Consider the following 105,121-nt stretch of genomic DNA (forward strand, 5'->3'; position numbering starts at 1 on the left):
TTGCTTTGGACCTTGGATAAGCACTGGCATCATAATGAACTTCCGCTTCATGCACAACCAAGGAGGAAGGTTGTAGATACATAGAGTAATGGGCTAGGTGTTGTGACTGCAACTCTGCTCCCCAAAAGGATTCATGCCATCTGTACTCAGACCTAACCATAAGTTCCTTGCGTCAGCTGCAAATCTCGGGAACTCTCTCTCGATTTTTCTCCACTGCCGACCATCAGCGGTGTGCCTCAACTTATCGTCTTTCATACGATCTTCCATGTGCCATCGCAACAACTTCGCATGATCTTTATTTCTGAACAGACGTTTCAACCGTGGTATTATAGGAGCATACCACATCACCTTGGCAGGAACCCTCTTCCTGGGTGGCTCGCCCTCAATATCACTAGGGTCATCTTTTCTGATCTTATACCGCAATGCAGTGCATACCGGGCATTTATCCATATTCTCGTACTTCTCACCGCGGTAGAGGATGCAGTCATTAGGGCATGCATGTATCTTCTGCACGTCTAATCCTAGAGGGCAGACAAGCTCCTTTGCTTCGTACGTGCTGGTGGGCAATTCGTTCTTTCTTGGAAGCATCTTCTTCATCAGTACCAGCAACTTTTGGAATGACGAGTCAGTCACACCGGTCTCTGCCTTCCACTTCAGCAATTCCAGTGTGCTACCCAGCTTCTTCTGGCCATCTTCACAAGTTGGGTACAACAATTTGTTGTGGTCCTGTAACATCCGCTCGAACTGCAACCTCTCCTTTTCTGTGTCGCAACCTCGCCGTGCATCAGAAATGACCCGGCCAAGATCATCAGCGGGCTCATCTGGTTCCCGTTCTTCATCCTGTTCTTCTTCTTCATTGTCTTGCATTGCGGTATCAGCATACTCAGGGAACATAGATCGGTAGTTGTCATCATCGTTCTCTTCTTCTTCATCGTCGTCTTCCATCATAACTCCTCTTTCTCCGTGCTTGGTCCAAACATTATAGCCCGACATAAAACCGGACCGAAGCAGGTGGCTCTAAATGACTCTTGAGGAAGTGTAATCCTTCTCATTCCGACATTCAACACATGGACAAAACATAAAACCACCACCATGCTTGTTCGCATCGGCTGCATCTCGAAAAGAATGCACGCCTTCTCTGTAAGCGGCTGTGCATCGATCACCGTACATCCATGGATGGCTCATCTGCGTTATACGACAGTATATCAAATACAATCACGATCCTAAAAATTAGTACCGCATGGTCTAAACGAGGAAATATAGTTGCTAACCTTTTAGAATAAGTAGAAATAAAGAGGAAGAGGTTTAAGCGTGGCTCAGGCATCTCATATCATAGTTGTGTTCGGTGAATTGAAGCGGCATCGCTCTAACACACATTTCAACAAACACCTCTAGTGCATAAAAAAAGGAGAGCTAGCACACCCACACTCTTCCATCCAAGAAAAATGCAAGGAAGAGGGGAGAGGGGGGCTGTGCTATATATAGGCAGAGGACTTTATTCCCGGTTTGAGACACAAACCGGGACTAAAGGTGGCGCACATGCGGGCTGCACACCGCATAGCCCTTTAGTCCCGGTTTGAGACACAAACCGGGACTAAAGGCTCCTTACGGGCCGGGACTAAAGCCTCGAGGGAGGTATTGCGATTTGGGGCGACGTGGCCGGGACTAAAGGCCGGGACTAAAGGGTCCAGGCCAAAGGCCCGTTTTCCACTAGTGTAGGTGGGAGGTGGGCGGTGGGGCAGTGGAGTAAGTGGGCGGTGGGCAGCGGGGCAGGTCGCCGCCGTTTCTACGGCGGCTGGTCTATCCGCGGGCGAAGGAGGAAGAAGCAGAGGAGGGCGGATTAACAAGAGATTTTAAACCACAAGGTTTGTTTTGCAAAATTAGAAAATGAACTAGGGTGTGGACATCTTTTTTCGGACGGAGGGAGTATAAGCTTATGAGCGCCAGCATATGCAGAATTCGAATTGAAAATTGAATTAGACGCGCTATATCCTGTCATTTATCCCTTGTTTTTGATCTCCATGGCAGTACAATAGGATTCCGGTGAAGAAGTTGACTGAAGGTGAAGTGCATGATCACAACATGTTGAAACGATGTACCCTAGCTGGCATGCTGCTGATCTTTATATATGTATGTATGCTTCTCCTGGGATATCATTCCCATTATTCCGGTATGATAGACCTCCTTCACCTTCGCTTTTCTTTTGCTCGTGTGAGATTTTGGAGAAAACAAAATCAAAGCCCATATTTCAATGCAAATAACTCATCTTGTTCATAGCTCGAGTTAGACTAGACAGGACCACAAAACAAATCTGCAGTGATGCAACAAAGTGGTTTAGAGTGTGTTTTGGGGTTTCAGGTTTAACCTCTGGAGTCCGAGAGCTGACATGGGGTAGACACCTGTTTGGACAAGCTAAATCATAGCAAGCCAGTCAAATCTCTAATTCACCAAGAGACATCAAGTGGGACGACAGACAATTGACATACTTGGGTGAAGCTCCGTGAACTGTATTATAGTCAATAGTGAAGCTCCGTGAACTGTATTATAGTCATTGCACTCTATATACCTGCCAGTTCACTCTCCATCAACCCCACTGAGCCACTCATCCAGTGCATTTCAAATGAATTTAGGCACAATTCTCTGGCACTCCATGCAACCATCCTAGCTACCGTCCATAACGTTCTTCCAAGCTTTCTCTACAAAACTGACAATGGGTTAGAGCTGTTATGCATCACAAAAGTGCATATTATTAATAAAATGGATCCATCTGACGGTAGCGTCGATGGTGAAGAGGCCTGGCAAGGTCAACGCGTCTATCTGATCTGAGGATGGATCGATGGATGAAGGAGGTAACAGCCCTTGCAGCTTGCGCATGTGATGCCCAATGAAAGTGTGTCGGACTGATGTGTAACCCAGTCCAAGTATTGTCGCTTGGATGGGGCATCGGGCATTACATGTTAGGTGTTGTTGTGATGTATGTTTAGTACATACAAGCCACAATACTTGGACTGGGTTACTCCTATTCCCGTGATGAACGAGTACCGAATGTCTGGATTTATTACCTTGTAAGGACTTTGTAAATAATTAATTAAACGACTGCATGCATCGCCCAGATGCACAGGCGGGATACATCCTTTTTTCAAAAAAAAAAATCTTTGTTGGAAATATGAGCAATTTACCAAAGGATTTTATTAAAAGAAAAGCTAGGATAAACCTAACCATCATAACTAAGACGGAAGAAGACATGCAATATAGAGATGAAATGACAGAAGACAGGTGCACATATGATCTAAAAAAACATATGCATAACCATTCTATATAGACAAGGTACCATAGAAAGTGATGAGCAGACACGGTACATATCTAGAAGAGATACTATAGCAAAAACTTGCGATAGAAACTGAAAGAAGAAGAACATGAGTGCGTACTGAGTTGCAGCAGCAGGATTGATGTTGGCGTTGTCGTTGGCCATGTTACCAGAGAGGTGGTCGACGTCAGGGAAGTAGTCATCGTCCGGAAAAAATCGTCGGTGTCCGTGATGGAAGCCAGTAGTCGCGCAGAGCGCTCCCCAAAAACCTTATCGCCCTTCTCCCGTACAGGACTCGAAGAGACGGAGTTTTGGAGGCCTACTGTCCCGAGGAACGGTGCACGCCGCAAAACGGGATGAGGAAGAACGTAGCAGCAGCACAGAGAAAGGAACTGGTGGCGAGAGGAACTTTTGATGCGTTATTCTGGAGAGGAGCGACTTAGTTCGGCTCGGCTCATTCCCGCAACCCGCGACGCGTCGTGACGAGGCGAGGCGGGCGGCGGAATAGGAGGAGCGCGCGTGTATGTCTCTATTGTTCTCAAGCTCATACATGTGTGGAAACATCCTCCCTTATAAGGAGGTCCGACTCCCACTAAACTAGCAATGTGGGACTAAACATTTCCACCTCTTGCCTTGCACAAATGGGATGCGTGGGCCTCTAGGATTTATTAGGAATTATATATTGGGCTGGCCCAAATAATTGAATAAAATTCTAGCAATCCCCCACCAGATCTCAGAGGCACACAAAATTTTGCCTTTGGTTCCAAAACACTGTTTTATATACCGATACTGCAGTGGAGACTGTTAAGTTGAACTTCCACCTAGAACTCTATGCTACACTAGTAAGCAACTTGAACAGTGGACTAGGCCTTGAACTGCAAGTTTTCTGCGAAACTAGATTCATACAGAGGTTTGATCGATACTAGGCTACCGTAGGACTTCCCCGCGGGTGGAGCTTATGCGTCATATTGCGAGACCTTTCATGCGTTTACTAGAGAGCACCCTACTCTCATAGATTGCGACGTTAACAATCAGACTCATATAGGTATGTTCTTCAAAAGATGTTCTGCAGGATAACATCTCTGCTTCAATAAGCCACTTAAAACATATTAAGATGTACATCAACCTGCCATGCAGTTTTAGGAAAGTATTGCATCTTCATGGAGTGGTATTATCAATGATAAGGATACTTTCCTCTCAGTTGACCAACAGCTTGTCTTCCACATCTAATTCACGGGATCTCCAATCACAAAGAGTAGGTTACCACTGTGAACAACTCAAATTGTGGGTCTCATACCCATCTCCCTCGATGCATTTTCTATCACATTACATGATAGACCCTTAGTAAAAGGATCTGCCAGATTTTTAGATGTTTGGATATAATCCAATGCAATAACTCCGGAGTTTCTCATTTTCCTCACAGATTTTAACCTTCTCTGAATGTGTCTTGATGACTTCATGTTATCCTTTGAGCCGCTCACTTTCGTGATCACAGTTTGATTGTCGCAGTTCATAAGGATACCCTGTACAGGTTTCTCGACAACCGGCAAGTCACTCAAGAGCCGGCGAAGCCAATCTGCTTCGACCGTAGCTGTATCTAGTGTTGTGAGTTCTGCTCCCATTGTTGACCTTGTTAAGATCGTTTGCTTGCAAGACTTCCAAGAAACAGCGCCACCTCCATGAGTGAATACATATCCGCTCGTGGCTTTGATCTCATCAACATCAGAGATACAGTTTGAATCACTATACCCTTCAAGCACCTTTGGATGTCCAGCATAGTGAATTCCATAATTTGCAGTGCCTTTCAAATAACACAAAACTCTCTCTAGAGCTTTCCAATGCACATCTCCTGGTTTTGAGACAAACTGACTCAATTTGCTAACAGCAAAAGAGATGTCAGGTCTTGTAGCACTGGCTAAGTACATAAGCGAGCCAATAATTTGAGAGTATTTCAATTGGTCTCTAGCAATTCTTCGATTATTTCGAAGTAGCACGCTCGCATCATATGGTGTGGGAGAGGAGTTGTAGTCACTATACCCAAAGCGACTCAAGATCTTTTCCACATAGTGAGATTGAAGCAGCGTAATCCCACCATCTTCGTCTCTTAACAACTTGATGTTCACAATGACATCAGCCACTCCTAAATCCTTCATCTCAAAACAGTGAGATAGGAAATCCTTGACCTCCTTAATAACTTCCAGATTTGTTTCGAAAATCAGTATGTCATCAACATACAAGCAAAGGATAACTCCCACGCCCCCACCATGGCGATAGTACACACATTTATCAGCTTCGTTTACAACAAAGCCTGCAGTTGTGAGAGTCCTTTCAAACTTCTCATGCCACTGCTTGGGTGCTTGCTTAAGTCCATATAAAGACTTCAGCAACTTGCATAATTTCCCTTCCTGACCATCTACTACAAACCCATCTGGTTGTTCCATGTAAATTTCCTCATCCAATTCTCCATTTAGGAAAGCAGTCTTAACATCCATTTGATGAACGAGAAGACCATGTGAGGCGGCTAGTGAAAGTAGTACTCGAATAGTGGTCAGTCGAGCCACGGGTGAGTAAGTATCAAAGAAGTCTTCACCTTCCTTTTGGGTATAACCCTTAGCCACTAGCCGTGCCTTATACTTTTCGATAGTACCATCAGTCCTAAGCTTCTTCTTGAATACCCATTTGCATCCTATAGATTTGCACCCATAAGGACGATCAGTGATCTCCCAAGTTTCATTTGCCAAGATGGAATCCATCTCACTAAGGATTGCTTCCTTTCAGTAGTCAGCATCTTCAGACGCATAGGCCTCTGAAATAGAACTGGGAGTATCGACTATAAGATACACAAGAAAATCATCACCAAAGGACTTTGCAGTCCTCTGTCTCTTGCTCCTGGTCGGAACTTCATTGTTCTCCTCCACAATATTTCCAAAGTGTTCCACCGAAATGATAGGTTCACTAAGTGTAACTAATTCATGATTCGATGAATTAGGCATCTCCTGATTAGATGAGGTAGCCATATCCTTCATGGGAAAGATATCTTCAAAGAAAGTCGCATCATTCGACTCCATGATTGTACCGACATGCATGTGAGATACCTCAGATTTTACAACCAAGAATCTGTATCCAATGCTATGATAAGCATATCCCACAAAAACACAATCCACGGTTTTTGGTCCTAGCTTGCGCTTCTTTGGGATTGTCACATTAACTTTCGCCAAACAACCCTAGGTTCGTAGATAAGAAAGTTTTAACCTTTTCTTTTCCCACTCCTCGAATGGAGTTATCTCTTTGTTCTTTGTGGGAACTCGATTCAGGACATGACATGCAGTCAATATCGCCTCCCCCCACTATGCCTTGGAGAGACCCGATGTATCTAACATGGCGTTCACCAAATCAGTTAGAGTACGGTTCTTTCTTTCGGCTATTCCATTTGATTGAGGTGAATAGGGAGGCGTCCTCTCATGAATTATACCATGTTCCGCACAAAAGAATCAAATTCATTTGAGAAATACTCTCCACCACGATCGGACCTAAGCCTCTTGATCTTTCGATCAAGTTGGTTTTCTACTTCAGCTTTATAGATCTTGAAAAAGTACAAAGCCTCATCCTTAGACTTTAGAAGATACACTCGGCAGTATCTAGTGGAGTCATCAATTAGTGTCATAAAATATTTCTTTCCACCTTTTGTCAAAATGCCATTCATTTCACATAGATCTGAATGTATGAGCTCTAGTGGTGCAAGATTTCTCGTTTCGGCAATTGTATGAGACTTACGAGGTTGTTTGGCTTGCACACAAACTTGACACTCAGATCCCTTGACTGTGTTAAAGCTAGGGATTAAGTTCAATTTGACTAGTCGCGACATGCAACCAAAATTAACATGACAAAGACGTGAATGCCAAACATTTGATTCACTATTGTTGTAAACATGATTAACAACTTTATTGCAAATGTCTGCCAAGGATAAACGGAACAGGCCTCCTGACTCGTAGCCTTTACCAACAAAAGTTCCATACTTGGATATTACAAATTTATTAGACTCAAAGACAAGCTTGTAGCCATCTCTACACAAAAGAGATCCGCTGACAAGATTTTTATTCACGGAGGGGACATAATGCACATTCTTCAGCCGCACGACCTTTCCCGAAGTAAACTTCTGATCGACCGTGCCAACACCATGAACAGAAGCAGGTGAACCTTTGCCCATCAGGACGGTGGAAGTCCCTGCGGACTGATAAGATGAAAACATGGAAATATCACCGCATATATGCACATTAGCACCCGTGTCAATCAACCAATCGGGAAAATGACATACTAAAAAATAGTGGGTAATATACCATACCCAACATCTTCCACGTCAGTGTCAGCAATGACGACATTAGCAGACTTGCCGCTTTTCCCATGTTGACGCTTGTCATAACGATTAGGGCAGTTAGGTGCCCAATGATCAGGATCTTCGCACACATGACAAACACCTTTCTTCTTGTCATTCTTCTTCTTGAAGTTGGTGTGTTGTACAGCCTTGTTCTTCCCATCGAACTTTGCTTTACCATCAAACTTGCCCTTGTTCTTGAAATTGTGGGGCTGGAAGTTTTTCTTCTGTACCAGATTGGCACTAGAACCCCCCCCCCCCCTCAATAGCTCGAGCACGTGAGTCTTTTGCTCTCGCCTTTTCTTCCACATCAAGAGTGCCAATGAGATCCGGAATGGAAAACTCCTGTCTCTTGTGCTTCAGTAAGGTAGCAAAGTTCCTCCACGAAGGAGGAAGTTTAGTGATGATGCCTCCAGCAAGAAACTTGTCCGGTAGCAAGCAATTGAAGTGCTCAAGTTCTCTTGCAAATGACTGTATTTCATGAGCTTGCTCAACCACGGAGCGCTCTTCAGTCATCCTGTAGTCATAGAATTGTTCCATGATGTACATCTCAGTGCCAGCATCCGAGACCCCAAACTTGGTCTCAAGTGCATTCCACATATCTTTTCCATTATCAATTGAAGCATAAGCATCAACTATGTTCTCACCAAGAACGCTCAAAAGAGCAGCCTTAAACAAGGTATCCATTTTCTGAAAGGCTAGCTCCTGTTGAGCATCATGATCTTCTTCAGGTTTGCCAAGAGTGGCGTCATAGCAGCTCATGGTTTGAAACCATAAAACAGCTCTCACGCGCCATCTCTTGTAGTGAGCATGCTCAAACATAGGAGGTTTCATGGAGGCAGCAAAACCACTCGGGGTAAATTGCCTATAATAAGGTTTTTGGATTGTTGGAATATGAGAAATTTACCAAAGGATTTTATTAAAAGAAAAGCTAGGATAAACCTAACCATCATAACTAAGACGGAAGAAGACATGCAATATAGAGATGAAATGACAGAAAAACAGGTGCACATATGATCTAGAAAAGAACATATGCATAACCGTTCTATATAGACAAGGTACCATAGGAAGTGATGAGGAGACACGGTACATATCTAGAAGAGATACTATAGCAAAAAGTTGCGATAGAAACTGAAAGAAGAAGAACATGAGTACGTACTGAGTTGCAGCAGCAGGATTGGTGTTGGCGTTGTCGTTGGACATGTTACCGGAGAGGTGGTCGACGTCAGGGAAGTAGTCGTCATCCGGGAAGAAATCGTCGGTGTCTGTGATGGAAGCCAGTAGTCGCGATGAGCCCTCCCCAAAAACCTTATCGCCCTTCTCCCGTACAGGACTCGAAGAGACGGAGTTTCGGAGGCCTACTGTCCCGACGAACGGTGCACGCCGCAAGACGGGATGAGGAAGAACGTAGCAGCAGCACAGAGAAAGGAACTGGTGGCGAGAGGAACTTCTGATGCGTTCTTCTGGAGAGGAGCGACCTCTCTTTTATAGGCGTAGGAGAAGAAGGCGAGAGACCAGCGACGGGAGCCGAAGAGAGCGACGGGATACGAAACGAACAGACAGCAGCGAAACTGCAGCGTTCGGTTTCAATTTCCACTAGCAAAACATTCAGGTTCTCCGAGTGGACTTTTAAATACCAGTCGTGCGTGGAAAAAATTTAGTTCGGCTCGGCTCATTCCCGCAACACGCGTCGAGGCGGGCGGCAGCGGAGGAGAAGCGCGCGTGTATGTCTCTATTGTTCTCAAGCTCATACATGTGTGGAAACATCCTTCCTTATAAGGAGGTTCAACTCCCACTAAACTAGCAATGTGTGATTAAACATTTCCACCTTTTGCCTTGCACAAATGGGCTGCCTGCGCCTCTAGGATTTATTAGGAATTATATATTGGGCTGGCCCAAATAATTGAATAAAATTTCAGCAATCTTCACATGCAAATTGTGATGGCCAGCACAACGGGATGGCTATGAGAAAGCAATTTAGAGCCACTATATCACATGCATCCCGTGCTTTTGATCTCCAGGCCATTAGGATTCCCGTATGAATTTACTCAAGGTGAAATCATTGATCACAAGATCTTAAAATGATGTACTCTTGCTAGCATGCAGCAGCTCTTTATATATGTATGCTTCTTCAGGGATATTATTCGCATTGTCCTTGTATGGTAGTGCTCCATCTTCACTTTCGTTTGGCTCATGTGGGATTTTGGAGATAACCAAATCAAAGCTCATGCTTCAATGGAAATAACTCATCTTCTCCACAGATTGAGTCGGACTACATCAGACCAGAAAACCAATGTGCAGCATGAAAGCAATGCGATTTATAGTGCGTTTTTGGTTTTGGATTTAATCCGTGGAGTCGGAGAGATGATATGGATTACACACATGTCTTGAACCGCCAAACCATAGCAGCGCAGTAAAATTCAGAATTCGCCGAGAGATGTCAGGAACTCTGCTCAACAACCTGCTGATTGAAGCACACGCTCGTCGGATGTTGCAATTGCCTGGCGTCACATCGTAGATGGTGCAGCAAGTGTTAGCGACAAAATGAAATCGCCCCCGGCCGATGATCGACGAAGACAAGGAAGAAGAGATGGAAGACGAATACGATGATTTTTCGGGCGCACAAACACCCTACCGCTCGAACGACCTTTTCTATTTTTCACCACGAGCACGCAGTCGATCGCCCTCCCGCAATACACAGGGGACAGAGGGTCTTATAGGCGGGTGCACGGGCACCCCACGCCGCGCTCCAAGGCCCCCTACTCCCACGTTCATCACGCCCCGCACTCCGCAGCTCGCGCGCCCGGCGCGCACGCACGCGCACATCACGGCTGGGTCTCGTGCATGGACGCGATCACCCCTGCGCCTATTGCGCGAACTCATACACATCCGTACGCACGCACGCACACACGTACTCACACGCTCGTGCCCAGACCGCACGAGAGCATGCACATGCCCGTGGTCAGACCGCACCAGGCGCATGCACGCGCGTCGCCTCCGATCACGGATTCTTTCTAACAATCACGCCCTAAGACGTGACTAGAGAAGCACCAGCCCGACGTCGCTCCACCGATACTGCCGCCTGCCGAAGCTTCGCGCAGTTGCGTTTGAAGTGGCCGCGCTGCCCACAGTTGTAGCGCGCCGCCCATTGCGCCTCTGTGAGCATCATCTGCCCATCAGCCCGCTCACCTCCAGCCTGCGTGCGGCGCCGTGTCCGCTCCTCAAACGCTTTCACACGCCCGAGAGCCTTCTCAAACGCCATCGCTTCCACGTCACAGAACTGCTCGATCCCGGCCACCGCAACATACAGCCGGGCTGGCACGTTGTCGAGCAACATCTTCACCATTTCTGCATCGTCGAGGGTCGCCCAGAGCACCGTGTACCTCGCTGCCATCTGGTACACCTTGTCGGCGTATGCATCAAGCTCGTCGCCGTCATCCATCTGCAGCCGGTCGAACTCACCGCGCAGTGTCGCCAACCGCTCGGCCTTCACCCGATCAGCGCCGATGAAGCGAATTTTGAGGGAGTCCCGTACCTCCCTCGCCGTAGGCTTCGGCGCCACCTGCAACAACACCTCCTCCGGCAGCGCCCCGAGCAACATCGCCCATGCCGTCTTGCTCCTGCCGGCGTCCGCCGCCACACCTTCCACCGGCTCCACCATGCCCCACAGCCCCTGGGCATCAAGGATCGCCTCCAGCTTGATCGCCCAGGAGGTGTAGTTAGTCGTTGTCAGCGGCGGGGTCTGCATCGACATCGATCTGCCGCCACCACCGTACTAGACCAGTGCCATGGCCTCCGGCGATCACACCTCCAAGTGGCTCTGATATCAAATGTTAGCGACAAAAATGGAGACAAGGAAGAAGAGGTGGAAAACGAACACGGTGATTTTCTGGACGCATAAACACCCTGTCGCTCGAACGACCTTTTCTACTCCCTCCGTTCCTAAATATAAGTCTTTTAAGAGGTTTCACTAGAGGCACTACATACGGATGTATATAGACATACTTTAGAGTATAGATTCATTCATTTTGCTTCGTATGTAGCCATTTAGTAAAAAATTTAAAAAGACTTATATTTCGAAACGGAGGGAGTATTTTTCACCACGAGCACGCACTCAATCGCCCTGCCGCAATACACAGGGGGGAGAAGGTCTTATACGCGGGTGCACGGACAACCCATGCCGCGCTCCAACGCCCCCTACTCCCACGTTCACCACGCCCCACACTCCGCAGCTCGCGCGCCCGACGCGCACGCACACGCACGCGCACACACGCACATGCACGCACGCGCACATCGCGGCTGGGTCTCGTGCATGGACGTGATCGCCCCTACGCCTATTGTGTGAACTCACACATACCCGTACGCACGCACGCACACACGTACTCACGCGGACCGCACTAGAGCACGGGCATGCCCGTGTTCGGACCGCACCAAGCGCACACACGCCCGTCGCCTCCGATCACGGCTTATTCCTAACATCAAGGAGTGTGCGGGAGCAACCGACGTCCACATTTCAGTCATCGCGAACCTCCCTGCACGCGTATTAGTATTCTTCGTCCGTCACAAGAATTTTTTTGTGTTCATCCTTGGAACAGAACAACCATTAATTCTTAATGTTGGAACTCTGTTTCTTCGAGATTATCAACCAATAGTTTGCCATAAAAGTGAAGAAACAATTCATATCACGCTTACCGCTGCGTGTAGTGATTTATCTAGCATTGGTTCTTTCAAAAGGTGCCGTAGTGGTTCTGTGTGACAAGAGTATAAAGTGGAACGAAGGATAACATCTTATAGTATGTGCTTACGGTCATCGTAGAACTACTACAACCTAAGTGCCTCGGAGAACCAACGCGAGTATTGCATCCTCTGGATCCATGGGCATGTGCTTGCCTGGTGGATTGCTGAGTGGCCCACCCGCCGCCGCAATCTCCTTTGCCCGCTACCGCTCGTGCCGTGTGGCCCGTGCCGCGGATTCGGTCTTCCTTGTCCATGTCGGCGCCTACAATGTGTCACCATGCTACGGGTGCCCAAGCAGAAATTATGGTTCCGCCATAGAAAGCAGCACTGTCGTCGTCGCTTGCCATAGATCGGAAGGGGACTAGAGAGAGAGAGAGAGAGGGAGGGAGTGAGGGAGAAAGGGAGGGAGAGAGAGAGGATGGGATCTAGTGTTCGTCCGGATTTGTGATTTATTTGGGGTGAATTACGATCGTTTGTTCCGACATGACTGACGCGCCCGCGCCTTTCTCGTTAGAAGCTACACCGAATCTGAAATCTGCTATTTACTATTTGTTTGATGCTTTGCTTCATGCATTCCTTGCATGGATGCCTATTATTCGGTACAATTCGTTCATAAGTACAAATTTACAAGGGCCCCAGCCAGCATAATGTGGATTGTGATGCGAAAACAATTTAGATGGCCTACATCTTCACGCATGCATCCCGTGCTTTTGATTTTCAGGCTGGTAAGATTCCTGTATAAATTGACTCAGTGTGTAATGGATGATCGCAACATGCCAAAATGATGTACTCTGGCTAGCATGCAACAGCTCTTTATATATGTATCCTTCTTCATGGGTGTCATTTGCATTATTCTTGTATGATAGTACTCCGTCATCTTCACTTTCGTTTGGTTCATGTGAGATTTGGAGAAAACCAAATCAAAGCCCATTATTCAGTGGAAATAACTCACCTTGTTAACAACTTGCGTCGGACTAAGTAAGACTTAGAAAATCAATCTTCTGCGAGGTAGCAAAGCAGTTTATAATGCGTTTTCTGATTTTTGATTCAATTTGTGGAGTCCAGGAGATTATATAGATTAGACACATGTGTCAACCCGCCAAACAATATCTAGAATTCATCAAAAGATGTCAGTAACCTAGGTCGTTGAGCTGTTGATTGAAGCCCGCGGTCATCGGAGGTTGCAATGGCGTGGCGTTATACTGCTGATGGTGTGGCAAATTGTGTGTGGGAGCAACCAACATCCACATTTTAGCCATCGGCAAGTCCTCCGCTTGTGTCCTACCGTTCTTCAGGCGTCATGAGGCTTCTTGTTGTTCATCCTCATAACAGAACAACATTTCTAAATGCGGGAATCCTGTTTGGTCAACATCATCGATCGGTAGTTTACCGTAAAACTGAAGAAGTTCAGATTGCACTTATCTTGTGTAGTGATTTATCTAGCATTGCGAAAATCCTATTCTAAGCCCGGTCTCAGCTGATCCCAAAATCACTATCGTCTACATGCAGCTAGATCCGAGCCAGGAGTTCTTGTACGGTGCCTCCAAGAGGTCGGGGGTGTGGGCTTCTGCTGCAGTTGAGATGTGTCACGGACGGAAGAGATTTGAAAGTGGGAATGGATGGAAAAAGAAAATTGTGCCTCGCGTTTTCATTCGTAATCAAGGAGTTTCGACGAGTTCATATACGGTCGATGACTCCCAAACTGTTGCTTCAACGAGCCCTTGGGTATCAAAAAGATTGCTCAGGTGTGTCGAAGGCCGACAGACAACAACGAGCTTTGCTCATGGTGTGCCACCAGAGGATGCATATTTTTGCAAGGACTTGACCGTAATTTGTTATTCTTATAACAAACTCCTTGTAAGGGTGATTTTATTTAACATATGGTGCTTGTCCTTTTCCTGGAAAAAAAGTAAGATTATAAAAGTCCTTCCTTTTTAGCACATAACCAATAACTTACTGTACTTCCTCCGTCATAGTTTAAAAGGCATAGTTAAATTTACATGCATTTTTACAATACTCAAAGTTTAGGACGCATAACATTTACTCCAACAGCTAATTAGTACTTCGTTATAATAGTTCTATATGCATGCATAGTGTGAATGCTATATCTTAACTTATCTCACAACCAATCAATAATCACCAAGGTTTTAGAGAATTTTAAGCATACCTTCTAAACCGTGATAGAGAGAGTACTCTATTAGAGTTATGTCTATGTGTAGTAAAATACATTCTTTGACCAAATTAAGAGCATGTCACACGGCCGTCCAACCCGGCGCACACAAAATACCCTGTTTACAGCGCGCCCATTCTAAAATTTAGCACGGCGTCGAGTGCTGGCTACAACGGAAGCCCAAAAATTAGGCACGTGTGCAGCACTCCAGCGGACGGCTAAAAATGAGGCGCTTGCGGGGCAAATTAAGCACATTTTTCATCACATAGGATAAAAACGATACATAATAAAACATATTTACGTATATAGTCTAGATAGTTTAAAAAACTACATAGCATAGCATAGATAAAAAAGCCGATAAAAAACTACTCATCGTCGTCATCGGACTCCGACGCGCTGGTGTCCGTTTCCTCCGTCGTGGTGAAGGCATCACACCAGCGTTCGTCGGAGGAGGACCAAGTCGACGCTTCCTTCAGCTCCATCTGAAAGAGTGCGACTTGCTTCCGCGTATGCCTATTTGCACGATAGGCGGCTTGCTCCGCCCTCTCCACCCTCCTTTGCACGAAGAACTGGCGCTCGTCGAGGACGTCCTGCGGGAGCTGTCGGCGCCATGCCTTCATGGCATACTCGTTCATCTCAGCAATGCGGAGACGACGTTCCCTCCTCCGGTTCCGACGACGGTGCTCGTCGGTGACTACTCGTGGACGAGGCGCAAGGTTCTGCGATACTCCATCGTCATCACCTCGGGGAAGTTCATCTCCCTTCAAGGTCTGTTCAGGCACCACGCCGTCGCGTCGTACGCGCGGTGGCTTCCTCGGCGGTGTCGAACGTGCCGAGACCAAGGCGCATCTCGCCGGATCGGATCTCGGAGTAGAACGTGCCCGAGGGGCGCGCGCGGACGCCGCGGTACCCAAAAGTTCCATGACGGCGTGGCGGCATGTTGGCGGGGCGGCGGCGTGGAGAGAAAGGAGGCAGAGGGGCGCGTGGCAATGCGAGGGAGGGAGCGTGGCGGGACATGGGCGCTGAGACTCGGTGAAAGTGCGCGCGGCGAGTGCTGCGTTTTATAGGCACGTTGGACGCCGCGTGCCCGCCCGCCTTTTCTCGCGTGACCAAGCGTTTCCCCGCGCGCGAAATTGCCGCGACCACTGGAGCGCGAACTTTATTTTAGCGCGCGGACGTGTTTTTTGGCGCGGCTGTTGGAGATGCTCTAAGGCCTCGATTAATTAGTTGATAATTAATTTAGTGGCCTTATGTTTGCAGCCGAATGAGACCCATGCAACATTTACTTCCTTCTTGATTTGGGGAGAGAATAATCAAACACCGGCCAAGAAAGGCAGGCATATTTCATGTATGGAAGTTACTAGCCATTCAAGATAAGGATGACCATCTAAAAAGTTTAGCCATGATTTAATGCACAATGGACTATAAATAAAAGGAGGTAAAGTTGCAGAACAACACGATCGGTGTTAGTGGACGACGAAAATGGCGCGGGTAGCGCTCGTGCTCACAATTTGCATCTTGGGTTTCTCCCAATCCCTGGCAACGTCCTCCAAATCCAACCACAGCGACTACTTCCGGTGCCTCTCGAGGAAAATCCCCAGCCAGCTCGTGCTGACGCCCAGCTCGCCCTCCTTCAAGCCGCTCCTCGTGTCGTCCATCAGGAACGCGCGGCTGGTGGCGCCGGCGACGGCGAGCCCCCCGCTCTGCATCGTCACGCCCACCAACGCGTCGCACGTCCAGGACGCAGTGTGCTGCGGGCGCCGCCACAGGGTGCGCGTCCGCGTGCGCAGCGGCGGGCACGACAACGAGGGCCTCTCGTACATGCCGGGCCGTCCCAGCCGCGAAAAGTTCGCGGTGATCGACCTCGCCAAGCTCAACGGCGTGCGCGTGGACGCGCGCGCGGCCACCGCCTGGGTCGACTCCGGGACCACGCTCGGGGAGCTCTACTACCGCGTCGCTACGGCGGAGCCCGGGCTGGGTTTCCCGGCTGGCGTGTGCCCGACCGTCGGCGTGGGGGGCCTCATCAGCGGCGGCGGCATGGGCCTGATGATGCGCAAGCACGGCCTATCCGCTGACAACGTGCTCGACGCCACCATGGTCGACGCCGACGGGAACCTCCTGGAGGACAAGAAGGCCATGGGGGACGACCTCTTCTGGGCCATCCGCGGCGGCGGCGGCGGGAACTTCGGCATCGTGCTGTCTTGGAAGCTGAGGCTCGTGCCGGTCCCACCCACGGTTGCCTTCTTCGATGTCACCAAGACCATAGACCAGGGCGCGGTCGACGCGGTGACCAAATGGCAAACCATCGCGCCGGCGCTCCCCGACGACCTGAGCGTACGTGTGGTCGTCCAAAAGCGTCAGGCCAGCTTCCAGTCCCTGCACCTCGGCAACTGCAGCGCGGTGGTGGCGACGATGCACAGCCGGTTCCCGGAGCTCGGATTAACCCTCGATGACTGCCTCGAAATGAGCTGGCTGCAGAACAAGGCGTACCTATACTTCGGCAATGCCAGCAACAACAAGCCGCTGGAGGAGCTCCTTCTCAACCGGTCCATGACCATTGGCCCCTTCGTCAAGAACAAGTCGGACTACGTCAAGAAAGCCCTCACCAGGGACACATGGGAGAAAATCTTCCTTTGGCCCGATGGCGGGGCGGTGGGGCAGCTCATCCTCGAGCCGCACGGCGGAATGATGAGCCGCATCGCCGCCGCCGACACGCCGTTCCCGTACCGGAGCGGCGTGCTCTACAACGTCCAGTACGTCGAGTTCTGGAACGGCACCGGGGCGGCGGGCATGCCGAACTGGCTCCACGGCCTGTACGACTTCATGGCGCCGTACGTGAGCAAGAAGCCTAGGGGTGCCTACGTGAACTACCGGGACCTCGACATCGGCGTGAACACGGTGGTCGGGGGCGTGACGAGCTACGAGAGTGGCAAGGTGTGGGGCGAGAGGTATTTCGGCCCTGCAAACTTTAAGAGACTCACCAAGATCAAGCACAAGGTGGATGCTAGCGACTACTTCCGGAACGAGCAGAGTGTGCCGCCACTTCTATTGATCAGGGAATGAGCTTATGAGGATGAAAACTAGGTGTCAAATTGTGCAAATCAGGCGCGTTTGATCATATTTTGACTGCTAATAACTCCGATGGGCTAAGAGAGGTTATCAACATTCATGAATACAACTGATCAATTAGATTTTTAGGCTGTCTGCAATGGAAGCATCGTAATTAGTATCGTGGATGCTCCCTCGGAAAAAAATATATATCATGAATGCCAACTAGTTAATTTAATTTGATGGCATAAAGTTAAATGAAAAAAGAAAGGTACAACTATCATACCATGATACCATATCATACCATAACAACGTATCATATTAAGGCCCTGTTTGGAACCACTTAGATTATACTCCCTCCGTTTTAAAATATAAGACCTTTTAGATATTGCACTATGAACTACATACAGATGTACATAGATATATTTTAGAATGTAGATTCACTCATTTTGCTCCGTATGTAGTCTCGTAGTGTAATCTCTAAAAGGTCTTATATTTTGAAACAGAGGGAGTATAATTTAGTTTTTATAATTTATTTTGTCTCCAAACAGGATAGATTATGGTATAGATTATAAAAACTAGATGGACGGATTATTAAAAACTCACAATCTACTCTACCCCAGCTAAAATCAGATTATGGATTGCTAATGACCCTTAGCCTTGTAAAGTTGGAGATAATTACATTCCTGCCACCGCCACCCTCCTCTTTCTTAAAAAAAAAGGCAGACAAGTCGTTATGCAATGTAAAACCTGGATTACAGTTTATGTAATACAGCTTCCAAACGTGCCCATATAGATTATTTTTATAAATCAAATTATATAATCTACCTTCATAATCTAGATTATTATAATCTATTATGGTTCCAAACAGGGCCTAAATGATATGCCTCATGTGTCATGTATGACACTAATTAAATGAACCATCTTATAATACCAATGTATGATAATATGCACTATAAGTGTATTATCATACACTAGTATCATACATATTAGTATATGATACTATTCCCTATGACCAGCCTTTTATGGCCGCCCTCCCCCCCCCCCTCCGCGTCGCCCCCTCCCTGGCGACTCGGGGGCAACCCTAGCGTCGCCGCCGCATCCCCCCCTCTCTCCCTCCCCTCCGCCGCTGCCAGAGGGCGCCACGGCACTGGCGTGTGGCCTTGGTGAAGGTGACGGAGGGGATCTAGCACCTCGACGGCGACGGTTCCCGGGGCGGCGGGGATCTAGCGCCTCGACGGCGGCGGCTCCCGGTGGTGGCGGGGATCTAGGGCCTGGACGGCGGCGGCTCCCGGGGCGGCGGCTCCCGTCGGTGGCACGCGGCGTCGCCTGGTACTGCTGGACGTCCTCCTGTTAGCGGTGGTAGCCGATCCGGCCCGATCCACCGCGCCAGCAACCGGTTCCAGGTACCTTCTCCTGGTGCTTGCTGGCCGGATCTAATCCGGTCTTGGCGGTGCCGACGACGACGGCTAACCCGGGACCATGATGGTGGCGGCGTCCCCTCCGCCGGGGATGACGGGCCTGATGGTGGGGAGACATGGTTGCCGGTGAAAACCGAGCCGACGGCGCACGATGGCGGCTTTCTGCGCCGTTACCTTGATGAAGGCTTCGTTTTGTAACTACTGTTGATCCACTCGTGCTGCTCCGAGGGAAACCCTAGTATCTGGTTTTCCAGATCGGACGATGGCGGCATTGCGGTGTCGTTCCTCTCTATGGAGCATCGTTTGTGGAGCAGCGCTGGAAGACGGAGGCAGGAGGTGGAGTGTCTTTGTTCTGCACGAAGCTTCGTTGGTGATGTCAGGTCCTGCCTGGCCGACAGGTGCTACGCTTTGTCATGCCTGGTCGGCAGGTGCTATGTAAAACCTGGATTACAGTTTATGTAATACAGCTTTCAGACGTGCCCATATAGATTATTTTTATAAATCAAATTATATAATCTACCTTCATAATCTAGATTATTATAATCTATTATGGTTTCAAACAGGGCCTAAATGATATGCCTCATGTGTCATGTATGACACTAATTAAATGAACCATCTTATAACACCAATGTATGATAATATGCACTACAAGTGTATTATCATACACTAGTATCATACATATTAGTACATGATACTATTCCCTATGACCGGCCCTTTATGGCCTCCCTCCCCCCAACCCCCCCCCCCCCCCCCCCCCCCGCGTAGCCCCCTCCCTGGCGACTCGGGGGCAACCCTAGCGTCACCGCCGCATTCCCCCCCTCTCTCTCCCTCCCCTCTGCCGCTGCCAGAGGGCGCCACGGCACTGGCATGTGGCCTTGATGAAGGTGACGGCCGGGATCTAGCACCTGGACGGCGGCGGTTCCTGGGGCGGCGGGGATCTAGCGCCTGGACGGCGGCGGCTTCGGCTCCCGGGGCGGCGGCTCCCGGTGGTGGCGGGGATCTAGGGCCTGGACGGCGGCTCCCGCCGGTGGCGCGTGGCGTCGCCTGGTACTGCTGGACGTCCTCCTGTTAGCGGTGGTAGCCGATCCGGTCCGATCCATCGCGCCAGCGACCGGTTCCAGGTGGCTTCTCTTGTTGCTTGCTGGCCGGATCTAATACGGTCTTGGCGGTGTCGACGACGACGGCTAACCCGGGACCATGATGGTCGCGGCGTCCCCTCCGCCGGGGATGACGGGCCTGATGGTGGGGAGACATGGTTGCCGGTGAAAACCGAGCCGACGGCGGACGATGGCGGCTTTCTGCGTCGTTACCTTGATGAAGGCTTCGTTTTGTAACTACTGTTGATCCACTCGTGCTGCTCCGGGGGAAACCCTAGGATCTGGTTTTCCAGATCGGACGATGGCGGCATTGCGGTGTCGTTCCTCTCTATGTAGCATCGTTTGTGGAGCAGCGCTGGAAGACGGAGGCAGGAGGTGGAGTGTCTTTGTTCTGCACGAAGCTTCGTTGGTGATGTCAGGTCATGCCTGGCCGACAGGTGCTACGCTTTGTCATGCCTGGTCGGCAGGTGCTACGCACGACAGATCTTACTGAGTCTTTGCGTCTGGATTGATGAGGGCAGGGAGGTGGTGCCGTTGGGCGTTGTGGTGGCGTCGACGGATGGTCGGACTGGCAAGGATTATGCGGATCTCTCTCCTGAAGATGGTTCAACGGTTTGATGATGATGATGACTTCTAAAACGTGTGCATGTGATGTACGCTTTAGGTCTGCTGCACCGGCTGTGAGTTCTGATACGTCATGTGGATGGATCGAAGACGACACCGGATTTAGATATGGGGAGTGAGAGCACTCCACATTATCATGGTTTGTAGGTGTGAGAGGGGGCTTCGGGTGGTTTGATGTATGTTCTTGTCAGACCTTTGTTGAATAAGTAATAAAGATGGCTGTATGCATCGATTGATGCACAGGGTCTTAACCTCCTTTTCTAAAAAAAATGTTGGTTTGTCGAGTGCATTTTTCGGGGAATAGACAAACAGGTCCTTTGCAGAGTTTTCTCTCCACCAAGGATATCTTTATGGAGATATATATCTTTTTTGCAATGGGCAATGAAATCTTTGTTGAGATCTTTAATTTTATTTCTCACATTCTTTGTCGAGTGTCTTTTTGTTGCACTTGGCAAACACTTTTTTCGTTTTCTTCTCTTTCCTCTTGTTTCTTTTCTTTTGTACTCCCTCCGTTTCATAATTTAAGTCTTTTTAGAGATTTCATTAAAGGACTACATACGGATGTATATAGACATATTTTAGATTGTAGATTCACTCATTTTGTTTTGTATGTAGTCTCTTAGTGAAATTGCTTAAAAGACTTATATTTAGGAACGGAGGGAGTAGACAAGTGTTTCCTTTTTTTTTTCCTTTATGCTCTGTTATTTCCTAAGTGTGGATGTCCACAATATGTGTTAGGCAAAAATATGATCAAATATGTGCACGAGCATACAAGAAAGTAAGCCCTTCAATTTTATGAATGAAAAAGTTCAAAACAAACCTTATAGTTATAGACGAAAGCTAAATCAAACCCTGAACTTTGAATCCCTGAAATCGGCACAACGAACTCACTAATCCTGGTCTATTTTAAACCTTGACAGAACTTAGCCGGGATTTGCTGAATTAGGCCAGGCCCATTAGCGCAGTTGTACACGCGCGCACCCTCTGCTCTAGTTTTTTTTTTGCTTTTCCACATGTGTATATTTTTTTCAGTATCCAATATATTTTTTAACACATATATGTATATTTTTTGATAAACTTCCAATATTTTTAACACATTATGTACATTTTAAAAGTACATCTTACAAAAAAATACATGGTAATATTTTCTAAATAAATATTCTATATTTTATAAATAACAATAAACATTTTATAAAATTCATATATATATTTTTGAGGTATAAATAACAATAAACGTTGAATGTTTGGGGCTAGGATTATGCTCCTACAAATTTATAAAATGCATGTTGGACCAATAAGAATAGAATGAAAAATACGAATAGAATTAAAAATATGAATAGAATTAAAAATACGAATATAATTAAAAATACAAATAGAACTAAAAATAGGAATAGAATTAAAAAAATCCAAACATTTTTTTGAAACAAAAAAGACATAGAATTTGTGACAAAAATAGAAAACATAAATATTTTTAACTTCTGAACAATTTTAAAAATGCGTGAACTTTTTTTAAACTTCGTAATATTTTTTGTTAGTGGGCCGGTCCAATTTTTTTCTATAAGAGTAGCAGCCTAGCAGGTTATCCCGGTCGGGATTGTGGTATTGCCAGAATCCCGGTGTGCCAAACGGGCCTAGGGTTCAAAATAGACCGGGATTACAAGTTCCGAGTGCCAATTTCAGGGATTCAAAGTTTAGGGTTTAATTTAGCTTTCGTCTATAACTTTAAGGTTTGTTTTGGACTTTTTCCTTTTATGAAGGTGCAACTTTGGGTTACCGCGGATGCCAAAAACCTAGGGGTTCTTCTATTGGGAGAGTAATCGTTTATATCGTAATAAGGGTAGATTGTAACAAACACTATTCTATTCTTAATTAACGCGTGAGGCAAATCTCATGCCTCCGATTTCAGAAAAAAAAAACGAATATGCAAAACACACGTCCGTAATGAGAGTCAAAGATCAATGTTCCTTTATATATGTTTCACATACTCCCTCTTCTCTGGTTTACTAGCGATGATATCCCTCAATATCTTAATTCACATCTCTTTCTCCCCCTCCCTCTCTTCCTCTCCTAGTTACTAAAAAAAGACATGCTTACCAATTGTTTTCCTTCCGAAGACATATAAAAAGACTTAGTATATGTAGAATTTCTTGTAATATCATGCTTAGAGATTCATTGATTTTGAATTCCATTGTGTTACGTTATATCTATTGCACCAAAATCGTGTGGAAATCAAATCATTAGTTAGGGACTTCACGTTGACACATGTTATGATCTTTTTAGCTCATAAGAGTTATTAGAAGTTACAATTCGATCAAACATGATTGTTTTGTTTTTGTTTTGCACATGTATACTACTGGCTCAAGGAAAGTGGTGGCATGCTCTGCTCGCTCCGGAAGTAATCGTCGGCGTCCACCGTGCGCTTGATCTTGGCGAGTCTCCTATAGTTTTCCGGGCCGAAATAACTCTCGCCCCACACCTTGCCACTTTCATAGCTCGTCACGCCGTCGACCACCTTGTTCGTGCCGATGTCGAGGTCCCGGTAGTTCACGTAAGCGCCCCTCGGGTTCTTGCTCACGAACGGCGCCATGAACTCGTACAGGCTCCCCACCCATTTCGGCGTAACGTCGCCTCCGGCGGCTGTGCCGTTCCAGAACTCCACGTACTGGATGTTGTAGAGCACGCTGCTCCGGTGCGGGAACGGGATGCCGTCGGCGGATATTCGGGCCATTATTCCGCCGTGCGGCTCCATGACGAGCTGCCCGGTGGCGGTGCCGTTGGGCCATTGGAAGATCTTGTCCCACGTCTCCTTGGTGAGCGGTTTCTTGACGTAGTCGGACTTGTTCTTGACGAAGCGACCCAGGGGCATGGACCGGTTGAGGAGGAGCGCCTCCAGCGGCTTGGCGTTGATGGCGTCGCCGAAGAATATGTACGCCGTGTAGTTCAGCCAGCTCATCTCCTTGCAGTCGGCGGTCGTCACCCCGAGCTCCGGGAACCGGCTCCCCATCGTGGCCACCGCCGCGCTGCAGTTGCCGAGGTGCAGGGCCTGGAAGTTGGCCTCACGGTTCTGCACGACGACGCGTACGCTGAGGTCGTCGGGGAGCGCCGGCGCGAGCGTTTGCCATTTGGTGACCGCGTCCACGGCGCCCTGTTCCATGGTCTTGGGCACTTTGAAGAAGGTCACAGTGGGTGGGACCGGCACCAGCCTCACCTTCCAGGACAGCACGATGCCGAAGTTCCCGCCGCCGCCGCCGCGGATGGCCCAGAAGAGGTCGTCCCCCATGGCCTTCTTGTCCGCCAGGAGGTTCCCTTGGGCGTCGACCATGGTGGCGTCGAGCACGTTGTCGGCGGACAGACCGTGCTTGCGCATCATCAGGCCCATGCCGCCGCCGCTGAAGTGGCCCCCCACGCCGATGGTCGGGCACACGCCAGCCGGGAAGCCCAGCCCAGGCGCAGCCGTGGCGACATGGTAGTAGAGCTCCCCGATCCCCGCCCCGGAATCGACCCACGCGGTGGCCTCGTGCGGGTCGACGGTGACGGCGTGGAGGTTGGCGAGGTCGATGACGGCGAACGCCTCGCTCTTGGGGCTGCCCGACCGGTACGAGAGGCCCTCGCAGTCGTGCCCGCCGCTGCGCACGCGGACGCGCACGGCGTGGCGGCGCCCGCAGCGCACGGCGGCCTGGACATGGGACGCGTTGGTCGGGGTCACGATGCAGATCGGGGGCCTCGACGTGGCCGGCGCCACCAACCTGGCGTTCCTGATGGAGGACACCAGCAGCGGCGTGAAGGACGGCGAGCTCGGCGCCTGCACGAGCTGGCCGGGGACGTCCGTCGAGAGGCAGCGGAGGAAGTCGTTGTCGTTGTCGCTGTGGTCGGAGGGCGACGCCTGGGAGGGGGCGGCCACGAAGAAGCCCAAGACGCAAATTATGACAACGAGAGAAATGCTTGCCATTTTCGACGGATCTGCCGTTCTCCGCGGCGCTTCTGTTTCTATTCCACCTCGCTATATAGCCATGCATGCATGCGTCATCCTTATCTTGAAAGGCCGGTTCATTATGCATGCAAGTTTCTCTCGAAATCAACCTGAATAAAAGTGAATTATTAACAGATCAAAGGTAGTAAATCTGTTGACAGTAGTAGTAGGAATTGATTGACCTCCAATTAATTTAATTCTTTGACTGCGAATAAAAGTGAATTATTAACAGATCAAACGATTCCTTATAAGAAAGGTACTTGAAATTGCCGTCGTCGACGTCGGGAGGTCGAAGTACGGATCCTTCAAATATATCAAAGATAGGCTATGGGCGAAGGTGAGAAGCTGGATAGGAACGTGTATGGCCTCAGCGGGAATAGAGGTCTTGATCAAGCTATCCCGACATTCTCTATGTATTTCTTACTTATTACCAAGATATTCGTGTCAAAAGATTGACATGATGCCAACGAAATTTCTCTGGGGAAGTAAAAATAGTGAGGAAGGCTGCATGAGTCTCTTGGGATAAAATGACAATGCCAAAATACCAAGGGGGTTTAGACTACCACATGCTATGTGTCGTAAGCAACATCGTGTTTAAAATGATGAAATTCAGCTATTATACGTGGTGATTAGGGGGTGGGGGGGGGGGGGGGGGGGTGGGGGGGGAGGGGGTTAGGCTTCGGTGATACAGAGACCATGCTGGCCAAACAAGCATGAAGGCTTACCCAAGACCCTCACTCGCCAAGTGTAAGAATGATGGCCGTTCTGATGACGCTGCTTTGTTCTCTTCTCGTTATATAGCCATGTGTGTGTCATCCTTATCTTGAAGGGCCAGCTAATTACAGGCATGGAAGTCTTTCCCCAAAAGAAGTAGGAATTGATTGTGCCCCAAAGATTATGACCTCCAATTTAATTACCTCCTTAACTGGTAATAACTGAATTATTTATTGGTCAAAGATAAATGAGTTTTTATCGTTTATGCTAGTTGTGTCCATTACTCAGTTTTGCCACTAAAAGTTACAACTGGTTCATAATGATATCCTTCTATGGGATACTTGCTCAAAATGCGCTTAGATATCTAAAAAATATCATCATTCATTAGATGTTTGCTAAAAATTGCCATTAGACATCATTATTGTTAGGTCAAACTTGTTGACCATGTTATGATGAAAATAGCCCTATACCCACATGTCATCTCTCTAATCTCACAATGATAAGTGTGGACCCCACTTATAAGCAGTAAGCAAGCGATTAATTTTAAAGAGAATAAGATCGATGTTTGGATCAAGTGGGACCCACACTTTATGGTAGTGGGATTGAGGGAGAGATGACATGCTGGTCTATAGGTATTTTGGTCATTAATTATATAATGGAAAACGAGATTTGAGCTGATAGTAATGGTGTCCGTTGACATTTTTGAGCATGCGCCTAATGAAACAATGACATTTTTGAGCTGTTGAAATTCCTAATGAAAAAACTGAATCGTGAGATACAGCCAGTCTCATAAATGATAAAACTCAAGATCAATTTGTAGACATGGCTATAACTTAGTAGTAGGATGTGTTCGAAAGGAAGTCTTTTATTGAATTTAATAATCTCTCTAATTCGTGATAAAATACTTCCATTTATGCCATATAAAATCACAATGTAAAAAACTAAATGGAAGACCCGATGAGGTGGTTGGTTCAGGCTTTCATAGTTCGGACAGCTAAACTCATGAATTCATTGGCAAAAAGAAACAAGAATATTTTAGATATTTTCCAATAATTTGATATCAAATCAAATGGATACAAATAACATTGGATTTGTTTAACACTACTCAGGAAAAGCCTAGCAGTAGTGCGGGTTATACCCGTACCAGTAGCGTGGGGGTCTTCGCTACTGCTACGTCGCTACAACTAATTATTAGCAGTGGCGCGGGTTGCCCAGCACTACTCGCAATAGGGTTAGCAGTAACACTGTTTTTTAGCTGCTGGTGGTGGTGGTGAGCATTTTGGTGGTGGTGGTGGTGGTGAAGGCTCTGGTGATTGAAGGCCGCCGTTCGTCGTGCTTCTCATGCTTCAAGGGTAAGATTCAATTGATATTTTATATGCCATAGTTATTCCAGTAGCATCAGGTAATATGTTTCGATGTGAAATATCACGTTGTGCAATTATTTAGTTGGTTCGGTAATACTATGAAATATATTTAGATGTCAAATATTGAGGTGTGCAAATATTTAATTGGTCCGGTAATATTCCGTAATATATTTAAATGTCAAATATTTAGGTGTGTGAATATTTTTAGTTGCTCCGGTAATAATTTGTAATATATTTAGATGTCAAATATTTAGGTGTGCGAATATTTTTAGTTGTTCGATAATATTCAGTCATACGTTTAGATGTCAAATATTAAGGTGTGTGAATATTTTTAGTTGCTCTCACAATATTCTGTAATATATTTAGATGTCGAATATTAAGGTGTGTGAATATTTTTAGTTTGTCCTTCTGCTTAATAGTTGTCCATGTTGAAAACTATTTTTGGTCAACAGAGTTTTGTAATGTGGTGATGTTTCTTTTTTTTTACTACAGTCTAGTACTCTCCGAACAAATGAGATGGGAGCTAATCTGAGTGAATTTCAGTACATAGAGGTATCACTGCAATCATGGCGAGAGAAGTGAAGGGATGCATTTATCTATCTCAAATTTTGTGTCCAATGTTGGAGTTAATGGTCACGAATCGGGGCGGAGTAGTTAGGTGGAAGGAGGAAATGCCGACTGTTATTAGTATGGTGAGGCAGACGCTGACAAGTTAGATGGACATATGTAAAACTAGATAGAAGATGAAGATACAAATGGTGATAATGGTCATGCCGATGATTCCGACGAGTCAGATGAAGAAGAGAACGCAGAGGAGGTGCCTAATCTTGCATCATGGAATCAAGATTTCTCATTTGAAGTGATTGTGAATGATGTCCATGATTGTACCTGGCAATACCACCAGAACAACATTGCGACGGGTGCTATGTGTCCCAAAAAAGGAAGATCTGAAGGATGCAATCATTAGATGGGCAATGTCCATGCTAAGGGTTTTCATAACTGGTGTGTCAAGTTTGAAATACTTGACAATGATATGCAAGAACATACATTGTCCCATCAGGGTGCATGGATACCTCCCTAAGTATGGCACAACCTGGGTGATCAGTGACTTAGTTCATCACACTTGTGTTATTCGATTCCCAGTATCCATCAAGATCACAGTAACCTTCATCCATGCTTATTACTCGGTTGCTTTACATTGAGATAGTGGAGAGCACATCGATGAAAGTAAAGATTATGCACACAAAAGTCTTCGTCATGTTGAAGTACAAAATTTCTTATGGCAAGGCTTGAAGGGCTAAGCATAGGGTGCTTTTGACCAGATTTGATTCATATCCCCATGCATATGGCTTTGTTGTCCGTAGTCTCCAGGCAGTTTCGGCAACATATATTGTCTTTATCTAATGCATCTTGTTGTTACCTACTTTATCGTGCATACTTAATAATCACCATGACAATTTCATGCTGAGTTGGCACGCGATCTTAGGATGATATTACCCACTTTGGACGTTCACTGTCTTCTGTACCTCTTCTAATACCTAGGCCTCAGCTCCAACCCTAGGTGACGCGCATGATGCAGAAGATACGAGTTGTCTACGCATCTGTCACGCGCACCCGCATATCCAACGTTGTTCACCGGCAGCAACAACAACAACCACATCCCTCCATGCACCGGCATCAGTCGCGTCCACATGTAGAATAGCAGCCGATGACTAGGCCACCCCTTCTGGACAACCCAACAGTTCGATGTGGCAGCACCCACAGCAGCAAGATCCCACGTCGAGCTTCCTATTTCAGCCACACCCACAACATCAGGGTCCCACGTCGCGCTTCCTGTTTCAGCCACACCCACAACATCAGGGTCCCACATCGGGATTGATGTTTCAGCCACACCCACAACATCAGGGTCCCACATCGGGATTGATGTTTCAGCCACACCCACAACATCAGGGTCCCACATCGGGATTGATGTTACAACCACAACCAACCGGTATATCTTTTCATACTTATTCTTTTTCAATATCAATTGCACCAACATATTTCTTTAGTACTTATATTCCCTCCTGCATGAGCCTAAGGATAGCAGGAGGCGTCTATGTACAGATCCGCGTGGGGGAGTGATCGGGAAGGTGGGGAGAACATACAAGATTATATGTCGCAACACAACAACTGGATGGACATGTATTCAACTCCTCCACCATCGTGCAACACAGGATACATAGTATGACTAGGACGGGTCCGAGATTCCTCCTCATAACATTAGGGTACCCCACACGTACGACCGGAGTACGCCTAACACACCGCGTGATCGCCATGGCAGACATGGTCAGTGACCCTTCTATCTATCAGTAGAGACATGATTATCTAATTATGTATGAGACATATGTTTATTCTATGTAGGAGACAAATGAGTATCTACTTATGTATGAGACATATGCCTATTCTATCTTAATGCTCGGTTAGTTTAACAGGGATAATTCTGATACTACACACGAATTATCCAACATAGTGCAACAACTACAACATCAATTTAGATACAACATAATGCTCCTACAATAAGAGAATACAAACAAATAATACAATTATATGTGAATTAAACGGTAGAACTGAACTTACAAAATACAGCTTAAAAAACTATATGAAGGCATCATCGTCATCCTTCGTCGATGTATAACTCTTGCCCTTCGATGATGCAGAACTCTTGACCTTCGACGATGCGGTAGTCTTAGCCTTGGCGCTCGGCATGAAGATATCGTCTTCGTCATCGCTCCGTAAAAAAGTATGTATGTTCTGCTACATACTTTAGATATGATTCACTCTTATGCTTTTGCTTCTTCCATCATTCTTGCAACCTGAAAAGTTCTTTCCATATCTTCTCAAAGGTCCTTGGAGGCCATCCGTAACTAGTTAGTGCGTGACCGAACTAATTCACTAGGGTGTCACTATTGATGAGTTCATCCCATAAAACTATTCCATCGTCTCTCTTAAAATCGTCGGCTAAACGCAGACGACATTCAGACATACTAGGATGAAAAATATGATCAAAAGGATAACCGAACATCTTGATGAGACTACAAGACTGCACTGGACTGTTTACCCACCTTAGTATGGAGGTTTTTTCATATGTTCAGAAGAGAAGAAAATGGGGGAACACCGAAACGGAAAACCATGACGGGAGATATAGGTAGTAATCGGTGACGCTACGCAGGAACTTTGAAGAGGGAAACTATGGCGGACATATACACGGGAAACAATGTTGCCGCCTCGTCTAGTCGCGGCAGGTTCCATGCTGGTACTCAGGGGGTCTTTTAATTTGTCATTCTGGTTCAGAGTTGATCCTTTTTCTCAATTAGATTAGCTAGCTGGTATTTTTGCACAAGAAAATCATAATTACAGTGCAAAATATGATTGTATGCACCTATCGAGTTTGCCAAAGACGATAGCAGCTAATTGATTACGGTGAAACCAATTAGTGCTAATTGGACATCCTAAAACCGACTGCAGGAGGTATAGCCTGAAGCCCAGAGGACTGTCGGCCTGATCGAAGCCTACAGCAACCTAATCGGCTTAGGCAAAAGCCTATAGGATTCCAATCGATTTAGGCACGACCTACAGAAGCCAATCGGCTAAAGTGATGCCGATGCTGTATTATGTTTGGAAAAAATCAAAACAGCGTACTATTTCTGTTTTTTAATAAAAAAAAGTGTATTATTTAAGAAAAAAATAGCACATGCAGAAGTTAGGGAGGCCACTTGTTGTGCCTGAAATACAATCTTGGCATTTCAAACCATAATAGACAGCTATAATATGACATGACTTCATTACATAATCTTCTTCATACAACAACTTATTTGTTGGACAAGCACGGAAGCTACTGAAGTAAACCGATGAACGAAGGGATATCGAGAGGTCGGGATTTTGGACTGCTCCATCAAGCATCTCTGTCACTTGAAGCATGGTTGGCTGCATCGTCGGCTCCTGGTGATTTGCCTGCTCTTCATCGGCGATATGTAGCTCCACATCCCTCTTGCAGTTGCAGTCCGATCGAAGCTGTGATTTGCTCCGATCGGTGATTTCCTCGAGCAGAATCACTCCGATCGAAGCTGTGACCGAAGGGATATCCGGAGACGTCGTGGGTGTTCATCCAATCTCGTTGGACAAGCAGGACGTGGGATTTTGCGCTGCTCCATCAAGCTAGCATCTCTGTCACTTCAAGCATGCACTAGCTCAAGCAGAATCACCGTGGCTCAAAGCTTAAGTTGACTTGCTGGCCTCTTTTGCAGTTCTTGCCATGGAGACCAGTTTCCTTCCGCCCTGTTCTTGTTGAATCACCATGCATGGCTTCGTCGGTGCCTCCTCCATGCCTTTCCGGAATCACTTCCGCCCGTCTGTCTGTCGTCCAGATCGATCACGCCGGTCGGAGTCGCTTGTACACGACGCCACGGCGGTCACCTTCCACCTTGGCCCAAACGGTGAGCGGCAGCGGGCGCTCCGCCGTCCTCCAGACACCAGGGCACCGGTAAGCCTCGTGGCAGAGGGCGTCCGCCACCTGATTTCCCTCACGATAAACATGCTGCACCTCACAGATCCGGAAGCAGGCGAGCAGCTGCACGATCTCACCCTCCATCGCCGCCGGGATGCGCGTTTGCCGGGACTCCCCGCGCAGCAGCCTGACCAGTGTCAGGTCGTCCCCCTCCACCACCAGTGAAGTGCACCCCATGGCGAGCGCAAGCTCAAGACCGCGCATCAGGGCCCTAGCTTCCACCACGCCCACGCACGCGTGCTCCGTCCTCTCCGCGTACGCCAGTATGGCCTGCCCGCTGCTGTTCCGGATCACTCCTCCTATGGTGGCACGCCCAGATCCATCACGCTTCACCGATCCGTCGAAATTCAGCTTGCACCAACCCATCGGAGGGCGGCTCCAACTCACCAGCGCAACGACGCGATGGGACGGCTGGAACGTCGTGCCGGCGGCCGGATGCGGCCGGGCCATGTGCAGATACGGCGACCTGGTCGCATGATGATGGGAGAGCTGATGGGGCGCCGCCGGCGTTGTTGGCACGGTAAGAGTAGCCATAGCTGGCCGGCGACTAGGAAGGAGAGGTTTAGAGAGGTGATTAGGGGAGAGAGAGGTTAGAGAGGAGAGATATAGATCGATCAAGATTCCATGCGCATGAGGACCGCTGCATATATAGAGAGATGATTCCGAAACTAGGTCGGGAAACGAGACCAGCTATCTACTACTCCTATGCAAGCCTTGTCTAACACGTCACGTGCGTGCTTATCCGGGTCAAGGTTCCCGACCTTGTTCGCAACCTGGCAGAACTCGAACTCGAAGGACTGATCCAGGGCTAAGTTGGACAGCCGCTTCCTGGTGATCTGGAGCGACTCCATGGATGCGCTGAGCCAGTTGGGCCTGATCGTGGGCATGCCGCCATGGCGGAGGGCGTGGAGGAGCGGCGCGTAGAGGCCGAGGCAAGAGCTGAAGATGCGGGCCGACATGGCTTCGGCGAGGTAGGAGGCGACTGGCTGCCTGGATGTGCCCAAGGTAACGGCCAGCTCGGCGATCGCCAGCAGCACGCTTTCCACCTCGTCGGGGTCGTGGAAGTACACCGACTCGGCGCACTATAGACGAGGGAGCGTGAGCATGAGAAGAGCCTCCTCGTCGCGCTGTTTCTGCCGTTGCTGCGCGGTCCATGATACCGGCGACAACAGCACCCACACCGGCCGCACTGATCCTCCCGTGACGGCGGTCATGGTGGCGGACAGACCGCCCGTGACGGGCTGCCGAGGTGGGGGCAGGTCGACGTCGGGAGGTGGGGGCAGGTCGACGTCAGGAGGTGGGGCCAGGTCGACGTCGGGAGGTAGGCGCTTGCGTACCATGGCGGCGGAAGCAGGGTCCTCGTGGTGATCTAGTGGCTGAAGGTAAAGGACGAGGTCGGTTGGAAATGGAGAGGGGAGCCTTGCCTCAAACGCCCGCGGATCCGCAGATAGTCATCGGTCAATCCCCAAAACTACTTGTTCATATCCGAGTCTCATATTTAATCCCTTAGATGTACACAAGGGATGCCAAAAAGAAATCCTACGTACTACGTACTAATCTAGTTTACATTGTGGGAGATGACCTCGAGCTCATACTGGCCGGAGCAGCTCGTCGGCTTGGCGGGTTGCCCCCGCTTGTGCCCCATGTGGTTCTCGTCGGTCGCCGGTCCTCATCGCCCCTTCCTCCCCCGCCATGGACGAGCTCTCTGCAGGCCTTGAAACTCGACATGGAGCAGTTGAAAGAGGGGATGCAGCTCGCCGTGTCGATAGTCGTAGCAAAGTGAAACATCTGTCGTAGCAAAAATCGCGACGTCATATGTGATGTAGCAAATTTAAACAACGGTTGTAAAAATTTAGACCTGGTTGTAGCCAATTTGGCCACCGATTGTAACATGGTCACCCGGCCATGGGTCCGACGAAAGGCCGACGCTTTGACTGAAAACGTTTACCAACTTATTTAAAGCATCCCTTAAAAAAATTTATTAAGAGAATTTACAGCCACGGTTTGCATACGCGTTCGGACGTGTCTGTGGATACTGACCGGTCAGTCTTAAAATCTGCTCGTCCACATCCGAGTATCTCATCATTGATATCCTAGATCCATACAAAACATGCAAGAGAAAATACTATATATGTATGTACTATGTAATATCCTAGTTTTCATCGTTGAAGATGTCTTCGAACTCATCGTGGTCGGGTAGCATATGAGCCGCCTCGGCAGCTGCCAACGCCACCTCTGTATATATGGAGATGTTTCCGAAACAAGGTCGAGAAAGGACTTAGCTCCACTCTGACGACCCCGCTGTAGCCTTTAAAAGCTCTCCCGCTAGTGCTATGCATTTGTAATGCTAAATTGAGAATGACGCTAATAAATAGTACGTTGTTCCCCACAATAGCGCTAAATTCAGGGTCATTTGGCCCGCTAAGCCGTTATATAAGACCTTATTTCTGTATTTTCTTTTGTTTTTGTTTATGATATACATGATGCAATGACGTGGAGCTTGCTTATTAAATTAAGACGTCTCATTGGTACTCGCATGTTGATGTGCCGCCATGTGTATATGTTAAGTATATGTAATAAATTATATATGATGCCTGCATATATTTATTGTTTTAATTTTTCATGATATTAGTAAAACGTTAAATGGAGCTTAGCTCCGTTATAGCCTTTCATAGGTTCAGTCGAGCCGTCGTTAAATGGCATAGCCCGCTAATTAAAATATTGGTTATGATCAGGTCATGATGACATGCATTTTGTATATATATATATATCAATGTCGCATGAACCTATATTATATATTGGTACATTGTGTAGTTAGGGCATCTCCAACACTAACCTGGCCGTAAACCGTACGCCATATCCGTTCACAGGCAGGGGACCAGTCTACGGACACTGACGTAGGACCCGACAATCGAAAGCTATCAGCATATATTGCAAAAAGGATTTGAACTAACCCGAGAAATTTCATCAAACATGATAAAATTTATTCAAGTTCGGTGATAATTTACATTAATGACCGATATTTCGGCTGTTTTTTGTGTGAAGAGGAATAATAAATGAACTAAATTATAAAGGCCGAATTTCAGAATTTTGGCTCCTCGTCCCGAACGTCTTTGCAGCCATCATATGAATCTTAACGATCTCACCTTGCTACATCATCACCAAGACTCGTTGCGTGTAAGCCGGTGTCCCTCGAACAATTTTCTTTTCCACTCTTCCTGGTTGAGCGAGTGTTTATTCGTCCTATTCTTCACCCATACCCCATCCCACTCCAAATTGTCTTCTCTCCACTTGCCTGATTTTATGTAGGAGAGGATGGCACCCGGCGATACGAGGGTTGGCACGAGTGCGATGGCCTGGCCGTAGGGAGGGCGGTGGCCTGCGGGCACCAGGCTGCGACCCAGCGAGATGGGGGCGGCGACAGACAATCCAGGGGTGGGTGGGGTGTGAGTGTGCTGGCTAGCGCAGGGAGGGCGACGGCCATCAGGCACCGGTCTACGGCCGGCGTTGCAGGGAGAGCAGTGGCCGGCAGAAGCCGCACATGAGCACGCATCATCAGGAAGCTCCACAATTGCTCGTTTGCACGTAGGATATTCTACATCCCGGGATGGTTCCGACAGCCGTGGAGCTACCACTAGACCCTCCACCTTCCTGTCTCCAGTCACCCGTCCGGCTCCCTCGTCCTCAACAACCCTGTCATCGGCTGCTTGCGTTATTGGCGTGAGGAGAGGGGTTCCTTGGCGCCCATCACAAAGGTTGCGAGACAGTGTACTGCAGCTCGAGGTACGACCCCTATTTCTTCTTTTGCCTTTTTTGAGCTCCCTGCATTCCCTTGTGCAACATGTTTAATGTGCTCGTTGGATCCGGCAGATGTGAAGATGCAGAGAGCCATGGATGTGCGTCGAGCTCCATTTTTTATTCTGCCGCCCGATATGGCAGATGACATTTCTCAGATTTACAAGCACATGCAAGTTTCCACAACTTTTTGTCGTAACCAGTTTTTGCGTAGTGAGATGGTAAGATTGCGGCCATTGCCTAATATTTTTGTGTAATTTTTTGATACAGCCTATTTTTCTTTCTGTATTTTTTAGAAATGAATTTTTGATTTGAGGTTTAGTTCAACACAACTGCAACTTAACGTGTGTTCACATGGAAAATTTGCCTTGATTTCTAATCCGGTCACTAGAAATGAACCGCTTCATGTTCATATGGCTTGTTTTGAGTTCACGCTATGCTTAAGTTTTGATGCTACTCCATGGGGTTGTGTTCAACAACTGCTATTACTATGCTTATGTTTTGCTCTCCAATTTATTGAACTAAGGTTCTATTCACAGTTTTTTTTTCATGTATTTATGACATTTTGCCATTATGCTCTGTTATGCTTAAGTTTTGCTCTACAAATTTTGCATCAACTAAAATTCTCTCACGCCGCTTCCATGTCAACTCTCTATTCACATGGCTTGTTTTTTATACACAAAGTACAACAATAGAGCATAGTTTCAATAATCACATGGATTAGTAAAACAAAACATATTGGAGTTGATTCTAGAAATATGTGTTCCTTTCTTCTATTCACGTGCCTTGAACAACAATGTAAAATGGAGTGTGTTTGTTTCCCATTTGGCTTAATAGGTTTGATGATGACCACATTAAGCATGCCAACTTTTATGGGATTTGATTTTTCTTATGTACTTCTACCAAAAAACCACCATCCTTGGTAATTTTGCCATGTTACTTACATCGTGGTAATTTGTGCCATTGCAAAAAAACAACATCGTGGCAATTTTGCATTATTTTGGTTCATTTACATGGCAATTTTGGGAAGCATTTGTCTCTTAAAAGCCCTGGCAAGTTTCAGATATTTATTTCAAATAGTCATATGCATAATGTAGGCAAATCTTCTTCACGCACCATGTCAATTTCGTTTTAGTACCATGGCCAATTTAATTAATGGACTATGACAAATCCTCTTTTCATATAATGGCAATATTTTCTCATGGCGTTGAGAACTTTAATAAAGAAATATTTCCTATTTTTATTTCTCAAACATGGAAAAATGCTTTATGTATCATGGCAAACATAATTTATTTGCAATGGCAAGGTTAATTCAAGTACCAAGGTAATATTATTTTTTGTATCATGGCAACTATTTTTAAATAGATCACTAATTTCTTACATAAAGCATGAGAATTACAATAAAAATGCAATGTTCATTTTGAATATACATCTGACATGTTAATATTTGTTCACTTTTTTAATACCCCGCCACAAGTTCTAGTTCATTGAACATATAAGGGCACCATAGACAAATTAGAAAACATTTTTGTTGGGAATAGTCACATGAAAAATGTATGAAAATTTAACTATCATGACATTTGTACCTTTTGCGAACATGTCAAAACTTTACTTTTTAGTTTCGTAAATTTTACTTTTATTGCAATGGCAAATTTTATTTTTCTTGCCATGGGCATATTTTATTTTTTTATAGAAAATTTACCTTTATTCCCATGGCACAATTACTTAAACAAACATGGCAATTTTAGTTCCATTACCAAAGAAACTATCTTCAATTTGCCATGACATATTTTAAATATTAGTTTGCCATGGAAAATTTCTAACTGTTATTTTTGCATGGAAAATTTACCTCTTCCCATGGCAAATTTATATTAACATATGTGGAAATTTTTAGTCTCATCCATATGGAAATTTTCTTTCATTTTCCATGACATCTTAAAATAATTTGTTTGTCATGGCAACTTTAGCTTTATTGCCATGGCAAGCTTACTTGCACATGCATGGAAAACTTTATTTTTTTGCATGGAAAGATAAGCCAAAGTTTTGGTTTTGCCATTCAATAAAAGTTATTTCTGCGATCGAAATTTCATGTTCTTAGAAAACAGTTTTTTATAAATTTTTACATGACCATTTTTATTTGTAAATACTATGGCAATTTAATTTTACAAACCATGAAAATTTTACTAATTAGACCATGAGTGTTTCTTTAAATATACCATCAAAATTTTAATAATTACTCTATGGAAGTTTTATTGTGGTAAGGATGAAAATTTTAGTTATTTTTTCATACCCTACAACATGCAAGGCAATTTCATAATTATATATTAGTTGCATGTAATTTTTTTTATTTCCTGCCATGTCATTTCTATTTGTTGGAAATGATGAAAAATTTAGCCCTTTATGTTTACCCTAGAGCATGGTAATTTTTTGTTATCAAATTTGATCAAATTTTAAAGGTTTGACTTTTTAGAAACCCAACAACACCAACGGCAAAACAAAGCGCGCCCGTCCCTTTTAGTAGTGATGATGTTCTAAGTTTAGGCAATTATCTAGAGTTCCAATTAGTGCTATTGTTCAGGCAATTTTTTTTTAAGAATTCTCTTTTTCAGCAAGCCAAAACCTATATTTTGGATGAAATGATAAGATATTTCATTAAACATTTCCTATGTTTCATTATATCATATTCCACTTCAAAAATAAAATTAGAAAAATAATTTAATCCTTCCAATGAAAACAACTTTCGCCTAAACAATACCAAACAAAAAGTTGACCTAAATAATACTAAAGGAAAATAAGCATATATAAAAGAAGTAGACAACTGTACAAAAATCAAACATATAAGCCCAATTACTAGTGGTGTGGGCCCAACATCTCATGCCACTAAAAACGTCCCAAAAATGGGCTTTACCCCGCACAACCCACACCGGCCACTGCGTCTCCTCCACCTCTTCTGCCTTCGCCCACACGGATTTGCCTACCCGCCAAAGCCTCCTCCACGCCACGTCGGTCCTCCTCACCATCATCTTCATCCACCCTCGCCTGCCGTCCACATCCTACGAGAGCCGTCTATTTTTTAATATTAAACTGAATATATCCCAGAAAGATAATACTAATTAAATTCACTAAAAGCCTTCCTTTCTAACACTCCCATGTACTTATCTTTGACCAATTAATATTTCACTTTCAATAAAGGTGGTAGTAATTAAATAGGATAGGTCTTATCTTTGGGGCAAATTAATTTCCTACCTGGTTTGGGGAGAGACTTCCATGCTATATAACGATGTGAATTAGCACAGAAGCACCGTGTCAGTGTAGGAAAAGCATCAGATCCATCGAAATGGCAAACATAGCGCTCGTGCTCACGGTTTGCCTCTTGGGCTTCTACGCGCCCGCCCCTTCCCTGGCGTCGTCCTCCAACAACAACAACGACGACGACTTCCTCCAGTGCCTCTCGACCAACATCCCCAGCCAGCTCGTGCTGACGCCGACCTCGCCGTCGTTCACGCCGCTCCTGGTCTCGTCCATCAGGAACGCCAGGTTGGTGGCGCCGGCGAAGGCGAACCCTCCGCTGTGCATCGTGACGCCCACAAACGCGTCGCACGTCCAGGCCGTCGTGCGCTGCGGGCGCCGCCACAGCGTGCGCGTCCGCGTGCGCAGCGGCGGGCACGACAACGAGGGCCTCTCGTATCGATCGACCACCCCCAACGGCGAGAAGTTCGCGGTGATCGACCTCGCCAAGCTCCACGCCATCCATGTCAACCCACATAAGGCCACCGCGTGGGTCGAGACCGGGGCGACGACCGGAGAGCTATACTACCGGGTCGCCACGGCGGCTCCAGGGCTGGGCTTCCCGGCTAGCGTGTGCCCGACGGTTGGCGTGGGGGGTATCATCAGCGGCGGAGGCATTGGCCTCATGATGCGCAAGTATGGCCTCTCGGCCGACAACGTCCTCGACGCCAGCATGGTCGACGCCAAGGGGAACCTGCTGGCGAACAAGAAGGCCATGGGGGACGACCTCTTCTGGGCCATCCGGGGCGGCGGCGGCGGGAACTTCGGCATCGTGCTGTCGTGGAAGCTGAGGCTCGTGCCCGTTCCACCCAAGGTGACTTTCTTCAAAGTGGCCAAGACCATGGAACAGGGCGCGGTCGACGCGGTGACCAAATGGCAAACGCTCGCGCCGGCGCTCCCGGACGACCTCAGCGTGCGTGTCGTCATCCAGAAGAGTAAGGCCACCTTCCAGTCCCTGTACCTCGGCAACTGCAGCACGGTGGTGGCGACGATGCACAGCCGGTTCCCGGAGCTGGGCGTGACGACCGCCGACTGCAAGGAGATGAGCTGGCTGCAGTACACGGCGTACATATACTTCGGCGACGCCATCAACAGCAAGCCGTTGGAGGCGCTCCTCCTCAACCGCTCCATGACCCTAGGCCCCTTCGTGAAGAACAAGTCGGACTACGTGAAGAAAGCCCTCACCAAGGAGACCTTGGAGAAGATCTTCCTCTGGCCCAACGGCGCGGGGTCGGGGCAGCTCATCCTCGAGCCGCACGGCGGAGTAATGGGCCGCATCGCCGCCGACGAAACCCCGTTCCCGCACCGGCGCGGCGTGCTCTACAACATACAGTACGTGGAGCTATGGAACTTCAATGGGGCGCCCGGGGGCGAGGTTACGCCGAACTGGATCGGGAGCTTATACGATTTCATGACGCCGTACGTGAGCAAGAACCCGAGGCGAGCGTACGTCAACTACCGGGACCTCGACATGGGCGTGAACAAGGTGGTCGACGGGGTCACGTGCTACGTGACTGCCAGGATGTGGGGCGAGAGGTATTTCGGCCCGGCAAACTTTTGGAGGCTTAGCAACGTCAAGCGCAAGGTGGACGCCAGCGACTACTTCCGGAACGAGCAAAGCGTGCCGCCACTTAGCATTTGACTGTATTGTAATTGCTAATAATAGTGATCCGGATGGGCTAGCTAAAAAGGTCATTTACATTTGTCAACATAATAAACATGATCAAGTACTACTCAGTTCGTTTTTCCTGTGATAAAAGAGCCCCGTTTCGGTGGCCAACATAGACTGACAAAACATACACCCATTTTCGTATGGTGGCCACCGAAAATTGTATAGCATGCCCTACATACCGCCCAATGCCTCACGACCTACGAAGCACCGATACACAACACACGATACGGGTCATTTATACTCCCTCCGTCTCAAAATAAATATCTTAAGCTTAGTACAATTTTATATTAAAGCTAGTATAAAGTTAAGACAGTTATTTTGAGATAGAGAAAGTATTTGTCAACATAACAAATATGATCAAGTACTCAGTTTGTTTTTGCGATGGCCAACATAGACCGACAAAACATACACCTACTTTCGTATGGTGGCCACCGAAATCGTACATGTCCTACATACAGCCCATGGTCTCACGACTAGCCATTCCTCGCCCAATCCATGGCAAATACAGTGAGGGATTGAGAGTATACTGAGCCATGAGTACAAACATACTGGGCTTTCTTTATAGTGCCCGTCCATATTTTGTACTGTAGCTCCGCTACTGATGGTGTGGCCTCTGCTGTCCTAGATCACTCCTCGTTTATGTGCATGCCCTTACATATTTTACAGAACCCCAGGCAGATATGGCCAGCCTTCCCTGACTCACGGAAGGAGACCTGGGACATGGTGGGCGAGGTTTCAGCATGCACAAGATTGTGTCAAAAGTGAAATTTAAGTTTTATCTTTTTGGAGTCTTTGGTGCAATATTGCAAGGTATCTATGTATGTCTCTTGTGATGATCACATATTCACCTGTATACTCTTTTTAATTGGTTTGTCTAACTAATAAAGTATATGTGGTTATTTAAAAAAAAAACGTGTATTCATTTACAGCATGTTGCCAACAATGGATAAAGGTTGTGAGAGTTTGGTGCGATGTCTGTTTGATATTAGGCTCGGACTATTGACATCCCTTCATCAAGTGATTAGGAATAGCGACAGTTGTTGCTAAGATGATGGCTTCCAATAAACTGATGTACTACTTGTAAGGCCTTTGTGAATAATTAATAAAATAATTGCATGCATCGCCCAGATGCAGAGGCCGGGGTAATCCTTTTTTTCTAAAAAAAAGTATCATTCGGTGCATCCACACTCTTCTGGCTGGATAACCTTTGAACTGCTTGCTGAAGTTTTTCGGGCGCTCTAGTCACACCACATTCACTCACAATGCTTTTGTTATATATACCTAATATTAAAGGAAGGTGAGCTTCTCTGTTTCACATTCTAGTTTACATGTACGTTTAAGTTTTTTGTAATCTCCTAGTCGGCCCCATAGTTAACATATCATCGCCTCTAGTGGTGCCAACAATGAAGCCCTATAAGGAAGAAAAAGTACGAGATTATGATAGCCATTGCTATGGTGCTCCTCTCGAAACGGTAACATCGGCATCTTCCAGTGATGGTCGTTGCTTGCCGGCAGGTCCACCCTGATTCAGTGAGATGAGTGGATCATCGAGGAAGGACCGCTCTCCGAAGGTGCCAAACTGGCCGGTGGTGGAGACATTGCCGGAGAGGAGCGGGTTCTATGACACATTGAACATAACCAACTGCAAGAGCTTGAACATGATTGTGGGGATGTCGTCGAAGAGTTTGTTGAAGGACAAATCATTATCTTGAAAAATAGAATCTCATCAACCTCGGATGGAATCGGCGCCGAGATGTTGTTCCTTGATAAGTTCAACATGACAAAAAGGAGGCGGTTGATCCCTGATTGCAACCGCCCCGTGAGACGGTTGTCGTCGAGGAGGAGAAATTGAGATACTGCATTGCACCGATCCACGACAGTATCTCATCAGAAATCATGTTCCTTTATAACTGCACGTATCTGGGGACAGTGTTCGATCCCGCCGGTGACCAAGCCGACAACCATGAGTTGATGCAAATTGGGATGATTTCGTTGCTCTTGAATATGTAGTCCTATATGTTGCGGCATTTCTCACGAGTCATGACGGAGTAGATGAAGCCAAAGGGAGGATAGCTTGCTGGGATCCATTGTTTCATGGCCTGGCACTCGCTAGAGCCGGCGAGCACCCCTGAATCATTTCGTTTCTTTGAGAAGGTTGGACCAAGATCCCTCCCTATATTTTCCATCTCCGGAGAGATATTGCCAGTCAAGCAGTTGTCGGCCAGGTTCAGCCCGAGCAAGCTGGTGCAGTTGCCAATTTCACGCAGTATCGGTCGGAGGCCTGGTTCCCTATGAGCATTAACCAGATGAGTGAGCAGATATTCCCGATGCTTGTGGGATCCCTCCTTTTTTTAGAAAAGGAGGCGACGCCCCGGCCTCTGCATCAAGAGATGCATACAGCCCTTTATTAAAACAAAAGAAACCAGATCCGGAACGAGTACAATAATGTTCAAAATCATTACAAGTCGCTCGACGTGCCCAAGCAACAAAAGAATAATAAGTAGATGTCTAGCCACCTATCCTATTAGCTTGCCGCCAGCCAAACCGGTTGAAGATAACCTGTGCTACCATCTCCCAGCGGGTGCACCCAGTAACCATAAGCTCCCTGGAGTCCGCAGGAGTGAGTAATGACCATGTGCGGGTCAGTGCGGTAGCCCTGTATATTACCTGCAAAAAATGTATAGATGTGCATCTGTTAAAAACTAAGTCATTCCTGCAGTTCCATATTGCCCATAATAATGCGCAAGCTCCAACCCGGATACTGTTTGCCAGCGGACCACCCACTCCCTGCACCCACGTCCCAAACAACGAATTGACGCTAGTGGGTGGTGTGATATTAAAGGCAATGTGTATAGAACGTCATAAGATTTTAGCCATCGGACATTGGAAAAAGAGGTGCTTGATAGTTTCTTTATTGTCACAAAAGTTACAACGCTGGCTACCCTTCCATTTTCGTTTAGCCAAGTTATCTTTCGTGAGGATAACACCTTTGTGAACGAACCACATAAAGATGACAATAAGGTGACATAAGCAGGCTATAAGGATTAAAATATTATATTCTTGCTTAGTTGGAGGAGAAAGAGGAGGAGAGAGAAGAGAGAAGAGATGCGGGCTCTTGGTGAGTAGTCGACTGTAACACGACACCCAAGACACTTTGTGAGATTGTAAGGTGGACCAATTACTAATAAAGTAGTACAAATCTAAAACTTACTATTGTATATGCCGGCTATTAAGTTGACTCTATATGACATGCCAACTTCTTATAGCCGATTGCTGGCTATATTATTAACCATGCTCTGAGATCCTATTATTAGACACGTCCAGCGCCTTGACCTCAGCGAGCCGGCCGTAGTCTAGAGGTATCCTACCAGAGAAGTTGTTCTTGGCGAGCATCGGGTACTTGAGTCTCTTCATGTCAGCCACCTCTGGAGGGAGTTTGCCGGTGAACTCATCGAAGTTGAGGCCGAGCCTAGCAAACACAGGTAGCATGAGTATGCCAGAGGCCACGAGCCTCCAGTGTAGTTTGTTGCGGTGAAGCACAAGATACTTCAAGCTCGTAAAGTTGCCAACAATCTCTTGCACGTCGTCTCCAAATATCTTGGAACGGATGTCCAAGAAATAAAGTCTTCCACAGTTCGTCAGCTCTGGTGGTATCTTCCGGTCGAACCCGTAGTTCTCAATAAGCAATATCTTGAGGACGACGAGCTTCCTGACTCTGGTACAGGGGCAGACCGAGGCCAGAATCTCAATGCGGGGCCAAGTGAGTGCAGGGGGGAGGGGACAAACTTATTTTGCTAACTGGGGGTCTAGGTAGTAAAACCAATTTGGCTTCAAACCTAGAAAACTGTAAATTGAGTGGGTGCCTAAGGGCATGTATAATGGTCGATAAGATAGTTTTATCTTAAATCTTGCATGTAATTTAGAGATAATAAAAAATATATCTACAATGAATCATCTCTTAGCCTTATCTTCAATAACTAACTATTCCTAAAAATATGGTGAAACGTATTATGCTAAGAGACCATCTCTTGTCTTCTCTTAAGTAAGAGAAAACAAACATTTTATTATGAGTTCTCTCTCTCCTCCACTTTATCATTTACCCTATATGACACTTCTAAGATAACATCATTATACATGCCGTAAGTCTCCATAACATGGGTTCACGTAGTCTCGAGCCTAACGCAGCCGTCGAACAGGTCCATGACAGTGCCTATGAGGTTGTTGGTGGACAAGTCGAGCAAGATGAGGTCGGAGCATATCGCCGGGAGATAGACGACGATGTTGCCTTTGAGTCGGTTCCCCGACACATCGAGGTGAGGCCGAAGGTGAGTTAGTTAGTCTTTCGAGCCTGGTCTTACGATTAATCTTGTATATATCTTAAACGGAGCAAGTGTGTTGCATGTCAGGTTAAGCACTAGAGAAAAATTAAGGTGAGTTAGTTAGTTTGTTAGTGCTTGACTGCATCTGTACTTATGTCAAGTAGGCCAGATTATGTGATCGTTATGGGATGTTGCGCAAGTGCTAGACTTATGTATGCATGTTGACAGAGATTTGTTAATGGTGGAGAGTGGCAAATAATTGATGTATGCGTGAGTCCAACCCTTGTATATATGTTACATTTTGAGTAATAGGAAGGGGGTCTCAACAAATAATGTACTGTTTGTAGCTTTCAAGCAAGACTGCCTGCCTTAGCTTCTAAATGTTGTTCGATGTCGAGTCGTAGCGCACCGAGACGGCCGGCTCCACCCGGCAAATGTTGGAGTCGATCTGGACGCGGGCTTTGTGTTTTAGCATGCAGCGCGGGCAAAGGAAACCGGTCCAAATAATATTTGGACCTAGGGTGTAGTAAAATACATATCTTTATAATAATTTTTTATACTTATTTAAACTAGTTGCATAATATTATACATTATTTAGTACACCTTCAAATCAGCTAGTATAGTCAACAACATAAAATATTCGCTAAATAATTCTTATAGTGTTCTCTGTTTGATATGCAGTCTAAATGTATATCACTAAATTATGCTTCTCCTACATTTAAATTGTACTCCCTCCGTCCTAACATAAGTGTCTTAAGCTTAATACAAATTTGTGCTAAAGCTATTACAAAATTGAGACAGTTATTTTGGGACAGAGGGAGCACAATATAAAATTTTCTATTTGAATTAATTCTTTTAAATTGTATTAACTATATATTATATAAATATATATTTCCATGTGTGTGTGTTTGTCTATATATGTCGTTAAATATCAAGATAGAGATTTAGAAAGCATACAATCTAACAAGAATATAGTATTAATTAATAGTGGTTTCTAGTATATTATTAGATAAGCTCATATAAACTTCTAGGGTATGCCAAATACCTTTAATTGGTATCTTCCCGACATTAATATATTCCCCGTTTCAAAAAAAATACCAAATATGTCTTGCAACTTGGGTTCATTAATAAATTGGCAACATATGCATGAATTCTACTTATACTTCAAATAACACTGTTAATCTAATCATCAAAGAACATAGAAAATTGCAGACTATACTCTTGCACATATATGATTTCATATTTGATATGCTCATTTAGAATGTGACTAGTTTAATTTTGTGTATACCAAAGCTTCCAGTGGTTTATAAAATAAAAAGCGGTGCGTCATCAATTTGAATATAAAAATCTAGTTAATATATATTTCATTATGGCATGCATGATGTGTGAATTTTCTCCTAGATTATATACACCATTAGTATGTAGTGTGAATTTGTTCAATGAAAATTGATTCTACTTAGGAATTCAATAATCATTCAAACATAATGTATAATAATATGATCACTACTAGCATAATTTAGTAATTTGGGTCCCTGTTGCTCTCGGGGCCTGGGGCGGTTGCCCTTTTTGCCTGGCCTATGAACCGGCCCTGCTACGGGGAGCTGCGGCGGAGAGCAGCGCTGGACTTGGGCCCTGTGGGGGACTACTGAGGGGCAGTGGCGCGCCGATGAGAATAGGATCACGGTCATCGTGGTGGTGGGCGGGGCGGGAGGATGACGCGCGGAAGGCGGCGGTGGAGTTTGTCAGGAGGAGAGGAAATCACGGTCGTGGTGACTATGCTACATGCTCCTAGGGTTTACTCTCGAACCGTCGGATAGGCAACACCGAGGGAAGCCTTATGCGAGCTGGGCCGACCCAGGAGTGCGGGGGGGCATAATACGCATCCAACGTATCGATAATTTATGAAGTATTCATGTCATATTTGCCTATATTTACAATACTTTTATATGATTTTGATACACTTAACATGATTTATTTAAACTAGCAAAAATGTCCGTGCGTTGTAACGGAAAACAAAAATATTATGCCACAACCAAATAAATAAGGCTCAATACCCTCACATATCAAATTTTGCCGATTGATGCCCACTCAACTTTTTTGTGAAATACATGGACAAGTTTTTACTCAGTGAACATTTTTTATATCGATGATCTTTTCGAAATGGAGTACAAATTTTGAAATTCGCATTCTTTTGAGTTTCTGTGATGATTTTTTAAAATTTTGTAGACATTATCTTTGAATTCACACACATGTTTTGAATACATGATCATTTTCAAAATCATGTATGTTTATATTTGCTGAATATATTTTTAAAATTTTGTGAATTCTTTAGCAATATCGGAACAGATTTTTTTAAATCATCAACTTTTTTTGAGTCCGTGAACATTTTATGATTTACTGAACCTTTTTTGAATTACCAAACATTTTATGATTTCATAATTTTTTTTCCAAAACTCGAAACTTTTAAAATTTAGAATTTTGAAAAATACCAAATTTATTTAAAGAATAAAAACAAATTAAAATAAGAAACGTTTTATATTTTTCAGGATATATTTGTCAAAATTGTGAATTCTGTTATAATATGCAAACAGTTCTTTGAAAATCATAATAATTTTGAATCCGTGAAAATTTTATGATTTCGTGATCCTTTTTTTGGATTCCTAGACATTTTAATTTTTTAATGGACATTTTTCTATCTTTTGAATACTTGATCATTTTCAAAACATGAACGTTTTATAAATTTTTATTACATTTTTGGAAATTGTGATTTTTTATAATATGTGAACAGTTTTCAAAATCATCAATATTTTTTAATCCGTGAGTATTTTACGATTTCCTGAATCTTTTTTTTAATGCCCAAACATTTTCTGATTTGATGATTATTATTTTTAAACACAAAAGTTCTTTAAAAATCATCAAATGTTTTTTAATCCGTGAACATTTTATGATTTCCGGAACCTTTATTTGAATTCCCAAACATTTTATCTCAAAACATTTTAAATTTGGAATTTTGAAAATTCCAAAATAATTTAAAGAACTTAAAAAACAAATTGAAATAATAATACAGAAAAGGGGATGAAAAAGTAAGGTTCTAGGAATCAAACTTGGGTCTCCTCTGTGATCGAGCAGCGCTCTATCCACTACGCCACACACACCTTGATAATATTTCAGGGTCTCACCTTATAATTATAGGAACGGAGGATGACTTTGACAGAAAAATTCGAACTGTTTTCTTCATTTATGGATGGCATAGTGGGTAATTTCTGACAACATTAGGGGTAATTTTAATGACGTATGATCAGAAGCAGTATTTGCTTTATTATTAGATGAAGAAGTAACCCGGACTGGCACTATTTTCAGTCGAATTAGCGTGGTGTTGTTTTTGTGTAGAAAATAAAAGTTCTCGAAATCGGCAACAACTTTTTCACAATATTTTTAGGAAAAATAAGAAATACCGGAGCGAAGAACCACGGGAGGGGAGCCACCTGTGGGCCACAAGCCAACAGGACGCGCGTATCCCCCTCGATGTGCCCTGTTAGCTTGTGGGGGCCACGTGGCTCCGGCTGACGTGATTTCAACGCTGAATTTTTTTATAAATCCAGTGAGTACTCATGTTTTTGGAACACTTTGGAACATTAATATTATTTTTTCCCACAACTTCACAGATGTCATTTCATCATGCAAATTTGCATGCATGTAGAGAAAACATCAAACTTTTTTATAAAAAAAATTGTTTTATTTATTTTTTCCGATGTTACTGTTTATTCGGAATCACTGGAGCTCGGGATCACATGAGTACTTTCTTCATTTAAATTCGTACACACAGCAGGACAGTAGTGCCTAACTGGACAGAGAGGGAAAAGCAGACAAGGCTAACACGCCGAGACTGACTGACTTGGATCGTAGCCATTGATTTTTTTTCTTCCTCACTTAGCGGGTGTCCACTTACAACGTGTTGCCTACAATGGAGATAGGGGTTGTGTCTGAAGGAAATTAGTGATCCAACCGGAGTCCTCAAATGTCTGTACGTAATTCAACAAAATATAGAAATTTCAATATATTACGTGCAAACCTGACAAAATTTAACAAGTTCAAGAAAAAAACCTGGATTAAATTAAACAAAGTATGCATTGTCGTGTACGGTGACCTCCTAGGCATAGCGTCCGAGGCCGTGGCTTACTCATGTTTGCCAACTCGCCGCACAATCGCCTCCCCAACGTGAAATCCATTCCTTCGATTACAAGCGAACTACATTGGATTCCAAGCAAGATGAAGCCTGCAGATTGTCTTTTCAGCTGGATAGATCAAAACTAGTACACTTACTGACCAGTACCTACGGATGAAGGTTTTGTCTTGGCAAGAAACAAACAAACAAATAATAAGGTTTTGCAATAATATGAATTGATCTATAAAAAAAAATTTAAACACAACCATGAATCAAAGAATACTAAGAGCATCTCACTAGTAGAAAAGAGGGCTTTGGTCCACTTAATGAAATCTTATTAGTCTCGGTTCACTTACGAACCGGGACCCATGGGGCATCGGTCCCGGTTCGTGAGGCCAGGGCGCCGGCCGGGCCTCGTGGGTCATTGGTCCCGGTTCGTCTGGCCCCTTTGGTCCCGGTTTCAGACAAGAACCGGGACCAATGTGCCTCGCTCCTAGCCCACAACCATTAGTCCCGGTTTGTGGCTGGAAGCGGGACCAAATGTTGAACTTTAGTCTCGGTTCCAGCCACAAACCGGGACCAATGGTTGGCCTATATATACCCCCTGCCCGCGAGCAGAGCAGTGCACTGCTCTGTTTTTTTGGCCGGTCGTGGGAGAACTTTGTGCTGCTCCAGCTCACCTCCTATGCACATGAGGTGTTCGATGAAATGCCCAAGCCACACTTATGCTTTCTCCTCTCGAAGCACCTTGTCCAAGCTCTATTTTCCTCTAGTTTTGTGTAGCTTTGTTGGTCCGTCCGTGTCCCGTCCCTGTCCTCACCGCCGTCGATCGCCCGCGCCCATCTTGGCGTCGGCACCACCGTGGTTAGTCTCTTCTTCTTATCTTCTTTCTAAAAGAAAAAAGTTCTTACTTGTATGATTTAGATAGATACTTGTGTAATTTTCTTATTTCTATTATTGTTTGTTATTATATAGTGCAATGGTTTTGGTATCCGCCTCCGCCGGTCCTCGTCCTATCTATGATTCAGATGTCGTATATATTATCTTTTATCACTATCTGTTTTATTTAGTGTTTATGACAATTATGCCGACCAACGTAACATAGATTTTTTTAATTTAGGAGGTATGTGAACCGGAAATTCAAACCGACATACAAATTCTTGCTGAGAAGTTAAATTTGGTTGAAAAAGAAAACAGTTACTTGAAAGAAAAATTACAAAGAGTTGAAGAGGAGAAGATGATATTGGAGTTGGATGTTGCCTATGTGCGTGACGATCACATGATCAAGATGAATGCAATGCGCTTGAAGATTAGAAACATTAGAAAATATGTCATTCATACTGAGGCTTGATATCATTATGCCGTTAGATCAATTTGTACCTTAGTTGCGGTTATGATCGCATTTGTTCTTCCCTTTAAATTTGGGAAATAGTTTCAATGTATGTTATAATTAGATGCTCTAGAGAGCTATATATTGTTCAATAATGAGAACTATGTAAGAACGTTATGTATTTATTTTGATCACTACTGTACTTTGGCTTTAATGTGATGATGAAGTTCTATTAATTTGGTCAATTCTCGATAGAGAGAATTAACTGAGCTTTAATGTGATGATGACGTTCTTTCCTGACAGAGAGAAGGACGAGCTGACTGAGGCCCTAGGGAATGCTGAGCACCCTGGACGAACAGGAGGCACACCAGGCTCCGTTCCGTGAAAGGTTGGGTTTCCTGACGCAACCGGTTACAGAAACCGAGAGAGAAAGAGGAAAGCGGAGCTGAGAGACATGCACAAGATCAATGCAAGACTACAAATTCTAGAGGAACTTGAGAGCTAACGAGCTGCCGATCGACCAACCATCTCAGCGGCACGAAACTACCCTAGAAGTTACCCCGCCATCTCAGTGGAGAAGCAGCGTGGCTTCCACGGAGCTCGTTCAGCCTGACTTCGCAGCTCCTAGCTACCCCGTGGATACTATCACGGAGTCTCAACCTTGCGATCTTTTGACGAAATGCCGGAACCTCACTTTCAAGGCTGCTATCGGCTTTGTTGCACCTCCTGAACCCAACAGAACTTTTCACTGCCTTCCGATTCCACGTGGCTTTGCTATTGTGATGGTGGATGAAGTAAAGGAGGGATTTGAGAAGCTCGAGCTTGACCACCCTACAGGTGAAGGGAAGAATAAGTTGGTTCATGTTGTGAGGAGTACATGTCTATGGCCGAAGGAGTACATCAAGCTTCCAAACTTGACGCTTCCTCCTCCTTCGGCGAGTGATCTGCAGGGCACTCCTCATCCTCCTCCGGCGAGTGATTAGGGCACTCCTCATCCTCCTCCGACGAGTGATCAGGGCACTCCGGCTCCTCCGACGCGTGAGGGCACTCCGCCTCCTTCAGCTCCTCCTTCGACGCGTGAGGGCACTCCGCCTCCTTCTTCGAATCCTCCTCCAGTGCGTCGAAGCAGTCCGCCTCCTTCTTCGGCTCCTCCTCCGGCACGTCGGAGCACTCCGCCTCCTTCTTCGGCTCCTCCTCTAGTGCGTCGGAGCAGTCCTCCTCCTTCGGCTCCTCCTCAAGCATGTCATAGTAGTCCTCCTCCTTCGGCTCCTCCTCACGCGCGTCGGAGCAATCCTCCTACTTCGTCTCTTCCTCGGGTGTGTCGAAGCAGTCGCTGCTCCACCGAAAATTACACAAGTAAGAAAGATGTCGCCTCCTCCTCCTTCTCTTAAGCGGAAGACAGACTCTGCCACCGCTCTGGGGGCTAGAAGTGATGCAATGTTAGCAAAACGAAGAAGTGGGAAAACAATTCCCCAGCTCGGCCAACAGAAGAAGCAATCGTGCCCCCCGCTCAAGGTGTCTAGCAATATCGTCGTCACTACTAATTCGGGGTTGCTGCCCGGTACCAATCTTGGTGATTACATGAAGGATTCAGTAATTTTTGATATAGTTGAGGTAACAAATAAAGAAACATATGAATACGTGCTCGGGAAGCCTCTCGTCAAACCTGGTCATCCTCCTCTAACACCGAGGATGCAAGAGTTGCATGAGTGAGACTGGAAAAGACACTATCTATATGAGAGTGAAAAAAGATCACGATTTCATTGGAACTTCAGTGCTGCTTGTTCAAATTGAGGAGTTATTTCAGTTATACAATCAACTAGCCCTCGACGAACAACTCCTGACTTCCTACTGTTTGTAAGTATTACTTCTATAGTTAAGTCTCTAGCTAAGCTCGTTCATTGCATGTATATATAATTATCCTCGTTATATATATTATGCATAGTGAAGATCGTCGAATTAAAAAAAGCAGGAATCTTCGACGTTGGGTTCATTAGCCCAGAAGTTGTAAATGTATTGTCGGTACAAAATGAAACCAAATAGACCGAGATTAGCTTGCTAAACTCGTTGCTTGCAAATCAAAACAAAAGGGGAATAATCTTTCCTTACAATTTCAAGTGAGTGTTGTTGCCTTCTCTGTATACTCGGTTTCGCTTACTCGAGGTTAATTAAATGTAATTGATGAGTTATATATGCGTGCGTAGTTACCACTTTATTCTGCTATCCATTGAGCTTGACGGGGCAAAAGTAATTGTCTTAGACTCGAGTCGTAATGATCCCGAGGATTATGCGGACATGATTGCAATGCTCAAGAAGTAAGTTCAGTCAATACCGGGACCATACCGGCATGCAACTTTCGTTAATTTCCTGATATCAAGTAATCATTTTCTTTGCCTGACAGGGTTTGAAGAAGCTCTCCTCAAAGTCTCCCGGTCTAAACAAAGAGTTGCAACTTACGCACCCCCAGTAAGTAGTACTAGCTAGTTCCGTGCATCTCTAATTGATTCAATTTTTCATCAATATATCATTACCATGCTTGCTTATCAGTTTGATTGAACTCTATTCTCGTAAAGTGCTTGTACCAGGTAGCTCGGACTGAAAAATGTGCATACTACGTATGCGAGTTCATTCGCCTCTCGACCTCTGGGCGGGGCATCTCTCACAAACAATTTGAAGTACGTAAATAATATTCCCCATTTTATTTTATATATTACCATCAATTGTGTTGAGTTTTATTCATATATATATGCATGTATTGACCCCTTTCTTTAAATTAGATCCGGAAAAAGCGGGATGAACCCCTATCAGGTGATGGCATACGAGCAATTCAAGAGGAATTGGGGGGATTCTTTCTTGACCACGTCATACCTAAAGACGGAGAATACCATGTAAGCTATTTGTGATTGGATCTTAGGTAGATGATGTTAGTCACCGTAAAAGATGGTAGGGATTGTAAATGGTTTCCTTCATTTTCTTATTAGCTAGCGTCATGTTCTCTCTATATCTATAGTAGCTAGCGTCGACCAACCACGGAGAAAGACATGATACTTTCTCTATTTGCTAGCTAACACAATATGAAACCACTAAATTAACCCCCCCAAACCCCCTCCCTCCCCCCACCCCCCTCCCCCCATTCAAAAAAAAACAAAAAACCCCCATCCCCTCTTTCGGTCTGTGTTGGACGCGTCGCAAGGTATGCCTCATGGTATAATGTTATGCACCTTCTTTGTGTACACTATGGTCGAAACTCACTTATGTCTTGCGCAGAGACGCTATGCTAGCGAACAGACTAGGCGAGCCTACACTGCACTAAATGAGCAGTTTGATATTTACAATGGAGTTATTTGACAACCATACACGCAAGCAGCCAGAACTTTGAGATATCCCGGTGGTATTTCTGAGCTATGCACGAGAGATCGGGGTTACTGGATGACGAAATCGAAGATTATCTTCGATGTCTTCGTTGAGGAGATGGCGTAGCAACGGGTTTGTTGGAAATATGCCCTAGAGGCAATAATAAATTAGTTATTATTATATTTCTTAGTTCATGATAATCGTTTATTATCCATGCTATAATTGTATTGATTGGAAAGACAATACTTGTGTGGATACATAGACAAAACACTGTCCCTAGTAAGCCTCTAGTTGACTAGCTCGTTGATCAAAGATGGTCAAGGTTTCCTGTCCATAGGCAAGTGTTGTCACTTGATAATGGGATCACATCATTAGGAGAATCACGTGATGGACTAGACCCAAACTAATAGACGTAGCATGTTGATCGTGTCATTTTGTTGCTACTGTTTTCTGCGTGTCAAGTATTTGTTCCTATGACCATGAGATCATATAACTCACGGTGTCTGCTTTGTGTGTATCAAACGTCGCAACGTAACTGGGTGACTATAAAGATGCTCTACAGGTATCTCCAAAGGTGTTCGTTGAGTTAGTATGGATCGAGACTGGGATTTGTCACTCCGTGTGACGGAGAGGTATCTCGGGGCCCACTCGGTAATACAACATCACACACAAGCCTTGCAAGCAATGTGACTTAGTGTAAGTTGCAGGATCTTGTATTACGGAACGAGTAAAGAGACTTGCCGGTAAACGAGATTGAAATAGATATGCGGATACTGACGATCGAATCTCGGGCAAGTAACATACCGAAGGACAAAGGGAATGACATACGGGATTATATGAATCCTTGGCACTGAGGTTCAAACGATAAGATCTTCGTAGAATATGTAGGATCCAATATGGGCATCCAGGTCCCGCTATTGGATATTGACCGAGGAGTCTCTCGGATCATGTCTACATAGTTCTCGAACCCGCAGGGTCTGCACACTTAAGGTTAGACGTTGTTTTATGCGTATTTGAGTTATATGGTTGGTTACCGAATGTTGTTCGGAGTCCCAGATGAGATCACGGACGTCACGAGGGTTTTCGGAATGGTCCGGAAACGAAGATTGATATATAGGATGACCTCATTTGATTACCGGAAGGTTTTCGGAGTTACCGGAATGTACCGGGAATGACGAATGGGTTCCGGGAGTTCACCGGGGGGGCCCACCCACCCCGGGGAAGCCCATGGGTGTTTGGGGTGCCGCACCAGCCCTTAGTGGGCTGGTGGGACAGCCCAAGAGAGGCCTATGCGCATTGGGAAGAAAATCAAAGAGGAAAGGAAAAAAAAGGAAGGAGGTGGGAAAGGGAAGAAGGACTCCACCTTCCAAACCAAGTGGATTTCGGTTTGGGAGGGGGAGACCTTCCCCCTTGGCTCGGCTGACTCCCTTGGGAGTCCTTGGACCCCAAGGCAAGTCTCCCCTCCTCCTCCTATATATAGTGGGGTTTTAGGGCTGATTTGAGACGACTTTTCCACGGCAGCTCGACCACATACCTCCACGGTTTTTCCTCTAGATCGCGTTTCTGCGGAGCTCGGGCGGAGCCCTGCTGAGACAAGGTCATCACCAACCTCCGGAGCGCCGTCACGCTGCCGGAGAACTCTTCTACCTCTCCGTCTCTCTTGCTGGATCAAGAAGGCCGAGATCATCGTCGAGCTGTACGTGTGCTGAACGCGGAGGTGCCGTCCGTTCGGTACTAGATCGTGGGACTGATCGCGGGATTGTTCGCGGGGCGGATCGAGGGACGTGAGGACGTTCCACTACATCAACCGCGTTCACTAACGCTTCTGTTGTACGATCTACAAGGGTACGTAAAACACTCATCCCCTCTCGTAGATGGACATCACCATGATAGGTCTTCGCGCGCGTAGGAAAATTTTGGTTTCCCATGCGACGTTCCCCAACAGTGGCATCATGATCTAGGTTCATGCGTAGATGTCTTCTCGAGTAGAACACAAAAGTTTTTGTGGGTGGTGATGTGCGTTTTGCTGCCCTCCTTAGTCTTTTCTTGATTCCGCGGTATTGTTGGATCGAAGCGGCTCGGACCGACATTACTCGTACGCTTACGAGAGACTGGTTTCATCGCTACGAGTAACTCCGTTAATCAAAGATGACTGGCGGGTGTCAGTTTCTCCAACTTTAGTTGAATCGGATTTGACCGAGGAGGTCCTTGGATGAGGTTAAATAGCAATTCATATATCTCCGTTGTGGTGTTTGCGTAAGTAAGATGCGATCCTACTAGATACCCATGGTCACCACGTAAAACATGCAACAACAAAATTAGAGGACGTCTAACTTGTTTTTGCAGGGTATGCTTGTGATGTGATATGGCCAACGATGTGATGTGATATATTGGATGTATGAGATGATCATGTTGTAATAGATAATATCGACTTGCACGTCGATGGTACGGCAACCGGCAGGAGCCATAGGGTTGTCTTTATAACTAACGTTTGTGCTTGCAGATGCGTTTACTATTTTGCTAGGACGTAGCTTTAGTAGTAATAGCATGAGTAGCACGACAACCCCGATGGCGACACGTTGATGGAGATCATGGTGTGACGCCGGTGACAAGAAGATCGTGCCGGTGCTTTGGTGATGGAGATCAAGAAGCACGTGATGATGGCCATATCATGTCACTTATGAATTGCATGTGATGTTAATCCTTTTATGCACCTTATTTTGCTTAGAACGACGGTAGCATTATGAGGTGATCTCTCACTAAAATTTCAAGACGAAATTGTGTTCTCCCCGACTGTGCACCGTTGCTACAGTTCGTCGTTTCGAGACACCACGTGATGATCGGATGTGATAGACTCAACGTTCACATACAACGGGTGCAAAACAGTTGCACACGCAGAACACTCGGGTTAAGCTTGACGAGCCTAGCATGTGCAGACATGGCCTCGGAACACATGAGACCGAAAGGTCGAGCATGAATCGTATAGTTGATATGATTAGCATAGAGATGCTTATCACTGAAACTATTCTCGACTCACGTGATGATCGGACTTGAGATAGTGGATTTGGATCATGTACCACTCAAATGACTAGAGAGATGTACTTTTTGAGTGGGAGTTCTTAAGTAATATGATTATTTTAACTAATTATCATGAACATAGTCTAATGGTCTTTGCGAATTACGATGTAGCTTGCGCTATAGCTCTACTGTTTTTATATGTTCCTAGAGAAAATTTAGTTGAAAATTGATAGTAGCAAACTTTGCAGACTAAGTCTGTAAAACCGAGGATTGTCCTCGTTGCTGCGCAGAAGGCTTATGTCCTTAATGCACTACTCGGTGTGTTGCACCTCGAGCGTCATCTGTGGATGCTGTGAACATCCGACATATACGTTTCTGATGACTACACGATAGTTCAGTGCAAAATACTTAATGGCTTAGAAGCAAGGCACCGAAAACGTTTTGAAACGTCGCGGAACATAAGTGATGTTCTAAAGAGATGAAATTTTGATTTCATGTTTGTGCCCTTGTTAAGAGGTACAAGACCTCCGACAAGATTCTTTGTCCACAAAGTAAAGGAGAAAGGCTCAATCGTTGAGCGTGTGCTCAGATTGTCTGAGTACGACAATCACTTGAATCAAGTGGGAGTTAATTTTCCAGATGAGATAGTGATGGTTCTCCAAAGTCACTGCCACCAAGCTGTGAGAGCTTCGTGATGAACTATAACATATCAAGGATAGATACAATGATCCTTGAGCGATTCGCGATGTTTGACACTGCGAAAGTAGAAATCAAGAAGGAGCATCAATAGTTGATGGTTAGTAAAACCACTAACTTTCAAGAAAGGCGAGGGCTAGAAGGGATACTCCGTGAAACGGCAAAACAGTTGCTGCGCTAATGAAGAGACCCAAGATTAAACCCAAACCCGAGACTAAGTGCTTCTGTAATGAGGGGAACAGTCACTAAGGCGGAGCAACTCTAGATACTTGGTAGATAAGTGGGCTGGCAAAAGTCGAAAGAAGTATATTTGATATACATGATGTTGATGTGTACTTTACTAGTACTCCTAGTAGCATAAGGGTATTGGATACCGGTTCGGTTGCTAAGTGATTAGTAACACGAAATGAAAGCTACGGCATAAATGGAGACTAGCTAAATGCGAGGTGACGATACATGTTGGAAGTGTTTCCAAGGTTGATATGATCAAATGTCGCACGCTCCCTCTACCATCGGGATTGGTGTTAAACCTAAATAATCGTTATTTGATGCTTGCGTTAAGCATGAACATGATTGGATCGTGTTTATTGCAATACGATTATTCATTTAAAGAGAATAATGGTTACTCTATTTGCTTGAATAATCACCTTCAATGGTTTATTGAATCTCGATCGTAGTGTTACACATGTTCATGATATTGGTGCCAAAAGATACGAGTTAATGATGATAGTACCACTTACTTGTGGCACTGCCGCTTGAGTCATGTTAGTATAAATTGCATGAAGAGGCTCCATGCTGATGGATCTTTGTACTCACCTGATTTCGAATCACTAGTGACATGCAAATCATACCACATGAGCAAGGCCTTGTTTTCATTGAGATGAAACAAGATAGTAACTTGTTGGAAGTGATACATTTTGATGTATGCAGTCCAATGGGTGCTGAGGCACGCAGTGGATATCATTATGTTCTTACTTCAATGATGATTTGAGTAGATACTAGAGTATTTACTTAATGAATCACAAGTCTGAAATATTGAAAAGTTCAATTCTGTTTCGAAGTGAAGTTCGTCGTAACAAGAGGATAAACTGTCTACGATATGATCATAGAAATGAATATCTGAGTTACGAGTATTGGTACGCAGTTAAGACAATGTGGAAATTGTTTCGCAGTTCATGCCACCTGGAACATCATAGTGTGATGATGTGTTTGAACGTCATAGCCACACACTATTTCGTATGGTGCATGCTATGATGTCTCTTATCGAAATACCACTATGGTTTATGGGTTAAGCATTAGAGACAACCGCATTCACTTTAAATAGGGCACCACGTATTTCCGATTGAGATGACACAGTATAGACTGAGGTTTAGAAAAATTTAAACCGTCGTTTCTTGAAAGTTTGGGGCTTCGACACTTATGTGAAAAAGTTTTCAGTCTGATAAGCTCGAACCCAAAGCGGATAAATGCATCTTCATAGGATATCCAAAACAGTTGGGTACATCTCCTATCTCAGATCCGAAAGCAAAGTGTTTGTTTCTAGAAACGGATCCTTTCTCGAGGAAAGGTTTCTCTTGAAAGAATTGAGTGGGAGGGTAGTAGAACTTGATGAAGTTATTGAACCATCACTTCAACCAGTGTGTAGCAGGGCGCGGGAAGTTGTTCCTGTGGCGCCTACACCAATTGAAGTGGAAGCTGATGATGGTGATCATCAAGCATCGGATCAAGTTACTACAAGCCTCGTAGGTTGACAAGGTCGCGTACTACTACGGAGTGGTACGGTAACCCTGTCTTGGAGGTCATGTTGTTGAGCAACAGTGAACCTACGAGTTATGGAGAAAGCGATGGTGGGCCCAGATTCCGACAAATGGCTGGAAGCCATGAAATCCGAGAGAGGATCCATGTATGAAAACAAAGTGTAGACTTTGGAAGAATTACTTGATGGTGATAGGACTATTGAGTAAAATGGATCTTTTAAAGGAAGACAGACGATGATGGTGATAAGTCACTATTAAGAAAAGCTCGACTTGTCGCAAAGATGTTTTCGACAAGATCAAACAGTTGACTATGATGAGACTTTCTCACTCGTAGCGATGCTAAAGGTCTGTTGGAATTATGTTAGTTGTTGATGCATTATTTATGAAATATTGCACGTAGGATGTCAAAACATTGTTTCCTCGACGGTTTCCTTGAGCAAACATTGTATGTGATACAACCAGAAGGTTTTGTCGATCCTAAAGATACTAGCAAGTATGCAAGCTCCAGCGATCCTTGAATGGACTGGTGCAAGCATCTCGGAGTTGGAATATACACTTTGATGAGATGATCAAAGATTTTGGGTTTGTACAAAGTTTGTGAGAAACTTGTATTTCCAAAGAAGTGAGTGGGAGCACTATAGAATTTCTGATAAGAATATGTGGTTGACATATTGTGGATCAGAAGTAATGTAGAATTTCTGTAAAGCATACAAGGTTGTTTGAAAGGAGTTTTTCAAAGGAATACCTGGATTGCGCTACTTGAACGTTGAGCATCAAAGATCTATGGAGATAGATCAAAGGCACTTAATGGAAGTTTCAACAAGATGCATACCTTGACAAGTTTTTGAAGGAGTTCAAAATGGATCAGCAAAGAAGGAGTTCTTGGTTGCGTTGTGAGGTGTGAATTTGAGTAAGACTCAAAACCCGACCCCGGCAGAAGAAAGAGAATAGACGAAGGTCGTTTTCTATGCCTTAGCCGTAGAATCTAAAGTATGCCATGCTGTGTACCGCACCTGATGTGTGCCTTGACTCAAAGTATGTTGAGAGGTACAGAGAGTGATCCATGATTGAATCACTAGCAGCGGTCAAAATTTATCCTTAGTAACTAATGGACTAAGGAATTTTTCTCGATTATGGAGGTGGTTAAAGAGTTCGTGGTAAAGGGTAACGTCGATGCAAGCTTTGACACTAATCCGAATAACTATGAGTAGTGAAAAGGATTCGTATAGTAGAGTAGATATTTAGAGCATTTCCGAATAGCACGTAGTAGCAGCATCTATAAGATGACATAAAGATTTGTAAAGAACACACGGATCTGAAAGTTTCAGAACCGTTGACTAAAACCTCTCTCACGAGCAAGACGTGATCAGACCCCATAACTATACGGGTGTTGGATTCGTTGGAATCACATGGTGATGTGAACTAGATTATTGACTCTAGTGCAAGTGGGAGACTGTTGGAAATATGCCCTAGAGGCAATAATAAATTAGTTATTATTATATTTCTTAGTTCATGATAATCGTTTATTATCCATGCTATAATTGTATTGATTGGAAAGACAATACTTGTGTGGATACATAGACAAAACACTGTCCCTAGTAAGCCTCTAGTTGACTAGCTCGTTGATCAAAGATGGTCAAGGTTTCCTGTCCATAGGCAAGTGTTGTCACTTGATAATGGGATCACATCATTAGGAGAATCACGTGATGGACTAGACCCAAACTAATAGACGTAGCATGTTGATCGTGTCATTTTGTTGCTACTGTTTTCTGCGTGTCAAGTATTTGTTCCTATGACCATGAGATCATATAACTCACGGACACCGGAGGAATGCTTTGTGTGTATCAAACGTCACAACGTAACTGGGTGACTATAAAGATGCTCTACAGGTATCTCCAAAGGTGTTCGTTGAGTTAGTATGGATCGAGACTGGGATTTGTCACTCCGTGTGACGGAGAGGTATCTCGGGGCCCACTCGGTAATACAACATCACACACAAGCCTTGCAAGCAATGTGACTTAGTGTAAGTTGCAGGATCTTGTATTACGGAACGATTAAAGAGACTTGCCGGTAAACGAGATTGAAATAGGTATGCGGATACTGACGATCGAATCTCGGGCAAGTAACATACCGAAGGACAAAGGGAATGACATACGGGATTATATGAATCCTTGGCACTGAGGTTCAAACGGTAAGATCTTCGTAGAATATGTAGGATCCAATATGGGCATCCAGGTCCCGCTATTGGATATTGACCGAGGAGTCTTTCGGGTCATGTCTACATAGTTCTCGAACCCGCAGGGTCTGCACACTTAAGGTTAGACGTTGTTTTATGCGTATTTGAGTTATATGGTTGGTTACCGAATATTGTTCGGAGTCCCGGATGAGATCACGGACGTCACGAGGGTTTCCGGAATGGTCCGGAAACGAAGATTGATATATAGGATGACCTCATTTGATTACCGGAAGGTTTTCGGAGTTACCGGGAATGTACCGGGAATGACGAATGCGTTCCGGGAGTTCACCGGGGGGGGGCCACCCACCCCGGGGAAGCCCATGGGTGTTTGGGGTGCCGCAGCAGCCCTTAGTGGGCTGGTGGGACAGCCCAAGAGAGGCCTATGCGCATTGGGAAGAAAATCAAAGAGGAAAGGAAAAAAAAGGAAGGAGGTGGGAAAGGGAAGAAGGACTCCACCTTCCAAACCAAGTGGATTTCGGTTTGGGAGGGGGAGACCTTCCCCCTTGGCTCGGCCGACTCCCTTGGGAGTCCTTTGACCCCAAGGCAAGTCTCCCCTCCTCCTCCTATATAGAGTGGGGTTTTAGGGCTGATTTGGGACGACTTTTCCACGGCAGCTCGACCACATACCTCCACGGTTTTTCCTCTAGATCGCGTTTCTGCGGAGCTCGGGCGGAGCCCTGCTGAGACAAGGTCATCACCAACCTCCGGAGCGCCGTCACGCTGCCGGAGAACTCTTCTACCTCTCCATCTCTCTTGCTGGATCAAGAAGACCGAGATCATCGTCGAGCTGTACGTGTGCTGAACGCGGAGGTGCCGTCCGTTCGGTACTAGATCGTGGGACTGATCACGGGATTGTTCGCGGGGCGGATCGAGGGACGTGAGGACGTTCCACTACATCAACTGCGTTCACTAACGCTTCTGCTGTACGATCTACAAGGGTACGTAGATCACTCATCCCCTCTCATAGATGGACATCACCATGATAGGTCTGCGTAGGAAAATTTTTGTTTCCCATGCGACGTTCCCCAACAGGGTTATGAGACAGTTCGGTCTTCGGCAGCTCAGGGATCCACCCCGTATAGAGAACATGCTGCATGGAGTAGTCCACAGGTATTATATACTTACCGTATATTACATTTTCTTTCGCTATGCTCTATTGTTAAACAACACCATCAATTACAGGATGACAAGGAAGGGAACCAACAGGACACAGGCTCAGTGGCTAACCAGGCTTCAACAGTACGTTACAGAATGGGATACTGCCACTGAACATCTCTGGCATGAACATGTCGCATTTGATCTTGATGAATACAATGCCTATTTGGATCTGTACATGAGAGGGACACGATTACGCATTGTTCAACAGTCCAATACACATGAGATTCCTGACCCTCATACGTGTGATACGTACCCGACCTATGATACTTCTGGCTCCAGACAGTACACGGTAATATTTATTATCTTTACCTAATACAACTTCTTGTTACATACTTTGTCTTCCGTACTTATTAATCCTCGTGACAATTGCAGGGTGAGTTGGCATACAGTCTTCATACTGAGGAGATGAACTTTTATCGACAATTGTCCAGTGGACCTCTTCTGGTACCGAGGTCTTAGATTCAGCCATGGGTCAAGCGCTTGGAGCAAAAGATACGAGATGTCTATAGAGCTATCACGTGCACCCGCACTTCAGACGTTGTTCAGCAGCAGCAGCAGCAGCCGCGTCCCTCCGTGCATCGACATCGGCCGCGTCCACGTCTAGAACAGCAACCGATGCCCCATCCACCCCCTCCTGACCAGGCTGGCAGTTCGGCGTGGCATCAGCCACAACACCATGCTCCCTCATCGAGCTTCGTGTTTCAACCACCTCCGCAACATCACAGTCCCACTGCGGGTTTCATGTTTCAGCCACATCCAACTGGTATGGTCCCTCCTGCAGGATCCTACGCATATCATGAGGCGTCGGCGTCCGGATCCGGGTGCGCGAGTGAACAAGAAGAGCCACCTATGGAGCAAAACATGTGGTTGGACATGTCCTCGACTCCTCCACCATGGCCCACACAGGATACACAAAATGACCAGGGCGGGTCCGAGATTCCTCTTCGTAACATTAGCCCCCCCCCCCCCCCCCCCCCGCAGGTTTGGATGGAGTACGCCTCCCACACCACCAGAGCGCCAAGGTAGACGTCGTGAGTGATGCAGAGCTCTTGCCCTTCTATCTATCACTGCAGACATGGCTATCTAATTATGTATGAGACATATGTCTATTTTATGTATGAGACATATTCATATCTATTTCTATGCTCAGTTGGTTCATCGCGGATAAATTGGCGGGAAACTGGATGGCAAATGAAATGGCATAAAAGTTAGGCGGGAAATGGAGGCGGCAAAATTTCCATGCAAAAAAAAATCATGCACCTATTGGCCTAGCCAACACCAACTAGCTTGGCTAGGCCAATAGGGACTAATTGGTGTTCAAAGAAATAACATCACATGCATATTATTTTTCGGGTGATTTCTATTGATGATTAATTTGTTCACCAAATTACAATCATATATGTCACACAAAATAACGTTACATGCATATTATGAAGTGAGGGCCATTCAAAGAAGGAAGGAACATGGAGAAATGAAAACTGTATTACATCAGAACCATGCCACCACATTGTTGATGGTTTAGAGATGGTACGCGTTCTATGCTACGATGGATGACAGATTTAACGTTGACCGCAAGACAACACAGTCTAACCACCAGAACTCGTCACATATAAATGATGAATCAAAAAGGCAACTTACTGGTATCACAAGCTTGTCATGGACTCACACATACATAGTGAGAGTTTTTTTTAGACGTACAAAGTGAGAGTTGATTCGAAGACTCTACAACATGGCGTGTAACTCTCTATATATATATCTCTTCATTCAATGTACCACCTTCATGCCTCCACCGATTTCATGATATTAAATGCCACTACTAGCTTAGCTATCACACCTGAGATTTTGGAGGAAACCGAATTCCACTTCACCATGCTTCGGTTTACATAACTTTTAATTGACAATACAAGGAAAAGAGGAAAATGGTTTTCTCAGTTGGTTGTCCAGAACCCACCCTGCTCGCATTTAGCGATGCATTGCCACGATAGACCGACTTTTATGGCTTTGAAATACAGAGGTCAATACAGCCATGGAAGGCTTGTTGAGCCTAGTGTTCACCATGGGACCGTATCACATTCCCTACTTCAATTGGAGCCCAACAGAATTTCAAAATAAATGTAAAGAACTCCGATGCATCAGCATCGTGATGGAGCTATGTTTTGAACCTGTTCAGTAGAGAGTTTTAATGTACTTCTTTTAATTCGGTAGAAAGTTTACATTTTGGATCAAACGGCTTATATTTACTTCATACTTTAGCACTGTGTAAGTTGGATGATCAGGGTTGTCCAATGAACATGTACTCCTCAATCACCCACTGGTGTACTCACCTCTAGTAGAAGAAACAGTGGACTGAAAGAAAAAAAATATGCAAATAATATATTAAAAAACATTATCTCCGGCGAATAAAATCTCCAATCGTCGCTTGTTTCTTGGTGGATGCGATATTTGTTAGTCTTTGGTGCGATATTTCTTTGGTATTCGGCGCGGACATTCGGCACCCCTTCATCGATGGATAGAAGTAGCGACTAACGACAGATGTTTCCAAGATGAAGGCTTCAGACATACTGATGTATTACTTTATAAGGTCTTTGTGAATAATTAATAAAGCGACCGCATGCATCTAAGCAGATGCAGAGGCCGGAGGTCATCCTTCTTTTCTAAAAAAATGTACCATGTCCCCGACGTAAGTAAGAAAAATTAAAGTTAAAAATACTAGCCCTCGACCCAAAAAGTTTCATACATGAGTCTTCGTGATTTATTGTTGAACAATCATTGTGCAAAATATATCCATGTATGATTTGTATAAAAGCGCATGTTTCTGTAAAATTTTCCCAAAATAATATTAGAAATTCTATCATAAGTACTTACATCATCTCTAACCGAACTCTCAAAAAGGACTAACTCCTTAAAATATTCTGTTTTGAGCAGTTTAGAAATACCTAACAGAACTCTTAATCATTTAACTCGTCAAAAAAATTAGGAGTTAGTTCAAATAATCTCCAACGCCCTCTCAATTTGAGCACCCACCAACAATTCTGAGATGAAGATTCCCTCTCCTCCGTTTATTGCTCCTCCCCTTCTAGCTAGCCTCCACCACCAAATGCCATCGCGCGCGGCAACCACACGAGGCCCTGATTCCAATGAGAATGGAACCACCGACCACCTTTGCAAGGTTGCTATCCCGCCGGTGCCAAGGAAGCGTGTCATTGCCCATGTCAAGGAAGCGGCTTGGGACTAAGACTGATGTGTGATCCACCATGCTGTCCATGAAGGCTGGCGGCAAGTTCGTGTTATCCACAAAGATGATCGTCCGCTTTCTGGTTGTTTCGATCAATGACAAGCGGATGAGGAAGCCAACACCAACAAGGTTCTCGACGAGGCATTAGTGAAGATGGTGAAGAAGCCACCCATGCTAACGCCTTCTCCACAACGTGGGACTTCCACGTCTTCCCCTCCATCTCCGGCTAGCCTCTTTCCTCCTTCACTGCCTTACTTGCACCAGAATCAGGGCCAGTCTTGGGGCTTTGGGTGCTCAGGGCGAAACTAAAATCGAAGATCCTTAATATACTTAGGAGATATGCCCAAAAAAAAACCGTTCAAGTCCATTCAAAAGCAAATAATAAATAATGTATACACATATGAGCTTAAAAAAATCGACCATTTTAAGATGCATCGTTATAAATCCCATCCAATAATTTCTTTTCAATGCATAAAATTGCAGAGTCAGTACTTGTAAGATGAGATAACAGTGCCAAAATTTATGGTAACGGAAAGTAATTTAAACTAGTGAAAATCACTGGAACATATGAATTCTATAAATCACTAATGAATTACATATGTACGAAGCCCAAAAGAACTCACAAAATTCTTCTCTGCTGTATTCGTGACATGGGCTCATGGAGAGTGATTGTCGATTGCCACCGGGCATCTCTGCGGCATGTTGGCTCATGTTCGCCTGTTCCTGGCGGCCGATGCGATGTAGGCGCTGCGAAGAGTCGATGGTTACGCGGGCGGGGTGCCACAAGGCAATCAAGCAATATTAGGCAAAACAAAGGTCACCAAACCGTCGCGCGCCGTATGCCAGCACCTGCGATTCATCCGTCTCAACATTGCGCTTTTGTGATTGGTGTGTGCCGGTCTCGATTCCTAGAATCATGGTCCGGGGAAAGCAGCGATTTTGGATCCCTTTGGACCGAGGGCGAGGCGGGTTCCCTAGGGTTCCCCCTCCTCCCGGCGGCGGCGGCCGCCGCCGGCCGGCCCCGCCCCCCTCTCCCTCTCCGAGTGGCGAAGGCAGGAATAATTTTTTGATGTGGCGAAGCTTATCAAGAAGAAATACATGTATACTGCAGCTGTCTAAAAATTCATTGAAAAATAAGTCTAAAATTAAAGTACTATTGGTTTCGCGTGCATGTTCTCGTGTTTTTGTTCCGTGGAGTTTACATCAGCCCCACAAGGTAGTCAGCCTTTTTTCTCAGAATTAGCAGCTAGTCAGCTACGTACTAGTACCATTACCATGCTCAACAGGTAGATATATTAGCTTCAGATTTTAGGTGTGGCAGATGTCATGCCTTGCCAGATAGCTAGATCCGCCACTGCCCTCTCCCCCTGCTCCCCTCCCACTCCGCCGCCCCAGGGGCCCCGAATCCGCGCCCCCTCTCCCCTCCTCCCCTCTCGCGACATGGGCCGCGCCCCCAACCTCCTGCCCGCTCACCCCTCCCTTCCCTCCCTCCTCCTGCCGTCGCCGGTGCGCCGCGCCGGCCCTTGGTCGGGCGGCCCCGGTGGCGGCGGGACTCCGGCCTTTCCCCTCTTGGCTCGGGTGGCGCGGGGCAGCCCGAGGCCTGGTGGTGCGTCTCAGCGGCCCGGCGTGGCGGCGGGGCTCCTCCTGGTGCGGCGTGGATGGTCTCGGTGGCGGTGGTGTTGTCGTTGGTGGCTGGGTAGCGGTGGCAGCGATCCGGCCCTTCAGGCCCAGATCTAGACCCCCGGGCCCGATCTGGGTCTGGTCGGGTCTGCCTCGTCGCCTCTAGTTGGTTTGGGGTGCGACTCGCGACGGGGATGACAGCGTTGACATCGCACCGCTGCAGCGTGATGATGGGAGCTTCACGAGCTTGCCCATGCCCGACTGAGCTTTTGGGCTGCATGAGGGTAGCGGCGGTGGCGGCCTACGTGCAGCAGCACGGCAGCGGGGACTTTACGAGCCCCGGGACTTGGCCGGCGCTCGGCCGGGCCTTCTTGGCCTGGTGTGTCCTGGCTGCTGTGTCCGGTCGGCACCCGCCGATGGTGGTGGAGGACGCCCTCCGGGGTGGCTGCGCTGCTGCTACCCTTCGGTTCCAATGGTTCGGTGTGCTCTCGTCGTCGTGTCCGGACGGCGACCGTCTTGGACGGTGGAGGTAGTCCCCTCCCGTGTGGTTGTCCCCCTGTCAGAACGTGTCTTCGGGTGGTTCGCCTTAGACTGACCGGCCTTGCTACGTTGACCATGGTGAGTCGACGGTGATAATTGCAAGACCGAGGTGGCGTTTGTTGGTGGATAACATGCTTAGTGGTGCGTCTCTGATTGTCCGGGGGGTGGTGGGCTTGGGGTCGGGAGAAATCCTTGTCTTTTGACACCGACATGGTGACGCTTGAGAGTGTCACCCTTCCTTCCTAAAGGTTGTCGGGTGTACCTCCTCCCCACGCCTCGGAGCGTATCGAGGGAAACCCTAGGACCTGTCCGGACAGCAGTGTCGTCGTCGTCATTATCCTTCGTGAAGGTGTTGTTTGGTACGCGATGGATCAAGATGCTTGGATCGTGGTGGGAATATTCCGGAGGAGACGCAGCGATTGCGGGTCATTATTGTTTTCGTTAAGCCGTCGGTGTTGGCATTATTTTCTCTTTCTTTTCTTTTTGGACGTGGATGTGTTGTTTTGGCCCAGCAATGGTTCCATGTTGTATCATGTGGTTGCTATATATATAGCGGGACGAAAGCCTATTTCAAGAGAATGATGGTCCGGTGGTCAACGTATATATCTACTATACGCTAGCTCTTGAACGGAAGGCGCACACCACTTGATAAGTTATATCAAAAATCAATGAACAATACAACAGAAGAAGCACGTCCTTTTTTTATATAGAATCTCCCCTAATAATAAAGTACGCAACGTTTCTGGCATCTGTCGTCGGTCATTTTGCATAAAAGCCCTTGCAGTTTCAGGTAATTAACCCGCAGTCCAATTTTAAGTCAGAACGAACCGTTTTTGTCATTTTGCAGAAAAGTCCTCACAATTTTAGATAATCAACCCGCGGTCCATCTTTTAGTTACAACCGAACCTTTTTTTTGTATTTTTCAGAAAAATCCCTGATATTTCAGATAATCAACCTGCCGTCCCTATTTAAGTCAGCCAAACCGTTTTTTTATTTTAACGAAAAAAACCCGGACTTTTTAGTTAATCAATCCATATTTTATCTAAAACAAAATTATCCATATCTTTTAAACCGTAACTCCAATTTCAACATGTTATATATGAAATTTGATTGAAAAATGTGTAGAATCTAAATAGGATGTTATTTTTAGCTGTTGAATACTTCTTAAATATTATTTTTGGTGCAAACTTAATCTGTAGTGCACGGTCCTTTTTTTCCTCTCTTTTCGGCGACCATACGAATTGCAATAAATATCCATTAAATTAAAATCAAATTGACAGGAAAGAAAACATCGTTAATCACACATGCACACTTTTGGAAAATCTCGTGGGAAGAAACAACATATTTCTCATCTTATTCCGAGTGATTGTACATTTAAACACGTTTTCGTTGTGTGAGAACTGAGGCCATCGTCGACAACACAAATGTGATGCCATGTGAAAATATATTGTGTTCAAAGCGTGTGTTATTTTCTCTTCCGTTGCAACGCACGATTTTTTTTGCTAGTATAGAACAAAACGTGTCTGACATAATGCCCGAAAGGTAGAAAAAAATCCTTTTATAGAAATAACATTACATGCATATTTATTTTTCAGGTGATTTCGGATGGTGATTAATTTCATCACCAAATTACAATCATATATATCACCCAAAAAAACGTTACATGCATATTATGAAGTGCAACCATTCAAAGAAGTACTTCCTCCGTTCCTAAATATAAGTCTTTAAATAGATTTCATTAGTGGGCTATATACGGATGTATATAGACATACTTTAGAGTATAGATTCACTCATTTTGTTCCGTATGTAGACTTCTAGTGAAATATCTTAAAAGACTTATATTTAAGAACGGAGGAAGTAAAAAACTTGGAAAAATGAAGACTGTATTACATCAGAACCATGCCACCACATTGTTGATGGTTTAGAGATGGTATGCGTTCTATGCTACGAAGGGTGAACATTTAACGTTGACCGCAAGACAACACAGTCTAACCACCAAAACTCGTCACATGAAAATGATGAATAAAAAGGCAACTCAATGGTATCACAAGCTTTTCATGGACTCACACATGCATAGTGAGAGTCTTTTTTTTTTTGAGACGTGGAGAGTGAGAGTTGATTCGAAGAGAACTAGTCGCATGAAAAAGAAGAAAGCTCTACAACATGTCGTGTAACTTTCTCTATAATATATCTCTTCCTTCGAGGTACCACCTTCACGACTCAACCGATTTCATGGTACTATTTGCCATCACTAGTTTAATTAGCTATCGCACCTGAGATTTTGGAGGAAACCGAATCCCATTTCACCATGCTTCAGTTTACATAACTTTCGATTCACGATACAAGGAAAAGAAGGAAATGGGTTTCTCAGTTGGTTGTCCACAACCGACCCTGCTCGTATTTAGCGATGCATTGCCACGACAGACCAACTTTTTTTTTAGGGGAAGACTACTTTGCTTTATTGATCAATAGTGAGGTTTACAGGTATAACAAGAGTATCAAAAGGTGGCAGTTACCTAGGGCGCTCCTGCGATTCCGCCGGCGACGACGGGGCTCCCTAGATCTCTTGCCCTAGTTTGAGACGGCGATCCCCACGATCCCGTCTCTCCTCTTTCTCCGCCGTTTCCATCCTTCTCCTCTCTAAGAGTCCACGCGCTGTTGGGTGTGTCATCCCCGAGATGGCGCAGGAAGTTGCAAACTCTGGAGTTCCCGTTCCAAGTGGTACCCGGGTACCTAGGGGAGTTCTATTGATCTGCACTTCGGATATTGCTGCCGGTGGTACATCGTCGTCTATGAAGGATCCTCGGTCTTCGTCTGCAGGAGACAACGTGGCTGCGATGCTTGATCGTGTAAACCTCACGACTCAGGAATCGTCAACGTTTATTATCGAGAAAGATGATGAACACTACCCAGGTTGTCCTCGTGGGCGATTGTCAGAAAGGTTCTGGCTCCTAACACCCTCCATATCTCAACGATCAGATCAGTTCTCAGGCCGGCTTGGGGTAATCCTAGGGGTCTTGAGTTCCATCCGTTGGGGCCGAATAGATTCATGGCTGAATTTGGGTGCAAAGCAGACAAAGATCGGGTGTTGATGGGATCGCCTTGGACGATTAGCAGGCACTGTATTTTGTTCAAGGATTTTGATCCAACCCTTCGTCCGAGTGATGTTCGTTTTGATACTCTGTCGTTGTGGGCTCATATTATGAATCTGCCTTTTGGATTTATGAATGATGTTCGAGGGAAAGCCTTGGCATCTAAGTTGGGCATGGTGGAGAAGATGGATGTTGATGACAAAGGTCGTGCATGCGGTGATTTCCTGCGTGTCAGGATCTCTGTTGATGTTAATCTTCTCTTGGCGCGATGTGTGTCAGTGTTTTCCCAGAAGCGGAATGCTACTGATGTTTACCAGGTGAAATACGAAAGACTTCTGTTATTTTGTTTCTCCTGTGGCTGTGTGGGGCACTCGTTCGTCATGTGTCCATCGCCGGGTGAACGTGATGTTGAGGGTCTCCTTCCGTACCACAGTTTAAGATTGTGTGTCCAAGATGACAGGAAGAAGATGCCGGTAGGAGCTAAATCAGGCCAGAACTCTTTTTCAAAGAATACTGCTCCGGGGTCTCGTGGTGGTGTACATGCATCGGTTAATATGCAGTCTAGGGTGCGTGGTAATGACATTGCGGGTGAGGGTATTCCTCCCCCGAAACCAAGGAAACCTAGAGCTACCCGGGCAAGGAAGGTTGCCACTTCTGATGTGAATATGAGGAGGTCTGATGGTTCGGCAGGTGATGCGTGTGCGGGGAGTCTTGCTACGTCTAGTGGGCAGAAGCGCAAGGAGTACCAGCCGATTGTGCCGGTGCAGCAGGATGTGCAGGAAACCTCTCCATTGCCTATGATTCTGGTTGGTAACAAGGGATCACCGGCCGATATTCAGACTACCATATCTGACGTTGGCCATCTTCCAGCTGTCGAGACTAATAAGAAGCAGAAAACATCTCCCTCAACTAGATCGGCGGATCAGGCAGCGGCTGCGGAGCAGCCCTGCCAGACGCAATGAGTCTCTTATGCTAGAACTGTCGAGGGCTTGGGTCGGACTCGACAGTTGGCGAGCTTCGCTGGTTAGTGAGGTTCTTCCGACCTTCCTTCCTATTTCTGTCAGAAACGAAGATGAAGGATTCTAGGGTTCAAAATTTCATGTGGTCTCTCGGATACTCGGGTAGTTTTGCTGTGAGCAGTGTTGGTCTCAGTGGAGGTCTCGCATTATTTTGGCAGCATCAATACACTTTCTCTCTTAAAGGTTTCAACTCTCATTTTATTGACGTGATTATAGCACAGCAAGATTGCGCCCTGTGGCGTGCGACTTTTGTGTATGGTGAGCCTCGCCGTGAGCTCCGTCACGAATTCTGGAGGTTGTTATCTTGGCTGTTGTCGGAATGGAGAGGACCATGGATTTGCTGCGGTGATTTTAATGAGGTTCTTTGCAGTGATGAACATATTGGGATTACTGATCGCTCGGATGCTCAGATGTCTCAGTTTCGTGACTGCTTGGATGAATGCGGTTTGGTAGATCTCGGGTTTGTTGGACCAAAGTTTACATGGAATAATAGACAGGCTGGTGATGATCTGGTGAGAGTCAGGCTTGATCGAGCTGTGGCCAATGGTGAATTCATGGAGCTGTTCAACAATTTCAAGGTGAAAAATGTCATCACCTCTACGTCTGACCATTTTGCAATTTCTATCAATCTATCTACCCTGGCTGAGGAGATGCGGGCAACTCCGGTGCAACAACAATTTCGGTTTGAAGCAGCTTGGCTAAGAGCACCAGAATATAGCGAAGTAATGGAAAAAGCTTGGGTTGATGGGCAGGATAATTCTTTGTCCCTTCAATCCACATGTGATAACCTAAGACGTCTTGCCGTTTCTCTTAAGAGGTGGAGTCATGTTTCCTTCGGATCTGTTCGTAAAGGAATTCTAAAATTAGAGCGTAAGTTGAAGGAACTTCGGTGTTCATCACAGCCTAATACTCTTGAGATACGAAGGACTGAGCAATCTCTATGTGAATTATTTGAGAGGGAAGAGGTAATGGCACGGCAAAGATCAAGAGTCGAGTGTCTTCCGGAGGGAGATAGAAATACTGCTTTCTTTCATGCACAGGCTTCAGCGAGGAAGCGTACCAATAGAATCACTAGTCTTTTCCGTGATGATGGATCCAAGTGTGAAGACATGGATGAGATCAAAGGTATGGTACACCATTTCTATGGTAATTTATTCAGTTCAGAGCCATGTCCTTTTGCTGCTTCTGTCCTTGATGCTATTCCTTGTAAGATCACTAATGAGATGAATGAGACTCTTTGCAAAGAATATACGGATGATGAAATTAAATCTGCTTTGTTTCAAATGGGTCCCACGAAGGCACCGGGTCCAGATGGTTTCCCGGCTCTATTCTATCAAACTAATTGGGATTTCCTGCAGAAGGAGATTTGTAATGTTGTCTGTAGTTTCTTGAATGGTGGAACCATACCCACTGGTTTTTGTGATTCACTGATTGTGCTTATTCCGAAGGTAAATAATCCACAACTTCTCAAGAACTTTCGGCCAATCAGTTTATGCAATGTCCTATACAAGATTGCCTCGAAGGTACTCTCAAACCGTTTGAATATTTTTTTCTGCCGGAGGTGATATCAGAAAATCAAAGTGCATTCATTCCTGGCCGCCTTATCACAGATAATGCTCTTATTGCTTTTGGAAGTTTACATACGATAAGATCTCAAAAAGTGAAAAAGCCTTATTTTGCCCTTAAGATCGATATGATGAAAGCTTATGACTGTGTGGAATGGAATTATCTTCGTGGATGCCTATCTCGTTTGGGTTTTGCTGAATCTTGGATACAAACGGTTATGAGGTGTGTTACTTCCACTCACTATGCTGTCCGGGTCAATGGAGATCTCACGGAGCCTGTCATACCAACCAGGGGTATTCGTCAAGGTGATCCAATCAGCCCATACCTTTTTCTTCTTTGTACTGAAGGGTTGTCATGTCTGCTTAAACAGCATGAAGACCAAGGAGTGCTACATGGTAATAAAAATGGTCGACTTGGTCCTGCTATTTCACATTTACTGTTCGCAGATGACAGCATTTTCTTTGCAAGAAGTGACAGGAGAAGTGTGGAGGCTTTGAAAGAAACACTTCATCTATATTGTCAGGGGTCGGGGTCAAAAGATTAATCTGGATAAATCTTCTATTTTCTTTGGTAATGGTTGCCCAGAGGTGATCAAGAATGAGTTTAAACATAGTCTGGTTGTTTTTAATGAGTCTCTCCAGGATTCATATCTTGGTATGCCAACTGAAGTGGGGCGATCACCTACAATGACATTCATATATTTGTATGATTGAATGTGGCAGCGCATCAATGGTATGTTTGATCGACCTTTATCTAGAAAGGGAGTGGAGATCTTATTAAAGTCTGTGATTCAGGCAATTCCTACATTTGTGATGAGTTGTTTCCGTATACCTGTTGGTACATGTGAGCAAATGAGGAGAGCTATCTCTGATCAGTGGTGGGGTTGTGCTAATGGTAAAAGGAAAATGCATTGGAAATCTTGGGATTGGCTGACATGTCCAAAATCTATGGCAGGACTGGGCTTCAGAGATATGTGCATGTTTAATCAAGCAATGTTAGGCAAACAATGTTGGCGTTTACTCACAGAACTAGATTCTCTGTGTGCGAGGGTTCTTAAAGGACGTTATTTCCCAAACTCTGATTTCTGGGATGCAAAATGCCCACGATCTGCTTCCTACACATGGCGGAGTATTCTTCATGGTATGGAGCTGGTCAAATCTGGAATCCGTTGGGGTGTGGGAAATGGTTCTACAATCAAGATTCAAGAGGATAATTGGATCCCGAGCTTGAATTCTCAGGTCTTGCATTTGCTTTCTACTATCTCGGCTGGCCAGAAGGATAATTCTCTTTTTGTCGAGGATGGGTTGCATTGGAATGAACAGCTAGTTCGGTCAATCTTCTATGCTGCAGTTGCGGAACAAGTGCTTCAACTTCCTATCAGTCGTTTTGGTGACAGTGATTTTGTTTCGTGGCCTCATACTCGTTCTGGTACATTTTCCGTCCGTTCAGCATATCATTTGGCTAGAATGACAAAGGTTTATTCATCCCGCGGTATCACATGCCGTGGTATGTCCTCTAATCTACAATGCGAAGCCAGTTCTTGGAACAAAATTTGGGGATCAAGGCACTGGGGAAAATGTTAATTACTCTTTGGAGGTTTGCCCATGATTGCCTCCCATCTGGGATGCAGCTTCACCGGAGGCATATTCCTACATCTAAGGTTTGTGTCCATTGTTCTGTTGATGAGCGTGTTGAACATGCTTTGCTTTTTTGCCCATATGCACAAGCTGTTTGGTCTGATATCAAAGATTACTTCGACGTGCATCTTTGTCGGCATGGATTTACAAGTTGCAAATCATGGATTTTTGATTTCATGGCCCGATGCGATGACCTTGCAGCTACAGTTTTAGCAGTCACATGTTGGCATATTTGAGATGCTCGTAACAAACTCAGAGAAGAAAAATATTCACCAGCACCCGTCTAGTCTTGCTATGAAAATCAAAGCATATGTTGACATGATTGTGGAGCACTTGTTCATTAACAGACCTAACCATAGGCGTGAACCCTCTTCAACAACATCTTGGGTTCTGCCGCCGGTAGGTAAAGTGATGATAAATGTTGACGCTGCTCTCTTTTCCAATACCAGGAGCATGGGGGAAGGTGTAGTGATGCGAGATCATTTGGGTGCTTGCATTGTTTCCTACGGTATTGGTGTTCCTGAAGTTTACAATCCTGAGCTGGCAGAGGCAATTGCTATCAAGAGAGGCTTGCTATTTGCTTTGGATGAAGGTATCCAGGAGGTTGTTCTCACTTCAGATTGTTTGACAGTGATTCAGCGTATCAATTCGTTGGTCATGGATCAATCTCTTTGTGGTCCTGTGATTCAGGACATCAAGCATCTTAGAACTTCTTTCAGTACTAGTTCTATATTTCATGTGCGCCGAGAGCAAAATGTTTCTGCACATTTGTTGGCTAGATCTTGTAATTAGCTAGGGTGTTCTTTTTGGCGTGGTGTGTCTCCCGAATGCATCCGGGAATCTATTTGTATGGACATTATGCCATAATATATAAAGTGGTGTGTTATCAAAAAAAAGAGTATCAAAAGGTTGCAGGAGCCAAACATGGGGTCCCTCCCCTAGGTGCAAAGCATGTCTAGCTAAACTATGAGCTTCCGTATTCGACAAACGTCCTTCGTGGCTGAAAGAGATAGCTTGGAAATCGTTGCCTCCATCCTTGATTTCCTTGATAATTGGAGCCGTAATGCCGTTAGTTCCAGAATTAATATCCTGGACCGCTTGAAGACAGTCCGATGCTATGGCGATCTTCTGAAGGAGTAGATCCCTGTCCAGTGCAAGGGCCTCGCGACATGCCAAAGTTTCCAAGATTTTGGGATCAGTTAGTCCATGGAAGACTATCGCTGACGACCTAAGGTATTTGCCTTGTCCATCACGACACACCGCATTCACAACGCCAATCGGGGGCATACGGCAGGCTGCACCATCCACATTGATTTTAGCACAGCCCGGAGGAGGCGGAGTCCATCTTCTTGCAGGAATCGGCGTGGCGGGGTGTTGCCTGACCGACTGTAGATTCATCGATTCGATAGCTTCAAGCCCTTCTATATACCTGTTGACAAAGTAATGGGTCGCCAAAGGGCTATGGTGTTCCCCTTCATGAATGAGCCGCCTTCGAGATGCCCAGATCACCCACAGGGTCACTATCATCCTGAGTAATTCCTTTGCAGAAACTGATGTGAACATGCTAAACATCCAGGACCTCGCATCCGGTTTCGCCGTCGCGAGCATATGTTCAACCAACTCTGGTTCCGCCAGAGCCCATACGCACCGTGCCATGGTGCAGTGTACGAGGGAGTGGTGTCAGGAATCTTCAGCACCGCATATAGCACGACACGAAGATGCAGCCATATGCCGATGGTGGTGAACATCCGATGTGGGGAGTGAAGTTTGCGCCAACCGCCACATGAAGATTTTGATTTTTGAAGGCACTCGGATCCTCCAAAGAGTCTCCCAGCCCTTCTTCTCTCGACTGGTATCTGCAGGGCCTCCGCGTCCCTCCAGCCAAGCCTCACGTCAAAGCTTTGTTGTGATGAGCATCCGATAACAAGATCGGACCGTGAATTCGCCCTTTGTTTCCTGAGACCAAGCCCAATAGTCGTCGTATTGTCGGGTGCACAGAGGAATATTCAAAATAACTTCAGCATCAATTGGCAAGAAGGTTGTGTTGATCAGTTCCTTGTTCCATCTTGCAGATGTGTTGTCAATAAGCTCTAAAACAAATTCTGGCCGGTGCGGATTTAGGCATGCAATCGGTCTCATGGATGCTTCTTTGGGGAGCCAATTTTGGTTCCAAATACTTGTCCCATTGCCATCACCAATCCTTCTAATAAGTCCTACTTTGAGAGTCTCCTTCCCTTCCACTATGGCCCTCCAAATCTGCGACGGATTGTGGCCTACTTCAGCATCAAGAAACTCAGTAGCAGGGAAGTATCTTGCTTTCAGAATTTTGGCACTCAGGGTTTCCGGGGATTGTAAAATGCGCCATGCTTGTCTCGCAAGGAGAGCCAGATTGAAAAGCTCAATATCCCTAAAACCCAGGCCGCCATCATATTTGGGTCGGGTCATCACTTCCCACGATACCTAGCATGTTTTCCTTTCACCATTTTTGCTGCCCCACCAAAACTTGCGAATGATAGAGTTGATGTGTAGACATAGGCCTCGGGGCAGTTTAAAATATGCCATTGAAAAGACTCGGACAGCTTGTGCTACAGATTTAATTAGCACTTCTTTTCCTCCCGAAGAGAGGATTTTCTCCATCCAACCTTTCACCTTGTTCCATACTCGTTCCTTTAGATATTTGAAGGCCCCATTTTTGCTACTACCCACATCCGTAGGCATTCCCAGATACTTTTCATTCAAGCTTTCATTCTGAATGTTCAGTGTAGTCTTGATAAGCTCTCTTACCTCGGGTGTGCATCCCTTGCTAAAGAACACAGAGGACTTTGCATGGTTGATTCTCTGTCTCGATACCAGACAATAAGATTCCAACAAGGAAGATACCAGAGTAGCACCCTCACTACTAGCTCTGAAAAACAACAGACTGTCATCTGCAAAAAGTAAGTGACTAACCGGTGGAGCCGTTTCAGCCACTTTGATTCCCTTAATAGGCGATGACTCATTCTGACTTTTATGAGGCACGAAAGGCCCTCTGCTGCTAACAAGAAAAGATAAGGGGATAGCGGATCTCCTTGTCGAATTCCTCTTGTGGGTGTAAATTGCTCAAGTTTATTTCCATTGAATAAAACAGAGAATTTAACTGAGTTCACCATCCTCATTATTGTATCCATCCAAACTGGTTCGAACACCAGCTTGGTCATGATAGCTTGCAAATAACTCCATTCTAGGCGGTCGTATGCTTTCATCATATCCAGTTTCAGCGCACAAAACCCATTGTTCTTAGACCTGTTTCTTTTCATAAAATGAAGGCATTCATAGACATAAATAATATTATCAATAATTAACCTTCCCCCCCCCCCCCCCCACAAAGGTTGATTGCTCTTCAGATATAATCTCCGACAAAAGGGATTTCAATCTGTTTGCTAGAACTTTGGATGAGATCTTGTAAATAACATTGCACAAGCTTATAGGGCGAAAGTGTGAAAGTTGCGTGGGGCTTGTTACCTTTGGTATTAGAACCAGAATAGTATCATTCACCGCTTCCCCCCCCCCCCCCCCCCACACAGAATTTTTAGAATGATCGTAGTGATCTCATCGCCACATATGTCCCAATGGCTTTGAAAGAAATGCGCCGGGTACCCATCAGAGCCCGGCGCCTTAGTAGGCGCCATCTGAAAAAGAGCGAGCTTAACTTCATCTTTTGTGTAATCATCAGTCAATTTCTGGTTCCTTATTGGGGTAACCTTCTGAGGAACACTTTGAAGCACCTCATCCATGTTCTGTGTTCCCTCTGACATGAAACGACCGTGGTAGAAATCGGTCACCATGGCCACCATATCCTCAGGTTTCTCCACTGTGGTACCGTCCTCCCTCTTGAGCGATTTGATTTGATTTTTCCGTCTGCGAGCTTGCTTGCTCGTAAATGGAAAAAAATTTGTATTCTTATCCCGCTCAGCAAGCCATGATATACACCACAGACCAACTTTTATGGCTTTGCAATAGAGAAGTCAATACAGCCATGGAAGGCATGTTGAGACTAGTTTTCACCGTTGGACCGTATCACATTCCTTACTTCAGTTGGAGCCCAACAGAGTTCCAAAAATAAATCTGAAGAATTCCAGTGTATTAGCATCGTGATGTAGCTATGTTTTCATCCTGTTCAGTTGATAGTTTTAATGTACTTTTTTTTTTAATTCGGTAGAATGTTTTCATCCTGGATCGAACGGCTGAGGTTTGTTTGATACTTTTGCACTGGTCGATCAGGGCCGTCCAATTAACATGTGCTGCTCGATCAGGCACTCTGTAGTCTGTACTCACCTCCAGCAGAACGGATAGTATCTCCAGCGAATAATAAAATCTCCAATCGCCCGCTTGTTTCTCGGCCGCTCCGCTTCCGGTGGACGCGGCGGCGCGTCGCCGACTCGCCGGGGCTGCCCTGCCCTGCTGTGGTACATCTCTTTCTCCCCATCTGTATGCCCCCAATCCTGCCGCTCTCCGTCTGAGTTCCGAGATCTGTTTTTTCTTATTTGTGGATGCACCACGCGTGCGGGAGAATCAGAGGTGAAGCAGCTGCCCCTTCATGCTGCTGAATCCCGCTCTGGCGACGGGGAGTGGAGAGCCCTTCGATTTGGGCGTTGGGGGAATTTTTAGTTTTTATCACCCCCTAATTTCGGTGAAATTCAGAGAGTGAGTGGAAGTAGTATATATGCTGCTGGTTGCTGACAATCTGTCGAAAATAAGACGTTTGTTTGTTTTACTATGGGCAATGTACCAATGTAGCCAATCATTGTCTGCATTACAGAGTATTCTCCACTAAACAAAAAATACTCCCACTGATTGACAGTGCAGAGTATTCCCCAATAATACTGTCCACTAATACAGAGTATTCTCACTAATTCCCCACTAATGCTGTCCACTAATACCAGCACATTTCGGCGTTTGTTTGTTTTGAGCGTATTGACAGTGCAGAGTATTGCCCACTAATACATCTGTGGCTAATTACTGTCTGCTTTACTATAGGTATTCCCCACTAATTCGGAGAGTATTACCCTCTGAATTTTGACAGTGCAGAGTAATAATTTTCATTTTATTTTTATTTTTTTGGAGAATACGATGTTGTTCTGAAAGTTGTCGAAATATGCTGGTAATAACATTTTTCTTGATTCATCGCCTGCGCATTAGCAAGGTCTTATGGGATGTTCGACACCAGAACATACCTATTCACACCTGACTCTATTAAATCGTTGGGATATAATAGATATAATTACGGATCTGAATGCAGACATCGATGCATTTTCTTAAGATACAGAACTATTATGCTTCACCCAGTTCACTACAGAGTAATAATGTACTCTTTTTTTTAATTCGATACAATGTTTTCATAATGGATCAAACGGCTGAGATTTGCTTCATACTTTAGAACTGTCTAAGTTGGATGATCAGGGCCGTCCAGCAGAACCAGTCGCCCGGAAGAAGAAAAAAAATGCAAAAATATATATTAAAAGAAAACGTTATCTCACGCGAATAAAATCTCCAATCGCCGCTTGTTTTTCGACCGCTCCGCTTCCGGTGGATGCGGCGGTGCCTCGCCGGGCTGCCCTGCCCGGCCCTGCCTGTGTACGTCTCTTCTCCCCATCTCTATGTCTCGAATCGTACCGCTCCCCTTCTCAGTTCCAAGATCTCGAACTGGCGACGGGTATTTTTACGCCCCTAATTTTGGTGAAATTCAGTCGCTGAGTCTGAGTTGAAGTACTTATGCTGCTGTTTGCTGGCAATCAGTCCAAAAGAAGGCGTTCGTTTGTTTTACCATAGGTAATGCACAAATGCAGCTAATTAATTTCTGAATTATCCTTCAAAAAAAAAAATATCACTCTCTGAATTCTCTGAATTACCATAGGTAATGCACAAAATGGATTCAGTCATACGAATACAGATACAGATGCATTTTCTGAAGAAGAAGAAGAAGAAAAGATACAGAAGTATTATGGTGCTATCTGCTGCTGCTGGACGTAAGTGCCGGAAATACAAGGTAGCCATTATTCTTCAAACTATTATCGAATTTTGAAGAAGATAACATACAGATGCATCAATGATGCTATTTGTTCAGCTAAACATGAGTGCCTGAAATGCTATATTTACCATTAATTCTGAAGCATCAATAGAATACAGTATTGCATAATCTTGCTTCATGCTACAACTTATTTGTTAACAAGCAGGCACAAGTGAACTGATGAAAGGAATACAGTATTGCATAATCATGCTTCATGCTACAACTTATGAAAGCGAACTGATGAAGGAAGAGGGATCCGGAGGCGTGGGGATCTGCACTGCTCCATCAAGCATCTGTGTCACTTTAAGCATGGTTGGCCGCATGGTCGGCTCCTCCTGGAGGCACCAAAGGGCTACAGCCACGAATCGCTCTGCCTTTTTGATGTTGAAGTTTGCCTCATCGTCGCCTTCCACCAGCAAGTCGATCCTCCCGCACCTGTAACAGTCGTTTGCCCAGTAAGTCAGTATCGCCTGCTCTTCATCGGCGATCTCTAGCTCCACATTCCTTCTGCAGCATACAAGCTCCAGCAGGATCACCCCAAAGCTGTAAACATCGACTTTGGAAGTGATCCCTATGTTCTTGAACCACTCTGGAGCAACGTAACCTCGAGTACCCCGGATGCCGGTGTTTGTCTGTGTCTGATTGGCTCGAAGAAGCTTCGCCAGGCCAAAGTCTGCAATCTTCGCCATAAAGTTGGCATCAAGAAGGATGTTCTGTGGTTTTATGTCGCAGTGGATAATCTGTGTGCTGCACTCCTCGTGCAAGTAGAGCAGCCCTCGTGCCACTCCAAGTGCAACTTGCACACGGAGGTTCCAATCCGGCCGAGCATCACCGAATAGGAATTCGTTGAGCGAGCCATTGGTCATGAACTCATAAACTAGCAGTCGGTGAGTTCCCTCACTGCACAAACCAAGCAGCCTGACCAAGTTCTTGTGAAACGTCTGCCCGATGGTTTGCACCTCCACCATGAACTCCTTCTCAGTCTCTTGCTGGAGTTTTTCAATTTTCTTGACCGCAATGCTGGTAGCATGCTCATCTTGCAGCTGTCCTTTGTACACGGTACCAGAGGCACCGCTGCCAAGCACCTCACGGAAACCACTAGTTGCCTTCTCCAGATCATTGTAAGTGAAAATCTTTGGGGGCAAGATAGAACTACCTGACGGTTGCGGTGACTGGAGTTTCTTCTTGGAGGTTATGGAGATACCGCAGTAAGTGCCGAAGAGCAGAATACTGATCAGGAGAATGTTTACCAATACAGAACCCCCAAAAAACAAGGAACTCCCAAGAATCCAATACTTCTTGTCCTTCTTCCATTTGCTAGAGCCAGTGTTCTGGGACTGTGAATTGTTGCCCCTCGGCACCTTGATAAGAACTGTCCTGTCTACACTTTCCGCCATATACCCATTTGATAAAGGGAGCTTTTTCTTCCAGCAGGTATTTGTGCTTGGCTGAAAGACGGCTGTGGCACAGAAGCAATCAATCACACACAGCCTCTGGCACTCGTATACGTCGATGGGGCTGTATTGCTCATAGTCAGATTCAGGCCAATCAACACTATTGACCAGAGTCATCTCAAACTGTGCCCTTGCTGCTTCCTCATCAAGGTCACAGCTTTGTGGCACAAAGTCAGGCCTGCACCCTTTGTACTGCCTCTCCTCGTCGAAGAATTCGTAACGTTGTGGGCATTGGCAGCTTGTCTGATTCTTGGTGCCATCAATGGTGCAGTAGCTGTTGAAGCCGCATGCACCACTGCCTGCCTTTACCTTCACTCTCTGGCAGATGTTCTGGGGAATTGAGCTTACTGACGTCCATTGCGAGGTCCCTTGGCCTCTCATCTTTCTGCTCTTTGGGTACAGGTATTGCCGAAATACACCGTCTGGATCAAGCGTGGCACGATGAAAGAAATCACCCTGTGTGTCCATCGAGTACCCCTCTGCCGAAGTGATATTGATCTGTGTGCCATTTATCAAGGTGAAGTATACCCTGCCTGTTTCATTGAACACCAGCTGTGAGCCGTTCCCAACCGTGTTAGATGCCCAGTATGCATTGTACCGAAGTGTAGAATGCTCGGCGATTGGATAAAACACAAGATTACCATCAGTTTGCACAGCTAGGAGAAACCGGCCATTGGAGTAGTCTGTGGCGATGAGACGGCTTCTGAGTACCTTGTCCTGCTGACCCACAGAAAGCACTTGTGTGGGCAGGATGGTATCAGCCGGGAAATCAAAGCTCTCCCACTTTGCTTTGCCATCTACACCGACAAGCATGAAGTTGCCTGTGTCGAGCATTCTGGCGTAGGCCACAGCAGGAACCGGGGGGCTCCAGACCTCATCACCAGATGGGTTGCGAAGCGAGAGCAGCCCATCAGCGGTGAGCCGCAGTACAGAACTGGATGGCACTTGAACCGGAGACTCTTGACCGTCGGAGCTGCTCTTGGCGTACCAAACGACAGTCTCTCCATGGATCCTGTTGAACCAGACGGCGAGGAGGTACAAGGAGGAGTTACCTTCTATTTGTCGGAAACCAAACGCGAAGTCGCCGGAGGGCGAAAGCCATGAGCTGGTTGGCCCCTGGGGCGTCAAGGAGGAGCCTCGAGTGATGTTCACTTGTGCTTGGGCAGCAGATGAAACCCCCAGCAGCAGTAGCAAGAACTGGAGGAAACACCATGGGAGGCGAGGTGCCATTGCTTTTTTGCTTTGGTTGGTGCCTCTACTGATGAGAGCAAAGGTTATGCCCCTTGGAGAATGGCACTTAACAGTGGCCAGTCATGACTCATGACGCGTCTTCTTCGTGGAACAGCGTGGCACATGGAAAATCATGCCCATGAATTGGATTTTGTGTGGAACAGTCTATGAGGCTGGGGTTGAATTGGTCGATTCCCTCTCCCTGTTAGTGACATTTTGTTGTCATGCACAGAAAGGTCTCCGTGCTGACTGTTAAACTTGAAGCATGACAAAGCGGAAAAAAGTATTATTTCTGAATGCTTTTCCCTCTATTACAACCGTTCCGAGCTTTCTAGAATGATTGTTTCGTCTTTACCAAATTACCGTTAAGATATATTTTAAATAAGAAGTGCCAATCTGCTTACAGAATTATTTATGAACTGAGAAAACACTGAAATTTATTTGTCCCTCGATACAGAAGGCGTCTTCGGTCAGTCTGAACACTAAATCCTGATAAAAGTTTCACTAATTCTTGCCATCATCTCCTACTTGCCTATTATGATTTTTCTCACTTAGGCATCTCATGGCATTCAAGAGTTTCAGTTGACTTGACTTGACTTGGCATGGGACAGCTGGTCACCCGCCAAACTCTGTAAAGAGGACGGCAGCAGTAGGCTAATAATCTACCAGCAACAGGTCAGTGGCATTCAACTGCTCAGCTGTGACCAGTGGCATGGACTCCTTTTCTATGATTGGGGGGATGCATCTGACTGTGAAATGCTTCATCTTTTGGCATCGAGTCCTTTTCTAAGTTACAATTGGTGTTTCCGTGAAGGCGGGGGCACAAGGATTGGACCCATTGGTCAACCGGAATCGTGGAGATTATTGTTGGAGGAGTAACTCTCAAGGCGGTACGCGGAACACTCAACTCCCCTTGCCCACGCCTGAATTTCTGAAGAAATGATTTCATTTTTAGTAATTTGTGGTTAGTAGGATTTCTGTTTTTTCAGGGAAATTTGGTTTCATATCTTGGATTCATTTTTCTACTAGGGAAACTTGAATTGGAAAGCTTATCTGGTGAACGTTTGCTCGGAGCGTTTTCCGAGCGAACGCCCGCCACAGCCTTCGGATTCAGGTCTGACGGACGGCATTTTTTGAGGGAAAAAAAGTTGCCTTATAAGTAAAGAACAGCCATGTGCGCCTGATAAAATTGCCAGGCAACGTACTCTGGAAACTGCCAGCTGGGGCGTTCGGAAATGCCATGTCTGGCAGCGAACGTTCGCCCCCTATTGAGGTCCTGAATCGGTCAGTTGCTGTTACATGCTTCTTGAGAGTTGCTACTGTTGTGAGATTTGTAGAATAATTGTTTTGCATTTCCCGAATCACCATTACGGTGCATTTCTCTTTATTAAATGAGAAGTGCCAATCTGGTTCCAGAAATGTTTGTTCAGAGGAGTCCATGAAGAAAACACTGAAACTTATTTGCCCCTTGACACACAAGAACTCTGGATCCTGGAGAAAAGTTTGCACACTACTGGCTCTCATTTCGTACTCCCGAAAATTCGATGTTCTATGGGATACGCTTCTCACTGCATCCAAGAGTTTCCATTGACTTGAGCTGGTCACCTTTGCTATACACCACTAGAAAATTTGATTAGCGACGATGGACTGCTCAGCTGTGTGGTCAGTGGGATCAGCTCTGACTGTGACGTGTTTACACTGCATTGGTGCTTCCGTGAAGGTAGGGGTACAATGACTCGACCACATTGGTCACGATGGAGATAACAGCCCTATGTCTCGTGCTCCGAAGAAGCTTTGTTTTATCTGTCATGGACATGAGTTATAGGGTATAGAGAGAGTTAGAGCTACCGGGAAAGAATGAGCCCGCCCAGGGAAGAAGAAGCTGGTCCTTAGCTATGTGGAGGGGTGGCTTATATAGAGTGCGCCACCCCTCACCTCTTATATTACAAGATGGGGCATTGATGCCATAATGTCAGTCCACTACAGACACTCCTCTATGCTTCGACTGCCTTGCCGACTGTTGGTATTTACATACCCGAGTGAGTCATACGGCCGAGTGATTGACTGTCATCCGAGTGGATGAAATGTATTTGTCCGAGTGGATCCGTACCGAGTGGATTAGATGTTGTCGCGATCCAGTCGGAATTTCCCTTGTAGTCCTTAAACTAATAATGAGGTGCCCTTGGATAGGACGTATAGGTCAGGCCTATGATTCTACCCTAGGGCTATATCCCCGTCAGCCTCCCTCCTCGCGGTCGCGGCGACGGGCGGAGATCTCCTCCAGGGCACGACGCTGCCTCCCCATTTCTCCCCGGATGTAGTCGTCCCTCGCCCATTTCAGGGCGGCCTCATCGTCGTCGATGGCCATGGCGAGGTGCTCCTGCTCGACGGGCAGGAGCCCCGGCTCCGTCTTCGGCCGCATGAGAAGGGAGGAAGAAGCGCCGGGCTCGTTAATGACGATCCCGGTGCTGCGCGTGCGCCGCCCCATCGACGTCTCCTATGGCTCCGGCTTGACGGGGAGCAGCGTCGGCGATCTGGAGGAGCGGGAGCGGGAGCCAGGCAAGGAGGACGTCGGCGACTCCATCCTCCTCGGCGTCCAGGAGCTACCATGGCGCAGGAGAAGGTCATCGGGGGAGGGTACTCATACATGTGCGTATTGCCGTCCTCGATGTGTTCGAGGACGGCCTCCAGCGTGCGGTCGGGGACGCCCCACCATCGGCGCCGCCCTCGGAGTTGTGCCGGCCCTGGGGCTCGACCCCGTTGGTGGCGGCGAGCTGGTCGGCGTGACGACGGTCGAAGAACGTCGTCTAAAGCGCGTTGCTGTCGGGGGCGTACCGTGGAAGATTGCGCGAGTTCTCTGGCAGGCCAGACCTAATGCGCGCAATCTCCGCCCGCCGCTCAGCTCCGGCGGATGGTGGCGGCACCGGGACGCCGCCGTCGCTGAGCCTTCAAGACCCCAGCACCCGCATGTTCTACGGCCCCGGATACTCCGTCTCGTAGAGGAGGCGTGCCTCATCCTCGCGGAGGTGACGGCGGATGAAGCCATTGGTGACAGCTCCATCGTCGGGGTATCATTCAACCATTGGGGAGGAGAAGGAGAGAAGGTGAAGAAGGCCGATGGTGAAGAAGAAGAGGAGAGAGCGTCGGCGGGGAGAAGTGTGTGGCCACCAGCGGGGGTGGGTCGCCTTATATAGCCACGGCAGGCGAGCACGCGGAGCATCGGTGTACGAACACATGGCAGGAACCGACAGGACGCGCGTCACCGCGCCTTCACTGCACCGCCCGTGAATCAATGGAAGGTTGACCGGCGGCGCAACCTTCGCATTGATTCCACGGGACACGAGGCGATGAAGACTACGAGTGCGCGGCCAGTCGCCGACTCGGCGGGTCCAACGGTTTTTCGCACCAAATCGTTTTCTGCCAGCGCTCCCGGACCACCCCATCGCCCTGGGTTCGGTCTGGGATCATCAGAGCCAATTTAAACCCGAACGGGCGAAAAAGGGGCTCTGGCGTGACTGGGCCGCTCCGCTTCCGGCGAAAACCTCCAGCAGAACATTATCTCCCGCGTATAATAAAATCTCCAATCACCGCTTGTTTCTGGGCCGCTCCGCTTCCGGTGGATGCGACGGCGCCTCGCCGACTTGCCGGGCTGCCCTGCCCTGCCCTGCCATGGTACGTGTGGTACGTCTCTTCTCCCCATCTGTATGCCCCCAATCCTACCGCTCTCCTTCTGAGTTCCAAGATCTGTTTTTTCTGGATGCACCACGCGTGTGGGAGAATCAGAGGTGAAGCAGCTGCCGCCCGTGAGGAACTGGCGACGGGGAGTGGAGAGCCCTTCGATTTTGGCGTTGGGGAAAATTTTAGTTTTTTACACCCGTTAATTTTGGTGAAATGCAGAGAGTGAGTGCAAGTAGTATATATGCTGCTGGTTGCTGGCAATCTGTCGAAAAGAAGACGTTTGTTTGTTTTACTATGGGTAATGTACCAATGTACCCAATTACTCTCTGCATTACCCTTCAGAAAAAATACTCCCACTGGTTGACAGTGCAGAGTATTCCCCACTAATACTGTCCACTAATACAGAGTATTCTCACTAATTCCCCAATAATGCTGTCCACTAATACCAGCACATTTCGGAGTTTGTTTGTTTTGAGCGTATTGACAGTGCAGAGTACTGCCCACTAATACATCAGTAGCTAATTACTGTCTGCATTACTATAGGTATTCCCCACTAATTCGGAGAGTATTACCCTCTGAATTTTGACAGTGCAGACTGCAGAGTAATAATTTTCATATCTTTCTTTTTTGTAGAATACAATGTAGTTCTGAAAGTTGTCGAAATATGCTGGTAATAACATCTTTTCTTGATTCACCACCTGCATGTTAGCAAGGTCTTATGTGATGTTCGGCACCAGAACATACCTATTCACACCTGACTCTATTAAATCGTTGGGAACGTTTGACTAAAATGGATTCATCAAATATATAATTACGGATCTGAATACAGATATCGATCGATGCATTTCCTTAAGATACAGAACTTCTATGCCCAATGTCCTATGGTTAATAATGTACCTTTTTTTTTAATTCGGAACAATGTTTTCATACTGGATCAAACGGCTGAGATTTGCTTCATACTTTAGAACTGTGTAAGTTGGATGATCAGGGGCCGTCCAGCAGAACCAGTCGCCCGGAAGAAGAAAAAAATGCAAAAATATATATTAAAAGAAAACATTATCACCCGCGAATAAGATATCCAATCGCCGCTTGTTTTTCGACCGCTCCGCTTCCCTGCCCTGCCGGGCTGCCCTGCCCTGCCCTGCTTGTGTACGTCTCTTCTCCCCATCTCTATGCCCCGAATCGTACCTCTGCCCTTCTCAGTTCCAAGAACTTGAACTGGCGACGGGTATTTTTACGTCCCTAATTTTGGTGAAATTCAGTGGGTGAGTCGAAGTACTTATGCTGCTGTTTGCTGGCAATCAGTCTAAAAGAAGGCGTTCGTTTGTTTTACCTAGGTAGTGCACAAATGCAGCTAATTAATTTCTGAATTATCCTTAAAAAAAATTGTCACTCTCTGAATTCTCTGAATTACCGTAGGCAATGCACAAAATGGATTCAGTCATACGAATACAGATACAGATGCATTTTCTGAAGAAGAAGAAGAAGAAAAGATACAGAAGTATTATGGTGCTATCTGCTTCTGCTGGACGTAAGTGCCGGAAATACAAGGTAGCCATTATTCTTCAAACTATTATAGAATTTTGAAGAAGAAGATAAGATACAGATGCATCAATGATGCTATTTGTTCAGCTAAACATGAATGCCTGAAATGCTATATTTACCATTAATTCTGAAGCACCAATAGAATACAGTATTGCATAATCTTGCTTCATGCTACAACTTATTTGTTAACAAGCAGGCACAAGTGAACTGATGAAAGCAATACAGTATTGCATAATCATGCTTCATGCTACAACTTATGAAAGTGAACTGATGAAGGAAGAGGGGTCCGGAGGTGTGGGGATCTGCACTGCTCCATCAAGCATCTGTGTCACTTTAAGCATGGTTGGCCGCATGGTCGGCTCCTCCTGGAGGCACCAAAGGGCTACAGCCACGAATCGCTCTGCCTTTTTGATGTTGAAGTTTGCCTCATCGTCGCCTTCCACCAGCAAGTCGATCCTCCCGCACCTGTAACAGTCGTTTGCCCAGTAAGTCAGTATCGCCTGCTCTTCATCGGCGATCTCTAGCTCCACATTCCTTCTGCAGCATACAAGCTCCAGCAGGATCACCCCAAAGCTGTAGACATCGACTTTGGAAGTGATCCCTATGTTCTTGAACCACTCTGGAGCAACGTAACCTCGAGTACCCCGGATGCCGGTGTTTGTCTGTGTCTGATTGGCTCGAAGAAGCTTCGCCAGGCCAAAGTCTGCAATCTTTGCCATAAAGTTGGCATCAAGAAGGATGTTCTGTGGTTTTATGTCGCAGTGGATAATCTGTGTGCTGCACTCCTCGTGCAAGTAGAGCAGCCCTCGTGCCACTCCAAGCGCGACTTGCACACGGTGGTTCCAATCCGGCCGAGCATCACCGAATAAGAATTCGTTGAGCGAGCCATTGGTCATGAACTCATAAACTAGCAGTCGGTGAGTTCCCTCACTGCACAAACCAAGCAGCCTGACCAAGTTCTTGTGAAACGTCTGCCCGATGGTTTGCACCTCCACCATGAACTCCTTCTCAGTCTCTTGCTGGAGCTTTTCAAGTTTCTTGACAGCGATGCTTGTCGCATGCTCATCTTGAAGCCGTCCTTTGTACACTGTACCAGAGGCACCGCTGCCAAGCACCTCATGGAAACCACTGGTTGCCTTCTCCAGTTCATTGTAAGTGAAAATCTTTGGGGGCAAGATAGAACTACCTGACGGTTGCGGTGACTGGAGTTTCTTCTTGGAGGTTATGGAGATACCGCAGTAAGTGCCGAAGAGCAGAATACTGATCAGGAGAATGTTTACCAATACAGAACCCCCAAAAAACAAGGAACTCCCAAGAATCCAATACTTCTTGTCCTTCTTCCATTTGCTAGAGCCAGTGTTCTGGGACTGTGAATTGTTGCTCCTAGGCACCTTGATAAGAACTATCCTGTCTACACTTTCCGCCATTTTCCCATTTGATAAAGGGAGCTTTTTCTTCCAGCAGGTATTTGTGCGTGCATGAAAGACGGCTGTGGCACAGAAGCAATCAATTATACACAGCCTCCGGCAATCAGTCATATCGATAGGGCTGTACTCCTCATAGTCGGATAGAGGCCAGTCAACATTATCAAACTGAGTCATCTCAAACTGGGCTGACGCTGCTTCCTCATTCAGGTCACAGCTTTGTGGTTCAAAGTCTGGCCTGCACCCTTTGTATTTTCTCTCCTCGTCAAAGAACTTGTAACGATCTGGGCATTGGCATATTGTTGTCTGATTCTGGGTGCCATCGAAGCTGCAATAACTGTTAAAGCCGCATGCCCCACTGCCGGCATTCGTTGCCATTATCACCTGGCAGATGTTCTGGGGAATTGAGCTCACCGCCGTCCATTTCAAGGCCCATGATCTTGCGGCCTGTCTGCTCTTTGGGTACAGATATTGCCGAAATACACCGTCTGGATCAAGCGTGGCACGATTGAAGAAATCACCCATTGAGGTCACACTTGCCGAAGTGATATTGACCTGTGTCCCATTTGTCGTTGTGAAGTATATCCTTCCAGTTTCATTGAACACCAACTGTGAGCCGTTCCCATCTGTACCAGATGTCCAGTATGCATCGTACCGTTTTGTGGTAGGCTCGGCAATTGGATAGAATGCAAGATTACCATCAGTTTGCACAGCTAGGAGAAACCGGCCATTGGAGTAGTCTGTGGCGATGAGACGGCTTCTGAGTACCTTGTCCTGCTGACCCACAGAAAGCACTTGTGTGGGCAGGATGGTATCAGCCGGGAAATCAAAGGTCTCCCACTTTGTCGTGCCATCTGCACCGACAAGCATGAAATTGCCTGTGTCGAGCATTCTGGCATACGCCACACCAGGAACCCGGGGACTCCAGACCACATCACCAGATGGGTTGCGAAGCGAGAGCAACCCATCAGTGGTGAGATGTAGCACGGAGCTGGATGGCACTTGCACCGGTGACTCTTGACCGTTGGAGCTGCTCTTGGCGTACCAAACTACTGTCTTCTCAGTGATCTTGTTGAACCAGACGGCAAGGAGGTACGAGGAGTTACCTTCTATTTGTTGAAAACCGAACGCGAAGTCGCCGGAGGGCGAGAGCCATGAGCTGGTTGGCCCCTTGGGCGTCAAGGAGGAGCCTCGAGTGATGTTCACTTGTGCTTGGGCAGCAGATGAAACCCCCAGCAGGAGCAGTAGGAAGAACTGGAGGAGGCGCCATGAGAGGTGAGGTGCCATTGCTTTTTTGCTTTGGTTGGTGCCACTACTGATGGGAGCAAAGATTATGCCCCTTGGTGAATGGCACTTAACAGTGGCCAGTCATCACGCGTCTTCTTCGTGGAACAGCGTGACACATGGAAAATCATGTCCATGAATTGGATTTTGTGTGGAACAGTCTATGAGGCTGGGACTGAATTGGTCAATTCCCTCTCCCTGTTAGTGACATCTTGTTGTCATGCACTGAAAGGTCTCCCTGCTGACTGTTAAACTTGAAGCATGACAAAGCAGAAAAAGGTATTATTTCTGAATGCTTTTCCCTCTATTACAATTGTTCCGAGCTTTCTAGAATGATTGTTTCGTCTTTACCAAATTGCCGTTAAGATATATTTTAAATGAAAAGTGCCAGCCTGGTTCCAAAAAACATTTATGCAGAGGAACTGAGAAAACACTGCAATTTATTTGTTAGTAAGAACTCTAAATCCTGATAAAAGTTTCACCAATTATGGCTATCATCTCCTACTTGCCTATTATGATTTTTCTCACTTAGGCATCTCATGGCATTCAAGAGTTTCAGTTGACTTGACTTGACTTGGCATGCCACAGCTGGTCACCGGCCAAACTCTGTAATGAGGACGGGAACAGTAGGCTAATAATCTACCAGCAACAGGGAGGATGCATCTCACTGTGAAATGCTTCATCTTTTGGCATCGAGTCCTTTTCTAAGCTATAATTGGTGTTTCCGTGAAGGCGGGGGCACAAGGATTGGACCCATTGGTCCACCGGAATCATGGAAATTATTGTTGGAGTAACTCTCAACGCGGTACGCGGCTACGGTTAGCGGAACATGGTAGACCACTCAACTCCCCTTCCCACAACGCCTGAATTTCTGAATAAATGTTTTAATTTTCAGTAATAATTTGTGGTTAGTAGGATTTCAGTTTTTTAGGGAAATTTGGTTTCATATCTTGGATTAATTTTTCTACTAGGGAAACTTGAATCGGAAAGCTTATCTGCGGAACGTTTGCTGGGAGCGTTTTCCCAGCGAACGCCCCCACAGCCTTTGGAAAAAAGTTTTTGAGGGGAAAAAAGTTGCCTTATAAGGAAAGAACAGCCATGTGCTCTGATAAAATTGCCAGACGATGTACCTGCAAACTGCCAGCTGGGGCGTTCGGAAATGCCATGTCTGGCAGCGAACGTTCGCCCCCTATTGAGGTCCTGAATCGGTCAGTTGCTGTTACAAGCTTCTGGAGAGTTGCTACTGTTGTGAGATTTATAGAATAATTGTTTTGCATTTCCCGAATCACCATTACGGTGCATTTCTCTTTATTAAATGAGAAGTGCCAATCTGGTTCCAGAAATGTTTGTTCGGAGGAGTCCATGAAGAAAACACTGAAATTTATTAGCCCCTTGACACACAAGAACTCTGGATCCTGGAGAAAAGTTTACAGACTTCTGGCTCTCATTTCGTACTCCCGAAAATTCGATGTTTTATGGGTTACGCTTCTCACTGCATCCAAGAGTTTCCATTGACTTGAGCCGGTCACCTTTTCTATACACCACTAGAAAGTTTGATTAGCGACAATGGACTGCTCAGCTGTGTGGTCAGTGGGATCAACTCTGACTGTGACGTGTTTACACTGCATTGGTGCTTCCGTGAAGGTAGGGGTACAAGGACTAGACCACATTGGTCCGCCGGAAGCAATCGGGTAGTAACTGTCACCCAATAAAGAAGTGTGAAAATCGTGGAAAGAACTAGGAGAGATTTGTGGTTATTTTGAAATCATCTTTATTAGTTTCATTCAGATTTCAATTTTTTTTAGAACATTCAGATTTCATTTGAGCTTGTGCACAGCCTCTGGTCGTAGGCCCTTGCTAATATCGCTCTCATGTGACACGCTACATGTGTGATATTTGTCATAACCTGAAAGTTTTGTATTTTTTTCTTATAGATATTTTTCTTTCTAAAATGTTTTATGTCTTAAATCATGCACTCAAATGATGAGTCCCTTTTAACGTTGGGTTTCTTGCGTCAAGATCTTTGAAATTAATCCAATGTTAAGACAGCGCGTTCAAATCATGAGTTGTTTTCAGCGTTGTGTTTCTTGCGTCGAGATCTTTGAAAATAATCCCATGTTAACTGATTTGGATGAGTTCTTTAAAAAAATGGAAACTAAAACAAAACTAAAAATTTTGGAAACCAAAAAAAAAAAACTTACCAAAGAGACTAAAAATGGATGCGAAAACACATTTTGTGTTTTTTTTTTTTTTGCTTTTTGGCCGTAAAGCAAAACTTTGTTTTTCACTTTTTGGAAAACAAATATGTACTTCATTGTGGAGCACAATTATGCTTTTCACTTTTCTGAGAAGCATAGTTGTGCTTCACACGAAAGCATAACTATACTTCACACGGTATGCTTCACAAGAGAAACAAATACTCAAAAAACATGTGGAAGAAAACAAAGCAAACATGCTCCTGCGGCCTGCGGGTGCGCCCAGCACACAATACGTATCTGTTAATTAGTTGCTTTCCACATAGCTGGGGTACGATTGATATATATATACGCATTCTTAATATACTTTATATACTCATTGGTCATACCTCTTTATCATTTTCAATATACTTCATTAAATATTTTAAGATACCTCAATATGAGTTTTGTTAAAAAAATATTAGTTGCGACGTACTTTATATAATATACCTTTTTCACGTATAAACAAAGCAGTATATACGTTAACCTTTAAAAATATGTAAACTCACATGAATTTTTTCATAAAACTCACTTTAAGGTATCTAGTAGTTATTAATGAAGTATATTAAAAATAATAATGAGGTATAAAATACTCACCTACGTGGTACATGAGAAACTCTATTCATCACCCAGGGTGCAGAATAGTTTATTCTTCATCCGAAATAATCTTACGATTAATTTACAAATAAATTAAATTTTAAATATAAATATTTACATTTATATTGAATCACTACGTAAATTTGACAAAAGAAAAACAAAAATATAGGTCATAATACGAGAAAAAATTGATTTTTTTATATTTTTCGCACTATTTTTGTATCTTCGTAATTTTATGTGATATAAAATATTTTTATATTGGTTATGTTTTTTTACAGTCTCGTTTTACGTATAAAATAAGACATAATTTACGGAACACAAAATTACGGTGCAATGATATTAAAACAGAGGGGGGTGAAGAATAACTATTTCTCACCTAGGGTGATGAATAACGCGACCCTATATAACTATTCGTCATTCTTCACCCCCTTTAGTTTCGCATCAATGCATCGTAATTTTATGTTTCATATTTTTTTTTCTTATTTCATATGTAAAGAGAGACCGTAAATGCTAAGCGCTAACTTGGGGGACCTCCTATTCGCGTCTTATTGCGGCAATTTGTAGAGCTTTCATACAGGGCGCCGCACACTCTGGGCCAGTCCATTTGCGGTGGCTTCGTGAAACAAAATTTTAAGAACTGCTTGCAACAGGAATCAAACCCACAATCTGTCTCTCACGCACATGCCCCACTAGCCACCACAACTAGCATGCCCAGGTGAAACATTTACAATGCGGAACTTAAAAGAAACTAAAAGCAGAGAAAAAACAGTTTGTGAAATTTCCAAAAAGTATTTTGTAAAACATTTTATAAAGTACAAATATTTGATTGAATTCATTAAAAAAATAGAAAAACAGCAACATTTCTTGAAAAAGGTGAACAATTTTTAAAAACGTGAAACAAATTTGAAAAATTCGACAAGTTTTAAAAATGCGAACAAAATCAAGAACATTTTTTAAATTTCCAAACATATTTTAAAATGTGAACAATTTTTGAAAATCCAAACAAATTTGGAAGTGCGAACAATTTTTCTAAAGTATGAACATTTTTTGAATCTGGAGTGAAATAAAAAACAATAATGAAAATTGCTGAACAAATTCGGAAACGCGAACAATCTTTTTCCTTTACTTCTCGACAGTGTATGTGTCGCACGTTCAAATGTGATTCATGAACATTTTTTTTGAATCCATTGGCTATTGTGAAACTTACTTTTCATTTTCTATTTTCTTCATTTCGTGAAGTTTTTTCAAATGTATAACCTTCTTTCAATTTCATGAACTTTGCAAATTCATGAACTTTTTTCAAATTCAATGATTTTAGTGCATGGGCCTTTTCATATTCGTTAACTGTTTTTATTTGTGAACATTTTTCAAATTCATGAAATTTTTCAAATGCATGAAATGTTTCAAATACACAATATTATTTTAAAATAAGGGGTTCTTTGAATTCCACAAATATGTTTTGAATGCATGAACTGTTTTAATATCCATGATCTTTTTCAAATCCCACAAACGTTTCTTTGAATTCATGAACAATTTTCTTGTTCATGAACGTTTTTGAATTCATGAACATTTTCTGCTTTTTTCTATACTGTTTTTTGAAAAATTCAATGTTTTCTAAATTCTTTGCAATTTTCAAAAAAGTGAATCGTTAAAGTGCCGAACCAATGGAAGGGGTCGAGCATGCAAGCCGGTGTGTTTTGACCATCGCAACGACACACTTTTAATGGGTCGGCTCAACCGACTACATCGTGAGCAATGGCTAGAGGTCTAGCTTTTAAGGTGTGGAATAGGAGCTCTCTCGATGCTTAAGGCGCTGAATAGGAAGTCTCAATGGGGAGACCTCATACTCGGCTCTTCAGGCGCCAACAAGGGGAATCGACGGCGCTCGGAAGACTAGTTCGTGGCCCGCTACCCAATTCCCTCTCCCCCCTCTCTCTCATTCACCATCTTTGTTTTTCTCGTTCGCTATACTTATTGTACTAAATAATTCATGCAATTATAAAATAACGAATTCAAAGACCAAGGCAGTTTAATTTTTTATTTGGAAAATGCATTGACCATTAATCATCAAAATAAAAATATCATACATATGGGAAAATTCAATATTTCCAGAAAATCTCTAGCAATTGAAAAAAAAAATCCAAATTTGAAAAAGTTAACAAAACTTGATAATAGTTCATAATTTTGGAAAAAATTTAAGATATTTGAAAAAGAACCATGAATTAAGAAAAGTTGAAAGATATAAAAAAAATTCGTGCAAAATATTCATGAGAAAAGAAGTTCACCAATTTTAAAAATGTTCATAAAATTCGAAACCAAAATTTACAAAACTGAAAAGATGTTTACAAATTGTTAAAAAGTACAGGTATTCGAAAAAGTTCAGGAATTTGAAAATCTGTTGAGATTAAAAAAAGATCATACATTTAGAAGAAAGAAAAAGGGAAAAGGGAAATAAAACAAAAAAAACTGTTGTTTTGAACATAGTATAGATGTAAGAGCAACTCTAGCAGACCCCGCATCCCGCCCCGACCCGGAAAATAACCGTCAAAATGCGGGTCGGGGCGGAAAAACCTGCCCGATCAGACCCCGCATCCGCCCCGGCCCGCAAATATTTTTGCGGGGGCGGCAAAATCTCGGCCCCAACCCGCGTATTCACGGGTTCCTCCCTCGCCGCTGCGGTGCCCTGCATATAAGCGGGAAGCGGTTGGTGGGGGAACATTTCAGCCCGCGCTTTCCTCCACCAACCACCTCCCCTCTCCCCCTTCGCCCAAGATTCCGACGAAAGCAGCCGGCAGGAGCTCGCCGAAAGGCCGCCACACGCACAAGGCCTCCCCTCCTCCCTCCCTCCCCCCTTGCCGGGGGGTCGCCGGATTTGCGGATCTGCGGACCTTCATCGCAGGGCCGCCGGATTTGGCTTTTGCCGGCCGCCGGTGGCTGCGCCAAGCGATGGAGTGGTCGGGGAGCATCTCCCGCAGCCCCGGCAAGGGCGCATCGTCAGCGCATGCAGGGACGAGTTCGTCGTCCCGGCGTTGTCGACGATTTGCGGGCATGGATTCGTCCGACCGTCCATCGGGATCGACGCTCGCGCATCGGCTCTGTGGCTCACCGTAGCCGCTCATACAGTGCGACGACTGCATGCGAACAGTGTTGTGGCTTACTTTGGGCACGCCGAACCATCCCGGATGGGTGTTCTTCAAATGCGAAAACAACGGGGTACGTGCACTTGCATATCTCATTCTTTGGTTCAATTGCGGATCCTCATTCCGAACATGGTTATTCTTTTGTGTAGGAATATGGATGCTCATTTTGGTTTTGGGAAGGCGAATACATTGATTTATTGATAGAAAGAAAGTAATAGATGTCGATAAACTCTTTAGTAGAATAAAAAACAATGATGCGGCTGCATGTGCAACGTCTACTTCTTCCGAACCAAAGATGAAGAATGAAGAATGCAAGATGAAGAATCCGTAGATCAACAATGAGTGCATGGAGAAGATATTGCTTCAACTAGTTGGAGCAGTTATGAAAGTTGGAAATCTTCTAAAATGCATACTTGTGGTTCTTGTTTTCTTTGGTCTTGTTATTCTAGCAAAGATGTGGTGATGTCTTATGTATCCAAATGTTGTTGGAAAAGCAAAGATGTGCATTATTCTAGCAAAAATGTGGTGCAAATTTAGGTTTGCCGGGCCAGGAGGAGCTGCCCCAGATCAGACCCCGCAAAGCCGACCCGTAAAAAAAGCATATTCCGCGAATATGCTTTTCTACTGGTCCGTTATGCGGGGTCTGCATCCGCGGCCGTGCGCGCCGCCCCGCAAAGGCGTTTATCCGCAAACTGCAAACACGTTTTACGGGCCGGACGGATGCGGGGTCTGCTAGAGTTGCTCTAAGCGCTCATATACGCGCGCATACACTCACCTCTATGAGGTGCCTACGTATCATCCTGAGATTTACGAAGTCATCGTAGGTGCATAAATCTAAAAATAATGTAAGCACCAGGACTTAAACCATGATGGATCGGAGATACCACTGATTTCTTTAACCATCCAACCATAGGTAAGTTTGCAATAAAAAAATGTTTTAGAGGTAGATCAACATGAATAAGGTTACCCCGAAAAAGAAAAAAAAGAAACATGACTAATGTCCACGGCTCTTTTGCGGCCGTCGGATATGCCAGACGGGCGGACGTGCGCGGCGCAAAACCTCCGAGTTTCTTTCTGGCGGCAACCTCTTATCCCACCCCGAACCTGTGGCTCCCGGCGTCCGTCCCCATGTCATCATCCCCGGCGTGCCGTCCAGGGCTCCCGGCGCCTCGCCGGCAGGCACCGCTCCTCCCCCGCCCAGCAGCTCCCCTCTCCGCCTCGAAGCGGGCTGTTCATCGGACAAGGCCTGCCCACTCCCCCTTCGAGCTCTCCTTTCCTGGCCGCCGCCGTCGTGCTCGGGTCATCTCTTCTTGCCACGGTGAGCATGCCTAGCTTGCTTCGATCGATTGTTCCTCTTAGTATGCGCGGATGATTGCAGGTTGTTTGATGCCTGCGTCCCACCTGTTCATGTCGATCCTAGCTGAGTTGCTTTGCTAGAACTACTGTCTATTAAAGATTAGTGGTTGAGCTGAGACGCATTGCCCGTGGACGTGGAGTGAGCCACTGTCAAGGACTGTGCAGTTTCTGTAAGATGCGACTGTTGATGTAGCTAGTACAGTAGGATTTAGAAGCTGGATGCAGTTCTTAGTTCTTACTGTATTTTGGAATGAAGGCACCTGCTGATACATTTCTATGGATGGAAAATTCAGAATAAAGCAGTCCAGAGATATGGCCGTCCTTCAACGAACCTGCCCAGAATTTCAGGACGCAGATTTTTTTAGCTGTGTTGTGGGTCATAAAACGTGCTTGTTCTGCATCCACAAATGGTCCAACACACGTAGCAAACCCAATCAGAAGAAATCACTGAAACTCTGGTTAGACAATGTCCAGCCCGAAGAAGTTACTGTAACAGTATCATGATTCCTGGACTATATTGAGAGTTTGGTACCAAGGGAAATGACTGCAGGGCTTCAGGCTCCCAAACAGCATGCGTATTACTGCGGTGAAACGAAAAATGTTTTGAGATATGTGTATACAAAGCAATATCAGAGTGTGGTGCTAGGACGCCATCAAAGATGTTTGCTGGATTTATTATATTGTCATGTATCTGCAATTTGGTTCTTCCTAAGACTATACATTCATTTTCAGATGACCATGTTTTTTTTTGACAATGTATGCTGCAACATTGTTACCATTGGATATCACTTCATACACAATGACCATCTTTCGTATTAATAATACTGATAAATGTTACTGACCTTGGTTTTATTGGTTCTTTTATTACTACTTGCTTACAGGTGGTATGGTAGAAAGAAGGAGGCTTCTGTTGATTCCTGCTATTAGTCTCACCATTGGCTCCCTTCAGTATGGTGTGGAGAAGGGAGCAGCAAAAGCTGAATTTACTGACAGTGAGTTTTCAATCGATAACCCCCCATTTGAAAAATAGACAGCTTTTGCTCTACTATAAGTTTATAGCAGATATGCTTTGAAGCTTCAACCTATCAGGACTGTCTTTATAAACATGTACTCCCTCCGTTCCTAAATATAAGACCTTTTAGATATTGCACTATGAACTACATACGGATGTACATAGACATATTGTAGAATGTAGATTCACTCATTTTGCTCCGTATGTAGTCTCATAGTGTAATCTCTAAAAGGTCTTATATTTTGAAACGAAGGGAGTAGGTATCAGGTATTTGGATAGTCTACATTGTCGACAAGTTTTTGTTCCATATAGCACGCCTGCTTTGATTGCTTAACTGACATACAGGAGGACTGAAATCTGCTACGTTGACGTTGTAGAAGAGACACTAGTTGTTAGATCATACTCCATCCGTCCCGTGTAAAAGACGCTCTTATATTATGGGACGGAGGGAGTATTTGTTTTACCTTAAGGCCGTAATCCCTCATACCTTTTTAGCATATTTTTTAGACATTATTTAGTTCATTGGTCTCTTGGTACTTGAGAAAAATCTTTCTACTTAAGAAACTGCTGCTAAATGATGTGTGACACGTCCCCTCCCCTCGCGTCGCTCCCGCGAGCATACCAACCGAGCGGCTAACCGTAGCTGCCAGCGTGCATTCCCTTCTCTCCATTTGCTGCTGCCGGTCCGCACCGTAGGTGCTAGCGGCGGCGAGGCCCTTTTTCTTCTCGCTCGTGGGGGCTTGGCGCGGGAGAGCACTCCTGAGTGTCGGCGCGACGCATATCTGGGGCGCGGTGGCGCGTGGTGGCAGAACTGCAGAGCGGTAGGTCGAACATGGAGGGATGGCGCGGTGTGGCACAGGGGGGATGCATGACCGGGGTGACGACGTCGGGCTTCGGCTGGATCTGCCCCACGGGTGGCGCGGGCTGCGGTGGCTTTGTTTGAGGCGGGCTTGGCGGCCAGTGGGCGGCTGAGGCGACGGTGCCTAGCGGCAGGGCGTCCTGGCGTCACTGCGGTGGTGCGGGTCAGTGTGATGGCTCCTCTGGAGGCCTTCTCTCGGCGGCAGGGTGCGGTCGATCCGGCGGCCATCGCCGGCGGATGAGTGGATCTGTTTGGAGGTGGTGGTAGGGCGTCAGGGGTGACGTAGGGGAGGATCTTGGAAAGATGGGTAGCCCGGTTACTTGTGACCGGCGCAGGGGTGCGCTGGTCCGGACGAGCTCCGCTCCTACCACCCCTTTTTCCAGGCCTAGTGCCTCTTGGCTGTAGATCGGTGTTGGGGCGAGATGATCACCGGAGTATCCGTTGGTGCTTGGGATCTATCGGTCGGCTCAAAGCTCGTACCTTTGATGGTCTTTGGAGTGTCTGGATGCGGGGCCACGGCCTTGGTGGCGGGAGCTGCGGGCTCGTGGGCGTTCGAGACTCTACACTGGTGGATCGATCGGCGCTTCTTGTCGGGCCGTACCCTGGGCGGAGGCGCAGTGGCGTCCATGCGCCATCCCCTTCCCAAAGGCTCCATCGTAGTGGCACTGCGTCCTTCGTGTTACTCCTGGTAAAAACCTCGGTTATGTGGATTGGGCGGTGGCGGCTCTCCGGTGTCGTTTCTTTCGTGGAAGCACCGCTTTGGAGTCCCTGGTTCGTCGATTTTTGGCCTCTTCTCCTCATGTGACTCACGCACGGTGGCAAGCTCCTTAGAACCTTAGCTATGCTTTTCTGTGGACGTGTTGTTTACTTTGCAGTATTTGGAGTAGTGTTGTTGTTCACCGGCTCCCTTGTATCTGCCTTGGGTGTGCGTGTGGTGTCGGGTTGTGTGCATTCTGTATGTCGATCGTTGCTTTATATATAAAGCGGGGTGTAAGCTTTTTTCGGTACTGCTGCTAAATGAGGTTCGACTTAAAAGTTGAAGTTATCTAGTTTTCCATTCAAAACTCATATAGTTGTACATAAGTAAAATTTGCAATCATGCCTTACTCTTTGATATTGCAATTATAGTGCCAGCGCTTCGTGGGAAGGATTATGGAAAGACAAAAATGAGTTATCCAGATTACACTGAAACAGAATCAGGCCTCCAATACAAGGTGCTTACACTTCCATTCGATGATTCCTGCATAATTCTCACAAGTTCAGATTTGTTAGGTTCACAGTTCTCATGGGGAATTACAGGACTTGCGGGTTGGAGAAGGTCCATCCCCTAAGAAGGGAGAGACAGTAGTGGTGAGTAGCAAGCATCATATTTGCATTGGATTCTAGCTCATTTTGTATGCATATTCTTCAGCTTTATTTGGTGAGGTGTGCAACCACGATGTTGACTTCGGTTTCGGAATGCAAATCAGATTGATTGGGATGGATACACAATTGGATACTACGGTCGGATTTTTGAAGCTCGAAACAAGACCAAAGGTGGTTCTTTCGAGGTACAAATGCTGCCTGAAGATGAACAGAAAAAATATTCTCAGCTTCCTTGGCCTATATATTTGTTGAAGTATAAACTTAGTTATTCCTTCAGTTCGATCAATGCCCCTGTTTTGGATTTCCATGTAGGGTGGCGATAAAGAATTCTTCAAGTTTAAGGTTGGATCAGGACAGGTAATTTACTAATTAGGCACCAAGTACTACTCAAATACGCATCTGGTTCCCTGATAGTACCATTTTTGGATGTCGGCATGGTCTCTGAAATACAACTTTGACAAATAATTTCTGTAATAATGTTAATACCACAAAATTATATATTGAGAATTTTTGCATGTATCTAATCCGAAAAACTTAAAAATATATTCGTAGTCACATTTGTAATTGACTTTGTCTATGATAAAAACCAAAAACAACAACTTCTTGAAAACTTGGATGAGTAGTTCGCTTACACTTCATTACTTTTAAAGGTTTGTGCTTCATTGTGTATTCTGAAGCTACTATTTGTTACTTGCTGACAAGTAGCATTCGTAATAACATCAATTAGGTAATACCAGCCTTTGAGGAGGCTATGACAGGCATGCGTCCAGGTGGAGTTAGAAGGTCAGTCTCACATTTCCGTTACCTCAATTTCTAAATGTGTTAACACAACTTTTAACCGTATTATTGATGCCCACACCCTTCAGGATAATAGTGCCACCGGATATTGGATACCCAGATAATGACTTGAACAAGTTAGGCCCAAAACCAACAACATTTTCGGTAATATATTTCCCTGAATATATAATTTTTTCTATAAGTTTGATGATTAGATAACAAAGCCACCTTATTTTTCTTACAGGGACAAAGGGCTCTAGATTTTGTTCTAAGGAATCAAGGATTAATAGACAAAACTCTCCTGTTTGACATTGAGCTTATCAGGATAGTTCCTAGTCAATAGTATACAACGTTCCCCCCTTCCCCCAAAGTGAATCTTCCTTCCCATTTTCTCTTGTTCATCTTGTTCAACAGAATAAGATGTTAGGAGCTTGGCTATTGCAGGGCAATTTTGATGACTAAGAAGCATACAGTTTGAGCATGGAATCAAATCCTTGGATATGTAAATATATATACTATATACTTGAGTATTAATAAAAAACTTTGATATCGTCCACCCATTTTGTTGTTTACTGAAAAAAAATACTAAGGATTTTAAAGTGCAACCAGATAGATCCAATCTATTCTTGTAATAGAACACTTTCACATACTCCCTAGATTGGGTTAATAGTTGGATAAATGCACACATCACACAACTTGCAGCAGACAGGGCAGGATCTGGCCTCCTGCCCTGTTCCCCTGCTCAGATTCGGTGGATGCTGATAAGGCGGTGGTGCTGCGGCTGGTGGCCAGGGCGTGGAGGCGCTTGTGTTGTGGTGGTGGCAGATCGGCTGCGGCGGCGGCTGGCTTATCTCGGCGGCTCGGCTGGATCTGGCGATGGGGGTCGGTCGGCGGCGGCTGGCAAAGGTGGTGTGTGCCCGGTGGCTCCGGCGTTTGGAGCTCGTCGGGCGACGCGGAAGGGCAGCGGTCGGACGCGGCCATTGCTCCGGTCGTGGGCGGCGGCGCGGGGAGGCCCGGCGTGGTGCCTCCCGATGTCGTGGGTGCTTCGCGATGGCTCGGCGGATCTGCCTGCGGCGGCGGCTGGCTCGTCTGTGTGCAGACCGTTTTGACCTTCGTCCCATTTCCGCGTCGCATGGACGCTACTTCCATCAAAGTGATGGCCCTCTCCCAACTGTGGTTTATCGCTCGTCTCGCGCCCCATGCAGCAGGATCGAGCTCGTCTCGCGCACGTGTAGCAGGACCGAGCTCGTCTCACGCACGGTGCAGCAGTACTGACCTCGTCTCGCGCACGGTGCAGCAGGACCGAGCTCGTCTCGCGCTCGGGGCTGCAGGATGGGTCGATGGAGGCCAGCATTCCAGGGGTGCGAAAGGTGGGACCTTTTCGCCCGTCTCTTTGGTTGGGGTGTGTCGGGTCTCGTGTGAGGTGGTGGCAAGGTCTTGGATGCCGGGGCGGCGGCTCTGGTGGTGGTAGCGCGGTGCTCTTGGACGGAGCCGTGGCTTAGTGCTGCCCAGTGGCCATGGTCGTGTGGGCGGCATGGTAGTCGGGGTGTGGCGTTCGGTAGCGGTGAGTGTTGTCCGCGGTGAAAACCTGCTCTATCTTCGGATGGACCGGTGGCGGCCTAGCTCGTTCCCTTTTTGAAGGCGTCGTCGCGGCTTTTATTGCCCGTCGTGTTGCTCTAGGGGAAACTCTGATTCTCGGGTCGGGCGGTGTCGGCATTCTGGTGTCGTAACCTTCCTGAAGGCACCGCCTTGGAGCACACAGTTCATCATGTGTGGCTTCATCTCTTCGCGGCGTGTTCACGGTTGAGAACTCAGGTTGCTCTTGTAGTACTAGGGGTAGTGTTGGTGCGTTCAACGCCTATGTTCCAGCCTTGGGTGTGTGCGTGTGTTGTGGTGGCATGCGTTTGTATCTGAGTTGCGATCGGTCGTTGCTTTATATATAAAGCGGGGCGAAAGCCTTTTTCGATACACAACACTAAGAATTATGTACTCTTCTTGCACATTTTCTTCCTTTTATTTTACTTTATTTTATTTTGTACGCTACCTAGATAAATTTTAAAGCCTAAATATTAGGGATTGAGAGGGAACCACATATCCATATAATACACTCTCTGTTCCTCCTGAATATAACACATTTTGGCAGTTCAATTTAAATTGCCAGAACGTTTTATATTTAGAAACAGGGGTACTACCTAGAAGAGAGAACATGTGCAGCTAACAGCATATGCTTCATTTGTTTTGCTTTTTTTTATCTAG

General features: G+C 45.7%; 6 protein-coding genes, 1 long non-coding RNA gene and 1 pseudogene across 7 annotated transcripts; 4 read left to right on the plus strand and 4 right to left on the minus strand.

The window, feature by feature from the left end:
- The first annotated feature begins 16,047 nt into the window (after nucleotides 1-16,047).
- Nucleotides 16,048-17,779, plus strand: LOC123429209 (berberine bridge enzyme-like Cyn d 4). The gene has a single exon (XM_045113263.1). The coding sequence runs from the start codon at nucleotides 16,069-16,071 to the stop codon at nucleotides 17,647-17,649; it is 1,581 nt and encodes a 526-aa protein (XP_044969198.1). The 5' UTR covers nucleotides 16,048-16,068; the 3' UTR covers nucleotides 17,650-17,779.
- A 5,224-nt stretch (nucleotides 17,780-23,003) lies between these two features.
- LOC123429210 (berberine bridge enzyme-like Cyn d 4) lies at nucleotides 23,004-24,823 on the minus strand. Its single transcript, XM_045113264.1, has one exon. The coding sequence runs from the start codon at nucleotides 24,723-24,725 to the stop codon at nucleotides 23,127-23,129; it is 1,599 nt and encodes a 532-aa protein (XP_044969199.1). The 5' UTR covers nucleotides 24,726-24,823; the 3' UTR covers nucleotides 23,004-23,126.
- Nucleotides 24,824-38,471: 13,648 nt separating this feature from the next.
- LOC123429211 (berberine bridge enzyme-like Cyn d 4) lies at nucleotides 38,472-40,129 on the plus strand. Its single transcript, XM_045113266.1, has one exon. It carries the CDS (start codon nucleotides 38,500-38,502, stop codon nucleotides 40,090-40,092), a length of 1,593 nt encoding a protein of 530 aa, XP_044969201.1. The 5' UTR covers nucleotides 38,472-38,499; the 3' UTR covers nucleotides 40,093-40,129.
- A 1,443-nt stretch (nucleotides 40,130-41,572) lies between these two features.
- Nucleotides 41,573-62,843, minus strand: LOC123425003 (annotated as a pseudogene).
- An 18,135-nt stretch (nucleotides 62,844-80,978) lies between these two features.
- On the minus strand, nucleotides 80,979-83,904 carry LOC123424475 (G-type lectin S-receptor-like serine/threonine-protein kinase LECRK3). The gene has a single exon (XM_045108094.1). It carries the CDS (start codon nucleotides 83,592-83,594, stop codon nucleotides 81,135-81,137), a length of 2,460 nt encoding a protein of 819 aa, XP_044964029.1. The 5' UTR covers nucleotides 83,595-83,904; the 3' UTR covers nucleotides 80,979-81,134.
- Nucleotides 83,905-88,905: 5,001 nt separating this feature from the next.
- On the minus strand, nucleotides 88,906-91,798 carry LOC123424476 (G-type lectin S-receptor-like serine/threonine-protein kinase LECRK2). The gene has a single exon (XM_045108095.1). It carries the CDS (start codon nucleotides 91,526-91,528, stop codon nucleotides 89,072-89,074), a length of 2,457 nt encoding a protein of 818 aa, XP_044964030.1. The 5' UTR covers nucleotides 91,529-91,798; the 3' UTR covers nucleotides 88,906-89,071.
- A 312-nt stretch (nucleotides 91,799-92,110) lies between these two features.
- LOC123424477 lies at nucleotides 92,111-93,334 on the plus strand. Its single transcript, XR_006621691.1, has 2 exons — nucleotides 92,111-92,357; nucleotides 92,497-93,334. It is a non-coding gene; the product is annotated as an uncharacterized LOC123424477 (long non-coding RNA).
- Nucleotides 93,335-98,577: 5,243 nt separating this feature from the next.
- LOC123424478 (peptidyl-prolyl cis-trans isomerase FKBP19, chloroplastic-like) lies at nucleotides 98,578-103,421 on the plus strand. The gene is made up of 9 exons (XM_045108096.1): nucleotides 98,578-98,814; nucleotides 99,734-99,844; nucleotides 101,852-101,937; nucleotides 102,023-102,073; nucleotides 102,193-102,273; nucleotides 102,401-102,445; nucleotides 102,816-102,871; nucleotides 102,955-103,030; nucleotides 103,110-103,421. The coding sequence occupies exons 1-9, from the start codon at nucleotides 98,625-98,627 to the stop codon at nucleotides 103,206-103,208; spliced, it is 795 nt and encodes a 264-aa protein (XP_044964031.1). The 5' UTR covers nucleotides 98,578-98,624; the 3' UTR covers nucleotides 103,209-103,421.
- Nucleotides 103,422-105,121: the final 1,700 nt, after the last annotated feature.

This window comes from Hordeum vulgare, chromosome 2H, assembly GCF_904849725.1.
Source record: "Hordeum vulgare subsp. vulgare chromosome 2H, MorexV3_pseudomolecules_assembly, whole genome shotgun sequence".
Classification (NCBI taxonomy): Eukaryota; Viridiplantae; Streptophyta; class Magnoliopsida; order Poales; family Poaceae; genus Hordeum; species Hordeum vulgare.

Bases quoted from the DNA above. Each gene is read 5' to 3' on its own strand.
- LOC123429209 (XM_045113263.1), top strand. From the start codon at position 16,069: ATGGCGCGGGTAGCGCTCGTGCTCACAATTTGCATCTTGGGTTTCTCC.
- LOC123429210 (XM_045113264.1), bottom strand. From the start codon at position 24,725: ATGGCAAGCATTTCTCTCGTTGTCATAATTTGCGTCTTGGGCTTCTTC.
- LOC123429211 (XM_045113266.1), top strand. From the start codon at position 38,500: ATGGCAAACATAGCGCTCGTGCTCACGGTTTGCCTCTTGGGCTTCTAC.
- LOC123424475 (XM_045108094.1), bottom strand. From the start codon at position 83,594: ATGGCACCTCGCCTCCCATGGTGTTTCCTCCAGTTCTTGCTACTGCTG.
- LOC123424476 (XM_045108095.1), bottom strand. From the start codon at position 91,528: ATGGCACCTCACCTCTCATGGCGCCTCCTCCAGTTCTTCCTACTGCTC.
- LOC123424478 (XM_045108096.1), top strand. From the start codon at position 98,625: ATGTCATCATCCCCGGCGTGCCGTCCAGGGCTCCCGGCGCCTCGCCGG. The intron at 99,845-101,851 runs GTGAGTTTTCAA...TTGCAATTATAG, and splicing joins AAAAGCTGAATTTACTGACA to TGCCAGCGCTTCGTGGGAAG. The intron at 102,446-102,815 runs GTAATTTACTAA...AACATCAATTAG, and splicing joins TTAAGGTTGGATCAGGACAG to GTAATACCAGCCTTTGAGGA.